At 39.4% G+C, this 122,832-nt stretch overlaps 2 protein-coding genes and 1 pseudogene across 2 annotated transcripts; 2 read left to right on the forward strand and 1 right to left on the reverse strand.

Moving 5' to 3' along the window:
• Positions 1 to 24,858: 24,858 nt before the first annotated feature.
• On the forward strand, positions 24,859 to 31,630 carry LOC139715479 (charged multivesicular body protein 6-like). Its single transcript, XM_071627052.1, has 7 exons — positions 24,859 to 24,913; positions 26,431 to 26,539; positions 27,410 to 27,519; positions 28,143 to 28,317; positions 29,615 to 29,680; positions 30,165 to 30,297; positions 31,560 to 31,630. Exons 2-7 carry the CDS (start codon positions 26,477 to 26,479, stop codon positions 31,628 to 31,630), a joined length of 618 nt encoding a protein of 205 aa, XP_071483153.1. The 5' UTR covers positions 24,859 to 24,913; positions 26,431 to 26,476.
• Positions 31,631 to 43,335: 11,705 nt separating this feature from the next.
• Positions 43,336 to 46,261, forward strand: LOC139715509 (mediator of RNA polymerase II transcription subunit 7-A-like). The gene is made up of 2 exons (XM_071627079.1): positions 43,336 to 43,438; positions 45,424 to 46,261. The coding sequence occupies exon 2, from the start codon at positions 45,429 to 45,431 to the stop codon at positions 46,161 to 46,163; it is 735 nt and encodes a 244-aa protein (XP_071483180.1). The 5' UTR covers positions 43,336 to 43,438; positions 45,424 to 45,428; the 3' UTR covers positions 46,164 to 46,261.
• A 15,522-nt stretch (positions 46,262 to 61,783) lies between these two features.
• LOC139715480 (uncharacterized) lies at positions 61,784 to 112,697 on the reverse strand (annotated as a pseudogene).
• Between the last annotated feature and the right edge of the window lie 10,135 nt (positions 112,698 to 122,832).

Genomic DNA, 122,832 nt, shown 5'->3' on the forward strand with positions numbered 1-122,832 from the left:
TCAAGGTCATATCGATGATGTTACATTCAATTGCATTAAATTCATTTGTTTTTCATTCTCATTTTCTTCCAACAAAACACAACACAGAATAAATCAAGAATTATATCATAAGCATTTATACTGTACATTAGAATGTGCCAAAGATAACGATAATCAACAACACCGTGTATAGAGATACACATGCATACCGGCAAAATACTATAGTAGAAGAGGAAAAGGAACTGAGAGGTCCACTAAAAGCAAAGCTTGTATATTGTGAACCACTTAACAGTTCTTTTAAAATATCAATTTACTTTAATCACAACTACTAAACACAAAAATAATCAAGACAGAATGGGACAAAACAGCAGAAACACAACAACATGACATGACTAAACTGAGGGGAATACGATTGAAATGAATAGGACAAAAACGAAACTAAAGGAAGAATAAGAAAGAAAGAGAAAGAATGCCTACATGCTGAACGAGAGAAAAGGAAGAGGGGATTGAGGAGGTGCTTCGGACAGCTGGTGACTGCACGCAGCCGTGCATCATGCACCATAATCAATCTATCACATCTTTCTGTGATACATTAAATCTCGATCATACAATGTCACTATACACACATCATTGGGCTTACATAAGAACTAATCACTGACATATCTGGCAATCCAAACCGGTACAGGTCCAGTTCGTGGAAATAAGGAGCACACATTTTTATAAGAGAAATTAGTGCCAAAATGATTACATATATACATGCCCTCTGACGTCAACTTCCGTCGAAAATCATTCTGTGCGACAACCATTATACTCGTTGGCAGCTCTATAGATCATCAGAGATTACACTATGAACGAGCCAAAACATTCACCAATTTTTGGAGATCGTGCGGTCAATACGTTTGATATTTGATCAGTAAGTTGCATCGCAGCATCATTGTTTATATAATATTGGATGGCCTTGAGATTAATACAAGGAAATATTGGACGAGCTATGCACAAATATTGGACGAGTCGAAGACGAGTCCAATATTTTGCTTAGCGAGTCGAATATTTCCTTGTATTATTATTAACCGAAAATAGGACATCCAATATCATTATTATTATCCTACAGAGGATTTTAGCGAAGAATGTTTTCACTTAGGCCTAGGGCCTACCCTTTCTGTCTCCGAGTGCTGTATGGTCTCCGACTGTACTTGATCCTGACATGGGGTATTTATACATGTACACTCTTCAGTGCAAGTTATTCCACTTCAGTCTCTGATAAAACAGTGATCTATGTATCCAAGGTAGCCGTCATGCTACTGTTAGGCCGAGATCTATATAGCTAATTTAGACCAGAATTAGATGTACATATTTGTATCCGAGCCCACGTCACATCTACCATAGATCGTGAAAGACCGAATACATAGTACTGTTAGTCCTCTGTACTTTCTTAGTAACATACACGTACTGTAATATGCATATCGCGCATGCAAAATGCAAGCGGCGGCCGGCTACATACATTTGTATATCGCGCGCAGGCTATACTAGCGGTGCAGTATAGCGCTGAGCTGATCAATCGTCGCCTGCATGCACCAAAAAAAAAAAAAAAATAAAAAAAAATAAAAATGCAACTTATTTTCATCAAACCTAAATTTAATTTTCTGTTATGACAGTGATATTTTGAAAAATTGTATGAAAAACAATTTCAACTAATTGATATATGAAATTTGTTTGTATAATCACAGAATTTTAGAAGAAACGATATTTTAGTTAATTCGTGATTGACCAATCACAGACGTTTTTACGTCATAATTCAGGTCATCTCGTATCTATCTCAACCAATCATGGTGCAGTTTATAAAAACTTTGGGGAATCCCCCTCTTGTCGTCCAATATTTTAAATATTGTTCGCCTCGGCAAAAATTATTGGTCGAGTTCAACAAACTTTCTAAGTGGGTCGGAGGTTATGAGGTGCGTCGACAAAATAACACTTGTATTTCGGCTCTAAAAATCCTCTGTATGGATAATAATTCAAGATGTTGGTCATGCCTTCGTATATAAGGAATACGTAACGTAACTGCATGAACTGGAGTTTGAGTCTGCCAGTTTTTACAGGGATATTCCTATTACTGAAGGTATTTGTAAATCTTGTCCCTGCAAAGCAGGCATGCAAACTTCACAACACATGACGGTAATCAACTTTTCACCTTTTTCCTTGGTTGTGCTTATTGGCACTCAATACAATGCATAGTGTAGACAAGAACTTTCGCGTTTATTTTGATTTCGCGAAAACCGTCGCGCACGAGAGAATTTTTGGTTTTGGAGTCCGTCGATAGAATATAAAATTCAAAGCACAGCTAATACTGCATAACAGGCAACAGTGTGAGAGGAGAGATTGAATGTGAGGTACATAGGGAGAGTATGTGTGTGTGTGTGTGTGTGTGTGTGTGTGTGTGTGCGTGCGTGCGTGCGTGTGTGTGTGTGTGCGTATGAGAGAGGGGGAGGGAGGGAGGGGTGGGGGAGCATGAGAGGTGGAGGGGGAGATCCGGATGCAACAGGTGGTTGTTACAATACACTGTTCTCACTGTTACGACAAAACTCATCGATGTTCCATAGAAATCTACTTCAGCATTTTTCTCACATCGGAGAATTCGATAATTTTCATTCGATACGAAAATTATTTCTCATAACATTATATTTCAGCAACAAGCCTAGCTCCTTAAGGTACACACACCCACATTACTTTCAGGTTGGAACCTATACACAGTGAACTCCGCAACGCTCTGTCGAGTGGACCTCGTCGATCAGCCAGTTCAGTGAGTATTGAATAAACGTATTAAATATTATTTGAAGTTTTAGTTTCGGTTTGTTTCATTCCTCTCCTTGTTCAAATGGAATCATAATGACATTATGAACGATGTTCACATCAAAACATAAATACGAGTTTTAAAAGATAGTTATACCTGAACAGCATTTAAAAGGAATAGATGTAATCACGTGCGTTTATATTTTTATAGTGTCTCTATAAAGACAAGGGTAAAGGAGACCATTATCAATTATTTGCTTGGCTGCGATGACAGAGTCTGGGCAATATGGAATCTCATAATTCTTTCTTATTCTTTTGTTGTAGGAGTCACAAGTCCATTAATGTGAATTAAACCATTTATGAATTAAAAAGCAAAAAACAGAGACCTTGGCCAAGCAAAATCAACGTTGTCATGGTTGTAGGGAATAGTAGTTGTGCTGCTGCTGAACCTGGCTCGTCAGTTAATGGGCCCTCCCAATGCTGCGCCCAATCCTTTAGGGCAGGCACGCTCGTGGACTTGTTGACACCTATAAATACAAAATACAAATAAATTATAAAAACATTAGTTTAACCAAAGTCCAAGAATGACAAGAATACGCATATCAAAATGACAGAAAAGCGTTTCTCCATCACAAACTTGATTTGATTCAATTTTATTATACATGACTTTCTACAATATTGCGCCCGAAGCGAGGTAGCGTCAAAGCTTCCCCAACTTTTCTACGATTGTTAGGATCGCACATCTGATTGAAACCTAAGTTCTCTGAGCAATGATTTTGTACCAAGGCGGTACATTTTTTATTAAGAATAATATGTTGTGACATTACTTGTTCAATTTCGATTGTGGTGAATTATAGCAATATTAAAAGAATTCATTAATTCATTCACCAAGCTCGTGACAATTTCACCAACAGTGAATATGAGAGGAAAGTGAAGAAATACTTCTCCCATGCAGCTAAAGTGATTTGAAACTCTCTCCTTACTTCTTTTTTCATGTCCTTATCCTCTGAGAGGATGGTATGATATAACAAAACGCTGCTCAGTTAGGCTCTCTTCAATCCAACCATTAATTTTTATCTCAAGTCTTAACTCACATAACAGGGTCTATAGGATTTGTATTTTTTGTGACGGTGTATTCTAAAATCTCAAAGTACAATAAACACCACACAAAACGACGATATCTCAAGGCTTTAATGAATTACTTACCACTAATTGGGATGCACTCTCCAAATGTATTCCTCTGTCCGCCGGAAGGGCACCGAGAAAACTCCTGACCCTGAAATGTTAAGTAGCACATTGAGTAGTCATAAGAAAGATACACATGCAGAGACATATACAAAGCATTGTGTCTTAATAATGTTTCAAGCAGGTTTTTAATTTTTTTTTTCTCAGTGAGTGGTGACTCGAGTATCCCCTTAATACGTCGTAACTGACAATATATAATTCCTGAGACCATTATCTTCATTAAGTGGTTGCTTATGATGATGGTATGACGGTCTCTTACAATTGTGTTATATTCAGAATTGCTGAATTTGCCTTTTCTTTCTTTAACGAGAGATAAATGTGATTCTTAACATATGCACAAAATAACACCTGCTCGTCTTCGTTTGGTTTAGTAATGTCGTCCACTTTGATTAATCGTCAACGCAGAGGTCTGAGAAAGTTTGAACATTTAACATTTTTCAAAATTCCACTCCGTTCCTCCTCATGACACTGGTATCTACACAATGAAGTCAGCTTACAAATTTAAAAAATAGTATATATATATATATATATATATATATATATATACGAATATACACACACACACATATTATATATATATATATATATATATATATATATATATATATATATGTATGTATTACAGAAATCTATGGTACTAGATAGAATATTTGCGTTGAGATTGCTTCGTTAATGGACTGATTAAGCGCCAGTCATGAGACAAGAATTACCTCTTTGCGATTTCTAACAGCGGAAAAAAACCCATGCACGCGGCCCCTTCCTCCACCAACTCTTTAATTGACGTTTTATGTCCTTCCCTATCAAAATCATAAAGCGACTACCAAATTATGTTGCGTATCATTTTTGGCGTTCTACCCTTCCCCTCCCTAGTTTGGAAACGGCCCACCGCCCCTGACTCAAAAAATGCTGACGTTTCGCATTGTCAAAAACACACAAGAAAAAAAGATATATCTCTTGGTCATGAACAAAAAATTAATGAAGCTGTGACATTATGCTTTAGATATGACGTTATCATTCTTCTAAACGCTGCACGACATTTAAATTCATAATGCGTTGGATGCATGGTTAATGTCACATCCTGCAACAAGATGTGTTGCGTATGAATTTGAAATTGTCGGCAGTATAACAGACAGCTCCAAAAGTATTTTATTTCAATGTCCGTTTGTTTCTCAGTTTGTTTGTATGTACAGGGTGTATGTTTGGGATTGGGTAGGCCCTTTTCATGCTGGGCCACTCACTTACTCCAGAAAGAATACGTGGTGCACCGTGAAGCCTTCTACCACCCAACAGTGTATGTTTGTTTGCTTGTTTGCTTGCTTGTTTACAATGCATGCGCTTCACATGTCGTGCTTCTTCCCTACCTGCCAATAATACAGGCAGATTGGATCGTCACTATGACAAAATGTTCAGTATATAAGAATCATTACACCCGCTCCATGCTTGTTTTGTATTTCTGCAGTTTGAGGCAGACTCACACTTCGCTCTCTGAAATGAACTCACAAGCGAAAATCGATATACAGATTGCCCTCCCCCCCCCCCCCCCCCCATAACTGACGCAGTCGGTATGTATACGTGCAATAATCGCTGACCTGTTTAGTCCTGCATGCAGGATTTTCTGTCTATGACATTTTTCAATAGTTAAAAACATATACATAAGTATCATAGCATGTGCATGGTTTGCATTGCGTGTATAGTTCTTTCTACAAGTAACAATTGAGTATCCCTTTGACCATTTCATATGGAATACACCTTGCATATTTTTCCTTTTGTGTGTTTTTTACATGCATTGATACTGAACGTATGGCAAAGCTGATGTTCCTTTATCATTTTATGTTTTTAAACAGAAGTTGAGCAATTATCATGGAAGTGATATGATATAAATCAAAATTATGCGTATACATACTTATTACGTATATATATATTATCATAATATTATGTGATGTCTTCTCATTTGAAAAACAGCAGATACAAACTGTATTGCATTGCTGCAATTTCTTATCTCCGTATGTCACAATATTATCAACATTGATTATGTCATAGGAGAAAGCTCACCCCCATTTTACAATTCCGACACTCCACAGACTCTCTCCTGGAAGTAATATCACTGGTGAACACATTTTGTGTAACAACATTAAGTATACAGTTTAACACATTTTGCTCCATTTTGAAAATTAGAGGAAAAAAATATAGTAATCTCAAAATAAGGGAGTGTAATGTTCATACTATAATGTAACACAAATTCACATCTATTGTCTATATCCCAAATGTAAAATCTCTGTATCGTCATGTAAGAATTAATCAAAGATAAAAGGTGTCGTGGCATTTTCCTTTTCAAAATGTACAGTATACAACATTTCAACTGCATGAATCAATGTTTGACTTTCTTTCCGGAAGTGATATCATTAGAAGACTAGATCGAACAGTGATTAACAGTGATTGACAGTGTTATCAAGTAGTTGATCATACTGAAAACGAAAGTATAATATCCCGTTGTCAAAAGATCACAAATCGAGGGGCTGCAGAGTCAATCCGCCTTGCAAACCATGCAGAAACATGAGAAAGTTTGGGCCTAAACGCATATCTCGAGAGCTGGAAATTAGTGATCATAGTGGTAAATCTACATTTATACTGCCAATACCTCCCCCCCCCCCCCTTCCCAGGAACTGCTATAATTCTATCAAGTTATAAGGTGGGTTAAAACAAACCAACAATTATTATACAGTCTTCTTGTTTTATCCATAAAGACCGGCATCTTTTTCGGAGTGTATACATCCGGATATACATAGGCTTTAAAATCACTGGTGTTGTCACACATAAGACATCAAGATAGATATAGAAGCGTCTTCATTGAATACTGATATTATAAGCACTTTAACCCTTTATGTGCTTTGAGTGTTGATTGGCATAAAAAGAAAAAAAAATCATAGCGCTTTACACATACAATGTCCAAGAGCCCCTTGCCTTGGCTTAGTATAGCAGAGAATAGACAGAACGGACATTATTTGGCATAATAAAACTTAGATTTCCGACCATGCGATCTTAAAGGGATGGTACAGTATTGGTGGAGATGAAAATTGGGCTTTTAAATTTTTGCGAAGTATACCAAGAAAACACTTATGATATACTACAGAGCATACCATTTTAAGAGGAATTGAAAGTTTATTTCATGAAAATTGGGTTTGGAACGACTGAAACATCCGAAAACAAAGAAAAGCAAAGCAATCGTTATCAAGTGTGGGTCCCACACTTTATTGAAATCGCTCTTTCTTGGATATCTCAGCCATTTCAAAACCAATTTTCATCAAATAAACGTTGAATTCCTCATAGAATTACATGCTCTTTCATATTTTCATAAGAGGTTTCTCATTATGTCGCCAAAAAAATGTTACTTGAGAAACCTGAATTTAGGTCTCAACAATAACTGTACGATCCCTTTAATCTAACACAAACATGAAATAAAGCTAGAAGTAGAACTCGACATATTTTGACTGGAAATCGATATTTCAACTTCTGGATCCAGAACTATAAAATAGCTTATGTGATGTCATGCTTGAGAAATATACTGTGGCATTTAATTATTATGCGTCACTATGCTATGGGAGATGTTACATTAGCCTATAGGACCTATAGCGTGAGAAAAGTTGCGACATTATTATACGCGTTGACTGTGAAATTCGGCGTTGTGTGGTCAACACATTTCATTTTTGCTTTCCATTTCCAAAATACATTGTACATGTAATACAAATCATTACAAAGCAACAACAATCATTTCTACAAGCAGATGACACGTCATGATGTTACACTGACTCTGTCACACTCCGTGACAATATCAAACGGTTGTAACACACCCTCATATCCCAATCTGAACACGCAATCACATAACTGTAGCCATAAATACTCTCCTGGCCAAAATCGACTAGCATTATCGCTGATGTTTGTATAGGCCTAGTGATAGAGACAGTTGAAACAAAAAACAAGCAGAATTTTTGCATGTTCTCCACACTCCGGTTTGACTGCAGGCTTCGAAAAAACGAGGGAGAAGCACCTGACAACGCAGCGCATGAGAAACAGTATAAGATTTGACTGTTTTACGACACTAAACTACTAAGTACATTAGATTCATACCTGAATAGACACGAATAGGATGGCAATGGCCGCAGCTTGGACTTGGACTTTTCCAAACATCTTCCCCAGTGCTTTGATTCTAGATTTCCCTCTTCTTCCAAGATGCAGATGCAACTTCTCAAGTGAGAGAGGAAAGGCGAATTGAGTTTTTATAGTTTATCACGTGCGACGGAACCACGAAGCGGTGCGAGCAGGGAGGTGAAAGAACGAGAGAGTGTAAAGAGAGAGAGCAAGAGAGAAAAAGAGGGAGTGCATTATGACGTTGGCAGGCGCCGTCTCGATAGGCGCATCTGTGTGTTGTAAAGCTTTTTACTTCCCAGTGTTTGAGCATGGAGCTACTAACAGAGACCCTAGTAGCTCCATGGTTTGAGTGTTGTGTCTGTGAGGTGTGTCTGCGCAGGGAGGTGAGTTTGTCTCACCTCCCTGGTCTGTGGTATGTGTGTTTGATATTTTGATCATGCGCACTGATGTGTGTGTGTGTGTGTGTGTGTGTGAGTGTGTGTGTGTGTGTGCGTGATAAGCGTGTTGTCTGTGGGACGGTTTGTGGGTCAGCTAGAGATACACTGACATTGTTCTTGCTTCCTTCTCTCCCCCCCCCTCCCTCGCTCTTTCTACCTTCTCTACCTCCCCCTTTTCTCTTTGAAGAGAGAGGGATAGAATAAAAAATCTGTTGCGGAATTACTAGTACTCACGCGTTGAGTTTCGACATATAAATGCCGGAAATATTTCATTTGGTATTTAGCAGTAGAACAAAACCAGCCATCTAGTAAGTTGATGACATTTTTAGACTCAAAGGAGGTATTATAGGCTTGACAGACAGTGTATATGGGCCGTAGTTTTATTTTGATTTTATCATAAAGAGTGGTATATAGTGGTATATGTATTTCTTTTTAATGCAATGACATGACCATTGGAGGGGAGTGGGATTGACAACAGTAATCAATTCGATATACTTGTGTATACCTCAAGATACGATGAAATGTTGAATATGCGCATAATATATCATACACGTGAGTATATCTTTTTTCTTTTGTGAGTATTGTTGCTTATATTATGCTGATAATGAATATTGTTGGTTTTGTCATTATGATTTCGTTTGTAGAATTCGCTAGAAGTATGATAGAGAAATAAAACAGAATGAAACTGAATATTTTTTCATTACTATGATACAAATCATTAGCATATTAAATGTTTGTTTCTGCTTTCTTTCTTTTTTCCTCCTCTTTCTTTATAGATGCCTGTACCAATCAGTGCCAAGGGAAGAAGATGTTGAATTTTTCGGCTCTCATAATAGAGTTATAGGTAGGCCACATTTCTGTTTCACACTGTTTCTGTTACACTTTCATGATTTAAGGACAAGTTCACCTTCATAAACATAAGGATTGAGCGAATGTAGCAATATTAGTAGAACACATCATTGAAAGTTTGAGGAAAATCAGACAATCCGTTCAAAAGTTATGAATTTTTGAAGTTTTTGTGCAGTACCCGCTGGATGAGAAGACTACTGCAGTGTATGAATAACTTAGATGTCACATGCGTACAACAATATAACGAAAATATAAAGAGAATTTCACAAAATTCCATCTTTTGAAAAAAGTACACATTCCCCTGACTCGTTACCGACAAATGTTATGGGTAATATTATTCCCCCTGCCTTTAGAAAGAGGCAAGTGGGACCCTCCACTTCCATCCTCATCCTTAGTTGACTTGTATTATACGCTTTATGTATTTAACAAAGATGTAATCACATCTACTTTTCACTTTCATAATTTTCTTATGTACCTTTTCAAGTTTTGTTCTGTATCACAAATATCCCGTGTATACGCAATGTACATAAAGTTCTTTGTTCATTTTGATGGAGGTGAAAATAAAGTTGAAAGTTGAAAGTTGAAAAGTCAAGTGCACTTTTATTATGCCAAAAAAGTGAAAATATGTTGAATTTTCTTTTACATTTTCTTTATACTGTTGTACGCATATGACTCACAAGCTGTAGTAGTCTCCTCATCCAGCGGTTCCAACACAAAAATTTAAAAAATTCATAACTTTTGCATCGATTGTGCAATTTTCCTCAAACTTTCACTGATGTGTTCTACTAATATTGTTGCATTTTCTCAATCCTTATGTTTATGAAGGTGAACTTGTCCTTTAGTTGCAAAATAAAAATCGCCGATTAAGCGAAGTGTGCACAGGTTGCAACGTGCATACCTGCTTGCTCTGCGCACGAATAATCTAATGCAATGGCACATAATAAAGACGGGCTGCAAAAGCGGGACTGCGAAACTACATCAGCGCGGCATCAGACGGGGCGTGTTCGGGACTCTCCCTAGTGGCAGTTTGGGCATACCGAGCAAGACGTATTATCTTGGGAGCTGAAATCAGCTTGAAAAAAAAAGTGTGTCGTGAAAGTGGCACATCCCCATATAATGCAACACTCTGTGGCATCATCATGCGTTACTGTTTCGTAATGCGTGTTATGTTGATGTGACATTATCGGTCTTATATCCCTATTTGAACACGCAATCAAATCACTTCAGTCATAAATTTTCTACCGGTCAACAATCACAGTGCTCATCATAGATAGACACTATATCACTGTTGCTTGTAGGTCTGTTGATGGAGAAAAGGAATGAAATGGCAGACAAAATTTTTGCATGAAGGTAGCCAATGTTCTCCTGGTTTTAGACTCCTCCACATGACTGCATTTGACTGCATTGTCAGGCTTTTGAAAAACGAGGAAACAGCTAAATACGTTTCCTATTAAGAAGCGGGAGAGGGAAAGGTAATCAATATGACATTGTCACAAAATTGTCTGGATAGGTGTAAATAGGATGGCAATGGCTACATCTTGGAGTAGGACCTTTTCAACCATCTTCTCCAGTGCTTTAATTCCAGATTTTTCCGTCTTCCCAGATGCAAATGCAACTTTCAATTGAGGAGCAAAGGCAAATTGAGTTTAGTAGAGTTAAATTGCTACTTGCGATGGAACCGCTAACCGGTGTGAAGTCATGGCGTCGGTATTAATTAGCCGCCTCGACTATCGGGAAATGTGGACGACAAGGGCTTGTGGCGCGTTTACACCGAGTAACGGGCAACGGGCCGGATGTTTTGCTAATATATTGTCAAACTGATTGTGCGCCCAAAGAAAGTATACGTCTGGTTCTGTTTTGTATCACTTCCTCGCTAATAATTTTGTTACAAGATCAATCATCTACTGTTGATTTTGTTGCTCTTGTCTCTGAGTGTGACGGTTTGTGGGTGAAGGTTAAGATATATCATAGTTCTTGTTTCCTTCTCTCTCTCCCTCTCTCTCACAAGAGAGCTTACTTGTGTTTGTCTGTCCGTCTGCTTTTTTGTTTGCTTTTTTAAAATCAATTCAGTCATAGTTTATTTCCAGTCAACGAAAGTAAAAAACATAGTACAAAGTATACATGTCATGAAATAATATTGGTCAAACGTCTACAAAAGATTCATGTCGTATACGAGATAAATTATAGAACAACATATATTATATACAATAATTAGGAGGAACAATGTATAGATACTTCATGGGCGAGCGGAAAATAAATTCGATTATGGAAAATAGTGATCCACTAAAAAGCAAAGCTTGTTGGACGTGGATCGCTAGATAAATAATGAGTAAATGATATACTATTCAAGTATTAAATATAAGTTATTGAAGTCATTTATAACAATATACATGTATATAGTTATTTTGAGATACACAGGTCGGGAAAAATAAAAATAAATAGAATACCAATGCTAATGCCCGGACACTGAACCACGAGTACCGGGAAAATATGACAATGACAACACATTCGTACACACATTCAATTACCCACACGCATAATACACTGTAAGACGCGAGACAGTACCGAGAGGAGAGAAGACGGCAACAATATACAAGTCTACGAAGAACAAAAGACAGGAAAGGAAGAGGAGAGAAGAAAGAAGAGAGGTCTGCATACAGAACACGCCAAGTGCTGCGACATCAGAACAGGTGAAAGCTCCAGCGTGAATTAAGGCAATTAAAATTATCTAACATTATAAGTAGAGAGTAAATATTTTCTGAGTTTGTATTTAAATGTGACAAATTTGGGGAAATCTTTTAAAGTGTTATCTAAATTATTCCAAAGTCTGGGTCCGGTATAAAGAAATGTGTTTTGGGCATGTGCGGTTCTCATTAATGGAAGATGGATTCGTCAGATCGTCGCGTGGGATAGTTATGTACATGACTGTTTGGATGAAATGAATCGTGGAATATTTTAGGTAAAAAGTTACTGTTGTAAACATGAACTGGCCAAGTTGAAACATATACAAATCTTTTATTTTTAGTATTTTATGATCAAAAAACAGCATCTGTATGTTCTCGAGTATGCAAATTAAAAACAATTCTAAGCGCTTTCTTTTGCAATAAAAAACTTTATCAAGTAATATCTGATATTTATTACCCCAAGCAAGGATCCCGTACGTAGTTTAAGTAAGGTATCAAACTAGAATAAAGAGTCAATAATGCAGATGAAGGAAGATAATATCTTAATCTGTTCATTACGCCAATGTTACGTGAAATGATTCCTCCACGAAAGCTTGTTATCAACACAAACACCAAGAAATTTAAAAGAAGAAACTTCTTCTAGGGGAGTAATGGTTATATTGCCTGGGAGGCTATCTAAAGAGTTACTAAAAAGCATAACTTTTGGGTTTTTTTAATATTTAATGACAATTTATTTGCGTATATCCATTGTATGACCTTTTTCAATTCTTCATTGACTGTTCTTGTTAAGATATTTGGGTCAGGGTGGGAAAAGAAAAGGTTAGAGTCATCCGCGAATAATATGAAAGATAGTTTCTCCGAGGATCAAAGAAAATCATTAATATAAATAATGAATAACAATGGGCCTAATAAACTCCCTTGTGGAACGCCACATGCAATTGTTTTACTTTGAGAGTCAAAGCCGTTGACATGTACAAATTGGGATCTTTTTGATAGTGTAGGGGGTGGGCCGAAATGTGGGGCGGATGGAGAGAGAGATGGAGAAGGCAGGATTGATGTGAAGACGGTGTGTGTGGGTATGTGTGTCTATGAAGGAGACATGGTTATACGGCACGTGGGTTCGGGTGGGAGGTCGTGCAGTCAATAAAGACAAGCACTCGACAGGAGTCCTGTGAACAGCAAGCAGAGAGGTCTCTTTTATTGACTCATGATATAGTCATAACACAATTACAGCTCCTAAAATGCACTTTAGAAGAACCCATGAAACACTATGTGCACATGATCAAATCCGCACATGTTTAACACCAAAACAACTCATTCATAATAACACACAAATACCAAGTGAGTTATTGTCTCTAAAGCTATATAAATCCACAATGGGGTATCAATAATAATCTTATAACTAATGGAAGCATCTGCCATCAACAGCTGAATGTAACCTAAAAACTCATTGTGTTATTTCACTAGACACAACTGTTCAAAAACATATGCATACAGTACCATAAAGGAGGCACAGTATTAAAATACGTCCCAACATTACTACCGAGTCTTTCATAACCTTCCACGTTAAGGATCGAACTGCAAGCAATGTATTGTGAGAACTATCACATGACATAAGAAGTACAAGTTTTGTATATGATATGATACGTCAGACATATAATTATGGTACTACTGTATATCCAAATGTACCCTGGCTTAATCCAATAATTATTATATTCATGCACGTCTACAACAATTGGAATCCTAAAAGAAAGAATGTCTCATCTGGGACACCTCTATCAAACTCCTTCTTTACCATAGCCTCTACATAACTCAAATGTTACCATCGACACTAAGTACACACACCTCTAACCCACTCATTATAGCCTATAATTAACCGAAATAATTAACTCACACCACTTCTTACACCGAGACCCTCCTACTACAAAAGTTATGCTGTAGCACTATAACTGCAACCTACACAACCATCACGAGTCATCAAGGAATGCAATACAAAGGTTCCCTCTATTAATTAAAACCTCGGCTGAATTACTGTACAACCCTTTAATTGGACAACATTGTGCCTTTACTACGCTGCACATCTCTTCTGATCAACTTTGATTCTTATCATCTCTTTCACCTTAAATACATTACAAATGTTGCAACATTGTACCTATAGTGTGCCTACGCTACACATCTCCCTGGTTAAACTTCAATCCTCCTCAACTCTATCACCATAAATGCATTACCAAAATAGGTAAATAGCTTCCATCAAAAACCATCAACTAGGTATCTTCTCACACTATTATAGGCGCCCCGTACTACACAGCACCATGTAATACGAGAGTGCACAGATCACGCTAAACGCCCTATACTGTTACACAGCGCTACATAATACACTGTTCGATACCGTAATTGGTCACGTACACAAACCTACACAGGCCTGCAGCCCTTGCATTGTACTACTACACTACGAATACATTGTGCGTACAAGACTACGGCAGCCGCAATTAACTACATACGCCCGTACACACAACACACGTCCGTAGACCGACTTAACACAGGTACGTACATACATATGTTACCGTGCATTCAGTGCCACTGAACAAAACCACCATCAACCAGAGACAAATGGAATGGCTTCATGTAAATTATGACAAACACTCTCACTCCACATAATATGCCTATTTGGCCCCTGAAACTCTTCATAACAATTACCAATACTGATAATACAGCACCATAACATCTAAACACTGAAATTCTTGTGTAATTTGCGACATTCTCATTTCCATCAACTCACCTGTGAACAGCAAGCAGAGAGGTGCCTGCCACATGGGGGCGCCCCTCCGTTGCTGATGTCTCTGCATAATTAGCATATCCCCACAACTCTTCCCCGCTTAAAGGTCATCGTCCCTGATGACCATATTATGTAAGTATATATGTACGTACACATACATGTACTTTATGGGATAACTATGGACGCAAAGTTACTCCACTTGTAAGTAGCTCATATATTCAACACTTCAAGAAAACAATGCTGGTTCGATCCTACAATAAAGGAACATTGTTAAACCAACTGAACATAAGCTAAATGCTTTAACCTTGAGCTTTCACAATAACTACATCCATCTGGTTTCATGGAGTCCCACTTTATGTATACCACTGTGATCCTGTCATTTGAATGCACACAAATTTGCATTCATAAGTCCTAACCACACTCTGGACTTCAGCAGCCACAACAAAATTCATAACAAATGCAATAACTACGCGTTAACTGTTATCCAAACTGGATAAACTTCAAAAACGAATAAAACTTCTTAGGGAGATCAACTCCTCCCCAAAGTCTGCCATCTTTGAGCGACCCTTGAAGCTGTTCGCATCCGGGACTGATGCTGTCAAATATACGACTGCGCACCACGGTGAGCTCCCTGCTTCACTTCCCCGCTTAAGCTCAGATCACGTGGGAAGCGTCCATTCCTTCCGAACAGGAGGTTTGCTAACAGTACAGCGCTTACACTTGGCGCACCATTGTTTCACCGACTTCTCCATCCCATGCCAGAAGAACCTGTTTCCTACCAGCCGGTAGGTACGTCTGAACCCGAAATGCCCTGCCTCGTCATGAAACCGGGTGATAGCCTCCTCTTGAATGCTCTGCGGGGCAATGACCTGCAGGTGCTCCGTACCATCGTTCGGGCGGCGCCTTCTCCGCAAAAGAACACCATCTCGGATGACGAGCCTCTTCCAGTCTCGCAGGAGAGCCAGACTTCCCGGTAAACAGCTGCCCTTCTCCTGACGCGAGGGTAGTGTACCCCTTGACACAAAGGAGCGCACTTGACTGACAAGATCATCCCTCTCTTGTACCCCCTGAAGATACTCAGCTGAGAACTCAGGCATGCACGCTTCTCCACCTAGACGTCTCTCCTCAACGCAGGTACTCAAAACAACTGGTATATCTGTTCCTTGAGAAACTAAGTCAAACTGGGCACGGATTGTGTCACTACTCACAATCATCTGTCCTTTTCCCTCAAGAGGATCCGGACGGGAGAGGGCATCGGGAGCTTGGTTCTGCTTACCGGGCCTGTGTCTCTGCCTGATCGGTGGTGCACCACCAGTCTCTATGCGATGAGTGATACGGTCAGTGTAACCAAAGTCCATGTCACCATGAGAAAAGGCATCATGATGCTTTTCAAGAAGACCTTGTAGCTTGCCACACTGCTCCTCCCTCTGCCGGGTATGAATAGCTTGTAGTGCCTCTTGCCATGCTGGCTCTGGGGTGGGCCAGAGTATCTTGTTCATGTGTTCCTGCCCGATACCTACTATCTGACTCCAAACCTCCTGCAGTACATTCATTCCTAGTATCCCTTGCACGGAACTCTGACCACGCCTCATGGCCATGTCGTCTTTCAAGACCAAGACAATCCTGGCTGCGATCAGATGTCCCAAGACACTAACATCGACCTCAAAACACCCCACATATGGGATATCATCCCCACTTGCGGAGACCAAGGAGAAGGACACTGGAACGTCCTTCATCTGGATACCCGCCGGTTCTAACTTCTCTCTAAAGTACGTCTCTCCTATGGTAGTTACTTGGGAGCCGGGATCCAGGAGACAGGGCACGGTGATACCCCCAAACTCAACGTCAACAGAATAACACTCTCCAATGGCCCTGGACACGAACTCGTCATCTCCTCTAGTACCGTTGGGGACCACCTCCACCTCTGACATACGTCCAACTGGGGCACCTGATCCATGTGGTCCTGTTGTGGGACTCCCTTGTCTGGTGGTTCCACCACCTGCATGATCTGGCGGACTCTCCCTCTTCTGGGTATTTGGGGTATGGGATGCCTGGGGGGCTTCCTGTCTACTGGAATCGGGTTGATGTCTAGGCATGTCTTGCCTTTGTGAACTTTCCCTCTGCTCTGCAAAATCAGGATGACCCCGATACCCAGCTGGTCCTCCCTGAAGGTAGGTCATTCCTGCTCTCGGTGGAAAATCCTGGCCTCTACCATCTCTGCCATTGGTTCGATGTGGACTGGGAGAGTAATTCCCGTTCCTGTACAACTCGTTGAAATGAGGCACACCAGGCTGTGGAAATCCATGCTGCCAACTTTGATCAGCAGCCTGAAACTGTGTTTTACCGTAATCTCTAGTGGGACAGTCTCTGGCAAAGTGTCCTAAACTCCCACATGAAAAGCAGGCACCTCTCTGCTGTCTCACACGAGGGTTCCACGTTCGCGCAGCCGGTGGTGCAGAGGGGGCAGTAGGCATCGCATCTCTGACGGCTTGTACTATCTTGTCACCCATCTCCTGAATTGTCAAGAGGACGTCTGACGGTTGAACTGGGTGTTCCCCCTGTCGAGCCCGCACAGCAGCCTGACGTGCACCCTCATGGCCTTGCGTGCGACACTCCTCTTGCCCTGACCTACGGATGGCAAACTCACGTAAGACCCTGAAGTTTGTGTTACCATCCCGCTCATACCGATCCCTGCAAGCACTTCGCAGGACAGGGTCCTCTAGTCCTTCGATGAACTGTTCGACTAAAATCCCGTTGGGGTCAGCATATAGTTTGGCCTCACGACCGCTCAGATTGTTGAACCTTCGTTCTAGATCTACCGCAAAATCACGAAGTGGTTCCCCTCTCCTCTGCTTTCGCTCAAGAAAAAGCCGCTGCAGTTCGCCAAGATTTTGCACACCTGCGTACGAATCTCTCAGAAATTGCAATATCTCCTCCGCTTGCTTCCCCTCTTTGATCAGGGCTCTCACCTCCATCTTTGGCACTCCTCGAATGTAGTCTAGCAAGTAAGAAGTCCTTTCCTCTTCCGGTACCCCATAGCGGGTGAAGGCTGACTTCATGCCAGAAATAAACTCCTCTGCATCTCCTGCCTTCCCGTCGAACACCGGTATTTTCCTCTCGGGCGCCATCACCAGTTTGGGGGGCCTCATCGTCAGTTCCCTGATCTGCGTCTTCAGGTCCGACAGCTCCTGGTCTACGCCATTTTGATCTGCCGCTGGAGTGGAGGGCGAGTACACCACACTGTCGTCCCAGCCATCAGGTGGCGGCCGGATATGTCCCTGTATGGCAACTGTCCTTCTCTTCCTTCCATCCTCTGCCATGTAGACCAGGCCATTTGCACGAGGATGTACCGCTTGTAACACTTCCAGCAAGAGATGGCCTTCCTTCTCCAAAGGATATTCTGTGACATCCCCTGGGCTGTCTTCAATCTGCAAAAATAACATCTTTGCCATATCCTGAATAAATATCAATGTATCACAAATATCCCAAGCCAGACAGCTTTCGCTTAAACCATGTGCTCACAAGCTAAAACAATGCAAGCAATGTCTCAATATCCACTCACATTGCAGGGAAAAAACTACTAAGGCATCAGTGTGTATGTAGGAACACACCTCAAAAACACTATTGAAGTCAGCATTTACAAGTAAATGCCAAATATCTCTGAAATACAATTAAAGTTCCCAAAAGATTATACAGTCCTTTCTGAGAAGGATCAGTAATAAGGGAAACCAGCTCTATAACCAAATCCTAATGAGTGGTGTCCAACAGTAACACTCCACTGAATGGAAAGGACAATAATAATACACCTTGAAAAAGCTGTTCCAATACACTTGTATAATCCTAATGAGTGGTGTCCAACAGTAACACTCCACTGAATGGAAAGGACAATAATAATACACCTTGAAAAAGCTGTTCCAATGCACTTGTATAATCCTAATGAGTGGTGTCCAACAGTAACACTCCACTGAATGGAAAGGACAATAATAATACACCTTGAAAAAGCTGTTCCAATATACTTGTATCACTGATTGCATTTAAATACAGACACAAATACCCACATCAAAGCAGTACAACACTACCTCATGACCTACTGCAGTAATACACAATGTATCAAAAAATAGCAAACCTGCCCAAAACATGACAGGCCTAACTTCAATAGCCCTTCACAGTATAATCACTACAGTCAGTCCCACATTCATAAAAAATCCCCTGTGTATACTTGCAGTGTCTGCAAAACTCTGTATACTCCGTATCAATACCGTCCCAAATAGTTTAAATCTCAGGACTGACACTTCAAAACTGAGTCCATCGACCAATTACCTATTTCCCCTTGCCCTTAAATCCAGTAATAACTCTATCCACACATGATAGGACAAAACTGTATGTAAATCACACAACCTCAAATCGCATCATGTCCTTTCTGTGACATCCGACTATGCTGTATCCTCCCATCCCATCCTCGTCGCCAGTTGTAGGGGGTGGGCCGAAATGTGGGGCGGATGGAGAGAGAGATGGAGAAGGCAGGATTGATGTGAAGACGGTGTGTGTGGGTATGTGTGTCTATGAAGGAGACATGGTTATACGGCACGTGGGTTCGGGTGGGAGGTCGTGCAGTCAATAAAGACAAGCACTCGACAGGAGTCCTGTGAACAGCAAGCAGAGAGGTCTCTTTTATTGACTCATGATATAGTCATAACACAATTACAGCTCCTAAAATGCACTTTAGGAGAACCCATGAAACACTATGTGCACATGATCAAATCCGCACATGTTTAACACCAAAACAACTCATTCATAATAACACACAAATACCAAGTGAGTTATTGTCTCTAAAGCTATATAAATCCACAATGGGGTATCAATAATAATCTTATAACTAATGGAAGCATCTGCCATCAACAGCTGAATGTAACCTAAAAACTCATTGTGTTATTTCACTAGACACAACTGTTCAAAAACATATGCATACAGTACCATAAAGGAGGCACAGTATTAAAATACGTCCCAACATTACTACCGAGTCTTTCATAACCTTCCACGTTAAGGATCGAACTGCAAGCAATGTATTGTGAGAACTATCACATGACATAAGAAGTACAAGTTTTGTATATGATATGATACGTCAGACATATAATTATGGTACTACTGTATATCCAAATGTACCCTGGCTTAATCCAATAATTATTATATTCATGCACGTCTACAACAATTGGAATCCTAAAAGAAAGAATGTCTCATCTGGGACACCTCTATCAAACTCCTTCTTTACCATAGCCTCTACATAACTCAAATGTTACCATCGACACTAAGTACACACACCTCTAACCCACTCATTATAGCCTATAATTAACCGAAATAATTAACTCACACCACTTCTTACACCGAGACCCTCCTACTACAAAAGTTATGCTGTCACGAGTCATCAAGGAATGCAATACAAAGGTTCCCTCTATTAATTAAAACCTCGGCTGAATTACTGTACAACCCTTTAATTGGACAACATTGTGCCTTTACTACGCTGCACATCTCTTCTGATCAACTTTGATTCTTATCATCTCTTTCACCTTAAATACATTACAAATGTTGCAACATTGTACCTATAGTGTGCCTACGCTACACATCTCCCTGGTTAAACTTCAATCCTCCTCAACTCTATCACCATAAATGCATTACCAAAATAGGTAAATAGCTTCCATCAAAAACCATCAACTAGGTATCTTCTCACACTATTATAGGCGCCCCGTACTACACAGCACCATGTAATACGAGAGTGCACAGATCACGCTAAACGCCCTATACTGTTACACAGCGCTACATAATACACTGTTCGATACCGTAATTGGTCACGTACACAAACCTACACAGGCCTGCAGCCCTTGCATTGTACTACTACACTACGAATACATTGTGCGTACAAGACTACGGCAGCCGCAATTAACTACATACGCCCGTACACACAACACACGTCCGTAGACCGACTTAACACAGGTACGTACATACATATGTTACCGTGCATTCAGTGCCACTGAACAAAACCACCATCAACCAGAGACAAATGGAATGGCTTCATGTAAATTATGACAAACACTCTCACTCCACATAATATGCCTATTTGGCCCCTGAAACTCTTCATAACAATTACCAATACTGATAATACAGCACCATAACATCTAAACACTGAAATTCTTGTGTAATTTGCGACATTCTCATTTCCATCAACTCACCTGTGAACAGCAAGCAGAGAGGTGCCTGCCACATGGGGGCGCCCCTCCGTTGCTGATGTCTCTGCATAATTAGCATATCCCCACAATAGGTAACTCGCGTGAACCACTCCAAGGCCTTTCCACGTATTCCATAATGTTTGAAGAAGTATGCATGCGTATGCGTGCGTATTTGTTTTATATCATGTCTAAGCAGCTTGCTACCTTGATGTTATTTAGTTATTTTGTCCACGAGAACATGGCAAAATACACGTTTAGCTTTTCAGCACGTCTCCTCCATTTCCTGCAACTTTAATTTAAACTCGATTTCATCTGCAATGTGATGCGCATATAGTATTGTTAATTTCATGTATTTTTCTTTGTTACTTTTACATTGTATTGATATTGTGTTATTTTGTGTATGTAAATGTTTCGCATTGATGGAAATGAAATAAAACGAGAGAGTCAAAGCACCTTGTTCACTCATCGCATGCAAAGAGCACGGTGCATAATCCGGGTGGTAAGTGGTTATACCCCAAGTAGACACGTACATGCAATTGGTAGAATTGTGATATGGGACACTGACTAAAACTGAAGTAAAAAGTATACATGTAAGGTAGGTCTACATATTTTTTTTTTTAGGCTGAAAACATAACAGGTCTCGCATCGTTGATTCTTTTTTTTGGGGGTCAACTTTCAGTGCTTCACCATGTTCACTGTGTTCATCGTTCATTGATTCATTCAATCATTCATTAACTCATCATTAATTTATACGTACGCTCTTTTCTTTCTTTTTGCTCATTCTTTTTCGCTTTCTCCCGTTAATTCCTCAATTTTAAATGTCATTTTTATGTTCAATTGATTTCATTTCATTGTGAAAAAGTAAGTGATCGTTAACCAATGAAGATAATACATGCATACCAGCTAAGTGGCGTTTACTTAAATGCTTTACTCGAAGAATTCCCTGAGAGTAGCCCTACTCAAAAAATTGCAAATGCTAACACCACATACTTTAAAAACAGGACGGAACAAAACAGGAGAAAACAAAAATATGACACGACTGTTGGGTATGAAATTCAAAGAAACGAGGGCAGTATACAGAATAAAAGGAAATAAAGGAGAGAAAAGAATAAAATGCCTAAAAGCTGATAAAGGGGAATCGGAAGGGGAAATTGAAGAGGTGCTGCGGACAGCTGCCGACTGCTCGCAGCTGAGCAAGGATTGTGCAAGTAAGATGGCGTATATTTAATGACTTAATAATGATGATGAACCTTGACGTTGTTGTGGTCCAGCTAATGAAAATGAATATCTCGATCAGAATCTAACAGAAAAACTTGCATTTGAAAGAATATAACGATGGAGAGTTTTTTCGCAGCTCAGTGAATTTCAAAATCTAGGGCCAGTGTAATAAACGTATTCTGAGCCAATGAAGTTCTCAGGAGGGCTAGAAATTCATTAGACCGCCTCGTAAGATAATTATGGAAGGATGGGATTAGTTTCTTCGAAACATTGAATTAAAGATGCAGGGAAGTGAATTTGTATTGTCATTATACATGAACTGACCCAGTTGAAAAAAAAAAACCAACAACAACAAAGAAAGAAACAAATAAATCTTTAGTTTTTAAAGATCTTGTGTTTAGTAAATTCAACATAAAAATTGAGCATTGTGTTTTTGTGTGTGTGGTGTTTTTTTTTTGTTTTTTTTTTACTTCTTTTGTGAAGCAAGACGAGTTCTTTCCATTGGTTTCTGCACTTAAGATAGTAACATCAAACAATAACAGAAAGTAAATTAACACTTGATAAACATAATTATCATCATGTTACTTGTCGAAATTCTAAGAGAGGAGAAGGGAGACGGGGCAATGAGAAAGACAGGGAGAGAAAAGGCAAACCGGATTATTCCAATATTTTCCACTAAAGGACAAGTTCATCTTCATAGACATGTGGGTTGAGTGAATGCAGCAATATTAGTAGAACAGATCAGTGAGAGTTTGAGCAAAATCGGACAATCCGTTAAAAAGTTATGAATTTTTGAAGTTTCTGCTCAGTCACGGCTGGATGAAAAGACTACTATAGCTTGTGATGTCACATGAGTACAACGATATAAAGAAAGAATAAAGAAAATTCAACATATTTCCTTTTTTCTCGCATAGCAAAAGAACCCTCGACTTCTCTCTTTCAGAAGGCAGGGGGAATATTATTACCCTAAACATACGTCAGTAGCAAGTCGAAGAAATGTGCACTTTATTCAAAAAGTAACGTTTTGTGAAATTCTCTTTTTATTTTCCTTATATAGTTGTACGCATGTGACATCATACACTGTAGTAGTCTTCTCTTCCAGCAGTGACTGCATAGATACTTGAAATATTCATATGACTTTTGAACGGATTGTCCAATTTTCCTCAAACTTTCACTGATGTGTTCTACTAATATTGCTGCATTCTCTCAATCCTTATGTATTATGAAGGTGGATTTGTCCTTTAAGTTTGATGCTCATCTCTTTCTTCTCTCTCTGACAACAATCTGTTATGTTTCGTTCTCTCCTCTCCGTCCCGGGTTCCCTCCTCCCCCCCCCCCCCTCTCTCTCTCTCTCTCCATAGTTCTCCCTATATTTTATCTCTCCCGAGTCCCTCCCCCTCTCCCTCTCCCCTCCATTGCTGTTCTTAACTAATGGTCTCCATTGAACTTGATTACATAAATATATAAACCTTAACCGACGATGCGGAAAGAAAATTTCTGGTCTTTCATAACAACTGCCTTTCATGGTGGAGAAAGAATGTAGACAGAAAAAAAAAATCTTACATTTATTATTTCCTAGTGGAAAATTGAGCAAAGAAAATGGGATTCCATCGGGATTCGAACCCGAGACCTCCGGACCGCTAGCCCGGCGCTCCACCGACAGTGTTCGTCCCAGAAACCCCAAATTCTCAATGCTCGAATGGTCAGAAGCTATAGCAGTGTGTATTGTGTGTGACACACACGTACACACTTGAACCTGGCATAAACCCGAAGGGTAATTCAACTTGGGGACAAATGCGAGGGATCACCGAAGTGATGCAGCTTTTTGAGTATGTAACAATTGCAAACAGAAAAAAACTGACCAGAAATGAATAATATTTTTCCGTCAGAATTGCACTACCCCTGCTAGTAGCAGCCAAATACATGTTCTATTTCACCCATGTAAGATACGCGGAACGGGGGGGGGGGGGGGGGGGGGGGGGCAGGGGGGCTCGGGCCCCCCTTTTTTTTCTTCTTTTTTTTTTTTTTTTTTTTTTGGTCACCCGTACATAGGAATACATCGGGTGTCACCACTTTGCCCCCCCCCCCCAACTATTATTTTTTTTTTACCCCAGAAGTGGCACTAGAAAAAAAATAGAATAAAATGGAATGAAACCTTTGAGCGCCGTAAGGCCTTTGTTTTGTCTTGATTTTTGTTTTGTTTTGTTTTGTTTTGTTTTGTTTTGCTTGTCAGCTGAAGAAACCCGGAAGTGGAGTGAGAAAGATGCGCTGAAGACTTTTTTTTTTTTTTTTTTTGTTGCTTTGTTTGCTTGTTAGCTCATGAAACCCGGAGTGGCGCCGGCCTTGCATTGTTCTTAGCTCGTGATCACTTGTCATGGACCTAATCATATCACGCTTACATTCTCGTGAATCGGTCAGAACCTAATCACATTGCTCCACCAATTGGCCCGCCAGGGGAATCCCCATCCATCTACCATTACAGAATCAATGACTTGAAACAAGACTAGTCCATTGGCTGGAGATTCGGCGAATGCGAAGGGAGGGGCCGACGTGCCTTGAAGCGCAAATCAGGTGAATTACGTTACTCCCTTTGTCTTTTTTATACCACTTTTGTTGTGGTTTTATACTTATACACATTCGTGTTTTTCTGTTAAAGAAAATATCCGTCACAATGTAACAATGTTGCGAAAACGACCTCTATGGTTTTGTTGTTTCAGTGCTCAGCTCACAGAATAGTCCCGTGTACTGATTATGGTGTTGGAGACTACTTAGAGATAAGATTCTATTTCACTTCAAATTTGTGATAATGACCTGATCCCTAAATCAAATAACACCCCTTCCCTTGGGCTGGCTTGACTCTTATATAGACTAAAAATATTGTAATAAACATGTCACTTTTCATCGTTTAAAGACATGGACTTGAGCGAATTGCTGGCTTGAAATGTCTATTTCATCTTGTGTTGTGAAACTGTTAAGCGAGATGTTTTGGGGTGTCTCTCTTCTGTCTTGGATCTGCTGGTTGTTGTTTTGCTTTTTTTTTATATTGGGACAAGATCTTGATCTACTACTAGTATACTAATACTAGACACTACACTAATCTAGTTAGTGGTAAACCATCATCATCAGGGATGATCTCACATAAAATGACGATAAGTTCTATAAGTAAATTTATAATGATTACATTGACAAAGATGAAAATGATGACATAGAGTGTGGCCATGTGGTCCACAACTACAACGTGAAATATGAGCATGTTGCAGGCTCTGCAGATGAACTTGATTGTTAGAATATTGCAGAAATTGTATGGTTGCAGAACGCATATCACAAGCATGTAGCACGCAATATTTCTTGACTTGAGTTATATTTGATCACATTTCATATTGAGCATGTTGCTGGCTTTTGAGGATGTTGCACAAGAATTTGACGTATCCGGGCAATTACCCCGAGAGGGCAATTACCCCCCGGCTAAATACTGGTTAGTGGTAAGCTTAGAGTAACGATTAGGGTTAGGGTTAGGGTTAGGGTTAGGAGTTTGAGTTAGGGATAGGATTAGGTTCAGGATTAGGATTAGGATTAGGGCCAGGGGAAGGGTGCGGGGTAATTGCCCAGGGGGTAATTGCCCTAGACCCGAATTTGAGCATCTTGCAGGGACATGCTCAAACCCCGTGTGGACCACCCTGGACATTGATGATGATAATTGTAATGATAGCAGGGTGGTAATAGCAATGATGGCGATGCTGACAGTGGTAATAAAAGTGGTGGTGGTTGCAATTGTGATGATTTTGATTACATCATATGATAGTGTGAGTATTAAAATATACCATAGCATATTGACGGTGACCATAGCCGCCCAGTCAACATAAAGATCATGTCCTCTCTAAGTAACATTTTGAGTGGTTCTTGACAGTGTGAATGTTCAATAGCATTAAACAAGAATGCATTTTCGAGTTTTGTTTCCAAGTTGCAACAAAAGACATGCCAAGATAAGCACAAAATTATAAACACCCATGAAAAGAGCTTTCCATGTTGCTGCAAATATGCTTGATTTGTAATTTACAGTGGATATCTAATCTCTTCTATTCTTGCAGGAATTAATGCCAACACATTGAATATCCTTGCTTTACACAAAGTACAATGGGTAACCTCTTTGGCAGATCAAGAAAATCTAGGGTCACTGAGCAAGATAAGGCAATTCTGGTAAGTAATTTAGCATGGTGGGATTTACCCATTTATTTTCAGATTTGAAATCCATATCATAAATGTGGAATCTCCTGTGAACTGTGTGAATGGTAATTTTGCTAGATATACTTTCTTGGTGCTCAGTAAAGGCATATCTTTCTTATCATTTTTTTTTTTTATTGTCAAAACAACAACAACAGAAGAATTGACAGTGTCGGCAGTTCTGCCTCGATAAAAGTTTATCCCATCATTTCGTATATGAAATGAGTTCTTGAAATTTCTATGTTAATATTGTGAATATATTTCCTACCTGTGCCTATGTCTTTGAGTGAGATATTTTTCTATTCCTGTGTATTCGACATATGCATTGACTATTTGTGGCTGGTACCTGAAGGTATTATAGAATTGCTACAGTGATCATGAGGAATGAAAATTGATTTATATTTGAACTTGCCTTACAATTAATTCAAAGAAAGCAAGTCAAGAAGGATAATATCAGAGGATTTCAGGAATGGCATTAATATATTTGAAATGATTAAAAAAAAAACACTGTTGCAGTGTAAAACAACTGATGTAGAGTCTGTTGTGTGGCTACAGCAGACTGAGATTTACAGAAATAATAATGAGAATCTTTGTAGACTGAAGCATGTGATTCATTCAGTAAAAACAGAAATCCAATATTTTTGATTTATGTAATGTGAACACATATGTTTTTCCATATTATTTGAGAGTCAAAGATTGAGTTGCATCCAGACAAGTACTTTACCTACAAAAAAGGAAACTGAGATTGCCAGATTGCATGAATTGGAATCATTTATTAAATGTTGACAGATTGGTCAACTTGATGCATTCATTAATCATGTGTATTATGTTCTTCTTTTGATGCAGCAACTGAAACAACAGCGTGACAAACTGAAGCAATATCAGAAAAAGATTGAAAATGCATTGGAGAGGGAGAGACAACTTGCAAAGCAGCTGTTGAAGGATGGAAAAAAAGAGTAAGAACTTTGCAGAATTTCTGTAAATTCCAGTATAATTATTATTTCTTTCTTTTTGTATTAAGCCAATCATACAGCTTTTGACAGATGAAATACTATGTAAACCATAATTACATGCATTCCACAGGGTTTTATTATCACAAATTTTGCTCATGGACTGATATTTACAAAATTGACATGGTAGAAACATTGCCTCCTGTTACACAAATGCAATGTGTATCATCTCCAAAGTGAGTAATTACTCATTTGACTTCTCAAAAAGGATTAATGATTGTTTTCCTTTTTAGTATCAACCAGGTCAGGTGATCAGCAACCAATAAAAGTAAAACCATTCCCAGACACTGATTGCACCTGCTGTTTTAATAGAATTAACATAGCAAGGGTCTGCTGACCTAGTTCTACAAGCTACTTTTGATTTTTCAATACCAAAAGGTTTTACTGTAACTGATCATTTATTCAAATGTTGTTTTTTTGTTCCCTCCCTTGAATTTCTGTTTCAGTCCTATCAGTACTCATGATTTTCTTCTTCTTTTTTTTTTTTTTTTTGCTAACCAGTGATCAGCAGTACAAGTATTCTCTCTATCTTTTATTCTCATTCTCTTTGTCCATCTCTGTCTGACCAGGAGAGCAAAAACTTTGCTGAAGAAGAAGCGGTACCAGGAGTCCCTGCTTCAAAAGACCGACGCCCAGCTGGAAAACCTGGAGCAAATGACCTCCCAGCTGGAGTTCACCCAGATCGAGCACCAAGTCCTCGACGGGCTCAAAGTGGGCAACGATTGCCTGCAGAAGATGCACCAGGTGATGAGTCCTCAACTTTGATGACCCCCCCCCCCCTTCTCCTCAATTGAGAAGCAGAAGGGTGGTAATTGCAGGAGAACATAATATGTGGAATTAGTGCCCTTTCTCTCCTAAACTGATGACACTCCCATCTCTTGGGGAAATATTCTACACAGTATAGCAAAGATGCTCTTTGGTATCTTATCATGTCCTTTGGTTTGATTTTTTGTTTTTATTGAAATGAACGCTCATGTAGTGACTCTGTTTTCCCAAAAAGTGGCATATCAAATGCCTTCAACAACAACAAAAAAGAAGTGGAAAACAAAAAATAGTTCTTTTTTTTTTTCTCTGTATCTTTCTATTGCATGTTTTAAGATGTTTTGTACATGTATTTCATATTTTGTTTACAAATTTTTAATATCAGTGTCCCATAATTTCTTGTTTGGTATGAAATATAATTTTTGTGCAATATAGAATGTCAGGTGCAGTTTTGGTGTAATGATCTGTATTAAGGTTAACAAATCCAGAAAAATTGATGATTGCGAGCGCTGTGAAAACTCAATACAGTTTCATATCTAAAGATGATATTAACCCACTGAGGACGGACTGATTTCGCTTTAACACACATTTCCCATAGACACCTGCTGGAGTATTCTCAGGACTCATCTTCAACAGGTTAAAGGGATTGTACAGTTTTAGTTGAGACCTAATTTCGGGTTTCTAACATTTTTTGGTGAAATAATGAGAAACCTCTTATAAAATATGAAAGAGCATGTAATTCTATGAGGAATTCAACGTTTATTTGATGAAAATTGGTTTTGAAATGGCTGAGATATCCAGAAAAGAGCAATTTTAAAAAGTATGGGACCCACACTTTATTATGATCGCTTTGTTTTACTTTGTTTTTGGATGTTTCAGTAATTCAAAACCCGATTTTTATCAAATAAACTTTGAATTCCTCTTAAAATGGTATGCTCTGTACTATATCATAAGTGTTTTCTTGGTATCTCGCAAAAAGTTAAAAGCCCAATTCTCATCTCCACCAATACTGTACCATCCCTTTAACAATATGAAAGAGGAAGAGAGAAATAAACTGAAAATGGAAATGGCCCAGCGAAAGAAAAACTGAACTACGAATACTTGCTGAGATGCATGTATTGATAGCACATTTCTTTATAAAGATCTCACTTTGCATTCATGGTGGTGACTATAAAAAGACACAACCTATATGAAATATGTATTACTTATTATACATGGTTGCTTATTTCTTCATGTTAAGATTTTGGCAATCATTGTCATGTGTTGCTTGTCATTTCAGATGTTTTCTTTGGAAGACGTGGAGAAGATTATGGATGAAACAAGAGAAGGAATTGAATATCAAAATGTAAGTCTGTCGGTGAAGGGACATCATCTCTGAGAATTTTCCTGTGTAACTTATCATCTCTCACATGGATGTTTGGCATGCAGCTTGTACATTTTCATATCTTGTTCCTCTCTGTCTTTGTGAGGTTTTGATGTTTTGACCGTCACATAGATTGTGATAGAGACGGTCCATGGTATCATCCTTTATCAATGTCATGGTAACAGATAACAGATAACAATCAGTCGTATTCACCCATGGATATTTTAATTAAAAAAAAAAAAATCTGTTCTGCTAGAAAGAAATTGATGCTCTCTCTCTTATTTTTTTTTTCCGTTCTCAAATTTGTTTCCATAAAATTTAAGCCTTCAGAGAAACTTTGATAAAGAGAGCTCACTGAATCATGATTCATTCTTGTAAGATGTAACAAATTATTGACTACCGGCTAGGCTTTGATGTTTACCCATGTATGTTTGGACTAAGAGAGTCTCACTTGTTCTGCTCCCAGGAAATCGATGAGATGATAGCGGGCAATCTGACGGCTGAGGACGAGGATGCTGTTCTCGCCGAGCTGTCTCAGATCACTGGAGAAGTGGACATCAACCTTCCCGAAGTGCCTGAAGATGAGCTGCCTCAAGTTGGTAAGGGCATCATCCCAAATTATAAACATAACCCCCAACAACATTTCATTAGTATTTCAGTTTAATTAGTTACAACATATAGTATGTATCAAATTGTTAATTAATTATTAGTGATTTTGTTTATATATGTGATCTGTTTGTTATTCTTGTCGTGTAATGCTCTGTTATCTTGCCAGTGGAGGAAGATTTTTTGTATTTTTTAAAAAAGATCAGACAATAAATGATTGAATTGAATTGAATTGAATTGAATTGAATTGAATTGAATTGAATTGAAGTGGATTGAATTGAATTGAATTGAATTGAATTGAATTGAATTGAATTGAATTGAACAAGCAAGCAAAAAACGGTCTGCTGCCCCCATTGGTCAGATGATGACCACTTTCCCCATCAAGTTGCTTCTCTATCTAGTTAAGAATTGGCGACATTGTAACTAAAGACACCTATTAAAGCCGGTCTGCACTAGCCATTATTTTGATGCCAGAACTTATTTTGTTAAGAGCGCCATCTATCAAAACTTCCGGGTTACATCGTTATTTCATACTGTGGCTGATCGCCGCCAGCCTGCTGGTCAGCGCACGACCTCACAGCAGCTGTACTGTGCGCAGAGCCGAGAGGACACACACAAGCAGTGCATAATTATGGTGGGGTACTGCTCGGCATTATGGGAGTAATGCTGGGCACCACAGAGAAATATGAGCCTTATGATGGCGCTAGACATGTTTCTTTCCAGTGCGGACCCACTTTAAAGGCGGCCAGCTCTTTTGTCCACATGAGCGCATTCAATCCAGCAGCAGAGTCTTGGAGATTACTGGTGGTGATTGTTCGTGTTATGGTCAAAACAGTATAATGATAGCCTGTAATTGTGCCTATAACTATGATATTGTGGTAGGATAACAAATCTGTTTACTTGTATCTCATACGATGGGAAAAATGCATCAGGTTGGCTGTTGCTGCCAATTTTTTATTGGATTTTCTTTCTTTCTTTCTTTTTCTACTGATTTTCAAATCTATTGAAAAGCTTTTTTCATTTGCAGTTAAATTAAAGATTTGTTCTTTTTAACCCTCACTGACTGCACAAAAAAAAAAAAACAGCAACATAGAAATCTGCCACCATTCTAGAATATTTGCAGAAATTCCAAGGATATTTACATTAAGCTAACTTTAGACCTGTACATCACTGAGACATGGACAATGATGGATTTTTGTAGAGCGAAGATGAGGGGGTTCTAACCAACACCTCTGTCATCTTGTTCTTATTCCAGATGAGGGTGAGAGGCGGAGAGAAAAGGAAAGGAGACGAGAGCCCAAGGAGCCAGAACTGGTCCCGGCGTGATGATGGTGGTGGTCTCTGTATATAGAACTCCTCCATAGCTTTATAAATATGATGACAAAAAAAAACAACAACAGCAACCACAAACAAAGAATTGATGTCCATAGCATGTTGTGTATGATATGTCAGGCTTTTCCCTTTCTACGGCATTGTGATCGATGGTTGTGAGGTTAATGGAGTCGTAAGAGTATTGATTCCTCTGGGATATTTGGTATGAGTTGTTCTGCGATGCTACCTATAGCTAGTCCAATTGAACCAGTAATGTTGCAACTTGCAGAAAATACTCCACATGTGGCATTCTGTGTGATATTGTGGCTTTGCTTCTTGTAAAAGCTGTTTTTACTGAAAAAGAGCATTCATTTCTGTCTCAGATTACATTCAACATCTCAAAACTTGCAGGAAGATGATCAGAATGAAGTGTAGGTAGTTTGAACAACGGTATGCATGCTACTGTGTGAAGTACACATGCATTCACAGCATTCACACGCATTGGACGTTGCCACTCTGTCACATTTGCCTTTTTCACACACCATACCATTGCTGTTATTATGCAGCATCTTATGAAGATTTCTCACTACTTGATTGGTCATATGACATTACTCCCTCAAAGTTCTTCATCAGATTCGCAAGCTCTCGCCTTGCTCTGAGGAAATATTATTGATATAGTCAGGCTTTGACTTGGACCACGCCAGTTAATGTCTGCACGCAATGAAAGAGAAATTGGATTTACAAGTCAACCATTCATTATTTTAACAATTATTTTTACAATTTTCTTGAACATTTGCAAGCAAATGGCATTGGGTATCAGTTTCATTGTAGAAATGAATACCTGTATGCTCAGTGATATCCATTTGTGTATTTCTACAAGTATGCTTTGGGTAGATGTGTTTATTCTATAAAATGTATGTAAAGAGATGTGTAAGTTATGATTTTTCATTCAAGTAGATATTCTAATGTATGTACCTTTCATTAGACTGTATGTCTATTGAAAAAGAAAAAGAAAAATGGCAATCATTACATGGAAATTATGACATGATGCATACAGAACTGTTCTGCTCCTGAGGTGTAAACACTGTCTACCTCCCTAAGTTAAACACCCAGAAGCGTGGGAAAGCGTAGATGGTCCATTTAGATCTATCTCCATTCGCTGCCCACCAAGGTATGTACATTCAAAAGCGAAGAATAGCATACATCAGCAAATTCAGTGTACTCCCGTTATAACGAAGTCCTCTGGACTGGTAGTTTTCTGTTCAATATACATACATGTATATGAAAATTTCGTTATAACCGAACAGATAAACAATAAAAATGCATACAGTGGATAACATTGCGGCCCTAAGTTTTACTTCATTGTAACCGGAATTTCGTTAAAGCCATATTCGTTATAACGGGAGTGCACTGTATGTGCATCAGAGCATACATTCACTGGTAACTGTAGACTCCAGTCGAGATTCCTCAGCCGTGTGTGTACTTACCTAGAGATCAGCGATAAAGCTGCACAAAATTCGTTTCTGGGATTCTCAAATATATCCCAGCCAGGCCAGCTTTCCCACTCTGTGGCATCCAGGGAAATCCCTAGTTACAGGGAAATCCTCCCCTTGTTAGGTTGATTTGATAAACAAGAGTAAATAAGTCAAATGATTCAAAGGAAAAGGTTTTATAAAATTAGTCAATAGAAGTGTACTGTAGTTATTGGATTTAGAATCTTTCCATGTCTAGTTGACACACTGATAGTTCACATAATCATGTATGCAAGTTAGATGAGGTGACAGTGTTGTCTCCTCAAAATTCTTCCATTGGTTTCGATGTCATACTTTCATGTACATAATTCAGTGACTGTACCCCCCCCCCCCCCCCCTCAAAAAAAAAAAAATGACATCATTTTAAAAGCATTGCAGCTCTACAAATGATATGTGATATGCAGGGTAAAATTTCTCCTTTCAACAATCGGGGAATAAGAAGAATGGAATTTCGTGAAGATTTGAGAGCGAGCCACTGGGGAGACCACCAGGGCAACATTTCATGAAACTTGTCAGTCACTAACAACTGTTTTAAGCTACTGAAATCCTTGCATTTGATTGGCTGAGAGCAAATTTGTCAGTGGAAATCACTGACAAGACACATGATCAAATGCTCTCTCAGAGAAGCAACGGGTGACGTACAGTGTATTCAAATTACTTTGTATATCGTGGTTATCTTGTACACATATCCGTGAAGCGTTTTGATGAGAGACATGAAGAAAGGAGTTTGCCCTTTGACACGTGTGAAATAATTTGTAGATGCAAAAACATGTGACACAAGCACACACATGCACACAATTTTTAAGAGCATTGCTGATGCTTTTTTTGAGCATGTACTGTAACGCAAGAAAATTTTGCAGTGTAAAATTTTCACAAATTGGAGCCAGCAGCCTTTTTCCCTGCATAAAATTTTTGTGAATTGCCACTGGCATTCAATGCATTTATATGTAGACAAGAACTTTCGTGTGCATTTTAATTTCAAGAATCTTGTCTCGCGCGAAATTTGTGAAATAAAAATTTGTGCGAAAATTTCTGTTTTTACAGTGTATCGTATATTGTATGCTCTGTCGTAACTTGTATTGTCATTACCATTTTCTGTATAAACATCTTCATAGATTCCAAACTGTAATTAAAAAGCCCTTATTCAACAAGTTACAATGTATGTTGATGTCTTGGTATGTGTGATATTGCTTGAACAAAAATGTGTCTGTTTATTCCAATTCTGATGCGCACTATTATTCTTTTAACAAAAGGGAGAGGAAATATGCATGAAAACTCACAGAACCTTACTTATCGATGCAACAAACAGTGTGTATATTTTACAATCATGCTTTTGAAGAGTACATTTCATAATAGAGATCCCTTACTTTGCCTTTAATTGCTGTTTCTTGTGCTAACAGGCAAGTGTCATATCAAGCAGTATATTATTACACACTTCAAAACAGTCTCAGCAACACCTGCACACGATAAAATCAAACCATTTAAAAATTGAATAATTAATTACCTGATTGTAATATAAAGTGAACACAATTTGGTAAGGTCAATGACCTCATTATGATGTGGTTTGCCTGGATATCATGGTAACATGACATCTGACACCGGCAGTGCATATTAAATTCAACCTCAATGAAGGGGTCTTACCTGTGATATCAAGACACTTGAGAGAATTTACAGTGTAGTACAATGTAATTAACTTTTATTTCATATACACTGTATGACACAATACGGTGTATGTCCTTCAGAGCAATACAATGTACATGACAGGATAATATTATACATGTATGGCAATTTTTTTTTTCTTTTATTCACCGCAAAAACTGGTGCATGTCTAGATGTATGGAAATAAAATTAACCATATCCACAAAGGGATTGTATAATCATGCAGTGGAACCACATTATGAAGAGGGAAGGCTTAATGAAACAACCTCACAACAAAGTGATTTTGCAGGTATAATTTCTTTATATTACTTTGTTTTTGTACCTGATACAGTGAAAAACAGGATATTACAAGGTAATTGTAAAGGTCCTTATGAAAATGAGGGTCCCTGGTGTGTACTTGCCATACTTTTTTAATATGGTGACAACGGATCTTAAAGCAGTTGGGAAAGCAAAGCTGGCATACTGGCGCGATTAATTTTTGTGGTCTTATCTTTTTGTTTTTAAACAGAGTGATAATTTACTTAAAGTGTACCATCAAGCAAAAACTTTGTTTTTCGTTATATGACAGATACATCAATCACAGACACACAAACTTCAGAGAAGGACAACATTGGGGCAATCTTTGTCAAGTTGTCGCTCCATATCGCTTCATCACTTTCAAGATGCAATTGATGTGGTGCAGAGCGATATAAAGCAGGGCTACAAACATCACCACACATCTGGTAAATCAGGGAGGTTCCAGAAAGCACCCAGGGATATACTTGTGTCTTACATGCACCTCAACAGGCAATAGTATTTCCCAAATTAAGGAGGCTCTAATATTCTCCTAGTAGGACAAAAATTAGAAGAAGAAGAAGAAGAAGGAAATATAGCAACTTTTCCTAGAAGTCCCCTGAAGAATCATGGAGACTTGGCAGTGCTCTATAGAGTGGAGGGAGACCTGCATCTGACTTCTCATGGTTTGATCTTGCTTCAAACTTCATTTTCATCCAATATTCATAATAGCGCATACAATAAAACAGCCCCTCCCCCCCCCCCCCCCCCACCAAAGCAAAATGATTTCTTTAGTGTATTCTGATAAAGTAACCCTCTTCCCAGGTCATTATGAAGTTTGGAAGTTCAATTAAGTCACAAAGCATTTTCATTAGTTGGCAAACACAGTGTTTTTTTTTCCCTGTTTTAAGTGGGTACAGGTTATATCTCATTGGTGTGGAGACTAGGTGGTGACCATGGCCCCCTTTCATAAGACTTGTTATCAATAACAAGTTATGATAGTTGTTATAAGCTACTGAAATCCTTGCATCTGATTGGCTGAGAGCAATTTTGTCATAGAAATGTGGCAGTTGTTACTAATAACAAGTTTTTATGACATGGGACCCTGGTGGCGACTCGAGTTTCACTGGTCGCACCTTTTTGGAGACATCTCTGTGATGTCTCGTAGAGACTAGCTCATGGGTCTCCAAAGAGTCGCAAGAGAATCGAGCATGTCTAATTTTTTGGAGACTTTTTTCCAGTCTTGGGAAGACAGTGTACGACTCTATAGCATTTTACAGACTGCTACATATTCCTCCCTAGATTGTTCATACTTTGACAAGTCCCAACACACATCTGATACTTAGTTGTGTTTCGTTCCCATGTCCATGAACCCTATGTGGGAGACAATTACATAGATAGCTTTCATAATTATATGAAATAAAATGAATCTATTGCTGTGCTAGTATATGAGCCTTGTAGATCATAGTATACATTTACCTACAAATTTCACTGGGAATATTTGCATCAAGTCCGTAGCCAGCATAAAAGAATGCTGTGATGAATCTTAGAATGCTTGGAAGACTTTGTTACAATATGGTCTTGCTTTTTACTTTAATCAGTCACACATGTTTCCCTCAGTGGGGAGGAATTATTTGACTGGAAGATTGTAAAGGACTATGTTCTTTCTTTGAGCGTTTGGTAAACATCCATCAACATGTGCAACTCCACTGCTGCCGACTCGATGTCTTGTACGCATCCATCAACCTCAACGCGCTCTTCCTTGCTTCCATTTTCTCCCTCCTCCACCTCCTCCTCCTCCTCCCCTTCTCCTCCATCTTCCTGTTCCTCCCCAGACGCTGACTCTTCGGAACAGAGCATGTTTAGGAGTATCTCATCCTCATCATCATCCTCATCATCCTCTTTGTCATGGTCATTGTCACTTTCTTCATCCTCATTTTCTGCTTCATCGTCATCATCATCACTGCTTTCCTCCACCAGCATGTTCTCGTCCTCGCTCTCTCCCTCGTTTTCACTATCGAGAGAGTCGTCAGGGAGGCTTTCGTCATCAGGTGGCATCTGGGCTTTGGCCACTTGACCCTTCTTGGCGGTTCTTGGAGTGCGGCTTGGCTCCCTCATTTCTGCCTGTAGATAGCACACACACACACACAGATTTACTGGATTAGGTATGTTTATTTACACACTACCAAAATGTAAACATATCATATTTGATTGAAAACAATTACAGAACAGACTAAGGAGCAGGTTATACAGAAGGAATTACCAGTAAATATTAAAATCCTGGAAATGTGCATTCTTTTCCCACCAACATCAAACAGGGAGGCATTTGAATTTACATTTTGACAGACATCTACATTGCATATAAACCTTTATTTCACAATTAAAATTTTGCTGTTGTTGTTTGTTTGTTTGTTAGTTTTTCTACAAATATGAAATATCTTATGACAAGTGGAACTTGAAGGTCATGTAAATACCAAAAGAAGAAAACAGTTTTACCAGGTTGTGCAGGGACCACGCCAAGAGCTCTTCACATTCTGTTTTCTCCATTTCAGCCGCCTTGTGGGTGAGAGTAGCAGTGCTTCGCTTGCAAACTCCAAGACGATGCAGAATCCCAACCATCTTGGGACATTGCAATCAGAAGGAGAACAATAGAAATGAATTTCATGTGTCATACCCATTTTGTTTGTTTGTTTGTTTGTTTGTTTGTTGGTATTATTTTAAGCACGTACTAAAGGTTTCCATGGCAGTAGTCACGAAACAAACCACCATTATGTGAGTTTCAAAGATCGTACCACAGTCACAGCAATTACTACAATTCAAAATAATTGCACTCTTGTATTCTTTACAAGTGTATGGAAACTGGCATCACATGTCCTAGTGTGTTAGTCATTAGGATATTCACATGAAATTTATGAGCAACTATAAGTAGGAAAGCTATCAAAAGAGGACTAGAGGACTAATGCCCTTCTGCCATTCCACATATTGCTCTAATCAGAGACACCAACCCTGCAAAGAGCATTGCATTATTCTGATGACTGAAAAGGCATATACATGTATATATTATTTGGTGAAAAAACACAGTATTTTACCATTCCTGCAGCAGACATGTGGGAAAAACAGAATTTTCCATGAAACTTGCACTATTTTTGGCAAAACAGCATTAAATACTGCCAAAAAAAGTATTACATACATGTAACTAAATGCCTAGATAGAACAAACAGAACCCCCCCCCAAAAAAAAAAAAAAAAATATATATACATATATATCTCAACAAAGCAATATATATAAACAAATGCAAAGATATACATACCAACAGGTCTATGTCCTCCCTCTCACCCTCTCTCTCTCTCTGTATGTCATACAGATGTATCTCTAAATATCTATCTCTTTCTACATACATACGTGTATATCTACTTCTATCTATCTACTCATCTATCTCTCCGTATTTAGCTATCTATCTTTCAATCTGTCTGAGAGACTCACCTTCTCATGATTTCCGTAGCGCTGCAAGAGAAGGGATAGGATGTGCATGACACCCCCAAATTTTCTCTCTCGCCTCGTGAACAACGGCAGGAGCATCATGAGCCCTAGGCGTGGCCGGATCATCTGTTTCCTATTTGCAGCACTGGGGAAGAAAAATGATGATATAAGATCAGATTCAAATATCAACAGCCTTGCTTTTACGAGGGACATTAAAAGAAAGAGAGCATTCAGATGATGTTGTGCCTAGCACATCGTCTGGTCGAGCTACTGTATTACTGCATAAGGCATGCATTTGAGAGTTTACAGAGTGACAATCACAGTATGGTGAAAAAACTGAGTAACGTCGCTACAAAAGCAAATACAAATGATGCTCACTGTTACCTTATTTAGGACGGGCTGATTTTGCTACAACATGCATTTCCCATACACCCCTGCCCGAGTATACTCAGGACTCGTCCTCAATGGGTTAAGAATCTTTCACTAGATATCATCCCTAGATAATAAAAGCAAAATTTACCTATCTGTAGCTGTAGCTTGCCAATCTTGCATTATCATTGCCACAACTTGTTTGTTTGGCTAATAATAGATATATTTTTTTAAAAGGGGTAAAAAAGAAAGGTAAAGTCCAGTCTTGCCATGTTTTTCATGTACAATCACATCTTAGTGACAAGTTCTGAACTCGTTGAGGACGAGTCCCGAGTATATTCATGCAGGTGTCGATGGGAAATGCGTGTTGGAGCAAAATCAGTCCAACCTCAATGGGTTAAGTGCAAGATCTTACATATCGTCGCTGGGGTGACAAAACCTCGTATCTCAAAAATGTCAAATGTTCAGGAGAGCGAAAAAAAACATGGCGGCCAAAGCACTATAGTGAATGGGAAAGCCTTTCCTTTGACATGTCATGGTGGCTTCATTTTTGGAGTAAGACAGTTGGGATTTGGCCAAGACATCACTTGACCCATTATTTGACCATTAAGCTAAAAAAAAAAAAAATTGACATCTTTGAGATACGAGGTCTTGTCACCCCAGCGAGAATATTCTAGCTACAATGTACTGTCTGACCTTGGCATCTTTACTAGAGGTGATGACATAAACCACAATTGAAATCTAAATTTTCTTCAGCTGTATTATCTACAAAGTTTCTGCATATGCTGAAAGGTAAATGGTGGGTCATTCCATGTTTCAAAGTGCTTCTAAAAAGAATGAAATAACTTACTTAATAGGTGCTAATGCATTTTCATTATCCAAACGGATATCTCAAAGTTCAGTTGGATCAAACTACATTGTACATCAAAATTGCACACCCTATATTCAAACATGCATCACATCAATCACATAGATCTAAATCTGAACCACATCGAATCAAGAAAAGCGTTCATTTCAACTTAACTCTAAATTCTACATCAGTCGGGATGATAACATACATTGTACAGTGGCAGTCAGTAAACCATAAAAACAGAGCATTCCGATGAGTTACATTTGCATTGCATTGAGCGGTGATCTTGAATATTGAAGCTGAAATTGACTATCCGATTTGAAGCACATTCATGTGAGTGATCTGATTGATAAATGTTGGAATATTCTGTGCAATTTTGATGCAATATGATTTGACATAATGTGCGATGTTGCTTGGATACAAAACTGCATCAGTGCCAATTCGATATCGATCTAGACTATAACTGTAGAACTCTGGCTGCCAACCTTGATTGCACTAAATCAACACCCTTCCTGATGTCCAAGGCAGCGTAACACGCAGAATAGAACATGGGCATCTTGCTTTCCATGCCCTTCAGTATCCTTTGCCACGAAAATAGCTTGTCCCTTTGAGGTTCCTGCGAGATGCCTTCAGCAGTCTTGCAGTAGTAGAACACTTCCTTCCGCACCTCCTTCTCCAGCACCCCTCGGAGTGCCCGCTTTGCTCGCTCGGACCCTGCTATGATCGTGCTTATAGCTTTGTGGTACCTATACTGCAAGAGATAAGCTATGGCCCGCTTCATGAAATTGTTGTGCCCGCCGTTTTTGCACAGCACGGCGACAGTGGGTGCAAGCTTCAAACGTTTGCGAGCGACTTGTTCCCCATCGCCACCACTGGCACTGTCACTCATCAAATTCTGAACCTCTCCCAGTTTCCTCTTGCTCTTGAAATTAATCGCAACTTCTGATTGTTTGGACTTCTTTGTCTTCCTCCGAGACTTAGATTTCAACAGCTGCTTACCGTGAGGGCCCTGACTGATCCTGTTCGTCCACTCAATCTCCGTCTTCAACAGTTGCTCGCGTCTCCGAAGCGTTGTCCTCAGCAGCCGAAAACAGGAATCGCATACATGGCCGCCCTCCCGAAACTTCGGCCGAAAGTCTGGCAGCGCCTTGGCGAGAGCCGCTGCGACGTCTGTGTCAAAACTGGGCCCGAGCTGAGACTTTAGCGAATAACGCTTGTATCCTTTCTTCTTCGCCTGGAACTTTTGGCCACAGACGAGGCATTTCCCGTGCTTACCCATGCTGTCAATGCTCAATTTTGAGCTTTTTAATTGCTTCACCTACAAGAAGAAGAAGAAGAAGAAGTTTTCAGGCTGCATTCGCCAGTGTCTTTCGGGTTCCCTTCGTTCAAGATGCGAGCTACAGTACGGAGGAGCTGGCCGGCACGCACTGCTTGTCACATGTGAACTGTGTGTATTTCCTGCAGCATGCAGTCGTCTACATGTAAACAATTTTCGCTGCTGGTACCTTGCTATCTCCTCCTGTATACTTTGTACATACCTAAAGCGCCGACTTACTACTCCTTATCACAGCGAAAAGTCAGAAATATGACCTCGAACAGTTCGCTCTCTCTGTGAAGCTGCCTATATTATCGGCGGCTATGTTAGTGTCCTCCCCCCCCCCCCCCCCAAAAAAAAAAGAGAGAAAAAGAGAGAAAAAAGACGCAATACAGAGAGAAAGAAAAAAGGAGAAGAAAGAAATTGGCTACTCTAAGCTCGCTTCTTTACTGGCAGTCATATTCATTGAGACTATTTTGAACGACTGGCGAGAAGAATCACATCATACTACGTGCATTTTTACTGGCCCTTTACTTTATGCTGGCTGGGAGAGAAAAGAAAATGCAAATCAAATATTTGAAGTATCTAACTTCCATGGTAACTGAACAAAAAAAAATCTCTAAATCGTATTGATTTGTATTGCCTTTAAGTGAAAGTGAACTGCTAAATAGTTAGGAAGACGATTATTGTCACATAAAGGTCCAAACATTTTGAATCAAACCTATCTGCAATGACTTTGGCCACCTCAACATGCAACTCAAGGGATATTAGAAAAGTACCCGATTTCATACACATGCATTACATTAACTCATATGACCTATGTGATTTGATTAAACATGTTGTCAGAATGTTTATTGTGAGTGATGCATCGTTGTTGGTTTTAAGAAATGAAATTGAAATGTTTAACAGATGTGCACTGGAACTTTCATTTTATGTGAGGATAACATAATAACAATTAAATAAGATGGTATATAGGTTTGTACATAACAAGTCTCGTGTAAGGTGGTAGGCCTATAGTATTGGTGGAGATGAGGCCGGACTAAAGTATAGGCTTTTAGACCACTTATGAAATAATACAGAGTACCCCATACCATAAGAAAAATTCCAAAGTTTATAGATGAAAATCGGTTTTTGAATGGCTGAGACTTCCAAAAACAAAGCAATCTTAATAAAAGGTGGGTCCTGCATTAGGATTGCTCTATTTTGAATTAAAAAAAAAAAAAAAAACAATTTCCATCAAATAAAATAAATTTAATCCCTCTTGGAATTACATGCTCTTTTATGTTTCATAAGAGGTTCAATGTTCTTATTATACATGTATCCCCCAAAATGTTAGAAACCTGAAGTTAGGTCTCACCAAAACTATACGATCCCTTTAAATCTAGTTCATATTTGTAATTTTTCACGATTTGGGGGTAATTTCATGAATCCATAGATTAAGTTCATTAATCACATTTCCATTTCCATTTTAGCCATGAAATGACCTACGCCATGGCTCGACACTAACTTTTAATGGGCCACCAAAATCCTAAATTTCAAATTTTTGGTGGCCCGAGAGAAAAATTTGGTGTCCCCCCAAAAAACAATAAAGAACATTAAAAGTCCTTTTTTATGAGTCAAATATGTAAGTTTATGATAGTAAGAATTAGAAGTTGGACATATCTACTCATAAATAAACTTCAACAAACTTGCAACACTCACTCTCAGGCACTCATTCAGTCCTTTTCATCCATCCTTTAAACAAATTTAACTGCTAATTTCCGGCGCAAAAAGTTACGAATTTATTGACATACTTTTCAAAAATTTCACCAAATTTGCCCTTTTTTGAAATTTGGTGGCCCAACTTTCATTTTTGGTGGCCCCGGGCCACCGGGCCACCGTTAGTGTCGAGCCCTGCCTACGCTATCAACAATTGAAGCTGTTTCTTTTTTGTGAAAAACAGCTTCAAACAAGAAAAGCATGGACTGCACCCCCAGCTAGCACGCAGAAGTGGAACATACTTATCAAAAAAAAAATAGTCTGAAGGAAACAGGGGTCCCTTGGGTACAATGCTGATGATCCTGGGTAATATTGTAGATCCAAGCTGGTACACGTATACTAGTAGTGTCGATCCTTCTCTGAAGGGCTGCCTCGACTAGGGGCGAGTTTGCATTTACCAGTTTATGCATGACTCTGTATGATGTGCGGCGCGTTACAGCGGCTAGCTTGCCGGTCGCGTCCCGATCATTGTTGAATGTAGGTGCACAGAGCTGAACCTACTGCCACTTTGAATGTTATTTTGTACGTCTGGATTCGAGCAGCTGGAAGATGATCATCTGAAAAATTCTAGGAGCACATAATTTAAGGTATGTGACGTCTAGGTTTAAACCGTGATCCCATGCAGGCTCAAACAGCAGAGTGCAGTGGTAGATCATCCCCATCATCAAGGCATCATGTCAATGTCGAATGATGATTCAGTGTGACTGTGAGTGTGAGTGTGTACTGTGTGAATACTGTGATGTCATGTGCATGCAGCATCAGCAGTTGACCGAAAGATCGGTCTGTATCTGTCCGTCGGGGAATGTTCCGCGGAGACTGCGTCTGGCTTCACGGATCCCCTCCGTATACAGACCGAAGTCAATGATTGCGGCTCCTGTGTGGAGCAGTCGCGCACAGATCAAACGTTACGATAAACCAAATTTCAGACAGCTTTTTTACATTCAAACAAGTATGACATGACATGACACATTATGCAGCAATATTTGGGATAAATTCCTCACATTGTGCAATCGAAATACTCACATAACCTCGGTTATAATGCAGCAATTTTATCGATATCGCAACATCGCCGTTCGCGAGCAGTAAGTCGCCATTTTGAATCTGTAACAATTGCTAAGCCAATCACATGCGAGGTACGTGTTTTAGTAAAACAAACACGTAGAAACTACCTCGCATGTGATTGGCTGATAGATTCATAGCGTATGTTTCTGCAGTTTGAATGTGACGACGCGACAGGCTGTGTTTTACGTTGAAAATTCTCCTAAAATGTTGGATTATTCATTAATCTGGTGAGTGTAACGTATTCTTAAAAAAATAAATTCACCATACAAGCTTACATTTGCCGACCTAGGGCCGTGAATTAGACGCAATCGAGAAGGGTGAGGTACCTCACCCAATTTTCCATAGAGACAGTGGTTAAGAACATCCACACAGCAATGGGTACTGCAAACTTCCGTCTGTCTACGGAGGACAGCGTTAATGGCAAAATATAAAAGAGTCCTCCGGACAGACGGATCTTTCTGTCTACATCAGCAGCCACTCACTGTGACATGTGATTAACAATGTAATTGCATGAAAATAAATTATCTTTAATGCCTCGATCTTGCCCTCAAGACAAAAACTTATTTACTCAACGCAGTAAATTTAGATTCTAATTGAACTAGAAAAACACTCGTTCGTATCTGTCTCTGACTGAGAGCGCAGACCTCCGCCAAGCCAGCCAACTTTTGTTTACGTCATCAGCAACACTCCGAAGTCCAACAGCAGGCAGAGCACACATTTGACCGACAGTCTGTCTAATTCCGCAAAAAACTTCTCATTTATAAGAATGACATTTGCTGGGTCAGTTTTTCGCTTCATATAGTAGACAGACACCATTGATATACATACAACTGTACAACTGTACGCTATTGCGACGGTTTAAATCGTTTCAATTCAATGCAACTTCGACCCAGTTCCCCCCGCATAAAAATGGTTATTATTATTTTTTCCAGCTTGGTTTTCGAACCAATCTGGAAAAAATATAGACAGGATTAATCAGTAAACATTTTGACTCACCTCTTCCACTGTTTCCTCCTGTTTTCTGGTCGTTTCCTCCACTTCTTTGCAGTGCTCCCCAATTCATCGCCGCCTTCGTTTGAAAAATTACCGCACAAACGACTACAGCAAGCCAAATTTTCCATACAATCACTATATCGTACGCTTACGTTTTTGACTAAAGTGCTTGTAAGTTGTTCGAGCGCTGAATTTAACTTTGTAATATTGTGAATGACAATAATTCACAATATTACGAAGCTAAGTACACTTCTAGTCGATTTCCAGTCAGTTTTGATATTACAATCACTGGTTGAACGTTAGGGTGGCTACATGTGGTGTACCCAACCATACAATTACACACAGCTGATAGTGATACACTGTCTGCGTTGCCATAAAGTTATAGATGTTAACAATTTGTAAACTTGCCAATTGTGAATTTGTGATTTTGTGTGCTAAAAAAAAAGAAACTTAAGGCTTAAAAATAGTGCAGTTCCTTACAGTTGTATCCATTCTCACATTGTATTTCTCCACTCAGACAACATGGGTGAGCCACAGGGAGTAAGTTCCTTGCCTCTCCCTCCCATGAAGTACATCAACAACTACACCGATGAACGGGTGAGGACAAACACAGCCCCAAAGCCGCCAGTCCCCGTGGAGGACGCCTACGGCATGTTCGGGGCCACATTCCTGCCCAACGACGACATCATCCGGCCCCTGGAGTCCCAGGGCCTGAAGCGGCTGCACCCGCAGCACTTCGACCACAAGAAGGAGCTGAAGAAGATCAACCACTCAGTCCTGGTGAACTTCCTGGACCTCCTCGACACACTCATCACGTGCCCAAACAGCCCACGGCGGGAGGAGAAACTGGACGACATGAACCTCCTCTTCATCCACATGCACCACCTGATCAATGAGTTTCGGCCACACCAGGCCCGCGAGACCCTGCGTGTCATGATGGAGGTGCAAAAGCGCCAGCGGCTGGAGACGGCCGAGCGCTTCCAGCGCCACCTAGAGAAGGTGACGGAGATCCTGCAGGGGTGCTTCACCTCCCTGCCCGAGAACGTGGAGAGCATAGACAGCAAGGTCGCGGCCAAAATCGAGCCGATGGCCACCGAACTTATAGTGGTGAAGGAGGAGGAGGCGGCAGGGAGTGAGCTCCCCTCTGTGGCAGTGAAACAGGAGGCTGAGGGCAAGGCTGAGAAAGACAAGACAGAGACTGAAGGCTCTCGCTACGACAAGGACAAGCTGATGTGCGACCTCATAGATGCATTATAGGACCTCCACTTGTCCAATTTGTATTACGTAAACTTTAAATTATGTCATATTATCTCCATGCCTCCTTGTAAAGGATGCCAGAGACAACATATTTTATAGGGGAGTATGAGTTTGTATTTAAAGGACAAGTTCACCTTCATAAACATTTAAGGATTGAGCGAATGCAACAATATTAGCAGAACACATCAGTGAAAGTTTGAGGAAAATTGGACAATCGATGCAAAAGTTATGAATTTTTAAAATTTTTGTGTTGGAACCGCTGGATGAGGAGACTACTACAGCTTGTGAGTCATATGCGTACAACAGTATAAAGAAAATGTAAAGAAAATTCAACGTATTTTCACTTTTTCGCATAATAAAAGAGCACTTGACTTGCCTCTTTCTAAAGGCAGGGGGAATAATATTACCCATAAAATTTGTCGGTAACGAGTCGGGGGAATGTGTACTTTTTTTCAAAACATGACATTTTGTGAAATTCTCTTTATATTTTCCTTATATTGTTGTACGCATGTGACATCTAAGTTATTCACAGACTGCAGTAGTCTTCTCATCCAGCGGTTACTGCACAAAAACTTCAAAAATTCATAACTTTTGAACGGATTGTCCGATTTTTCCTTTCAATGATGTGGTCTACTAATATTGCTACATTCTCTCAATCCTTATGTTTATGAAGGTGAACTTGTCCTTTAAGTGTATCAAAAGTGACAATTATGTTGTCCTCTGGTACAGAAGGCAAGCTTGTCCTATGGTTCCATGAGATGCTTGAATTCCAGTAGTGTCCTACATCTGATGTTCTTAACTATTAAGTTGCATGAGCCAAGTTTTACCCGAGTAACAGTTTTATCTCCAGTCTCATCTGGCCATGAGATTTAACCTTTGCGAAGTTCATAGTTATCATAGACTGATGGTAGCTGGATATTTTCCTTCTTCTTCTTCTTGCTCTTCTTCTTCTCCTTCTTCTTCTTCTTCTTCTGCTTCTTCTTTTTCTTCTTCCTCTTCTTCTTCTTCTTCTTCTTCTTCTTCTTCTTGCTCTTCTTCTTGCTCTTCTCCTCCTCCACCTCCTCCTCCTCCTCCTCCTCCTCCTTTCTGTTTCAGTTAGTCATTTAATACAGCTCTGATATGGCAGGTTCAGCTTGACAGTGATTCAGGCAAAGGTGGCATTGGTTGTGAAGTCATAGTCTCCCCTTTTGAAAAGATATTATGGATCATAGCATGTAGGTAGGGTGTATATCATAACATGAAAAACATTAAAAACATATCATATCATAACATTAAAAACATCATAACATTAAAAAAAAAAAAATATGCTTGAAAATCAGCCTCTAGTGAGCTATGAGCTGGTCTCATGGCCATACTCCTTTTAAGTAGCAAAGGCAGAGACTACAAAAGATGAATACTCTCAACCCTGGCTCAGTTACCCTCACTCAAGATTTAGGCTCATACAGGTTGATGATTTACAAGAGGCATTGTAAAACTTCATCCACCATCTGAGAAATGGAAGTGTGTTCATTTGTACACATGGTCATGTGGTCACTATATTGATGGTATTTCCTAAAATATATGAGATAGATCAAAGTCAACTCAGAGAATGTAAAAAGGACAGGATCTGCTATGTTCGATTCCAACATAGCAACTGTACCCAATGCAGGCAGAGGATTGCTTTTGTGACCAGTATTCTGTGGGCTGGGATTCCCCAAGATATTGGGGAATACAATTTTGTGATTGTGTAGAAGTGGCTTTCTCAACTTTAGTACAAACTAAAGTACTTTTGGATTTAAAAAAAAAAGGGGGGGGGGGGGGGAGAAGTCTTGTGATGGTGGATGATGTAAGTACACATATTCCAGGGCTGCACACTAACCCATCTTTTCTACTGGTCCGACTTGCCTCTCGGTGCAGTAGGTACCCAGTTTAACAATCTTTTACTGGTCTGTTCCTGAAATAAGTTACTGGTCCAGTCCAACAGTGATTTTCACTGGTCCTGGACCATCGGACCAGTGTGAGTGTACAGCGTTGCATTTCTAAGTCTTACAATTGTACTTGAACATAGATCTGTCAAGTCAAACTGATCTGCTAGAGTTACCAAATGTTGCTATTTCATCTTTCTTTTGATCAAATTCAAACACAGTTGAACCTCGTTATGATGAGCCACTGAACCACTGATATGTCGTTGTTATATCTGACCTCGTTATAAGGAGGTTCTGCTGTAACAGTAATAGATCATTGTGGTTCCTTGAAGGCACCTTCCCCTCCCCCACAAACCCACAAAGTCAACCATTCAGAAGCCCAAAAATCATGGCTGTTAGTGGTGCAACGCACTTTGATTTCATTTTCCAACACTTGCGTGAAGAAGCCCCAATGCAATGCAACAAAAACACTTCATTGAACCAAGTTTGTTACTCCATTGTGTTTAAGTGTGTGAATTAACATGTGCTGTTTATTCAAATGATTGTGTTCTTAAGCCCTTGACTTACTGTACGAGCTGAAATTTTTGCGGTGGTTTTATTTTCGCGAATTTCGTGAATCACCTTTGAACCGTGAAAATACATGTAACAACACGCGAAAATAACAATGCGTGAATAACTAAGTTCAGTTAGACCCTCCCAACCGCGAAATTAACAACACGCGAAAATGCCCTCCAAGTAGCAATTTGCGAAAATATCTGAACGCGAAAATCTCAGCTTGTACAGTACAAGGGATTTTATACTGTAAAAGTGGAAATTTTTGCGCAACCAGAAGCTTGCGTGAAAATAAAAGCACACTAATATCTTTGCATGCCATATGTTTCGATAGTTAATGTCCTGATTCCGCGGAATTAAAAACACGCGAAATTCATCTTACTCGGCCAAGAGTGAAAAATTACTCGCGCAAAAATATATATCCACTTTTACCGTATATAATTTTCTTATATTTTTGGACTTTCTTTTTTGGGCAAGTAAAATTCATGTTCAGGCAAGTGTTCTGCAAATTTGAAAATCTGCTTGCCCAACCAGGCAAGCGATAAAAAAAAAAAAGAAAAAAAAAAAGAAACTTATGTAGCACCCTGTATTACATTGCCAATCTTCAAACAAAACAATGCCCCCCCCCCCCCCCCAACCAAAAAAAAAAAAAAAAAAAGTCACTTCAGATGCATTTGTACATGAATCACTTGGAAAGGATACTGGTACCATGTACAAGTTTGATTTTCCTTAGAATGCCTGTATGTCTTCCAGGTGTGAGAGATAAGGTCATTGTTCCTCACCACCATTGAAATCAAATACAGTTGTATGCACAAGTTTACCTCAAGCAGTCAGTAAAAAGTGTGAGCCCCAACTCCCTCCTTTCCATCTCTATGTCTCTCTTTGTCTTCTTTGTTTTTGTTTGTTTTTTGCATCACTTTGTAAAATGTTTGGCAAGCCAGGGCTGCCATGATCTATAAAAACTGTTTCATATGAATATTTGCTTTTTGTATTGCTGTATAAGTGTTGTTGTACTCATCTGCAGAACTGCCATCTTTCCAATTCTGTAGGAGGCCCTCTTAAAACTTAAATATCTTAGGCACATCCTGCAAAGAGAAAATAAAGCCCCACTGATTTGATAATTGCTCTCTCTTATTCAGATTCATATATAACAATTAGTATCTCCCCGATCGCCCTTAGAAATCCCCAGCTTTGGATGTGTGAATGTTGGTACATTAAGTCGTGTACTTATACAAAATAGTCACCAGCTCCCCAAAGGTGGCTGGTTCCACAAATAGACCATCAATTTTGTAAGCATTTGAACTAAAGGAATACAATACGAGGGAAGACTGAAAAGTTTTGAGCCTTCAAGAGATGGTAAGAGGTAGAAGTACTTTATTGCTCTATTTTCTACATAGTCCCCTTGTGAGTCCACACACTTCCTCCAGCGGTGACGTAGTGCCTCTATGCCGCTGCAGTAGAAGTTCTTTGGTTGGTCCTCCAGGTAGGAGTCAACAGCATCACTGACCTCCTCATCAGTGGTGAAGCATTGTCCAGCCAAATCTTTTTTGAGGTTCGGAAAGAGGTGAAAGTCTAATGGGGCTAGATCTGGTGAATACAGTGGGTGCGAAACTAGTTGGAACCCACAGTCATGAATGGTTGCCATTGCAATTGCAACCACTGATGAATGCGCTGGAGCATTGTCCTGGTGAAACAAGACAACTTTTGTGTTCATTTTGTCCATTTTTTATGAATCACCTGATACAGAAAGTTCAAGAACCTGTAAAATAAGGATAAAAATTGTTATGACCAAGAAATTTTGGTGGTAGGATTAAGATATGATGAAGACTTCATGGACCAAATTTGGCCTTCATATCTTAATCCTTTCTATGTTAGGCTCAAAACTTTTCAGTCGCCCCTCATACATCGTAAAAAGAGAAATCAGGAAATACTGTCATCGCCACATTGAGAGTCAAAGGCTAGTGGAGTTGATTTTATAATACCTTGGACTTCCGTCATAACGAAGTCCTTGGGACCAGCAATTTTCATTCGTTATATCGAAATTTTGTTTTAACCGAACAAATGAACAGTAAAAAACAGAGAGGATGATTTTGCGGTCTGAATTTGTACTTTGTTGTAACCTGAATTTCGCTATAACCGTGTTCGTTATGACGGGAGTGCACTATAGAAAGCTTATGTGGACTTCTGTAGTCTTTATTTTCAAGACTTCGGCAAGATTTTTGTTTTGCTAGTGACTTCATCAAAGAGCTGTGAGTTTCAATTACTGTATATGCCGAATATTTTGTGAGGTTTTTATATTCGCGAATTTCGCGAGTCAGCTGCTATTCGCGAAATTAAAAACATGCGAAAATATTGACTCTAATGTCGATATGAATGTGATGTACGCGTATACATTTCCCCGTTCAGTACAGGACTCCTTAACCACTCGCGAAATGGTCAGGAAGTCCCGATTCGCGAAAATTTACACTCGTGAAATATATGGCGTATACAGTACCTCTACGAATGCAAGTTAAACAGGACTTTGAAATATTTCCTGCAGAGAAACCATGTTGGAACAATAGAAGCATTAAGAGTTCTTGGAACTTGTTTTCTTTGTATATATCTGTACACAAGATTAATTATTGCCATGTTGATCTACGTAGTACATTATGCTGATAGAAACAACCCCACTGCAGCACACATTCATTAGTACCAGAGGATTTTACACTACAATAACTCATCATTTCCCTTATTTTCTAAAAAAAAATTGTTATACACTGTAATGAGAAATTCTGTTCAAAGTTGTAATGGGTTTGCCTGTATACTCATTTTGCCAATTTTGTACAATAAATATTTTGAAAGAAACACACCAACCCTGATATTTTGTGTCATTTTCAAGTCCTTTTATTGAGTTTCTCATGAACATATCGCTTTTCATCACTTTAATATAAAAATATAAGCATTTACAATGGAAAACATGGTCAATGTATTATATACACACCATACTGTATAAAACATAATATATCATTTTGCACTGTTAATAGAAGACATAATATGATGTGATCTATAATACAGACTGACATTGTATGCTACAAGGTACATGTATAGAGACTCTTATGCTATCAGATATGTCAGAGTGAACATCAGTTCTCTCTCATTTCAAACTACTTTGACATAGAATCAGCAATTAGAATGTGGAAGTATGATAACTACAAGCGCCTGTGAAGACCTAATAAAATTCTTCATGCCATATGGCCTTAAATCAACCCTTGGCCCTTTTTCTCCTGTTTTTTTGTTTGTTTGTTTGGTTGGCTTTTTTTAAGCCACAGTAACTCTGACATCTGGTAAACTGGAAACTAGTTTTTGAGAGTAAATAAAAATGAAACAAATTTCATGAAATAAAAATTTGATTTAATCAAAATGGGTAGATTTAAAAGCATTGTTCCAAATAACGGGGGGAAAAAACACCTTTGTGTGTTTATTTTTTTAAACATTTTGCTGGAAATTAAAATAATTTATAATTGACACCATAATATATAGGCCGGTGATCAAGCTCTACAAATTGACACCAATAATTCAACCCCCCCCCCTCCAACTTGTGCTAACTGCCTTTTGTTTCTCAGCCGACAATTTAGTTTAGCGTTGGAGAGGGAGATACCAGCTGAGACACATCACAGCCTTCTTCCATGCTGTAACAGTCAAGTTTAATTGCAAACTATACATCTACCGGGACTGTGGCTAGGAACAACATAAGACTTGTACAGTGCACTCCCGTTACAACACCGTCCTTTGGACAGGTGGTTTTCTTTCAATGTCTATATTTTTTATCACCAAACACTTAAGAATATAAAGATATATAGGTAATAATTCTGAGACGTGGATTTTTACTTCATTGTAACAACAATTTTGTTATAACCCTGTTCATTGTAACGGGAGTGCACTTCATACATCACATATTTTGCAAGTGTAACAGTTCACAAAATGACAATTTTGCAAGCATTGGACTATGCCATTGACACCTGAAGTTACGGAACGAAAAATAAGTATCATCCCCCTTCCAGATAAAAGTTTGGATTTCTCCCCCCTGAGGCCCAATACACATTATATACAGAGACTCCAACCCCAAGCACCTTCTGATCTGGAGTTTCTCCCGTCTGAAACAATCAGGGTATTAAAGTACCATTCAGTGACCGGTCGACAACTGGTGACGGAAAATCGAATATTGCGTGGAAATCCCGTCGCCTGACGGCTATTTCAACGGGAAAATGAATAAAATCTCAATATCCTATTTTCAACTGAAAATGGGACACGGGATGATGGATTTGCTCTGAAATTCTGTTTTCCGTGTTTCATTATGATGAAATGTCGAAAAATGACTCAAAATCCTATTTTCTTAACATTTCAAAAAAATAGGAAACGGAAAATAGGATATCGGTTCGATATTCGTTTTTCCATTTTCCATTTGCAACGAGCGACGGGATATTGAAGACCGCCCCCAACGGCCGCTTTTTTCGACACATAAAAGTGGAAGCTTTTCGGTATAATATTCAGCGTCTAGAAGAAGAAGACTATACCTTGGCTACGCTCATGCTATGCACTGCCAGCAGGCACTGGTTGAGCTCTCTGTAGCGACGTGCTCTGCTGCGAAACGACAAGTTTCTATACGGAGACTTCCGACCGTATTGTGTGATATTTCCATAAACTGAAGACATGTTTCTTCTTCGACTGAAACTGAGATGAACTAAGAAAATAATTTCAGATGAAATCCTCGAGTTTCAACAACTTCATCAATCATAATGTCGGTGAAAACCGTAAGAAAGGAGTTGCGTTTCCCTTGCCACTGTAATATACCTCCTATAGTACCAATCATCACGTGGGAGTGGGATGGGGGGGGGGTGTTAGAACTGGTAAATTGTTCAATGTAGGCCCTTCTCACTTGAAAACCTATTCAGCAATCATGGCAGACTCTGTTTTGAGTTTGTGTATCATTATCTACGACCATACCATTGCGCTATACATACTTCGTTCTAAGTTTTTTTTTTCTTATGCAAACATATTTAAGATTATATTAACAAATATCATAATCATATTCTGCACAAAGTATACCGTACACCAAGTGAAATCCTCTGTTGGTTATGATTCACCTTTTTTTCTCACCGCATGATTCTTTAGCTGTCCCTTCTTTTCATGCTTCTAGTAATGTTAAGTGTATGATTGGGATTTTCTTTTCTTTTCTTTGTACTTGATAGGCCTAGGCCCCGTTCTCCCAATATGGTATAGTTTTTTTTTTTCAGCATTTATCAATGTTACAAATGTATTGTTTTCGTATGTATGTATAAGCAAGTTATTCTGTTTTCAGTGAAACAAAGTTGAATGTACATGTTTGTTTGTTTCTTTGGTTTTTTAAGGCTATAGGATCTCTTTGAAAATCAGCCATCACTTTGACTGAAAGGGCAATTTCTTCCCCTGAGTGGAAAACAAATAGATAAATAAATAATAAAGAAGAAAACATTTCTTTGTTTGATTATGTATGAGCGCTTGTGAGTTATTTTGAATTCAGTGTTGGACATGTATCTTACAATTCTAGATTGAATCAGTAAATTCACGAAAGTAAGATTAATGTTTGTATATTGTGGAAAAAAGAATAAATTTGAACTTGAACTTGAACTTGAATTGTTCTATAAAAAGTGCCTATATATTTATAATATGTTACACTGATTTTTCTGTCATCCCAGTCAGGTGGTAGGCCCATTATAGTGGACAGTCCATAAAACAAAATAGAATGTAGTCTTATGGCCCACTTGGTGGTCACTTCTGGACATGCACCATCACATGAAAAAGAAAGAAAAGAGGGGGCACCTAAAGAAACTTAATGGTGAGAAAAGAGGTGAATAACCAAACATGTTTTCATTTGGTGTGTATTTTGTGTATTGATTTGTGAATCTAATCTTATATGTTTGAAAATGATAAGAAAAAAAAACAGATGAATATGAAACGAAGTTATTATTATTTTCATTTATTCAACATTTACAAGGCAATACAAGTGATAACAGTTAAACAAACAAAGCAAACAAGGCAAATAAAATACTTTAAAGATACCAGGTGTCAGGTTTTCCCTAATGTTGAGCTTTCCTAAGTTGGAAAAAAGCGATCAAAATCACTATGACCCTTGGGCCTCTCCAACCAGGAAGGAAGCATGTCAGAAAGTACTTGAAGACTCCCACATAAAAAATATAATAGTAAACAGTAGTATAAATGATTTCAAATTTAGCATTGTACACCAGGTGAAATATTCTAGAAATATCATTGTGGGGAATGCTATTCGTCCCTCACCCCATAGAAAAGTCAGTTCAGTATACAAAAAAAAAAAGTGTTATCAGAGTACATCTCTGCAAAAAACAAAAATAAATATAACTGCACTGCTATTTAATAAAATATTCTTAGCGCGGAATCCTATCCAATCATCCGAAACCTCTGTCCCCTCCCCAATAAAAAAATATATATCACTGTAAGACAGCAAATGCACGATGCCAGGTATCATAAATATACCCGAAACCATCTTACATGCACAATAGAAATAAAATTGATTTCAAAACTCTAGCTTAATCGTTAACCCGAGACTCCATGACCAAACGCTTTCTCTATGAAGATCCTTATTTGGTTATACATTGTACCATTGTGCAATTTACAATTTGTATGCACCGAAATTTATGAATACTATTTGGTTTGTGTGAGACTGACTGAAAAAACAAAAACAGTGATATAATGGATCAGTAAAATATTATAATATATATATGTCCTACACATAAAATCTGAAACCCAGAGACAAAAAGATTGGATCAGAAACCAAACTGAATATCAATCCTAAATCAAAATGTATTAGGAGAATTTGACTTGATTTGATTTATTTCTACTTAATTCCGTTACATCAGATATGATTGTGTACATGTCATTTATGACAAACAGTTTATGACAAATAGTTTTTAGTACAACAGAAGGGTTTTCAAAATAACCCGAGGCTTGACGGTATAGACACCCTCGAAGCTACTATGGAAAGAATAAGGGATAGAGAGAGAAAGAGAGCGAAGGGAAGGGCGGGGGGGGGGGGGGGGGGGGAGGGGATGGGAACATTACAGAGTGTATGTGGACTACTCCAACTACTTTACAATAATGGTAATGATAATCACTCTCTGTGACAGGGCATTTTTGTACGCTGCGCCAAAATTATGGAATAATATCCCTTTGTTTGTAAGACAAGCAGTTACAATTAATGAGTTTAAGGCCAGGTTAAAAAGTCATCTCTTGAAGTAATGTATTTTCTGTTTGAATTTCTTGTATGCATGTCATTTTGTAATGCGCAGTAGAGTATCTTATTATAGTAGCTGCGCAATATAAATGTCCTTTATTATTATTGTTATTATTATTATAAATGAGTCTGCTATTAAAGTCAACACGAGTCAGTTGCCTTTGCCGTAGTATTGACCGAATATTAAATGCAGTATGAAATAGTATTAAATGAATAAAAAGAATTCTACATGTGGTTATCTGACATGAAATAACAATTAAACAATCATAAATTCCATTTACAAACTGAAAATTTGACAGTGGTGAATGGTGTCCCCCCCCCCCCAATATTTTGTGTGTCACTAGCAACCAAGAGCTGTCATGTGAAGAGTAAGAGCAAAAACAAAAGCACAATCCTTGTCCAAGCACATTGAAAAGGGAAACGCAACTCCTTTCTTACGGTTTTCACCGTCACTATGATTGGTGAAGTTGTTGAAACTCGAGGATTTCATCTGAAATTATTTTCTTAGTTCATCTCAGTTTCAGTCGAAGAAGAAACATGTCTTCAGTTTATGGAAATATCACACAATACGGTCGGAAGTCTCCGTATAGAAACTTGTCGTTTCGCAGCAGAGCACGTCGCTACAGAGAGCTCAACCAGTGCCTGCTGGCAGTGCATAGCATGAGCGTAGCCAAGGTATAGTCTTCTTCTTCTAGACGCTGAATATTATACCGAAAAGCTTCCACTTTTATGTGTCGAAAAAAGCGGCCGTTGGGGGCGGTCTTCAATATCCCGTCGCTCGTTGCAAATGGAAAATGGAAAAACGAATATCGAACCGATATCCTGTTTTCCGTTTCCTATTTTTTTGAAATGTTAAGAAAATAGGATTTTGAGTCATTTTTCGACATTTCACCATAATGAAACACGGAAAATAGAATTTCAGAGCAAATCCATTATCCCGTGTTCCATTTTCAGTTGAAAATAGGATATTGAGAATTTATTCGTTTTCCCGTTGAAATAGCCGACGGGCTACGGGATTCCACGCAAAATTCGATTTTCCATCACCAGTTGTCGACCGGTCACTGAATGGTACTTTGATACCCTGATTCTGAAACCCCTAGCAAACGGGAGACTCCAACTTGATATGCACGAAGCGCACATTACGAGTGCGAAGTTCCTCGCCGCTGGGGTCCAGGGTCCGCCTAAGGGCCCTGGAAGCTCTAGGGGGATGCTCTTGTGCTATCTAAGGCTTATTTTTCAACATACGATGATACTAAGTAAGAAATCATTTCAAGCGGGAGACACAAAGCCAGGGCGGGAGAAATTGAATCTCAAGCAGGAGAACAGGAGATTTTGCAAAAATAGGCTTTCGGCGGGAGATCTCCCGTCGAAAACAGGAGAGTTGGAGTCTCTGTATATAGCACATTTGAGTTGCAAGAGGCAATATTTTCACGTTACCATCAGAGTTAAGTTTATCTATGCGTACAGATATATTCGAAACTGAGGAGATCACAGACATTTTCCCCCGAGATGTTGTTTTTGCGATTTGACACTGAATGCAAATGCACTAATGCCTGCGATCAAAATCAGGTGGCTATATTTTCGAATGTTGTTGAAATTCACAGCCCAACAGTGATTCACAAAAATTAAACCTTCATGAAAATAACAGCTTTTACAATATTAATTTCATGAATTTCAGTCCACTCACAAAATTCTTGAGGGGAAAAAAAATATATACCACTAGTACAGCATTAAACCTTACTACATGTATTTGCAAAATTTCGTAACATCGAACACAGTAGCTGCAGCCAACATCTGGGCCCCATTTCAATAAAAAATAAAAAAAGATTTAAAAAAAAAACCTTGCTATGATAGCAATTCTTGCTGCAGCATTAAGTGTCATGGTAATGACAAGAATCCTGCTTCATGACTGGCTGCTGCTACAAGCAGCAACTCTAGCAAGAGTTGCTATCCTAACATCTTTTATAAAATGGGGACCCAGGTAAGTTTGATTTCAGTTCAGATCACAGCAGGTACACCTGAGGAGATAACATTAAATGGGCTTTCTGTATCCTTCTGGGTATGGACAGTGACCAGTGGTTTGTAATCACAAATGAAGGACACTTTTGCAGAGAATGTGTAGTTACGGAGTTTTTCTTGTTCGCTGTTACTCTTGGAGAAGAAGATTGTATGCTCGATAAAAATACCAATCAGGTATATGGTCTTATTCACAGCAACAGCAAACAAGAACATCTCTGTGACCAGTAACACTGTCAAAGAACTGATGAATACAATATCATGTCACTGTTGGTACACATGTTGAAACAAATAAAAGAAATTAAAAACTGTCATGCGATATGGATATGACCATGCTGTGACAAACGGTCACCTTTCCCATACAATTAAATTGCCACTACATAGTTCCTTTTCAATCTGTCCTCTTACTATTCCGCCATAAAAAAAAATAGATAAACATATAAATAAATAAAAACATTCAATTTATGTTACACTTGTGCAAGCCAAAAACAAACCAAATCTGACCATTTGCAAAATTCTCATGTGTACAGTAGTTTGACTTGATAATGATGATTCACAGCATTTGCATAGCACCATATATCTGTGTTATGTTGCTTTTTTGTTTATCAAAGGCAAAGAAATACTCTGCACTTAAGACAAATACTTATTTTAATAAATATCTTCCTCAATCTCACTGAATCTTACTCATGCTAGGTTGACATGTGCACATTTTTTTTCTGCATTTCTCTGAAGCACATGGAAACACTTCATACATACAATATTTCGCCACAGACTACATATCTGAAACACAAAACTTTCGTACATCAACTATATCAACTAGAACTCCCATTTTGTGACTTCTCAATGCTGGCAGATCTGATCTGACCTAAACCCCACCTCACTACATGTTTCTTTTCCCTCGCTGCTTCTTGCAAGAGCTATATCTGCTTGCTATAGGGTCTTTTAATAAAAAAAAAAGGGGCTCAACATCTATTCATACTCTGCTCTTCTCATACACTTGCTGAAGATGCATCAGTCTTGCAGTATACTTGATTTGATATTGCAATTTAATGTGCTGTTTCTTCCATTTTTTGCCTTTTCTCTTCCTTTTTTTAAAAAATCTTCCCCCACATGTCGACATCCAACCATATGACACTCGCCTATCGCTATTGATGTAACACTACTCCGCTGTTCCACTTTCTAATGTTTCAACATCATTGTTCAGAGGTGACAATAAATGAGCGAATACAATGACTGGATGGTTTGTGCATTCACTTGCAAAGAGTTTTGGTCATTAACCCACTAGTGATTCTCCAAACATGTGAAACTCATCACTCTTATGGGAGTAACATTGCTTTGTTCGTTTACTTTCCACTGCTTCAATATCTATGTTCGGAGGAGACAATGAACATGCGGATACATACAAAGTATCATTGGATGGTTTCGTGCATTCACATGTGAAATACTGATGACTATCATAAATAATGATCACAGTCGTGATCAAACGAGGACACCAATGAAACTAAAATGGTAACACACTGTCAGTGGTTACAGTGTTCATACTTTAACAATAACAATAATTAATCTATTTTTCAACTGGGATAAATGTCTAGTGTGCTACAACTTTGCATATATGTGACCCATCACCACAAAAGCTTCAGAAAGTAGCTGAACATTTTTTTTTTTTTAATGGTAATATAAACTTCTCTGGGCTCAAAGCTTCAAATTGGCACACAACTTGTCTCTCTGTGTTCCTTAAAACAAACCATGCAAGCAGCAAATTATGCAAACTGCCAAAATTTAGACAGCTTTGAGAAAAATTGGATTTAAGGTTAAAAAAAAGTCAAACATATAGGAGTTAGGTGTTGATACACTATTTGCCAACATTTAAAAGCACCATGGAAACATACTGCATGAGAACCGAACAAATGTGTCATGTAGAATTTCCAAATGTTCTCCGACTCTGAAATTCGGACATGAAATACTCCACTTTCAAGTTTTGAACAAAAGGTATATTTCTTAACCCTCACCATACTTCATTTGCCAACTGGCACTTCCACTGAAGTGCTTTTCTTACTGATTGTCACAGATGTCTGGAAAATAATTTGCAAATGAATAGTTACAATGCGTGGTTACTCATACGGTTTAAGTGAAAAGCAAGCACTGAAGTTGGCTTTAACAACCAAAACCAACAATAGAATGGCAAAAATCTGGGAATTTTAACTTGTCGCAAAATTTCCAGAACAGTGATTTTGGTCACAGTCCCACACATGCAAATTACGTAGATGCGGTGAGGACACGACAGTCTGATGTGTCTAAAACATTCTTGCAGAAATATCTTTGCTTAATTCCCTCCTTTGACATGTATGCAGGGAAAAATATTATCCTTTACATCGAATCCATCGAAAGTGGTGATATTACGCAATGATGACTTTGAAAAGAGGAGGCGGGTGCAGTTGCTGAATATAAACAATAGTTTTACAACATTTCATGTACAAATCTTGGGATAGTTTAAAAGCAGAAGACAGTATTGTCTTGTCTATTATAAACTTGCATATAGTTTGTGACAAAATGTCACTGTTTCAAAAGAAAAGAAAATGGTTAAACTTCAGACTTTGTGGCGATGACAACATATTCTGAGAGAAGCAGAATGAAATTTGTTCTGGAATGGTAAAAAAAAGTGTAACAGTTTTCTCCATGTCCAGGTCAAAGTAGACCATCAAAACTTAAACAAATGAAAAAAAAAAATGACACTTAAATCTTTCTTTTCTGAATTGAACAAACATAATCATAATACCATTATGTGCTTGACAGTCATGTTAAAAGACAGGCTGATTCAAGCAAGGCACATTAAACCTTCACCAAGGAGGGACAGAAGGACTGAAGGAACGAAGGAAGGGATGAAGTGATGGTCGGAGTCTTGTTGGACAATGCGATCCTACGCTACATTGCAACGAGTGCAAGTAGGAGCAAGTAACCACAGTGCGATGAGTGCGCTACACAGGCTCTCTCGTCTTGTGCTGTTTCCACAAAAGAGCCAAATCCCTGTCATACCCAACTCTAGACATTCATGCGACATTTCTGCCTCCGCTGCTTCTCATCCATCGTGAGGACTTGCTACACAGGCTTTGTGAAATGATGTCCCACTTCCAATTGAACGAAAGTGAAAAAAGACTGCTTCAAGTGCAGATCGTTGCTATGATATGGAATCCTCTCTTAAGTATGCTCATTGAACCACAAAGAGAAGACATGATAAGACGAAACTGAAATCTAAGTTTTGACTGACACTGCAACACATAGCAACAAATGTTTGTTATCACTGACTGAATACTCTACAGACATACTCGTGCTGCCATTTCCCCATAAAGAGGACTACATAAAGCCAGTTTGGAGCTAGCTCGTGTGTATGTACATGGGTACAAATGAACATTCTGTTTTGTCTCTGTTGGTTAGGCACTTTACTCATTTCCAGTGCGACATGATGCATAAGCTTACCTGACAGAACAATTCTATGAAATTCCTCAGTCATGTTCAAACAAAGGATGAACTTGCATAGACCAGGTGACCAAAATGGTCCATCAATTACACTTGGGAAAGCATCATTTCATTATCTGGCATTGAATGTAACAATATTTGTCTATTGATGTTGCCTACTGTACCACTCTTGCCATTAGGTGGATGTGCTGGCAAGAACCATTTTTAAGGATTACTTGCATAATCATTGCAGCACAGATGCTTATCTCAGTGAATTTAAAAACGGACATGCCCTGTCGGTACAAATGAGCTGTTTTTGCTCAAGCACGATGAGGAACCGGGAACTGGCTCGTTGCCATGGCGATATGAGTCCCCTGCAGCACGGCATTTCTGCAACCCGCCAACGACTATCATAGTAACTTGTCGCCCTGGACGACGATCTCAACTAGATCCTGCCGGTCCATCCTATCCAGTTCCCTCACCAGCTGATCCAAGGTGTAGGGCATGTTGTCGGGGGTGTGGCACTCCAGTATGCTAGCACGATCTCTGTTGCTGACGACGAGCGTTGGCAAACGTCATCAATGACCTGGATGTCCTGGACAGTTAGTCCTGGAATGAAAAGGGAAGACGAGAGCAAAGCACATGAGCACAAATTAGACACTGGAACACACACACGCGAAGCCTCTAATTTTTCACTGGCAGAATTTTGCCTCACCCAAGTCAAAATCCCAGGGTTAAGTTCAGCTTTGTTTCCAGCCACACTGGTTTTCTATACAGTCGGCTTGCCAAAACAATCATCAACGACTATCTGACTTTAGTATTTTGATTTTCACACACCATCCACAACTCTGTTTGACTTTGCACTACATATCTACTGTGGTCCTCTTTAACATGAATTGACATTTCACTTTAAAGGAGACTTCCTGATGATATTTCAAACATAAGGGGATGGTATAGTTTTGGTTGAGATGGGGGATTAAGATTTTAACTTATTGGAAGATGATTAGAATCCATTTATGAAATATCAAAGAGCGTACAATTCTAAGAGGTGTTCGAAGTTGTTGTTGTTGTTTTTTTATGAAAATCAGTTTGAAATGACTGAGGTATCCCTAAAACAAAGTAAAACAAAATGATCTTTTCAATAAAAGGTGTGCCCCACCTTTTATTAAGACCTCTTTGTTTCTGGATATTTCAGCCATATAAAAACCAATTTTCATCAAATAAACTTTGAATTCCTCTTAGAATTGTATGCTATTTCATACTTAATAAGAAGTTTTTCATGATCTCACAAAAAAAGTTGGAAACCTGAAGCCCCATCTCAAACAAAACTACACCATCCCTTTAAAAAGCATTTGAACAGAGATTGGTCATACTGGGTACAGAGTTTCAATTTGATTGGGATGAGGAATAAGAATGTTTTCAAATCTCATTACAAATCACAATGAACTAGGATGATAACATAGCAGCTTCACATAATGCATGATATGGGTGCTCGAAGAAGCAGAACAAAAGAAGAAAGCATGCATAAATTCTACACAGGTGAAGCTGTTCAGTATGTGGCGTTGTAATAGAATACATTGCTACATTACTGGTATATGTGCATTTCCCATTGTCATCTGTGTTCAATGTATGTTTTGGTTTTTTTTTTCAGAGTATTGTTTTACGTGCTCTAAGACCACAATAAATTCCACAAATCTATATTCATAGCACCAACGATTTGTGTACTATATGATGTGAAATTATAAGAAACATTTGAAATGTACCTTTAAAGCATTCTGCATGGCAAGCTTTACACACACACATATGCACACAGTGACACTAGATAAATGCTTTTCAATCCCATGGGCAAGTAACACATATCCCTTCGTGTCGTAAAAGATTTAATTACACCAGCAGGAAGGGACGGACGCCTGGTGAACTGATGTCAGACCACTCGTGATATTGATACCATTCGATCTAAAAATGGTTTTGTTACTCACTTAGCACTGTTGACAAATGATCCAATTTCAAAACAGTTATTCATGAGGATCAGTACATCAAAGTCCAGATTCATCATGATATCAAAACTGGAAGCCACAATCAGGGAAATGCATATCAGTGACTCGAATGTGATATCACTGGCAAAACATACAATATATATATATATTTTTTTTTTTTTTGAATTTTCAATGCACTACTAAAATGTACTTTTACTACCATCTCTTTCTGTGTTCCAAACTCAATGTTCCAAAGTTTTGGTATGACCCTCTGACCTTTATACACACAGCTATGCCAAGATAAAGTACGAAAACTGGCTCACAGCAGTGCCGCATATAAAGAGAGTCTGGCCTACTGCTGACAATGGGCACCATGTCTTTACGCAGCGTATTGCGCGTTAGAGGGTTAGCGTGGATGCTCAGACTTCATAATCAAAGCAAGCAGAGTAGAGCATGAATGATAATAGCACTTGTGCTATGTTTGGTAACGACATGGCGCCTGTAGATCACAGGACCAGCTATTAACCAATCGCAGGCTTCATAGCTCATAAAGTGAACATTGAGTTGGCCAGACTCTCTTTATATACGGCACTGGCTCATCCCAATCTGTTCTCCTACCAAAGTTAAAAGAAATTTCACGAAATGCTGCTTTTAACATCAAATTACGGAACACATGACCTTTGACCCTGACCACATGACTAATGACCTTTGACCGAACAACCCAGCATCACATCAGCACACCTTTGGATAGTAACAAATGCATTGCAGACAAGAGTTTCACAATGACTCTGTAAGTCTGCCTAGAAATTTTGCGGTTGCCCAAAACTGATTTCTGCACAGCTGGTCAGACAATCAACCCGGAGCAGCACAATATCATGAAAGAATTTGAACAGTTCCAAGTAAAACATGAGGTCACCACCGCCCTTCAACTGCCAATTTTTGCCTCCCCTACGCTCTCCCTATGACGCTTCCCTCCTCCACACTCTCCTCTCTCTGGGTTCTTCTCTCACCAAACAACAGTCCTTTATACAGACTACAATACACACGGTGTTAGCGCAAACCTCTCTTCCTCATTCATATCACCATGCAAACTTTCAAACAGCACATAAACATGGTCTAAATATCTAAACTAGGTTCCTTCCCAATGGCAGTATTTATGTGGCATTACAAATCGCTTTATGTTAACCTTTCTACCCACACATCAATGAAAACTTGCAAAGGTACATCATGTATAGACATAGAACCAGAGTATTTTACCACACAATAGTGGGCATGTACATAATCGTCTGTCACAGTCTGCTGCGCACAACTGTTGATTATGATGTATTGCCCAGCTGGTAAACAGCACATTTTCTATGGGACAGTATGGTGTAAGAGGGGAAGTTGGACAACAAATGTTACAGTTTTTACAGCCATGAGTATTACTGCAAGGATGATGTAGCAGTGAGGGTCATGCAAATTTTGGAAAATTTACCCTCTGATCTGCAATATTTACAAAAGTGTACCTCCGCTGGCAGGTGAAACCTACAGCAGGCGAAGGTTAAATGTTTTCGGTTCTGTTTGTTTGTTTGTCTGTTTGCTTGTCTGTCTGTCTGTCTGTCTGTTTGTCTGTGTACAAGATAACTCAAGGAGAGATGTATACATTTTCACAAAATTTGCAGAGTGTGTTTATAATGAGGTATAAAAGAGACAATTTAGGTCTTGGGGACATGATGTCAAAGGTCAAAGGTCAAGGGGGGCGTAAAGGACATAAAATAAGCTTAATCTCCCAGTAACTCAAGAACAGCCGTGATCAGATTTTCACCAACTTTATATCTTTTACTTTTGTTTTTCACTGTCAGTATGAATGATACTACTGACCCCTTTCTTTACCAAAACCTTCCTCTGACATATACAGCCCGACCTCGATTATCCAGCCTTATCTTCTCTACACTACTCTATTATCTGGACACCTCCAAGCACTGATGAAAAAAAAAAAATTGCTTTTAAACACAACTATTAAAAACTTCTACAAAACTCACACAATTTACCTATGATATTCCCTATAGCAACATGTTGTGAATTTTATGGTAGAATGTTTTAATCCAATGACTATGATTCAAAGTAGCTATAAACCACAAATTACACTACTGTTGTGGTGTACACCACATGCATAGTTACCACTTGCTAGCAGCCTATTTGTACGGTACTCATATGTACATAAGCATCGTTTCTCACATATCAGGCCATATCGCTTACCGGTATTCGGACGGGCGCCAGTCTTAACACAGCCAAACTAGAGAAGCACTCTGAGAGCGCAGACCTCCGCCAAGCATGCAACTCATTTCCACCACTGATCTTGTTCTTCCATTAGAGATATCAGTGATTTCCACCCATACGTACTTATAGCATGTGCTGAAAGTCGCCCGATTTCCCAATATAGAAGCCTTTGTTACGTCATAAACCCTCAGCTGCACGGCGCGCCTCGCCCTAGCAGAAACTAGAGCACGCACTTTAGTGCGCGCATGCAAACCTCAAATACGCGCAGCCTGAACTCCCAAGTTCACTGACCCTACCTGCCAAAATATCACAAATCCTTCATAAATTCCCCAAAAATTGTCGGATCACCACCAAAATTTAATCATCTGTTACTTGTATCATTCTAAACCTTTCCTGCAAGTTTCATCCAAATCCGTTAACTACTTTTTGAGTTATTTTGCACACGGACAAACTAACTAACTAACTAACAAACGAACGAACAAACCAACGGTAACGAAAACATAACCTCCTCCCTTGGTGGAGGTAATAACAGAGGGTGGTCCGTATTCATATGTAACCCTTTCTGTGCCGATGAATCAAATGTGCACAAATTTCACACAAGTCCGTATGGACAGAAAATCAATGTCACACACAGAGGGTTATAAGCTAGGTACATCGTCCTTACCAACTCTTTCGGCCAAGGCTCGCCAGTCTTTGGGCGGGAAGGAGTCCTTCTTCACGTCAAAGAAGAGGCAGAACCGCTTGAAGGCGTCAAAGGACTGGATGAGGTTCCCAACCACCAGCTTACCGCTTTTGGCCAGGTCCACCAACTCATAAAGCTGTAAAATCATGAATACGTATATATGCAAATTATTTACATGTATGATTTATTTCAAGAAACCCACGTGAATGGAAAGTTCCTGGAAAGAAGAGAGATCCCACAAATGGTGCTCGAGGAATAAAGTCAGTTGTTTTTTGTATTTTTGCCTCCTCCTAGACAGTTGGTGGTGATGTGGCTTTATTATTGTTAAAGGCATGGTATAGTTTTGGTTGAGATGAGGATTCAGGTTTTGACTTTTTGCCAGAAAACTAGAAAGCCCTCATATATAAAGTATTCAAGAGTACATACCATTCTAAGAGGTATTAAAAGTTTATTCGATGAAAATCAGTTTTGAACTGGCTGAGATATCAGCAACAACAAAAAGGTCCTAATAAAGGGTGGGACCCACCTTTTATTTGGATCACTTTGTTTTACTTTGTTTTTGGATATCTCTGCCATTTGCTGCTGGGGTGACCAGACCTCGTATCTCAAAAATAATATATGTTCAGGAGAGCTTAAGAACATGGCTGCCAAAGCACTGTAATAAACCGGATTGCCTTTCCTTAAGCATGCCCTGGTGACTTAATTTTTGGTGAGATTACTAGGATTTGGACAGGACATCACCTGACTGGCAATCAATCTAAAAAACTGTATTTCACCAAAATTTGAAATACAAGGTATTGTCACCCCAGCGACGATATGCTCCGTAAGATTTCACATAAGCAGTTTCCAATTATCTCCCAAAAAGCTAACACCTGAATCCTCATCTCTACCAAACCTATACCATCCCTTCTAAGTGTCACAAAAATGATGCGTGTGAGGCTGATCATGCCCATCTCCTCCTATAAGTTGAAACAACGGAATGGAGACCAAGGAGATCGATGCATGGGAACCTGATTACGAGGACCTATACGACATTGACAAATACCTTGTTGTATCAGGTTCCTCACTATAGCACGGTACAAAAAAAAAAACAACAACAAAAAAAAGAAGAAAAATAACGAGTTGGGACCGGCAAAACTACCTTGTTATATTAAAGAGGGATTTGTCGCATCCAACCTCTTTATAACAAGCTTCCACTGCACATGTATTTTTAGGCAAATTAGAGCAAGTCAACCACAGGTGGAAGTCCACTGGGATGCCTCAGCCCTCACATGCACTCACCGTATTCTATCAGGAGTAAGGAGCTTCAGCTATTTCCACATAAAGCTTTCACAATGCTTTGTTTCTGAGACTACGTAAAATTTGATACTATGTAACCGACACCACATCACATTATCATAGGCAATTCTAAACTCCTGTAAAACAAGGAATGTTTGCATGCATTTTAATTTCGCGAGAGCCAAGATTCGCAAAGTTAAAATGCATGCAAAAGTTTTTGTCTACACTATATGCATTGAATGTTAGAGGCAACTCACGAAAATTTCATGCCACCAAAAAAAGCCGTCGGCTCCAATTCACAAAAATTTTATGCCGCGAAAATATTGTGTTTTACAGTAAATCTTGTAAAGACGAGAAAAAATAGACATGTTGACAATTAATATTAACTCTGATGTGTTTTGTGTGTAATGGAATAGTTGATGCCAATTTGTCTTGAAAAACACATCCAGATAATTTTTAAGTTCTATTTTTCTTATTTCAATTGATTGACAAATTGCCCTTCATAGACATAAACAAACACTGATTATTTAGCGTCTGCGTAAATGGGCATACATTAAAAAAATTAGACATTCTTATGGCTATTACTCAGACACTGGATAATCAGCCTTTATTTACATTGATGAATGGCAATTTTGTCAATCAGTCCACACAAAAACAACTTGAAGTATAACGAATCATCAATTTGATTTTTTTTTCTGAGGAAATAGAGGGAGTACCTTATATTTCTTGTTTCTGGGAGGAAGCTGAGGTGGTTGGGATCTTGGAGGAAGTTTTGGTCCCACTTTGTCCACTATGCAGAGGCTGCTCTTCGTCGGGTCCAGGGGAGGGTTCTGATAGTGACTGTGTTCCTCCGGAAGGTTCATGTAGGTGGTCTGACCGCAAGGCTCCGTGGACAGATCGACGCGGTCAGTCCCTTCCTGAGTGTTCATGTAGGTCCGATCGGGACCGGGGACGCTGGTCTGCCGCCCGAGCTGACCGGGCCAGGTGTCGCGCGCAGACGGACGGGAAGCACTATCCAGACCAGAGTGGTCATCCTCCACTTGACCCAGATTGCTGGGGCTGCTCAGATGCCTCAGCAGGCTGATTTCCCTCCTGTCCAGGGACATTGAGGAGTGTACATCACTTGATATCGTGGGGATGCCGATGGTCGGACTCTTGGCACGGACAGGTAAGGGCAGAGATATGGAGGGGTGCTTTGACTCCGGAGGGGGAGGCGGCTGTGGGTGAGGAGACCTTGGCCGCAGGGACGGTTCAGCGTATTTTGGGCTCCCTGGATCGTCCAAGGGGCCGCCGAGTTCCGAGGACTTGATCAGCACCGTCTTTGTTTTGGGATTGACGTAGGCAACGTGGTAGGGTAGAGGGTCCTGAAAGGTGTGAACGGTGCGGATCCCGGGACGGCTCAATCTTGGGCTGGGAATGGGTTTGGTGCCAGATTTCTGCTGCGTTTCCGGGCTGCCGTGACTAGCTCTGCGCGGGGAGTCTACAACGCCCGACCCGAGAGGGATATCGACTTCAACGCAGACACTGCTCTCATCCTCAAAGTCAAACGGATTAATGCTATCTTTCATATGCACTGTGGGGGACGGCGTGGATATCATCGAGTCCATGCTCGCAATGCTGGCTGTGTCCTTATCCCACTGATTCGACTGCAAGCTGCTGGTGCTGGTGCTACTGTTGCGGTGCTCCGAGGCACGCCTGTGCCCGGCGTTCAGATCCTCAAGACTGCTCGTGACATCATCTGGACTGATCACCTCAACACTCGGGACACGAGTTGGTACTGGGGGAAGTCTTCTCCGCTCATCTGGATGGATTGTGTAGAAACAAAGGCACATTGTAATGTTTGCTTTAAAAAACAAAACAAAAAAAAATACACATTTTGCATTCACCGAAGAACATAAATTTGGGCGTCACGCCAACAAAAACAGACTCTGGGTGTCATTACTGCTTTTAAGAAATTTCTTTACAGATGCATTGCCGTACAATCTACTGTACATTCAAATTTAACTATCATTTCTCTTTTAAAACTGTTGGTACTAAGTACACACACACACACACAAAGCAAACACCAAAAATGAATTCAAAAAGTATGGTCCTTCATCCAAACCCGAGTAAAACTTGCCAGTTGGATGCAACAGCACCTGGATTGGTGCTAAACATAAACAAACTCAAAGATTGGGTCATACAGAAGAAAGTAAATGTAAAACAAAACGAACAAACAAACAAACAAAAAACAGATTTCCTAGTTTTCTCCTTGTTTTCAACTCGACTTTCAAGCAAGAAAATGTTTCAACACATTTGAGAAACACTGATGTTTTACTCATCAGGCAGTCACCTGCACAGCATTGTCAAGGTAACAGACGTGCATCGTGCAAAGGTCACTGTCCAAAATCATGAGAATCTCTTCCGAACTTTTCCATCCAAACAAATACAATGTATGACCCAGCCAACATCCTGACAAACACATCGTGGAATTTTTGTTCTCTGTTTTTTCTTTTCAGAAAATGAATACAATTTCTTTGTGACTGGCTATGCTTACACTTTTCAAACCCTTTTCCATTGATAACTTGTTTACAAACACAGACAATGAGAAAATGTGTGGGACTTGGTATCACGAGCACAATCATTTGTTTGTTTGGAACCATCAAATTCTTGAAAACTATACTCATGACATTATCTCATGAAACAGACACACAAAACTGGCAGTTACTGTTTACATGGAACATATCGGCTACATTATATCATCTTTATATCAGTTTAATACACTTGGACCACGTCTGTCAAATTACTGTATCGATGCAAGCTAAACAAACAGAGCATTTCCAGGTGCTCTTTCCTCTTTTCATGAAAGAAAAACATCCATCCTCTCCAGCAAGGTAATAGATCAAAGAGATGATTAGCATCATAATTCCGGTCATCAAGTTTTGAGAGTGCTACATAGCAAGTTCTGAAAATCCTGATGTTGAACTTTGCAACGTTCACGTTTAATGGTCACTTACATAACAAACCACACAATTTGAAAGCGATCCAAAAAATGAGTATTTTTTCTCTTGTGCCACAGAAGATAGTGGTTTAAAGCCCCAAGAAAGTTCTGATATGTTTTCGCTTGAAACTCTCTATAGAACTTGACCTGCATCTGTGCATCAAACGATGATTGCTATTTCTCATGACAGAGGATTTTTAATAAAATCATTGTTATGTACAGCTAAAGAAAAAAAATGCTAAGTAAAAATTGTATTCCATACATTACACAGATTCTGGCGATACTGGACACAGAATAAACATTGTATACAATCAGTCATTCATGAGACATGTCTGTATCACTCTCAAGATCTCAAAATCGAATTTGAGCAAAAGATGGTTATTCCTCTACTTTTTTCCAGTCCGTAGATTACTTTCCAAGGTAATCAACTTAGTGATATTTTCTTCCTTATCACTGTGAAATCAAACAGAAATTACTTGAGATGATTTTTTTGCTATATTTGATATAAGTTTTCGCTATGTTTGATACAATTTGCCAGAGTATTCCAGATTTATGTGGTCTTTAAGATTTGACAGCGTCTGGTATTTAGGGGGCTTCTGTCTTCAAAAGGAAGGAAGCGTAGTTGAGTCACGTTGGCTCGGGATCCCATCAGCGGGCTCCGGACTTTTGGTACACCTTAGCGTTCTTCGAGAGGAAATCTTGCATTACAACAAATTATCTAATGACCCAATTACGGTCGGGCTTAAAAGGAGTCTCGTCTTACAGAAAGGCGGGAAAGATCAACCTCGTCAAAATGTCACACGGGGACAGAGAAGTTTGAATACTTTGCATGATTATCGCATCGATTTCTATATTTTAGTACACAGTGAATGTGTGGGTTTTAATACTGTCTAGTTAGTTTTTGTCTGACAAGGGCTGGGGCAGATTAATCCATGGTGGATTGGTAGTCAATCTTTTCAGTGAGTTTTCTCCGTTTAATCAATTGAGGTCAAAAGGAATCACAACAGCATTGAAATATGTGAATACTGTAAAAGTGGATATTTTCGCGCGAATAATTTTTCGCGCTTGTCAGAAGACTTTTGTGTGTTTTTCATTCCCCGGAATGAAGACATCAAGTACTGGAACATATGGCATGCAAAAATATTCGCGTGCTTTTATTTTCGCGCTAGCTTATTGTTGTGCGAAATGCGTAAAAATGTCAAAACCGCAAAAATTTCCACTTTTACAGTACCGGTATATGCCCAATTTTTCTTTATCAAAACATTGTAGGGTTCAAGGAAGATATGAAGAAATATTTTGCATTTCCATTGCTGTCATTATAAATGCCTCATGGTTTGAGGTTTCAGGTTTTTATGTGCTTATACAACACATGTTTGTATCTTATAGATCCTTTCCATCTGATTGGATGAATGCAGGTCACATGACATTCAGAAGAATCAGCTATCCCATGCTCACTCTTAATGACAGTGCAAAAGACGTCTGCTGAACGGCAAATCAAGCCAGCCAGCTGTGCAATAGATCCTGGGACACACTGAACTTCTGTTTCGTAAAGCATTAAGACCTACTAGAGACAGATCCAGATCTAGGTCCAACTGTTAGTCCTCCTCCTTGATAGGCTTAACATTAGATCTATTTGGGTCTAGACCACAGGCCAATATTGTGTGTTGTATGAAACAAATATTTAATGTTTTATCATTCATGCGATGGTTCAAATATTACATTCGGTCCAAGTTTAACCGTTTAGAACTATTAAACGACACAAAGTGGAGTTGAATAGAACGGTTAAACTTGCAAGCTCATGTTTTATTCGGAACCATCGCAGTCATAAAAATTGAATATTTGTACAACATCATAGGACACCTCTGAATCAGATTCTCAAAAGATAGTATCTTAATCACTGAAACCTTGAATGCACAGGAAATGCAACCTAGTGCAGATTTTGTGTTGGTATACATCCAGTCATACAGAATGAAGAGGCCAACGACACATTTGGGTGTGTGTGTGCACGCATGGGAATGGAATATCTATTTTCTTAATTTTTTTCCAATAAATGATGATCATATTACAATTATTATTTGCCTGCTTTATATACATTCAAGTTAATGTTTATGATTTGGGCAATTATTCAATCATGTATTTAACAAAATCAAACAAGGATGACTGGGGGGAAAATGTGCATCTGTGAGTGTCAATGTAAAAGCAATAGCAGATAAAGTCAACCATGCAAGTCGAAAGGGTCAAAGAGTGCTAATTTTTGGTCCTAATTGCACGCAATCAATTACTAATAAATGTTCACACCCATCGGAGAACATTGGCCTGATCAAAGTAAAAACCATGTAAGTGACTAAGCATTTCTGTCTTTCATGTGGCTGTAAAAATATCTCTACGTCACATGTTGAGGAAATGGGAAGTGTTGCAAGTTTGCATTCATGTTGAAATCCTCTGTTTCTATTAAAATCAAGATGATGCCACTGACACGTAAACAATTCACAGTATGATAACGCCCCTGACATTCAAAGTACCGCTGTATCAGTGGACAGACTGCAAATGATTAACATATGTGAGCAAGGGGGTGTTTCACAAAGATATCATAAGTCGATCTCAAAATTCAAGATCAACTTAAAATCATGGTGGGCTGAGTATGTCTTCAATAATGTTATAACTTTCATAAAAGAATGAAAATTTTAGAGACCTTTTCATCCCAAGCATTAATTAACAAAATTAAGTAAAAGGGACAAAGGATTTTTTTCTGTAAATTTTTGATAATGCTTTGAAGTGGATTTTGATAACATAAACTGAAAAGAGAAACCAATGGCATACCATAATTTTAAAGTCAATCTTTATAACTTGTAAGATCAACTTAAATTCTTTGTGAAACACCCCCAAATGACTATCGAGTTTCAGTTTGTTGTTACGCAAATACATTGTACATTTCATACTCATATCCTGTTTTCTGCTAATGGTAGGAACAGAAGGCAAGCTAGTACGGCAAATTTTTGCCCTTTTCCCCTTTTTTAATGTTGACACGTTACCAACGTAGACATGTGGCATGAGCAATGTTCCTTGAGAATGGAAGTAAACAAAATTTTGCATGAGAAATTTTTAGATTCACTGTAGCGCAATCTCCTGATACAGTGCCTATAAGTAATTAGTTTTCTTTTACTCAGAAGCTCACTGTGCCTTCCCCACAACATGGTCGGTATATCAAACACACATTTCCTGCCATGATGATGTAACATCCTGCCTAGAGGAAAGGTGGATGATTTACACTAGTTTATTAAAAAATAAGAAATAAATAAAAATACACATATTTTCTCACACAAGAAGTATGATGATATGTACCTTAATCGAAATAGTGAATTCTAAAAAGAGACAAATTTTGAAAACTAGAAATGTCGCTATGGCGACTGGTATGCCTCCGCCATAATGCATGATTCTCCTAATAGGTCTAGATAGTACATGTGGACAATGTGTGATTACATTTTCACAAAACTGGCAAAATAATGAAATGACAAGTTTGTCACAAATGTGTTGAATGTTCACCTTCCTTGACCTTGGTTTAATTGGATGAATAGGAGAGCATGTATTTGGGGATTTAAGGACTTTAACTTGACTTTGACCCATTCATACATTTATGCATTCAGTAATTTTCATGGTACCGGTATGGAGAAAAAGTGCAAATTCCGTACTGAATAGTAAATTGTTACCATGTTCATCTGGCCTTTGACCCTAAAATTCATAAGATAATCACATTCAGGTAGAACATGCATAAATATGCAGTAAGTTCCACGATAAATTGAGCCACTTCCGAGATATGGAGGAAAAAGTTCGTTCAGCACTTTCACTTGATCTTTGACCTTTTGACCTTTGAGGCAAAAAAAAAAGGAAAAGAAAAAAAAAACTCTCCAGAGAATTTCTATTAGGTTACACATGCATACATCAAGTGTAAAAAAATAATAATAATCCTGCTGGCATTGCATGAACATGAGGGAAATAGTAAAATTTTGAAGTGTTGCACTTGACCTTTGACCCCCTGACCTTTGACCCCATGAACCCTACATTCTCTAGATAATCACTGCCAGTCAGTACAGTACTATGTTCCATGAAGATACCTTGAACAATTTTCAAATTTACAGAGAAAAAAAAGAAGTTTTAATACTTTTACTCGACCTTTTGACCTTTAACCTTTGACCTCATGACCCAAACTTTCACCAGAGAATCTAAATTGGGTAATACATGTATACACTAAGTTTCAAGAAAATATCTTCAGGCATTGCATAGATATGGTGGAAATAGTGAAATTTTATGTATTTGACCTTGACCTTTTGACCTTTGACCTTGAGCACGTGCACCCAAAAGTTGATAGGCACAACTTCACCCCCTAATACACATACATGCCAAGTTTCATTAGGATACCTCAACAGGTTTTGATAGTTACCTTGTCCACAAAATTCATTACGGACGGACGGAAAGACGGACGGACGGAAGGACGGAAGGACGGACGGACGGACGGAAGGACGGACGGACGGACAACCCGAAAACATAATGCCTCCGGCACCACTTCGTGGCGGAGGCATAAAGATAGGGCAAGAAAAAAAAATCAAGTTCAGGAATGGAAAGTATAACGCCTATTATAAAATGGGTTCAAGAATGTAGCCAATTAGAAGTGCTGAAATGAGTCACGTGTGCGCTCTTGACTTCCTTTAATACTAACATACGCGGCTGTGCAAAAAGTGTGCAATGAAAAAAGCATAACAGCACGGCGTGTTATGCTATCCATGAGACATTACAGAGTGAGTGTAAATACCCTCGAGTGTGCTGCATCTCCACTATTAAAGCACTCTCACCAGTGTATCATTTGTATCATATATTACAATCATGTGCCTTTCATTCATTCTGCCAATTTGTCCCTTTCCGCCATGTCTGCGTCGCAAGTCACCATATCCACTTATTACTTGGTGTTCAAGTTTATTAACTCCCCACCCCCCTGCAGCTTTTCTACACATCAAGGATTCCACCTTTAAACCAAAACTTCATACTGGTATTCATGAGAAAGAGGCATACATCACGACATCATGAATCAAATCAAATACGATGTAAAACGCTTTCTACAAGCTTGCACAAGTCTATCACGGAAGGGCATCCTCCTTTCTGAGTAAATATCCAAAGTCATTTTGCTTCACTATGAGGTGTAAATGGGTAACCGTGGTGATGTCACCACTGTACGCAACACTCATTTTGGCATTGCACTTAATACAACTTTGTAGCTGGCAGGACACCTTGCATGACGACACCTCTGTTCACGATTGCACTCAAATTCACCGGCTGGAGGAAACCACACCTACAAAAAAGTGTATGGAATGCTACTCGTGCACCAATTTATTACTTGAACCTTGACCTTAAAACAAAGCAAGATCTCATATACTGTAAATGCCATATATTTAGCGAGTCTAATTTTTCTCGAATCGGGACTTAACCTGACAATTCCACTAGTCGTTAGATTCACAATTGTGGAGTACAATAGTGAACAGAGAATTGTGCGCATGCACTGTGCATGCATGTCAGGATCAGAGTGAATATTTTTGTGTGTTGTTATCAAAATTCGCAAAATAGCACCTTACTCACAAAATGTGTACAAATAAAAACCCTGCAAAATGTATGGCATACACATAGTAGATTAAATCGATAAGATCAGTGCAAAGAACAGGAACATTTAATAGCATGAGTGAGAACCATGAAATCTTGAGGCCAATTCAAGGGGCACATGTGCATGGTGGGACAAGAGGTATAACAGAATTCTACACCAAACAAAGAGACATTCTCACTGCACCCTGCACACTCGGGCCCAACTGTGACTTTGACGTGACCCCCACCAGCCTCCTCAGACCGCAAAAAAGGAGACAATCCAAACTAAAGACGCTATCGCTATTCCCCAAGACCCCCGGCTCAGGTGCTGAGCAGGTTGGATATTAGGAATGACAGGAAATTCGGGAGATTACCTTGTACACCGCGCTGTAATTCCTCGCAAACCGTCTTTATCTTTGACGCATGCTTTGACCGGGTCACCTTGACTTTATAGGAACCTGGAAAAAAAAATCAAAACATAAATACAAACAAATATAGAAGGGTGTTTTCGTCAGTACAATCTGAAGGGAATACATATATCTTTGAGTCACATATTTTTCACATTAAACTTTTCTGTCAAATCTCTTCTGGTGTAAACATATTATTCTTTAAGTCATTCTAAAAAAATTCTAGGTATTGTTTTTAGGGTGACAAGATCTCACACCTCAATATATTGCACATTATCTGGAAAGCAGAAAAACTGTTTCGCTTTCCAATATTTTCACAAAAGAACATCAATGCTGACATTTTCCAAGTTGAATTTGATTAGCAATTCCAGCAAATGAATAATATTTCATATGGTATCCTGTGCACTTCTAAGGAAGAAAACTGCAACACAAAAGATAGTTTGTGTTGGGGTGGTATAAAGAATAACGCACAGCAAATTGTGATGCAATACCAGGAAACTTATTCCATGTATCACACACATCTGAATCTTGTTAATACATATGCACAGAGCATACACCTTCAATGGGGGTGAGCTGTATGTTCACTGACCCCCAGGCCTTAGAACTTAACCATTTGTAAATGTGATCTACAATGCCATGTGAACATGTTACCACACGTTACATGATAGATTTGCCCCATTATCTGTGTGGACTCAGTAAGGACTATACACAGTTTATGCGGATACCAGAATTAGGTAAGGAGAGGGTTCAATGAAATATTTCACGGATATAGAGGCAGTGTCTGATATAGGGACAGTATTTGTAAATTAATGCCCATCAGCTGCTCTTTTATGACAAATAACTACAGTTTTCAGAAAATTTAGATAATTTTTGCAACTTATAGATATTTAGGCTTTCACCTATAAACAATACCAGCAGTTACAGCAACATACGTATGTTAAGTATACTGTCTGCAATTTTGTACAATCTTCGAATTGCTTACATACAGTCCGTAATCGATGTGGCTTGCCATCATTAGAGTAACACAACATTCTTGCTTGAGTGAATATTTGTCATACTGTAATTTCCTACTCTGAATACCACCGATGGGTAAACTGAGTGGTTGTGCTAACATTTCTTATTGGCCAGGGAATTTCCAAGACACGCTTCTCAGCCCTTCATAAGTCTTATTCTCGCCCCTCATTACAATGCAGCCTGCAATCCTGGTTTATGGTACACCTCTGCTCAGCTCATTGCAATTAGGCTATTACTGAAAAAGTGGAAATTTTTGCGTGACTAATATTTCGCGCTTGGCCGGGTAAAAGGAGTTTCGTGTGTTTTTAATTCCGTGGAATCAAGACATCCCACACAGGAAGATATGGCAAACAAAAATATTCATGTGCTTTTGTTTTCACCCTAGTTTCTGGTTGCATGAAATGCGCGAAAATTTCAACACCGCAAAAATTTCCACTTTTACAGTACCTTTGTCATCCGTTTGCTCACTGTGAGGTCTGGGGCCCGTTTCATCAAACCTGTCATCAGTGACAAGTTGTCACAGATGTGACAAGCTACTGAAATCCTTGCATCTGATTGGCTGAGAGAAAATTTGTCATAGAAATGTGGCAGTTGTCACTGATAACAGGTTTTATGAAACGGGGCCCCTGGAGGAGAGACTAGCCCTGTACTCTCCTGATCATGGTGATGGGTACCCTTTTGTCAAGGCCCTCTCACTGTATGACGGCTCTATTTAAACCGGTGATTGAAGCGAGCCCAGCAAAGCGTGACAGTGCGAGGGCCTTTGGAGATCTGCTTCACACATTATTATTCATGACAGATGAATCTTACTGAATAGTCACATTAAAGGAAACCAAGACTGAAAGAGAAATGTGGATTGAGTGAAAGCAGCAACATTTAGTGAAAGTTTGAGGAAAATCGGACAATTGACGCAAAAATTAAGAATTTTTAAAGATTTGGTGTTGAAACCGCTGGATATAGAGACTATTTGAGTTCATAACTTTCACTTTTCTAGCAAATAATGAAAGAGCACTGCTTTCAGAAAGCAGAGGTAATAAGTACTACCCTTAACACAGGTCAGCATCAAGTTGATGGAATATGTAGCTTTCATGAAACATGAATTTTTGTGGAATTCCCTTTCTTATATTTTATATATGCTACACCTTCCCACAAGACAGAGTCCATTGGTATCTGCCCCTCCCCCTCCACGGTCACTGCTTTTAATCTCGGAAGGGCTGAAAAAATTCACCTTCCACCATTTGGAATTTGCTTGCAATACATCAAAAGGGTCTACCAAGAAAGCTTACCTGCCTGACACCATTTGTCAGGATGATGAGTTGTTTTAAAGCATTTTGAGATAAAAAGTGCAGAATGATTTCAATCGCAGTACATGACTTTTATTCTACAGTAGCCCTTCCCGTTTAGCACTGTGGGACTGTAGAACAGTACGAGATGATTGATCATGCCCTTGCAATCATATTTTCCAACATGGTGCATGAGATTCATTCTAATGCAGAAGATTGGGTGGCGCAATTTGTCAATTGTTGATAATGGATTATGAAAAATTACGTACCAACCACAATCAGGCAAGTTCTGAGAGTGTGGACTTCCACATTTTGGTCGTTAACAAACTGAAATTGTGTTATTAGAGTCTTATTCCACACATTTCTTACGAATATGTGTACAACTGGAATGAAATCAACAGTTCGGCAGGCATGCAAGAACTATTTGGGGCTTTCAATACTTATTTCTCTGAAATTGTGCCTCTCCTATCACAGAGCATGTGATACAAAAAAAAAGATAGATAGAACTAAAAGTTATGTGGGGGGGGGGGGGGGGGAAGAATAACCAAAGGTAACAATGGGACTGATCAATGACTGTTGGGGCTAACTCACTGAATACTGGGCGGGACACCTTTACTGCCTGCTATGCAAACAGTGGTGGGGACTGCGGGGGAAATACCCCAAGTGCGTTAGACAAACATCATTCCCATTGCCTCCCCCTCAAGTGGCCAATTGTAACTACCCAGGTCAAAACCCACAAAAAGTTGCATATGAAGATTCTTTGTAATTGCAAATGGACCAAAATATGCCATTTGGGTTTCATAATCAACTCTATTTGTCTTTGGTACCCAGGAGTGTTATCTTTTCTCTACCTGCTGTTGTAATTTGGTGGATTAGAATAAAGCCCAAATCATGATATTCGCAATTTTTTCTGGATCATATTTTTTTCCCATCAATACTTCTGCACAGCATGCCTGAGTGATCCTAATCTTTAAATCTTGAATTATTACAATTCCATCGCCTCCCTCTTCCCTTCCCCACCCCCACACCATTCTAAGAATTTACACAATACAAATCCAACTGTGGGAGAGAAACAAAACATCTCTCTGCACACATATACTCTGAAACTGCGGCAACAACTCAAATACTCTTGGTAACCTATGACACCACATCTATCCTTTCCTAACATCATTACCTCCGTATTACACATCTCGCAACAGTGCGTTAGGCATTATTTTACTTATCAGAATCTCTGCTCATTCTTATCTTCTTCATGTAACACTCCTCCCACCCATGCTATCAGTATTTACTGCCAGCGCCTGAGATAGACAAAAGTTATCGTCAGTATATCTGGCACAAAGAATGTCTTAACTGGATAAAGCAACAGATGGTTCTACAATGTACCTGCTTTCTACAACTGTGCACATACACGTAGTCAAATAGTTATCATAGTGAAGTTTACACTTTTATACGAGGTGGCTTGACTTAACGATACAATGTCAGGTAGTCGAGTGGGTGATAATCATGATGATGTGATAATCAAACCAGAAGTTAGGGTCCATGTGAATGCTCTTATACACGGTAGTTCACTAACTTCAAGACATCTTGACGTTCACTCGGCAGTGGTCGTGGGTACTTTTTGGCGTCAATGAAAAGGGACATCCCCTACCTCCAGCATAGTAGCCATAGTGGTCATGTGAACCAGTTCATTAATAAGTTTGTGGTTTTGCACACGTACTGATCAACTCCCTTCAAAGAAAAACCTCAATATTTGCATTCTAGCATGCAACATGAATGTACGCACGCAAAGTGTAGTCATGCATGTTAATATTGAAGAAGCACGTACATAATTATGTACATGGTACCAACACCATTTGCTTTGGACAAACTATCGGATTTTCAAAGGACCATCATGGGCCATGGGCCAAAACCTGCAACCTTCCACGTCAGGAGGTGCTTGTTGATAAAAATATTTTAGTCTGAATACTGACAATAGGTCAAGTGTGACCAAACCATGTGTAAGAGAAGTAAATTCCCCTATCATCAGCGGCAGTTATCAATCCTTGATAACGTATCATGTGAACGTACCGGCTTTGTACCATCTGACTCAACCAGAAATATTCACGGCATGAAACTTTCGCAAAATGGAGTTGACGGCCCTTTTTTGTGGCATGAAACTTTCATGAATTCACCGGCATTCAATGCATTGTGAGGACACGAACTTCTATTCAAAGCTCATTTTTCTTTTGTGAATCTTGGAAATCTTGACATCATACCCATGCATCATTCATTCTTTGCAAAGTTGAATTTTTTGACTTGTACATTGAAACTCTTCACCTCACCCTCATGCAAAGGCGACCGCTTATCACCAGACTTCAAATGGCACTTTAATTGTCACTTTTATTGCACATGTACACGCTACAAGGCTGACAGATAAAAACCAGCAGTCAAAAAAACAGAATACAATTATCTTTCAGGGTCTACTGGATGTCATCATCTTCATGCACTGTAGATACGGGTATGTTATCTCTATTTCATGGCTGCAATTAAGTCATTGACATAAAATACTCAGGGTGGAATAACAGTTACTGCACATCTCCTCCACATGCAAAGAAAACTTACACCATGCAAAGAGTTTATTTTTGACAGGAGATTTCTGAAGCTCATTACACAGTGTAGTACAACTCTTGGGGGATAGAATCTAGTATGAAAATGCTGAACTCGCCACACAGACGCTGGTTTTGAGCCTATTAGGTCAATACGCTTGCACGTTGCAGAAAAATTTCACCATCCAAAACATGACGGTGGCATCCTGCCAGAAGCACTGATGCTTTTCAAATGACGTAAGCTGATACAAAACAATTTCCTCCAGACACCCTTGTGAAACTACAAAAAAAAAAAAAAAAAAAATGTTGACAGGGAATTACGACAAGTTTGTCACATGAACGCCACGAGGGGGTGATCAAATAAAGTGGGACATGCTTAGAAAAATTGGAAGCATAATGAAAATTTTCATATCACTTGACGGCCGGGATAAAATAAGAATGTTCCCATTTACTTTCGTTCACATGCCACAGGTTTTCATCTGGTCGTATGCAAAGGAACTGCATCATGGGTTGTGCATAGACACACACACACACACACACACACACACACACACACACACACACACACACACACACAGACAGACACACACACACAGTTTCTGGTTTTATAGTATGCAAATTTGCGAGAGGCACATAAACTTTGACATTTTTCAATAGTGTCATGAATAAAAGGATCAGTTACAAATTTAAGAATAAAAATACTGTAACATTTGGCAATTAAAGCAAATGATACCATAACTTATATGAACCCCAAATGGCTCGACTGGAATAGATTTTTTTTGTCATTCACACTTATGAATCACTGGCCAAGTGAATATATTATATATATATATATATATATATAAAATAATAATAATAATAAAATGATATAAATATATATAAAATAATATATATATATATATATATATAATAAAATAAAATATATATATATAAAATGAAATAATATATATATATATATATATATATATATATATATATATATATGGGCCGTGATGCGAGAAAAGGGCCCTTTGGGCATTATATACCGAAAATGAGTTTTCACCTCCATATTGTAGAAGAAACTCTGACGTATATGGATATGCAAACCTTTGTCTGAAATTCCACGCGTAAATGCTCCAATTACGACATTCAAAACAGCATGTTTTGCCCAAATCCTGTCACTTTTTGATGCGTCTATAGATGCATTTCCGCGTAGTTAGCTAGTTGATCTTTTTTGCGCGTATTGCTTTGTTAAACTTCCGCGCCGTTTTCTAGCGTTTGCGCACAGCGCCGTTAAGGGCCCTTTTCTCGCGTCACGGCCCATATATATATATATACAATGTATATTAAAGAGATACAGCACCAAAACACAGAAATGTGGCTTCTGGGGCATGATGGATTGAAACTGATAGCAATAGAAAAACCAGCAGAGAGACCCTAGAGTAGTTTTGACAGCTGCATGATTGAGTGCTCATGAGCTTACAGTGGCAGGCACTATCTTGTTTCACGAAATAAGACCAGTTTGATTGTACTACTTTTACTGTATATCGATGTTGGGGTGACAAAACCTAGTATATCAAATATATGTCAAATGTTCAGGAGAGCAAAACAATACAGCAGCCAAAAGCATCAGAACAAATGGGATCGCCTTTCCTTTTACATGCCAGGGTGGCTTCGTTTTGGGGGTTAAGTCTGCTAGGATTTGGACAGGGCACCACTTGACTGATTATGTGATGATAACTCCAAAAAAGAAGTGATTTTCACCAAAATATGTGACACAAGCATTTGTCACCCCAATGGCAATAATATGGATTATTTACTGTTGGGTTGAGGTCCAGACAGGTAGTCCAAAGGGCATGTCTGATCAAGAAATTAGCCCAAATGTGGAAGGGCATTTTGTCTTCAATCAGCCGATTATTGAAATTTCTCATTTCCACAGTCGGTCACGAGTGGCAATTGGATTTTATTTTTCCCACGGATGGAGAGAGTGTCACAGCCAAAGGGGCAAATGCTCTAATTCTGATCACAGAGCCGTGGGTGGAAGGCTACCCCATCCCTTTCGGTGACATCCATATGTTTTGGCGTGACATTTAGACACAAGAGCCACTCTGCGGCATCATGCGCAATTCAGGACTGTGGGGTATTTCGTTTGCCAAGAGTGTCTTAGCAGCTTGAATGGCACTCTCATTGGCAGGTGGAAAAAATAAAAAGGTTGGTTAAACACCAAATACATGGATCTCTGTTTTGTATACTCTCAATCTATCAGATTTCATACGTTAACTGCACATTGTATTCATTTACCATTGAGAGCATTGGGAGGGGTTATGACATTTGATGCATATTTATTCAGTCACAGCCGACGACTATAATTAACTCCCCCGAAACCTACGAAATGTTTTGAATTTTCAACCGTCATCGAGGCACTCCGAATCGGGCGTTCTCATTTTCACCAAAATTTCACCTTCTCATATCTCCGCTATACACTGACCAAAATCGCTCCAACTTTCAGTATTGATGTAAAATGATGATTTCTATCCACACGAAAAATCACGAGAAACGATTTAGCATTTTTTAGAGTTATTCAACATTTCATGTTTCGCTGTCTCGGAAAACTACCCTCCGACTATTTCCAGACACATCTGGTCGCACCACTAAATATTCATCAAACTTAACACACATATTCGTAAGACATGTGCGGACATTAGCGGAGTGCTGCTCGCTTTGCCGAAGACCTATTTTTGAAGTTACAAGTGAAAATAAATGAAGTGTTTTGTCAGAAATCTCAAATTGTGCTGGAGCAGCAAACGAGAATAAAGACATCATATTCTAAGAAAAACTGATTTGCGCTTGTGCAATGAACGGACATTCCCATGCTGCACCGATCCAGCGAGCTGACTGGTCGATGCGTACTGTTACTGTGCGATGCAAGTGGCTGCTGCGGATGCCTAGTACATGAGAGTAGGTCGCAGGGTGTCGATAAGTAGCAGAGTACCGCTGAGGACTTCGCCACCTCATAAACAAGCACTTACTTTATCAGAACTTGCCTAAAGAAGCAAAAATGTGAATGTCTACCATGTATGATACCACTTGTAAATTCATGACGTTTGGATCATTCGGACTCTACGCAGAGTTTACTGCACTAACAATACAACTACGAGTTCCCGGTAGGAGTTACGATCATAGTACAGGTGATGTGAGCACCACAAAGATGTGGTTACGTGGGACTGTACCCTGTCTTCCCGTGTGGGAAAGAATATGAAATTTCCTGCTCGGAACGAAGGTAGAAAGTGCACCTCTTTCGATTATTTCCAGACATATCTGGATGCATGACTTCTCATATGTGATATCTTAGTGTTCCGTAAAGAAATACATACTGAGTAAAACATAGTTGCAAGTTTTTTGTTGTTCACGAAGTCAAAATGTGAAATTTTAGCAACAATTTCTGACAATCATTTTCCGTTTTGAAAGTGAAGTTCTGCTCCATTTTGGAATATTTTATCGTCGTTATTTAAACAAGGTAACATAATGGCAGGTTAAAATGAGGTTTTTACTTTTCATAACCGTTTGGATTATCAAAAAATATGAATTAATAGTAAAGTGACAGCAGTTTTGCTGCGACACTTTGCTAGCAGTTTTGCTGCGACACTTTGCTAGCAGTTTTGCTGCGACACTTTGCTAGCAGTTTTTGTGCAAAATGTGTTCATTCAAGAGGAAAGTGAGGTCATGTCAAAATGAAAACAGAGAGTTAATTGCACCTGTCCGCTGCGACTGTATTGGTGAGTTGTATCACAATACATCCTACCATATAAAAATTTTGCAATCAAGCCTAAAATGTGAGGAAATACACTATTTTTCTCAATAAACTACAACTGAAGATTGTTTATTCTAGAAACAATTATATCATAACTATATTGTTCACATTTTGTATTGTCAACAATAGTTAACATTGATTATACTGATCAACATTTTTACATACTTGGTTGTTTCTATCCCTAACTTCCATTTCAGAACCATTTTGAACCACTGAAGCTGGGGTTTTTTTTTTGTTTCATCTGCAAATGGTAAAAAATGCCTATGAGGACACAATAACCCCAAGCTTTTCTCTTTTTTTACTTCCAGAGATGTGCCCCAACTTGTTCAAAATTATCGCATTGTTACTGTATTTGAATTTGTGTATACTGTTCGCTGGAAATACAAAATGTCATTGAACTGAACTGAACTGAACTGAATGGATGCTAGGGAGCAGATACAATAAACCAGGGAGGGGGGAAATCCTCCGTGAATAAACACAGAACAGCAGTGACATCCAGCAATCTTTGCATTGGGGATTTTGGGTCGCATCTGGTGATTTTTCACGTGCCATGCAGTGACATCGGCAATTTGTCCTGATTTCAGGAACTGATTTCAAGAGAAAGCAATCATTCTGCCAAACAAGATTCATCATAATTTACAATAGTTTTGATGATAGCAGCTCTTGACCTAAAGCCACAAAATATAAGAGCAAAGCTTGAGCAAAAATTAGAAATTTTCTTTGCATGGAGTCAATTCTGGATGGTGCTTCAGGTACTCAATGTTTCTTGGAACCTGAAGACCCCAGCTTGAATTGTTGACAATTTCACCACCTCTTCAGGTAATATTTCCATCGACATGCAGGGTAAGAGCTTGCATTGAGGTATCGTATGATGGCCACAGCATATACTATCTATACTGAATCTTAATCAAGGTCTTCCGTCTGCTGTTCACAGAAACGGAATAGCATACCCATCTGCTCCACATCTCCTTATGCAATCCCAAGAATCAAAGTTACTTGTACAAGAGCATGCAAAATGCCAATTTCCATCCATGGCCTTTTTCAATAGTGTTTGTGTGTGTTGCCTTCATGAACAGCCTTTATACGATTCGACATTGTGGGAGGGGGGGGGGGGGGTAGATCAAGAGTTTAGCAACTGCAATCAAACTAGTAGAGAAAATGGTGTGTCTAAAAGGGGCCTTGGCTGCTACTACATGCCTTATTTACCATGTTAATCTTAGGTGTAATCTCTGGCTAAATCACTTTTATCAATCACTTTTTCAATCAATTACGATTAACCTTGATGAGGAAATAAAAAGGAGCTGGAAAGATAATGATTTAGATGACTGCTAATGTCATATTAACTGATTGCATGTTGCCTCAATATTTCCAACCACTATTGCCATTTGCATGGGCAGTCTCATCATGAGACCAATCCAAAAGGGGTTAAGTATATCATGACGGGGTTTCAACTGAACATGCCTGGTTTTACTTGGAAACCAGGAGTTCGTCAAACAATGATATGAAACTTGCTACTACAAACTTCAAAGCCGTGTTATGTGTACATACAAAACACAGGAGTGTGGCACACGGCCAAACCCTACAGCTTTGAATGTTACACTACAACTAAACAGTGTACACAGTATGGGATACCATTGACAAGCACAAGGACAGAGTGTTGACCACTCATGGAAGTGGCAGCTCTGTTGGATACTGTAAAACGAGGAATTTTCGTGTGCATTTCAATTTCGTGAAATTCGCGAGCGCCAAGATTCGCGAAATTAAAATGCGCACGAAATTTTTGTCTACACTATATGCATTGAATGCCAGTGGCAGTTCGCGAAAATTACATGCCGCAAAAAAGGCCGTCGGCTGCAATTCGCGAAAAATTCATGCCGCGAATATATCATGTTTTACAGTACACAGAGCATTATAGTTTGCAACCCTAACGGCAAAGGCCAAAGCGGTTACATGTAAAACCTGGGTTATGCAAAATGGATCCGTTTACTGACATATAAAACCAGATGCACACATACATATACATATGTGTACATGTTACGGCTATCTAACCAGGGTCATGCCAGGCAATCAGAAAGCATGTCGGAGCCTAGTGCCAGATGGAACAACAGGTAATGCATGCAATCTGGCTTCCAAGTACTGAACTGCAATATTTAATGCAAGTTCGTAGTTAGCTCATGTACACAGTGATACAAATGGCCTTTCTTTTTTTCTTAGTTGGTTACTCATGTATACATTGGTACAAATGACCTTACTTATCTCTCAGTTGGTTAGGCACTTCACTCATTTTCAAAGCGGCATAATGCATTTAAGCTTGCTTGAAAACACATGCTTCAGAAAACATTTTTTAAAAGTATTGTGGATCCAGATGGTCATCTGGATCACTACCAAAATTCAGTCAACCATGCCTTGTGCCATTATCAAACTTTTCCTGCAAGTTTCATCCAAATTAACGTTCACAACTTTTTGAGTTAGTTTACAAACAGACAGACAGACAAACCAAGAAACAAACAAACAAACGGCAAAAACATAACCTCCTTGCCGGAGGTAATAATAACATTGATTTAACAAATACAACATTTGTCTTATGCTGTTTGAAAACAAAATGAATTTTTTAGTGTGTGTGCCCAACCTGTACTGGTACTCATGCAACCTGTATTCTGCCATGTCTAGCCTCTTGGCAAACATCCTGGTTGTTAGAAACAAACACCTGTGCTGTAAAGGGCACACACTGAATCTTTTCTAGTGCATATTTAACTCTCAGTGTGCCACAGTATAACCCTCCATACAAAGGATGTATGCCACATTATTCACAGATCAGGACACATGAGCGCTCATGGAAAACATTCCTCATTTAATGGCACTTACATGTAACTTTCTATGGAAGCGTTTACGCCTGAATTGCAGTACAGCAAAGTTGTGAGAAGGTAGCAAACTTTGCTGTGACGTAAATTTCATGACAATGCTATGGCTAGAGCTATGACGCTTTTAATGTACTGTGGCATACTGCGATTTACCAATTGTTTTGTGCGCAGTTGCGTGTTTGCTGTTTGAGCAAAATTTGAAAAGTTGGCAAACTGTCTACTGAGTCAGGTGTGAAAACAAGGCATCCAAAGAGTTAACTAGTACCCCTTTCAGTAACTCTCTTGGCTTGGGCCAGGCCTGAGCTAAGTCGTAAAATTTTTAGTTTATGAATAGGTCGGGCCAAAATGGCTCGCGCCAGGCTTGGGCAATTTTGGCCCTGCCGTAAGCTAGCACCAGGAGTGGGCCAAGCTTGGGCCTGGTGCTGATTGAAAAGTTTATGAGCGATAGCAGTGCCAGGCTCGGGCTAAAATTCTTAGCACGGTCGAAGGTCACAATTACATGGCCATGCCTCCGTCAGAGCACGCATTTAGTTACCATGGTAGTTATCCCTTACACGGCCGAGTTCGTGAATGGGTCATCGTAAAAGTGGCGCGGCTCTGCTACAGTTACTGAACGCAATTTTTACTGCTTAGCACTGGCTAATTTAGCTCAGGCTAGGAGCTGGCCAAAATTGCATGAGTCAGTGAAAGGGATATAGTCCTATCAGGAGCAAATACAGTGTACGTATGCACCATGTATTGTAACAAAAGAAAAAAGTAGTCAGAGACATCTATAGACGGAGAGACAGAAAGTCAATTACCTGGTCTATCCTTGCCGCCGATGTCGAAGGCAAAGAGATGATCGGAGCAGCGGCAGTCCAGCAGGTTAGCCAGGGGCCAGCGGAGGAAGTGTCTGGGGGGACTGAGGAGGGCCAGTGAGAGGCTGGCAGAGTTCAGGTGGAGGATCAGCTTCGGGTGCTTGTGGATGGCATCGCCTTCCACTGGGGACACCTCCCAGCTCTCTGCGCAGGTGGAATTTGTGAAAAATTGATAAATGATGATGACTAATACTGATGATGACAACAATTATGACAATTATAATAAATGACAACAATTACATAGTCTCGTTTTCCAGGGTAGCCTCTTCAGTGTTTACATCATCCTGCCCTTGCTATCAATCTCAGCTGGCCAGATAGCCACTTATACCCCCGTGTAAAAACAGCCAGAGGATGAGACAATTTGGCACAGTACATGGGCACCAAATAGGGATTTGAACCCATGAGCACCTGCTTTAATAGTCCAGAGCTTTATCCCACCATACCAGAGAGCTCTAAATGAGTTGAACTCAAGGCATATGAGCTTCATTTCACCTCCTTTATACAGTTCGTATCCACTCATATGGGCAGTAGTACTTTATAAGGTTTGGGGAAAAAAAATTGACCATATGGAATATGTTTTAGTTAACATGGTGTATAATGTTAAGTCCATGCTTAATAATGATGATGATAATGATGATGATGATGATGATAATAATGATAATAATAATAACTAGAACTATCACTCATTGTGATTAATATACCCCCACCCACAACTGAGGGAATTAGCTCAACCAGGACTAATTTCTTTTTAATTTTTTAATAGCAAAAAATGTTACCATGGCAATGCACTGTTCAAAAGTGAATAAATGTATTGCTCACTGTTAGTCATATGTCCCACATCTCAAGTCAAGTGCTCAAAAACTGAGTGAGCAAGATAAATAAACTGACAATTTGTATGGTTTTCATTAAAAATTGTGTTATCATGGCAACACAATGTTGGACATTAAGAAAAAATGAAGTTTGCACAATAGCCGTTACATGTGCAATTTCAAGCCAAATGATAAAAGGCTGAGGGGCTTAGTTGAATTCACAATACCAGTGTATCATTTTCATTCAAAATATATTGTTACCATGGCAACACATTTTCAACACTGACAAAAGATTTTTTGCACATCTACGTAATGTAGAGGTAACATATGCCAAATTTGAAGCCAAAATGATATAACACAGAGAGTTAGGAGAATCAAAATGTTTGCATGATTTTCATTCAAAATGCACTGTTACCATGGCAACACATTGTTCCACAATGATGAAATACGAAGTTTGCATATCTCTGTACTATAGTGGTTGCATGTGCCAAATTTCAAGCCAAATGCTCAAAGACTGAGGGAGTTACCTGAATCCACAATATTTTTGTATGATTTTCATTCAAAATGCACTGTTACCATGGCAACACATTGTTCACCACTGACGAAAGATTAAGTTTGCACATCTATATGCTATAGTGGTCACATGTGCCAAATTTCAAGCCAAATGCTCAAAGACTGAGGGAGTTACCTGAATCCACAATATTTTTGTATGATTTTCATTCAAAATATGCTGTTACCATGGAAACGCATTGATCAACATTAACAAATGGTTAAGTTTGAACATCTACGTACTATAGTGGTCACATGTGCCAAATTTCAAGCTAAATGCTCAAAGACTGAGGTAGTTACCTGAATCCACAATATTTTTGTATGCATTTTTAGTGAAAAGATGCTGTTACCATGGCAACACATTGTTCACCATTGACGAAAGATCAAGTTTACACATCTATACACTACAGTGGTCACATGTGCCAAATTTCAAGTCAAATGATTAAAGACTGAGGGAGTTAACTGAATCCACAATATTTTTGTATGATTTTCATTCAAAATATGCCGTTACCATGGCAACACACTGATCACCACTGACGAAAGATTAAGTTTACACATCTACTTACCACAGTGGTAATGTGTGCCAAATTTCAAGCTAAATGCTCACAGACTACGGGAGTTAGCCGAATCCACAATATTTCTGTAAGCTTTTCGGTAAAAAAAACTCGTTACCATGGCAACGCATTGTTCATCACTGACGAATGATTAAGTTTACACATCCATATACTATAGTGGTCACATGTGCCAAATTTCAAGCCAAATGCTCAAAGATTGAGGGAGTTATCTGAATCCACAATATTTTCATTTGATTTTCATTCAAACTATGCCGTTACCATGGCAACACATTGATCACCAATGACGAAAGAGTAAGTACGCACATCTACGTACCACAGTGGTCACATGTGCCAATTTTCGAGCCATATACTTAAAAACTGAAGGAGTGAGATTTATCTACACATTTTTGTATGATTGGTTAAAAAAAAAACTGCCGTTGCCATGGTAACAGATTTTTTAACGCACACACCAAAGATGTTTTGGCACAACTATATAGTACATTGATCACATATCCCAAATTCAAACTGAATTGTCACAAAACTGAGAGAGTAGTTCGATCCACAACATTTTGTAAGATTTTTATGAAAATCTGCCGTTGCCATGGCAACACAGTATGAAATACTAATGAAAAAGGTGTCTTGCACATTGGCCTGTGGTAGCAGTCACACATGCCAAATTTGAAATTAATTGCTCAAAAAATGAGAAAGTTGTTCGATCCACAAGATTTTAGGAAAATTTGCCGTTGCCATGGCAACGCATTATGCGATATTAACGAAAAAGGTGTCTTGCACATCTACCTTTGATAGCGGTCACACATGCCAAATTTGAGGTCAATTGCTCAAAAAATGAGAGAGGAGTTCGATCCACAAAATTTTGCAAGATTTCTTTAAAATTTGCCGTTGCCATGGCAACCCATTGTGCAATACTAACGAAAAAGGTGTCTTGCACATCTTCCTTAGATAGTGGTCACACATGCTAAATTTGGGGTAAATTGGTTAAAAAATGAGAGAGTAGTTCGATCCACAAGTTTTTATGAAAATATGCCGTTGCCATGGCAACGCATTACACGATACTAACGAAAAAGGTGTCTTGCACATCTACCTTTGATAGTGGTCACACATGCCAAATTTGGGGTCAATTGCTCAAAAAATGAGAGAGGAGTTCGATCCACAAGATTTTGCAACGGACCGACCGCCCGACCGCCCGACCGCCCGCCCGACCGACCGACCGACCGACCGACCGACCGACCGACCGACCGGCCACCCGACCTCAGAGTGATTCCTATATACCCCCCCTACACACTATGTGTGGGTGGGGGTATAATAATAATCACCTGATCAATACATCCATATGATCAACATGATTCTGCAAATTGATTATCATTTTAAACAGCCTTTGATATTGGTCATTACTATTAAACTTACTAAGGTCTTACTGAACTTAATCAAAGCTTGGACATTGTAGCTCATATATACACGTAATAATAGTAATAATAATCATAATCATAATACATTATTTATATTTGTAACATGGATCAAACATTCTAATGGTGAAGCTAACCATTTAAAGCCAGAGCTAATTATTATTTTCCCTTCTCATTTCATCTTTTATGCAAACAGCATTAGTATGCGACAAGTTACTGTTGCGCAATATCATATCGTCGCTGGGGCGACAAAACCTCGTATCTACAAAATGTCAAATGTTCAGGAGAGGCAAAAAACATGGCAGCCAAAGCACTGTGGCGAATGGGATAGCCTTTCCTTTGACATGCCGTGGTGGCTTCATTTTTGGAGTAAGACAGTTGGGATTTGGACAGGACATCACTTAATCCATTATTTGACCATTAATCCAAAAAAGTCATTTTCACCAAAATTGCAGATACAAGGTCTTGTCACCCCAGCGACGATATGTCAACTTTAACTTTGCATTAGCTTTAGATGATGACCATCAAGAGATAAAATTTGTTCTACTCCAAAGAGATGGATACAGGAATCGAATCACATGAAATCAAACACAGAATTAAAGTAGTAACATAATGCTGATGTCCCAATGGAAAGTGAAGGTCATATGGGTGATTCTGCTTATTAAAAAGAAAAGAAAAAAAAAATTGGGGACAAACCATACGCAACTCCAGAAGAGAAGTCAAAATATTTGTGAGGAAACTGGGTCATAGAATTATGGCCTCCATGAAGGACGCTGAAGAATTCGCGGATTTTAATCTTTTTTCTTCTTTTTTTTTTTTGGTCACAATCTGTCGAGTCAGAGAGCAAAATGCAAGTATTTATGACACAATCAATGCATATTGTGGCTGTTTATTGATACCAAGAATACCCCCTGGCAGGTGGCAGTGGCAAAATAGACTCTGATTCAATAAGCATTCTTTGATGACTGCTCTTCTCACCAAATATGACGTAGTTTGTACCCCACTTCTTTTCACACTCACAGTATACCCTGAAGGACAATTCTTTCTTCTCTCTCTCTCTCTCTCTCTCTCTCTCTCTCTCTCTCTCTCTCCACATCTGCAGCATCGAAAGAATAGGATTAGTAGTTTCAAATACTTTTGTAAGAATGAGATGGGGTTTTCCAGAAAGGTTGAAAACTCTTGAGCTTATTGAGCTCAACATAACATGACAGCAAAACAGCCACACACACATACACATACACACACATACACCATCTAGACCATGGTTTCTGGCTGTAAACAGATCTATAGACTTTTGCTGCAGTGCTGGCTCACATTTCATGCATGCGAATGTTTCTGGCTTTACAATACCTATCTATCCTTAAATTGTGAGAGAAAAAGAAAAAGGAAAGAGAAGATCTTGACTGAAAATGACTACCAGGTAGATATCAATCTACCTGTACCTGTGCTGCAACAGATTGAAAGAAAGAAAAGACAAAAAAAAAAAAAAAAAAGAGACTGAAATAACTAGCACAGATATCTACCTGTCTTTCTATAGATTGACGGAAGAAAGAGAAAAGGAGAGAAAGAATGAGAGAAGCGACAGAAAACTGACTAGATGTCATCTGCACTGTGCAAACTCACGGTGTTTCCACAGTTGCTTAATCGTGTCATTCCATTTCTCAAATAAGGACGTGGACTTGTCTGTGGCCTCCTTGTCCTTGAACAAGAGGGTCTCTCCCTTCAGGATGATGGCCCAGTAGAGGACGTTGTTGCGCCCGCCTTCCTTGATGGTGCCCCGCTCCGTGCCGATGAAGTTTGCCGCCGTCAGCTCGTAGCGCTTCTTGAGCTCCGACTCCGTCTGCTCGCCGTGCGTCTTCCGGTATATGCTCAGGTACATGTGACCTACGCATTGGAAGCCACAGAATGCATAGATTGATTCATTTTCAGTGTTAATCACAGGGATTCTTACAGTTAGGAAAATGGTTTATCTACCATGATGCTTGACCATGGAAATGCGGGAAATGAAATGCCGAAAATTAAAACGAAATACAGCAATTTATTTTGAATTTTAGCTGCCCGATCGGGCCACCAAAAGATAGCCTTTTTGGAAATTTGGTTGCCTGAATCAATTCTTAGTGGCCTGGGGCCACAGCTAATGTCGAGCCCTGTATTGCATTGGCAACTTTGAGTTTTACTGCATAACTTATAGTGTAGAAAGACTAAATGGAACCAGTTAAATTCATTTAATACATCTATACAAAATTAGACCAAAGAAAAATGCAGAACTTTGCTAATTTGAGAGAGAAATATTAGTAACTATAAATCTCCTAAATACATGTATGTTGTCAATTCTAGGATTGCCTGTAAATTTAGTGATTCAAAGACTTTTTTCATTAATCCTGCAGTTATAATAAACAATGGTATATGGCTTAAATGTCGTCCAAAAGACTGAGTATCTATTCTACCTTAGAAATACCAATAACTATCATAGTAAGAATTATAATAAAAAGATACAGGACCACACTAACAAATGTTGTTGTTTTTTTTTTTTTTTTGGGGGGGGGGTTGTTTTGTTTTGTTTTTGACTTGTTGGGATACTTTGCAGTGTGCCTTACTTTTGTTCATAAAACAACAAGTTAGAAGAGCTGAAATTCTGTGAAGCATTTCACATTTGACATACAAAACTGTGTGCATGGGCTGGGTTCTTATTAAGAACCCAATCCATGTATACAGTGTTAAAAATGGTACTTGGTCTCTCTCCTTCTTTCATACTAGCCCTGCAGTCACTACAGTAAAATTTTGCCAAGCACAAAGTGCGTTCACCTTATTCTATTACACCAACAGGAAGGTGGAACACACATGGCACTATTTTGCGGTGGATGTCCAGTTTACTTCATCGTACCAAATGCTATATGAAATCTGATTCTAGGAAGTGCACAGTTATTGTAACTCCATGTCACAAGATCCTTTCCAACCAAACAAACAAAAGTAGTTGTTCGATACCAGAAACCATGTCCTCTAGTGAGGGTTACAAGTTTTGATTTGGTTCACTGTGTAAAATACTTAACACACGCAATATCAAACACCTATAGGTCCGAATTCACGAAGGTGGTACAAATGAAACCATGGTTTAAACCATGGACAAAAACCATGGAGCACCAAGTGTCGCAGGGAACATTTCGTTACAAAATTGGTCATTTCGTCGACAAAATGACCGTTTCGTTAACAAAATTATCATTTCGTGGACGAAATGTTTATTTAGTTACAAAATATTGTCATTTCGTTACAAAATAATCATTTCATCGACGAAATGACTGATTTCGTAACGAAATATTCCATGCGACACTTGGCGCTCTATGGTTTTTGTCCATGGTTTAAACCATGGTTTCATTTGTACCACCTTTGTGAATTCGGGCCATAATGTTCCCATCAAATAGTCTTTTTCTACCTGTATACAGGACAATCTCCTCTGCAGCAGTAACAGTTTTCTTTTTGAAAGAGAATATATTCTATATCCACACAGTGCACAATTTCCGAATCAAATTTTTGATCACAATGGCTTGGCAGATCTTATCATCAGTCCTCAGAAATTTCTTTTTCGTTTTCTAAATCCAACTAACGAAAACAAGGGGGGAAATTTGCAAATTCCATTGATTTATCAAAGCATAAAAGCATCTAAATTCAAGTAAATGTTTGAAGCCAACCACGATTTAAGTATTTAATAAATTCTTGTTTGACCACTGGCCATGGAAATGACACTTGTCGACTAAAACTGAGCACCAGTTAAGTTTTTTAGAACACACACAGTCCAAACATTAAGCAATTACAGTATCTATGAAATATCTTTTAGGTCAATATGAATGCATGCATTATCCCATTTCCTTATGATAGTGTTATTAAAAAAGCTCTATCACTGGTGTTTCATCTGGCCTTACTCTCCAGATGCCCAATACACAACTCAAGGGATATGGACACCAACCATTTTCCTCCATCGCTCCTTGCCTATATATACATGGAACTCTCTCCCATCATTTCTCTGTGAAATAGATTTAAACTGGAGCACTTCAAAGCCTCACTCAAGACTCACATTTTTTTTACCATGCATTTAATTGCTAACTCTTGGAGGAGTCTGCTTTTTGAATGTTTCCAATAACAGATAAATGGTGCTATACAAATGCTGTGGATCATCATCATCGTCAAACTCATTCATACAAAAAATGTACCATTGTGATAACATAATTAAAAGGAAATATCGCTGGCACATATCGTAAGTAAAAAATAACGATTACAATACCTGTTTCATGATTCATCTCAAGTACCACCCATCTCTGTGGACACAAAAGAACAGAAATAAGGTATATTTTTTTAAAGCTATAAAGGTATTCAAGAAAGAAAAAAGCAATGTGTTGAATACTGTAAAAAAGCATTAACATTTCAACAATTTGCACAGCACAGCACATGATATGACATATGCAAATTTGATGACGAGATGATGTCATAGCATCACAAGTTTCCCTTTCACTTGAACCATGCAACCCAAGAGTACACAATCTTAACTACAAAGTTAAGTTTCATTCACTAAATTTCCACAACTACAGTAGACACCAATATTTTTGCGCAATAATTTTTTCGTGCTGAGCAGCTCAAAAACATATACTGTAAGAGTGGATATTTTCGCGCGACTAATTTTTCGCGCTTGGCCGGGTAAGAAGTGTTTCGGGTGTTCCACGGATTCCGCGGAATCAAGACAAAACGTACAGGAACATATGGCAAGCAAAAATATTCGCGCGCCTTTATTTTCGCGTTAGTTTCTGGTTGCGCGAAATGCGCGAAAAATTTCAACACCGCGAAAATTTCCACTTTTACAGTACAGGCTTTTTCACAGGTTCTTGAATTCATGCAGAGCAATTGCTTTATACTTGTCCAAGTTCATCCATTCACAGAAAAACAAAATTGTACTGCCCATTCCATTTAAATGTATGGCCTGCACAGAAACTATGAGTACTGCACACACACATATACTCAAATGAATATTACTGTATTTAAGCCGATATTTTCTTGCGAATCTAATTTTCGCAAATTTAACAACCCGTTAAAAATGACACCATCCCCTAGGGTAAAAGCACATTTACACAATACCCTCGGTGTCAATTTGCAAAAACAACATCTTGCGGAAATGTTTGTGATTTCCTCATTCGTGAAAATATCTGTATGCGAAAAAAACAGCTTCTACAGTACTAGGACACATGCACACACACTCGTACCATACCGGGGAGGCACCACTGACAAAGCCCACGATTCAACCCGTTCAAATTGTGCAGAGAAAATTGTGATGATATTTTCGCAGGTTCTAGAATCCGAGCTAGTTAAAAGTAGTGCAAAATACACTAAAATTTCAGCGTTTACAGTATTCTTTTCGAGTACCGGTAATCAGCGTTTACAGTATTCTTTTCGAGTACCGGTAAGGAAAAAAAGGCATAATCTACATAACTTGTAAGAGGGCTGAAAGACTACAATGGGCTGTATATGGGAGAGCAGCTACAGCTGCTGCATTTATTGCCAATAAGAATGATTTTTATAGCAAGGGTTGCAATAAAAACTTTTTTTCTTATGTGGGAGGGCAGCTACATTGCTGCAAGACAATTTGATTTTATGGCATGCAATGCCTATGTTCAAATAGTACATTTGAGGAGATTTTCCAGGCAATGACAGCATGACCTAATCCAACTGAGAAATGTAGGCCGACATTGTACAAATAAACTTTGATTTTGGGTGCATTTATCAACTCTTTTTCTCGGCAGAAATAGGTTTTCCAAACGGCTTTCAGGGAATTTTTACGTGATGATAAACGCAAAGCTGTTTTGATTATGGGGTTCGGAAAGCCCTTTTGAAAACCGCAAATTTGTGCTTTCCGAAACAGGTTCCTTTGAAGTGAGATAAACTGCAGTTACGAACCATGCCTTCTCCTCGGGTCAAAATGCGCAGTGCAACTGCCCAGTGACAAAGCCAGTTTTCGTGTTCGCGATGAGTTGATAAACGCAACTATTTTGAAAGGGCTTTGAAAACGGCTTTTGAAAGCCTTTCAAACAGGGTAAAGATGATAAACGCAGCCTTTGATTACAATAAAAACACAATTCTACAGATCTATCTATAAAGCTTTGTTTCTTATCCTACAATTTACTGAAACCTGCACTAATGTATTGTTTCATTACGTACCATATCGTATTATCATATACAGAGCTCAACTACTGTCGGCCCGATATACATAGAGAGAGAGATAGAGAGAGAGAGAGAGAGAGAGAGAGAAAGATCCATAGTCAACTTGAACATGGAGTGAACTTTCCCTTTAAATGACCATGGGAGGAAGTTAAAACACACAATGCATTATAGGCCTATACATTATATTATAGGTCCATTTAATCCATTAGTCATGTTACGACCAAAATCACTCCGAGAATGATCGCACAAAAGAAACAATCAACTAATGTTCAGGCGGTTTATTAACGGTGATATTGTGGGTACAGACTGGTAATCGGCGTCACATCAATACAATAATGATCACAAGAAACAAATATAAGTCAGTAATGGAATCACTTACGTACACATTACACGCAATATCCCTGGAAATGTCCAAATATGATGATTGATGCACAAATGAATGATCTGTGATGCACCGATGAATGATTCCTTCGACGTAACTCCAGAGGCGCAGGTTACGATAGTCCACGGTATAGATCCGGGGTAAAATCCACAATATATGTCCACGGCGAAACGTGCAGAGTCCAAACGTTGTGACGACCACGTCCAGTTGATGCGTTGAATGATGATTCACTTTATATTGTCCAGCTATGAATCCAGCCCGTCACAGCTTTGCCGTAGCAATGTCCATTGACATTAAAATATGGAGTCCAATGAAGGCACATTAATTCTCTGCAGGCAAAATGTCTCCCAGGCCTTATCTCCACAAACATAACAGGTCAGCAGGTAACACAGGACTAACTATAACAAGTCGCTTCAGAGCCAGAAGTGACGTAACTCTCAGAGCAGAGGTGTTGGGTACTCTGCCTACTGCAGAATTTCTCTGGCTTATATACTATCCATTCACCCCCTTCTAGCACATTCTATAACTCTCTCCAACCTACTAGCCAGTCCAAGTTCCAGGAAACCTGGATGACTCACTGCCTAACTATGTACAAAACATCATTACCAAGAATAACTACCAATCACATTGGGCTACAGGGACAGTGCCTCACTCAGCCAAATATGTAAGCACTTCCCAGAAAATTCTGGAAAGGGTGAAATCATTCTAGATTGAGTGAGTTATAATGTATTTCCTCTTACATGCATGTACTGTGTAGTTACATTGTATACCACCTAGAAAATTCTCCACTGATCTGGTCAGCCTGTATGTACTATATCTATACCACATAGAATGTTCTCCATTAATCTGGTCCACCTGTGTACATACACATTAAAACAGCCAGGCATACAGTACATCATACATGTACGTGTACATAACTACTAGTGTGTACATTTGTGACACCATCCCCCATGGGAAAAAGAAAGCCTTGCTGTAGCAAGGGTTTCTTTTACCTTCACAATTTCTCATTGTTATTTGCAACGAATGTGAGGTAAAGTCCAAGTCAAGCAACAATAATCACATACTATCACATGCCTTTTGGATAGCTGTATTAATTCCATGTTCTCTTTTCATGGATACTATTCACAATGATATTGCTTGGATTCTCGGAGCTTATATAATCATATCAAACTGTTTTGCACACATTACTGAATATGCTAAACACATACACTGGAAATAATATGCGGTGAAAACTTTTCACCTTTGATACTCTCTTCATGTTACACTCTTGACAGAGCGTCGGCAATTACATTGTTTTTGCCTGCCACATGTTTGATTTTGAGTGCATATGGCTGCGTCATCATGCTCCATCTGAACAACCTGTTGTTCTTCATTTTGAACCGGTCTAAAAAGACCAAGGGGTTGTGGTCAGTATAGACCGTGATCTCCCCTTTGCTATTTGTCAAGTACACTTAGTATTGCTGGAGGGCAAGGATGAGACTGAGAGCCTCCTTCTCAATTGTGGAATACTTCTTCTGGTATATGTTCAATTTTTTGGAGAAGTAGCTAACTGGTCGTTCAGTGCCTTCTTCATCTTCTTGGAGCAAAACCGCTCCCACTCCTACATCGCTAGCATCTATTGCCACCTTGAATGGCTTTGCGAAGTCAGGAGCTGCCAAAACAGGCTCATTAGCAAGGACTGCCTTTAGTTTCTCGAAGGCTCTTTGACACTCATCAGTCCAGGTGTACTTTGCCTTGCCCTTCAGCAGGTTTGTTAGGGGGGTGACTACAGTGCTGAAATTCGGTACAAATTTCCTGTAGAAACCAGCCATGCCCAGAAATCTGAGCAACTCCTTCTTGGATTGGGGGATGGGAAAGCCTAGTATAGCCTCTACCTTGGCTTCTCTTGGCAATACTTGTCCCTGACCGACTACATGCCCAAGATACACCACTTTGGCCTTTGCAAATTCACTCTTTGCCAGATTAATCACCAATCCGGCCTCCTTGAGTCGATCAAAAAGTTGCCGCAAGTGTGTAATGTGCTCCTCCCACGTGTCACTGTACACTAGGATGTCATCAATGTATACTACACAGTTGTCAAGTCCGGCAATGATTTGGTTTGTCAGCCGTTGGAAGGTGGCCGGAGCATTTTTCATGCCGAATGGCATTACTTTGCATTGGAACAAGCCATCTGGTGTAGCAAAGGCAGAAATCTCTCTGGCTTTGTCGGTCAAGGGCACTTGCCAGTATCCCTTTAGAAGGTCTATTTTACTGACATATGCAGAATTGCCGACCCTGTCAATGCAGTCTTCAAGTCTGGGAATGGGGAAAGAATCTGTTTTCGTCACGGCATTCACCTTTCGATAATCTATACAGAATCTTTGAGACCCATCCGGTTTGGGCACCATGACGATTGGGGAGCTCCAACTGCTTTTACTAGGTTCTGTTATGTCATTGTCTAGCATGTATTGAACCTCTTCCCTTACTTTTTGCAGTTTGCTCGGGTTTAGTCTGTAAGGGTTTTGCTTGATAGGGTCAGCATCTCCTACATCAACATCATGTACAGCCAGAGGGGTGCAGCCTGGTTTGTCTTTACACAGTTCTTTGTACTCATGTAACAGACTAGTCACATCTTTCCTCTGATTTTCAGGTAGGTAGTTCAGTGCCTCATCTACTTTCCCTAACATCTCTGAGTTAGACAACCTGGCACTAGAGGGCTCACTTCCATGCTCATCTTGAGCTTCTCCCTCTTCATCTACTTCTTCTTCTACCACCTGAGCTACGCCTACCGGCTGACTAGCCTTTCTCTCGTAGTACTCTTTCAGCATGTTTATGTGACACACCCTCTGATCTTTTCGTCTATCTGGCGTACTGATCACATAGTTCACATCATTGAGTTTCTTTTTGACACTGTATGGGCCACTGAACTTGGCTTTCAGTGGTTCACCTTGTATGGGCAGCAGTACAAGAACTTTGTCACCTGGGTTGAAAGTTCGGGCTTTGGCATTTTTGTCTGCCTTTCTCTTCATAGAGTCTTGTGACACTTTCAAGTGTTCCCTAGCTACCTCACAAGCCTTTGAAAGCCTTTCACGAAACTTTGACACGTAGTCAAGTAGGTGGACCTCATCATCCTCAGTCATGAATTTCTCTTTGATGAGCTTCAGTGGGCCCCTAACTTCATGACCGTACACCAACTCAAATGGGCTGAAACCCGTCGACTCATTTGGGGAGTCCCTCGTTGCGAACAGTAGGAAAGGGATGCCCTTATCCCAATCCTCGGGATACTCCTCACAGAACGCCCTAATCATTGTCTTTAGGGTCTGGTGGTAGCGCTCCAACGCACCTTGGGACTGGGGATGATAAGCTGACGACTTCAGCTGCTTCACACCCAAACGATACATCACCTCTTGAAATATGCCTGACATGAAATTTGACCCTTGGTCAGACTGCACTTCCTTGGGCAACCCATACCTAGTGAAAAACTGCACTAGAGCATCTACCACAGTCTTAGCAGTGATATTTCTCAATGGGATAGCCTCTGGAAACCGTGTAGACATATCCATGATTGTCAAGAGGTACTTGTGACCCGACCTAGTCCTAGGCAAAGGTCCAACACAGTCGACTAAAACCCGACTGAACGGTTCTTCAAACGCAGGTATCGGAATCAATGGCGCCGGCTTCACTGAATGCTGTGGTTTACCAGCCACCTGACATGTGTGACAAGTCTTGCAAAACTCAGCCACATCCACATTCAACCCTGGCCAATAGAAATGCCTCATGATCCGATCCTTTGTCTTTCTGACGCCTAAATGGCCGCCAACAGGTAACTCGTGAGCAATCCTCAAGATCTCACCGCGGTAACTAGGAGGGACAACAACTTGACGGACCACCGTCCAATCCTCATCAGCTGGCCTATGGGGAGGTCTCCACTTCCTCATCAAAATGCCATCTTTGACATAATAGCACTCAGGGACCTTTTCAGCCTCAGCCTCAGAACACGCCGTCTGAGACAAGCCTTTCAACTCAGAGTCTGCCTGCTGTGCTTCAACCAAGGAAGACTTGCTAAACAGCCCATCACTGTTAGCCTCGGAGCCTAATACAGCAACCCCATCATTCAAATCCTTGAAAAAGGTTTCTGCCAACCAAACACCGGAATTCTCCTCCACATCAACAGAATCCGCATCATCTTGAACAGCTCTACGAGCCTGAGACCTAGTCACAACACAATCTGGGAAAATCCCAGGAAATTCCTCCTGCAACTGCTCAGTTTCAGCAACCACCACTGGTTTCTCCGAAACAACTGGAGACGCAACCACCTTGTCCCCAGCCAAGTCATTCCCCAACAAGAAGTCAATCCCTGCCATGGGCAACTCAGGAACAACTCCAACAGTGACAGGACCAGAAACTAGGTCACACTTCAAATCCACTCTATACAGTGGCACTGACATATAACTGCCATCAACAGTCTGAATCAAGACTTTTGCATTCACTGCACTATCTGGTGGAAAAGTCATACCACCATCCACCATCAACGACTGAGAGGCCCCCGTATCCCGCAGGATGACTACTGGCTTACCTGCCTCACCAGAAGTACATGGGGTCACCTCACCATCGAACAAAAAGCTACGATAGCTCTCATCCACCTGCTTCAGCCTATCTTTGAATTTGGGAGACTGACTTTCAATGGCCTGTGTTTCACTGAACGGGACACTATTCTCGGGTAGGACATTTTTTGACATGACAAATCCCACCTCCTTCGTTGCACCGTTTTGCAACTTCCAACACTGTGACTTTACGTGCCCTTTCTTGTTACAGTGAAAACATTTGATGACATTTGCACTTGTACCGGACCCTTTGTCAGATTGAGGCTTTGGTACCGACAACATTCCTGAACCAGCATTCCGTTGGTTGCTCGACTGATTTTTGTCTCTCTTATTTCCAGAGAAATTCCTGAAAGGTGGTCTGTTCTCATTTCTATGGATGAGCTCATACTCATCAGCCATAAAGGCTGCTTTATGCAAACTTGTCACTTTGTGATCTTCCAGATGCAACCTCACACTGAAAGCAATACTCTTTTTGAATTCTTCCAAGAGAACAACCTCACGTAGGTTATCAAAGTCCTGATCCACTTTCAGGGACCTGTACCACCTATCAAACATCATTTCTTTTTCACGAGCAAACTCAACATGTGTCTGGCCTGGTCTGCGGTACGAATTTCTGAACTTGTGTCTGTACGCCTCTGGCACCAACTCATAAGCATTCAACACTGCTTTCTTGACTGTAGCATAGTCACGTGATTGCTCTTCAGAGAGAGATGAGTACACATCAGCTGCTTTGCCGACAAACACACTTTGAAGGAGCAAGGGCCAAAATTCCTGTGGCCAGTTCAAACTGTTAGCCACCTTCTCAAATGACACAAAATATGCATCAACTCTGTTTTCTTCAAACTTTGGCACCAATCGAATGTTCTTGGCCAAATCAAATTCAAGGGGAGCCCTTTCACGATTTTCAACAATCTGTGCATGAGCCAATTCTATCTCACGCAATTTCATTTGATGCTCCATTTCAAGTTTCTGCATTTCCATTTCTATTTCTCTAGCCCTTTCCCTTTCCTTCATTTCTAATCTCATCTTCTCTTTCTCCAGTTCTAATTTAGCAAGCTCAAGCCTTGTTTGATCAGACATTTGAGCTTGATCTGAAGTGTGAATTTCTTCTTTGAGCTCCATGTGACCAGCTACTAAGTCAAGAATCTCTGCCTTTCTTGCACCTTGTGGAACATCTACATTTAAATGCTGTGCAATAGCAGTCAAATCACATTTGCGTAACCTTTGCAAATCTTTGAGGGACAAATCTGTCCTCTGAACAAATGCCTGAACATCCATTGTACTGATTGACATTGTCACAATGTATTACACACAATATACAATTGAACAATCAACTCAACTGGTATTTTGTCTGTACCAATATTCTGGCTTCCGGAACGTTCCAAATTCTAAGTTTTGGCTTTAAATTCACTTCCCGGACAAGCCCCCAATTTTGTTACGACCAAAATCACTCCGAGAATGATCGCACAAAAGAAACAATCAACTAATGTTCAGGCGGTTTATTAACGGTGATATTGTGGGTACAGACTGGTAATCGGCGTCACATCAATACAATAATGATCACAAGAAACAAATATAAGTCAGTAATGGAATCACTTACGTACACATTACACGCAATATCCCTGGAAATGTCCAAATATGATGATTGATGCACAAATGAATGATCTGTGATGCACCGATGAATGATTCCTTCGACGTAACTCCAGAGGCGCAGGTTACGATAGTCCACGGTATAGATCCGGGGTAAAATCCACAATATATGTCCACGGCGAAACGTGCAGAGTCCAAACGTTGTGACGACCACGTCCAGTTGATGCGTTGAATGATGATTCACTTTATATTGTCCAGCTATGAATCCAGCCCGTCACAGCTTTGCCGTAGCAATGTCCATTGACATTAAAATATGGAGTCCAATGAAGGCACATTAATTCTCTGCAGGCAAAATGTCTCCCAGGCCTTATCTCCACAAACATAACAGGTCAGCAGGTAACACAGGACTAACTATAACAAGTCGCTTCAGAGCCAGAAGTGACGTAACTCTCAGAGCAGAGGTGTTGGGTACTCTGCCTACTGCAGAATTTCTCTGGCTTATATACTATCCATTCACCCCCTTCTAGCACATTCTATAACTCTCTCCAACCTACTAGCCAGTCCAAGTTCCAGGAAACCTGGATGACTCACTGCCTAACTATGTACAAAACATCATTACCAAGAATAACTACCAATCACATTGGGCTACAGGGACAGTGCCTCACTCAGCCAAATATGTAAGCACTTCCCAGAAAATTCTGGAAAGGGTGAAATCATTCTAGATTGAGTGAGTTATAATGTATTTCCTCTTACATGCATGTACTGTGTAGTTACATTGTATACCACCTAGAAAATTCTCCACTGATCTGGTCAGCCTGTATGTACTATATCTATACCACATAGAATGTTCTCCATTAATCTGGTCCACCTGTGTACATACACATTAAAACAGCCAGGCATACAGTACATCATACATGTACGTGTACATAACTACTAGTGTGTACATTTGTGACAGTCATGCACCAGTATTTCATTACATGTGCGGTGTCATAAATGTATTTGGCCTCTCAGATGTCAGTTTTCTGCGCATCTGTACATAATACTAAGTAGCACTTCCGACAGTTTCCACGAGTGGGCCAAAAGTGATTTCAGAGCTGTTCGATACATTTATGAAGTCCTCGTCATCACAAGATAAAATGCGCAGTATGTGAGTGCGTCAATCTCTCCCTAACTACATGTACATTTTTGATCACAGGCAACAATATACAAATGATGCACAGGATAGAGTGCGTTAGTGTAGGCGTAGTGCACTCGAGGGTATTTACAATTGTGAAACATGCACGAGGCGAAGCCGAGTGCATGTTGCACTACATTGTAAATACCCGAGAGTGAGCTACGCCTACACTAACGCCACGAAATAATCCTGTGCATCATTTGTTTTATAAAATGGGTCGAAAATTCGAAAACTAACATCATTTTTCAGCGTTTTTCACGTACCTTTGTGGGTCAAGACGTCCGAAGATGTTCGTCCCTAACTTTTACGCACGTCGCACTCGCGGAAGTCCCGCACATACAGTATAAGTATAATGGGGGGTTGGGTTTCCGGACACCCGCATGAAAACTTACTTATTTTGCATAGAATATGATATAGACTCCTCATATAGGCCTACTAGACAACATACTCTGAAAACGGCGTGAGAATTAACCTGCTAAATCGTTGGATTTGCTCTTCAAAGTGACTCCATGTACGCGTCCGGTCCCATAACACTTGGTCTACTGTACTGTACAAAGTGTACGTATAGTACAGTATACGTACGTACGTACGCCACATATGTTATGCACAAGGGAAGACAGGCCGGCCGGCCGGCAGCCCGAACTAGAAGTTGTTTACAGGATTGACAGCGCGTACGCGTATGCATGCAATTCATCAAAGGAGCCGCCGCGCGCACAGACGATCGGCAATCTACCATAGGATTACAGGCAGTGCAGTTGTACTGAAGTAAAGGAAGGAGGTGTGTCTCATTTCAGCGCTTCCTATTGGCTACATTCTTGAACCCATTTTATAATGACATATATCTCTTCAAATGTATTTCTTTGATTCTGCCCACGGTCTACCACACATCCCAATGTGCTCTGTGCGTGCTTGTGGGGTGCACCTACATGTGTACCAATACATTCATTCAGTATACTGTGTGCTACCCATTAAAAGAAATCCTGCCTGCCCTGTAGAAAATGTCCACTGATTGATATATGTTACACAGTTTCTTACCCCTGTCAATGTCGTGAGGAAGACATATATCATACACAGCTTTGGAATATGTGCATAAGGGTTCCTGATACCACATCACGTCACGCTGAATCTATTTCAGAAGATATCTAAAACTCCAGATGTTGCGCTTCCGTGTGTGGTTGATCTTTTTTATTTTTATTTTTATTTTTTTGGGGGGGTTGGGTGGTGTGAGGGAGGGGAAACATATCAGGCAATCAAGTTCAAAGTACTTTGATTAGTCTTGTTCACCCTGAGAATTCACAACGATTGAGTTTGTTTTTTTCTTTCAGCTGTCCAATAAAAGTTTTGGATAGGAATCTGATTCGTTTATGCAACCATAGAAACTCTGTTAAAAGCTTGCATAATATACTTGATTTCTGTACAGGCTTGTTGCTTAGTGTGATACTTTGCCACATTTGTTGTTTTTGTTTCAAACGACCATTTTTACATTTCTTTGACCAAATGATGAAAACATTTTAGAGAATTTTAGAGACAATTTTCATTGTATGGCATTCATGGTCAGAACTTCAAATAAATAAATACACACACACACACACACACACACACACACAATCTGATACTACTAACTTGCCATATAATCTGACTGAAATTTGGAATAAATGTTGGGCCAGCTTCTGGAGGAAGACTATTATGCTTTTGACAAACAAAAGACTTGTGAAAGTCTCTCATTTCTTGCAAGTCATTCATGGCAATTCAGCCGCTGCAGACAGTGACTTGTCTGTGAACAGGTTTTTCCCCCGACCTTCTTGGAAGATGGGTCTCCCTCTTAACGAGCCATAATGCAACAGGAAGCAGAAGGGCAGCGTGGGTCAGAGAAGGGTTGACATTTACCTCTTTTGGGAAAGGGGGGGGGGGGGGAATTGGGGTGAGTGCTGTTTTTTGCCTTCTTTGCTGAAACATTCATGTCTACAAGAGGTCTTATACTGGGGGAAGGATCAGTCCTTTTGCCCTGTGTGTCTTTGCAGCCAAACTATATCAAGGGGTAAAAGCACATACCGGTAAAACATTTTCTCACAAGGGCTCAAAATTCATCTTCCACTATTTGGAATTTGCTTGCATTACATTGAAAGGATCCACCATGAAACTTGTCTGGCTAACGTGATTTGCCAGGATACTGAGTTGTTTTGGATTATCATGAGACTAAAAGTGTAAAAGAATTTTGATTGTAGTAAAGCTGCTTCTATTCCAACAGTGCCCTCCCAACTCACTAGTACATATAGGTAGGTAGGTAGAACGTTATGTGATGTTTGATCCTACCCGACAGGTCGCCATCATATTTTCCTACAAGCTGCATGCAGTTCACTGTCACATAAAAGATCAGTGGATACTGCTGTGGCCCAATTAATGATAAATTATTCAATCAGTCTGTGTTAGTCACAATTTCAGACGTACTGGGTAGACAGGAAATGAAGTTAAAGGACAAGTTCACCTTGATAAACATGTGGATTATTAAGTGATAATGCAGCAATATCAGTAGAACACATTAGTGAAAGTTTGAGCAAAATCAGACAATCCATTCCAAAGTTAATTGTATGAATTTTTAAAGTTTCTGCACAGTCACTGCTGGATGAGCAGACTACTATACAGTTTATGATGCCACTTTTGTAAAACAATATTGAGGGAATAAAAAGATAATTCCCCAAAACTTCATTTAAAAAAAAAGCACACATTCCATTGACATGCTCCTGACATACAGTTTTATGTTGAGGGTAATATTTTCTCACAGCTTTATGAAAGAGGCAAGTCAAGTGCTCTTTTATTATGCCAGAAAATATTTTCTTTATATCATTCTACGCTTGTGACATCACAAGTACTTACTGTAGCCTTCTCATCCAGCGAAGGAGGCACTGAAACTTCAACATTTCATAAATAACTTTTGAACAGCTTGTCCAATTTTCCTCAAACTTTCACTGATGTGTCCTACATTAATCGTAGTAATTTTGCTACATTCTCTCTATCCCCACGTATGTTATGTTATGGTGAACTTGTCAGGGACTGTAATTTAATCTGGTCACGAACTCCTCTCCCCAAACTACTGTATATGTACAGTGTACCAGAGTCCCGTTTCTTAAAACTTGTTATCAGTGACAACTGCCACCTTTCTGTGACAAATTTGCTCTTAGCCAATCAGACGCAAGGATTTCAGTAGCTTATAACAACTATGACAACTTGTCACTGATAACAAGTTTTATGAAACATGGCCCAGGTCTGCAGTTGTAACCATCCCTATTTAATTTGACTCGTTGCTGCTGGACATACATTGTAAATCTGCCTGCCATTGTTTGATATGAGAATGCAACATGAAGTCTGAATTAAAAAACATCGTACAGTTTATTCAAAGCCACAGTTACGTCAACCAGATACAGGGTGCAGGAGAGATGGACACACCAAGATCAAAGCAATGAGCTGGTAGCAAGTCCAGTACAACTCACTGATGCCGAGCAGTTTATATTTTGCAGGAAGTGTAAACTCAGGGGACAAAAAGTGTGACTTGGCTTCACAGCCACACACAGTGTATCCATGTAAACACAGTGAAGTAAACTGTTGCCAACCACACAGCATCTCGGCTTCCTGTCTGCTTCCCGCTACAAGCTGTTTTGGGGTTTAGGGTTAGAGTACATCATGGGCAGGGAACCCAGGGCAGCAGCAGCAGAGCTGCGCTGTCACAACAGGTCAAGAAAAAAAAGAAGACTCGAGAAGCAAGATCCGAAAGTGTTTGCAAACTGTATTTTGATAGTGGGTATTGAAACTCGTTTTTAATGGGAAAGCTGATAAACGCAGCCCATGGTAATTAAGTAGAGATGTCATTTCCAGGAAATAGAGAGAAAGGACTAGAGCAATTACGGGTTATTACCCAAGCTAAATGTACTCTACAGCAGTTGGACTTTGACATTATCTCATAAATTGATTGATAACAAGTCTACACATTGTACTCTTCATTTTCTCAAAACTCTTAATTGTGGCAGCACCAGAAATTTAGACATGGATGGGGTTAAAAAGTATCCTATAGCCTCAAAAAAAAAGAAAAAGAAAAGAAGCATGCAATTATCATGTCGGTATTAGTAACATGCAGTCTCATGTATACACATACTGTACAATATAATGTTTTGTATCTGAAGATGCTCTTACGAGGTAATATGCAAAGCCAGGAAATCTACTCAACACCTACTAACTTATTCATTATAACTTGTTTCACATAGCACAAACCAATGTTGTCAGGTACTTTTTGCCTACTTTGTAGAGACTTGCAAAGATGCTTGAGCGTGGTAACACTCACAGGCTCGGGTTGTTTTTTTAATATTATTTTCATATTTCATTATTGCCTAGTAGCACTAGGCAACAAAATAAGTTCTAAATTCATAGAATTTCAATTGGATACAACTGTAGTTTATCAATAATATTTGGATAGCAGGCCAAGAGTACTTCCAACTTTCATAATTACCTGAGTTTCTCCTTATTAGCTCAAGAGCTAAAGTGCCAGCATGAGCCTAAAACAGCCATGCTTCTGCATAGTGAAACCAGCATTTCAAGCACAGCTTTCATTCTACTTGAAATCGACAACCACATGCGTGTTACATCAAGAGGATAAAGCCCAAATATAGTATGGACCACATTCATTTGACAAGATCTGTTTAAGGCTTGTTTCGATCGTATTTCAAAAGGCAAACCATGATAATTTGATCAACCATCAATCAATCAGTGTATAAAAAAAAAAAAAACGTACAACGTAGCAAAGAACATGTTCTCTGGGGTTTCTAACCATTTTAAATGCTTAATGCAGGGCAATGTACTACAAGTGTGTGTACATCGGTTATACAGTCAACCTTGCTTAAGTCGACCTCACATATTAAAGTCGAATCATCGCCGAAGTGGAAGGTCTTTTCAAGTCCCCCTCTCTTTACATTCTATTGATTTGGATCCCTCATTAAAGTCAAAATTTATGATTTTTCTTCTGGCCAGAAACAGTGTTTTGAAACACTGTTTCTGGCCAAACAGTGATTCTAGCTCGAAAAAAATTCTTATAATCGCTCGCCGTGATTTGAAACAGTGTTTTGAAACACTGTTTGTAAACGCACAAAATAGTGCATTTAAAAACGGTGTTTCTGTAGAATCAGTGTTTCAAAAATCTTATAAACGCAACCGCGATCGCAAACACTGTTTATGTGACGTCACAATGCCTTGCGCGCACCCTGTTTGACCTTTTGCCGAGGAAAAACTGGGCAGAGTGAGTTGCGCAATGGCACAGTCTGAGCGAGTGCCCCAACACGCTCGGAGAAAAAAATCTTATAAACGCTCTCCTGACAAAAGTGTGATTTGAAACAGTGTTTCAAAACAGTGTTTCAAAACAGTGATTCTAGGCCCGCAAAATCTTATAAACACACCCTAAGCCGAAGCTATCTCTTCAGTCCAAATAGATTCGACTTAGGCAAGGTTGACTGCAATCTGTTTGAAGTCTGATCAATCTTGAATATCATGACCCAGCATCACAGTACCTCCCCCCCCAAAAAAAAAAAAAAAAAGAAAGAAAGAAAGAACATGCGTGTATAATGAGTAATGAATAAAGTCGCCAGGTAAGGGTTGTGAAATAAAGGTTCCATTCTGAAACAGAGGATTTTCTGGTTTGTATGTTACTCATCAAGACTGGATGTTCCTAACTAATCAAAATAAATGATTGAAAAAGAAGCAATTATAAAATGTAGGAAACTTTTTTAAGAACAGGGGCAATGAAGAGTCTCTTCATGGGCATAAAGTCATCCTTTATTGTGTTTCAAATACAAAGGATGTTGAAGACTTCACGCCAATTGCTTGGGAGGAAATTTACAAGATAAACCTCAGACTTTGTACACTCATTCATTAAATTCTATCCATGATTATGTTTTTATTGCAGCCACTGGTATTATTTATCGGTTTCTAAAGACATTTACACACATTTTCATACATTGTGGGTGAAAAAAACAACCCAGATAACCACCTTGAGAGATCTAAAAAAAAAGGGAATCAACAAAATGTGAAAAAAAAGACTATGTACACTGTATGCTTTATGTCATTCTACCAAACTTTTAATTTAGACAGAATGAAAAATTATAACTCTTTGGAAAACATTTCAACCCAAAATCAGCCGAGTTGAATCTAAAGTATAATTTTCTCTGCCCTACTGGAAAGTGAAGTCTTGAGATGTTTTGTGTGTTCTGTGCTGCTGAGTCACAGTTTGAACAGCACAATTCACATAAAGTATTGCAAAGTCATAGTTTTATACACACGAAGTAATAGTTTTATACACATACACAGTAAATCAAAGAAAGTTCGTATCATACCAAAGCCGATCTTGATTCGTTCACATGGTGTAGAAAGCCATCCAGGATCCGCTGATTCTGGCTGGGTGGGGTCGTCATGACAACAGGCATTGGTGATGGCAGGTGGTTATCCACTCCTTAGGCTGCAATAATGTCTGTGCCACCATTAAAGGCAGATTTGTCTTCGTGCGTTTCCCCGTACTATTCTCCTCTATTTAGTCACTCACCGAACATTCATCCACGCAATATCTCAGGGTTTAGTTACATGTTTGCAGTCGGCCAACCACGCTTGCTGCGATGACTCATCTTATAGATCACACCTGCAAATCACAAGATACGAAATACTGTAAAAGTGGAAATTTTTCGCGGTGTTGAAATTTTCGCGCATTTCGCGCAACCAGAAACTAGCGTGAAAATAAAAGCACGCGAATACTTTTGCTTGCCATACGTTCCTGTGCATGATGTCTTGATTCTGCGGAATTAAAAACACGCGAAACTCTTCTTGCGCGGCCAAGCGCGAAAAATTAGTCGCGCGAAAATATCCACTTTTACAGTACAAAAACAAATGCCAATATGACATCATAATATGGACTACACTTATATAGCGTCCACTCACTACCATTCATTGACTAATACCAGTTTCCCTCTGACATTGACTTTGCATTGAATGCAGATTTGACACCGATGCTCACTTTACAAACGCACCTTCGGTGTCTCAAAGAGGAATGTGGTATCCCATATACTTCACGGGCATTCAATTGTAAATTGGGACTTGCAAACAATTTTGTGAGCTCTTTGATGAAATTGTTGTGTGGCACTAGCAAATACATCACTTTTTAGCTATAGATCTTTAGCTATAGATCAATATCTTGACAAAGTGAATCACAAACGCAATGAGGCTAAGCTGCAGCAAGCGAGCGCCTGTGCTGCAACAGCAGTCGTTAATAGTCAAACTTTGTACATCGTATGCATCATGCATTCGGTGTGTGCGGCAGCTGTGCAGCAGACAGCCAGTTTGGCCACTAATTGTACCATTGCATAAGTTTTTTATTAGAAAGCCTACACATTATTACGCCTCTGCCAAGGAAGGAGGAGGTTAAGTGATCATTGGTGTTTGGTTTGTCAGCTTGCAAAAATAACTCAAAAAGTTGTGTACGGATTAAAATGAAACTTGCATTAAGAAGTCGATATTGACACAAGGAATCCTTCATTCAATTTTGGTAGTGATCTGAGAATTTTTATGGATTTTTGAAGAATTTTTCATCTTTTGGCATGTAAGGTCAACGAACTTGGGGTTCAAGCTGCGCGTACTGGAGGTTTACATACGCGCAATAAAGCGCGTGCTCTGCTCGGGTAAGGCGCCGTACAATGACTTAAACAAAAGGCTTCTATTTTGGGAATTGAGTTGCTGGCTTGGCGGAGGTCTCACTGCTCTCCGAGTGCTTTTCTAGTTATAAATTCTTATTTTTATCTACTTCGAGAATTTCATGATGTAGGACATAAATCAACTATGTCATGAACGCTTTTCGAGGTACCATTATGGATTCTTCGGTGACAGGTATTGCACTAAATTCTTTGGGGCTGCATCCCTCAGAAAAAGGTGCATTGCCAGTCACCTATTTAAGAATCCATAATTTCAACTGGAACCTCTCAGTGCACGGTATATTTTGATAAAGTTGAACCTCTCGTATCCGGACAAGTCGGGACCCGGAGCTCATCCGGATAAGGGATTTGGCCGGATACGGGGAGACTCAATGCTTTATACATGTACATAATTATACATACACATGTACTGATGTAGCCCATTGTAGTACCCACATGTAGTACTGGCAACCTTTTCATTGTTACACTCAGTAACAGACCCCAAAATAGAGGTTCGTGTTTGCAAGAATGAAATCATTTTCTTTTATAAATTCTTGGGATGATTTACCTAAATAATTATTAAGAAATGTATCAAGTATATGTAATTCATGTGTGTTTGTGTAGGAGTTCTCAAGGAGTTGGGAATCCCCCTTTCCTCCCGTAATTATTTTTTTTTTTTTAAATCACGGCGAGATTGCGTCCGTATAATAGAGAGATCCGGATAAAGGGAGGCCGGAAAAGAGAGGTTCAACTGTAATCATATTTTGGATCAAAAATTTATCCTCTAGTGATTGGCTGAAAGAGCTTCAGGTGATTGCAACTGATTGACAATGGACAATTGACAAATGATTTGACTTCACATGATGATAGGTATTTTCAACTTGACCTGTGTCACAATGTTGACATGGTTGATACTCCATGGCGTACATTTGCAAAATGACATCACTTTTTATGACATTTTCCAAACAGACTAGATGTGAAATGATGCTACAAAAGCAATAATGTGTCGCAAGCTCATCATTTGAATCAACTGCCTGTTTTTCCCATCGAACGGCACATACAGTAAATCCAGTGAATGGGCAAATATGTTTTAACAATGAGGATTTTCTTCAAATTTTTTTCCTCCTGTTTCCTGAAGTTATTCACCTGCAATCTAATTTCTTTTGATTTGTATTCATGTTCGAATGTTCCAGCGTAGGTCTATTGCGCCCCGTCCCATGTGTACTTTTCATTTTATATGTGACAAAGCCATTGCGTGAGGGTAGTCAGATTTAAAAATAGATGGTCGATGAATAGCAGACTTTCTAGAATCTAACGTTATACCATTAAAGGGACTGTAGAGTACTGGTTGAGGTGGGGATTCATGTTTTGAACATTCCTAAGTGAAACCTCTCATGAAATATGAAAGAGCATGTAATCTTAAAAAGGATTCAATGTTTATTTGATGAAAATTGGTTTTCAAATGGCTGAGATATCCAAAAAAGTAATAATAGTAAAAGGCGACAGGTCACGCCTTTTATTAGGATCTCTTTGTTTCACATTGTTTTTGGATATCTCAGTCATTTCAAAACCGATTTTCATCAAATAAACTTTTGATACCCCTTAGAATTGCACACTCCTTGACATCTGGTAGAGTGATTATTGAATATCTGGCAAAACGTTAAAAGCTAAATCCTCACCTCAACCAGAACTGTACACACCCTATAATATTGGAGTCACCTCTGCCCATTATAATATTAATAATAATATCAACTAGGGTCTAACGTTAGGGATCTAACGTTAGAAACTCTCAAGGCAAGGTATGTAGGCCTATACCGATAACGGTAGGTTCCTACATCATGATGGCCGGTGGACCGGGGGCTGTGGGGGCCTCAGGTGTTGTGCACCATACAAAGGAATACATAAGGTGTCGTCACTTTGCCCCCCCCCCCCCCCCCCAGTTTTTCTAACCCAGAAGTATGTAAGTGGCACTAAAAAGAAATAGATAGAGATCTAAGTGTGATCGCGGTAACGTTACGTTTTTCCACTGAAAACCCTTTTTTTTTTCCTTGTTAACTCATCAAACCTGAAAGTGCCCCCCCCCCCCCCAACTTTTGAAAACGCTCCGCCGGCCCTGCACTCTATTTAAAGCTAACGTTACAAACTTCAGTGCACTTGTAGAAATCCTACACTGACCACCGTTTACTTTAGATCGTTCTATGCAAGACAAAGTTGGTTAAGTTGTACGTAAAGTTACGCATGATTTCGGGGATTTAATAGGTCTATATACCGATACACATGATTTGGAGACTCACGCATCACTTTATCTTTCCAATTTAGAACTAAATTATAAGGTTAGATCCTAGTCAAACTTGATTCTTCACTGTTCACCACCCCCCCCCCCCCCCGAACTTGAAGAGAAGATTAAAGATGGTTAAGGGGGTCTATTGTCAATTGATTGGTATCTAGCCAAGTTTCACAAAGATCTTTGAAATGGTTAAAACTATGAAAACATTTGTGCACGTCAAACCTAACTGCGACCAGCCTGAACAAACCCAGTTCAAACCCATCTCTACAGGAGTAACGTTAGGCCTACCGGCAAAGAGGCCTCAGCAAGAGGCGAAGAATGAACTTACGTGGATTCTCGTTGTTGTGACAAAACAAGCGAAACGGCCCTTCGATCGTCTGTACCGGTACTGTAAAACTTTCTGTATCAAAGTAGCCTAACTTTATTGTAAGAATCAGAAAGAGCAGAACACTAACGCACTGTGTTTAGATAATAGGGCAAATAGATCCAAAATTTGTTGTCCGATCGCGTTTATAATACGAGAGTCTCTGTAGCTGTCATACAGTCGATGCAATGAATATCCACGATAAAGAAATCAGGCAAGGAGGCCATGCCAAACACCTCTCGACCAAAGCCAAGAACCAAAGGCTTACCAGTGACCCATAATGCAGCACAAAGTTTGCTTACACAGCTAGCTATGTATAGCTCGCTCGCAAGAGGCTAGGCGAGGGCACGTTCGGCACAACAACACACACGTACAGTACAATAATCATGGGATCAAAATAAAATGTGAATGTGGTCGCATGGTGGCGCTTGTGGCCATCTGGCTGGGCCATCACCCTTTGAACGAACACATCGAAATGGTAACCCCAGTCATTGTATCAGTTTTCTTACGATCGTAACAAAAAAAATGATAATAATTCAAAGTTATAAGACTTTCAACCTTTCGCTAATTAACGTGAAAAGTACTGGGCGTGCATCCATATACACACATTTTAAAATACAAGCTTCTCCTTTTTAGGTGAACTCATACTAAAAGAAAAGAAATTACATCTCAAGCGGGATCTCAAGTGCATCAAATCATTCTAGAGTTGTAATGAGTTGATTAGCAATGTGTATTTTTTTTTTTTTTTTACAGTATAGTGGCTACTATAGGATGGATAATAAAAACTGATATTATATTCTTTAAAAAGTGTGTTGTTAATGTGAATCACTGGGATAATGGCAGGAGGCTAGTATCGTCTCCACATCTTGCAACTTAACTTGTGAGTGCGATGTAAAGAGCATGAAACACTTTTTATTTTTATGTTTGCCCTGTTTAGACTGCTCTCTTTCACATTAATTTTTTAATGAAAGAGACACATAATTCTTTATTATTTATATCAAGTTGGATATAAAGTGCAGGATGAAATAACCCTAGAAAGGGGACCTTAATAAGATTGGGTAAGGCTTGTCACAGCCAAAATAAGAATAAAAAAGTCAATAAAGATTTGAATTCTTTATAATATTACAAATAACGATTATCAGTTCTTTATAGTAGTAGACCTTAATGCAAATCAAACGAGGCGATCGGATGATGCCACTGCTTCACATCTAAATGGTTTGTGCAAAAGAAAAAACCTTTCACCCGATAAAATCGTCTTTTTCTCGATGAACCCTATTTGTGAACTATAGTGCTTCCTGGGGTACATAACCATCATGCGCTAATTGTCACGCAAAAACATGCATGTATAGGGCCCATTTGATTATAGTGTACAAGTTGTTTTCAACACTGTTCATAATTGTTATTTTGTAGTAATTAATGTGATTGCTTTAAATAAAGTGATTTGATTTGCATGTAATTGAATCAATAGTTGAACTGAATTGAATTGAATTGAATTGAATTGAATCGAATTGAAATGAATTATAATGAATTGTTCAGGCAAATTAATGGAAGCATGCGTTGTTCTTCTGACTTTCCGTCATAAATCATTTGAACGAAGCTTTTTCTACTGACGAATTGACTTTCTTTGATTTTTTTTTTTTTTTTTTTTGGTTGGAATGCAAAATTCATGAATCGGAGTGAATTTACAATTCAAAGTCGAATTGCACACAGGGTGGAGGTTGTGAGATAACTATTCAAATTTTCAAACCAATCATGCGCCATCACAGTGAGGAAGTGCGCACTCAGCACTTCCGGGTTCGAACAGCGGTTCTAATAATGATGGATATAACATCAGTATTATGCTTCTTAGATCATGCAGTACTTATCTTCGCACTTAACAGAATATGATAAACATGAAAAAAAAATGACTTGAAAAAAACTGCCACACAGGCCCTAGAAGATTATCGAACGTGACAGACACAAGTAGGCCTATGGTTCATTGAAAACTCTCAGTGTGATTATACAATAACTTGGCATAGGAATCTATACATGCATCATTAACCATACAGATCACTAACATGGATACTATAGATAGACTAATCGATATGTCAATTCTAAGAAGTGATACATTTAAGGCCCTTAGGGGGTCTGCTGACGTCAATGTTGTGCCGTGGTTCCATCATAAATGCGTTCAACTGCTCCTGCTAGACGGTGTCATATCATAAAGATAAAACAAAACTATCAGTCAGTTGTGCATGGGTTTTATTGTATATTCCCAACATAAAGGAAGGGAAGCGCAGCTTATCATTAAACCACACACACACACTCGGTAGACAAAGAGCTCAAGAGGGGATTATTTTCCGTCAGGTTGCTGTTATCTATATTGATATGAGGGGAGTGGTGGTGTTCCACCGCAAACAATTTTGAGGAGTCGGGCGCGAGCCACGCGTCAGAGTTTAGTGCGCGGCTCGCGACGGGGAATTTCCCTATTATATATAGTGACATCAGCACCCCCCCCCCCCCCCCCTCTTGTTGCGGGTTCAAAGCACTGAAAGGTCAGTGGTTCAAAGCGGTCAACATCACCAGAGCCCAGGGCTCTAAACATTACATCACGCAGTTCCGTCCACTGAGAGATCAGTGGTTCCGTAAAGGCATTGGTAGAAGCAGGGAGCCGGGAGCAGGGAGGTTTCCACCTCCCTAATTGAAGCAGGTCCATGATGGTAGGAGTTCCTTTATAGTTCTCCGAGAAACTGCACGAATACTGACCTCCGCGATGACTTTGCAGAAATGAGCGGCGTGTCCAACCATTATGTACCCATTCATTCATTCATTCATTCATTCATTCATTCATTCATTCATTCATCATTCATTCATTCATTCATTCATTCATTCATTTATTCTTTCATTTATCTATTTATTTATTCATTTTATTTATTCATTTATATATTTATTTATTTATTCATGCATTCATTCATTCATTCATTCATTCATTCATTTTGTCCTTTTCCAGCAGAACTTTTGAATGCATAAATTACATCACAATGTTTAACAAAAGAAATGAATAAGTTTGCAGAATACTGAAGTATACAGAAATGCTGGAAATGGGGAGGAATGCTAAAAAGCAAGCACCCCCACACGTAAGACAACAAATAATTATGATCGATATACTCTTTAATATAAAAAGAAGCGGAATTACGAAACAAACTATCAGATATATGGAAACCTATAACCCGAAACAAACAACCTGGACTAACCCCTACACCTAGTCGCTGCCATGCCGTAATATTGAGAGAAGGAAGAAAGAAAGAAAGAAAGAAAGAAAGAGAGAGAGAGAGAGAGAGGGGGGGGGGGAGGGAGAGAGGGAGAGAAACTCGTGCATTGACAGCGGTGTTAACTTTTTTTATGCTTGGCATAAACTTTGCAAATATCACCACAACTACACAACTAATACAAAAAAGGACGTGGAATATATGTTATGGATCATTAATCGTAAAAAGATGGTAAACCTATATATACTTGTGGGATTCAAGATTTGTTTTCTTAGTCCAGAATAGTTTTCGGAAACCCATCTAATTTAAAAAAAAAAAAAAGTCCCGAAAATTTGAAGGAATGAAAATTGAGAATGCAATCAATTTCATTTGACTGAGATCAAGGATATTTCAAAATGCTAAATTAAAACGAGCACGATAGAAAGGAATATCGTAGATTACTATTAGATGTAAAGTATACCTTCTGATAATGTGGAAGTTTTGTCCTTTTGTTTAGCTAATAAATATTCTTTATATAATTGTTATATATTATGATATCGCATCACTATCTTGATGAAATTCGAGACATGCACTGGGCAGACTTTTTTTATTTGTTTGTTTGTTTGTTTGTTTTGTAGGATTGTCCGGTATTTCAGTGAGAATGAAGTTTGTTCACTCCTGAATCATTGATAAGTTTGCTGAAATATATCATTTCCGTTATGAAGTACAGGTATACTCCGGTGGCGGATCCAGAGCGGGGCGCACCGGGGGGGCGCCCCCTCATTATTATTTTTTTTTTTCGAACAAAAGACATAAAAAGAAAAAAGGGGGCGTGCGCCCCCCCTTTAATTTTGTAAGGGCACCTACCTTTCACAGAATTCCTGGATCCACCCCTGTACTCTATTATACCATCTTTTCAACACAATTCAGCAAAGAATATATAAAGGAGAAAGTGTTGAAGGGGAAAACAAGCTGGCAATCACGAGAGGGAAATTAGGTTTGCCTTAACCCTAACCCTTTGTGTGCTATACCGTTATTTCCTGTTCATTGAACCCGTGGGTGTCTGAATGGAGATATGATTATAGGCTTCCACGATTCTAATAGAATGTATAAAAAAATGTGTATATTATTCATTACACGAATGTGGCATTCTGCATATTAACCACTCACGCATAGAGATTTAATCAGAATTGGTCAATATTTCGTGACGAAAATCCATGGAGATGTTTAATCATGGAGCTATAAGTAGCTCCATCTAATTCAATTGGCAATTCATCACGGATGTATGAAGAATGTAGGCCTATGAATCAATGTGACTGATTAGAAGTGACAAAGTCTCATGAATATCAGACTGGTGTAGTCATATCATAACATTTTGAGTCATTAAGGTTATGCCATCTTGGTGAGAAACGCATGGTTCGATTTGAGAATTCCATCATGGTTTCCGTGCCTGAAGGGGCGGAGAAGAGTCCCGAGATAACCTCAATGCAGGGGCAGCGGAACCGAGGGGAGGGGAGTAGGTGACTGCAGGGGGTTGCAGCCCCCCCCCCCCCCCTCCCCCCCCCCCACACACACACACACGTGCGCACAGTCTTTCTTCCATTGTTCTTTCTTTCTTTCTTTCTTTCTTTCTTCCTTCCTTTCTTCCTTTCTTTCTTTATTTCTTTCTTTTTTTTTTAGAAAGAAATACAGAATAATCATGCTTGCCTCAAGTTGTTTCTATCTTGCACTGAGTAGCCTATTCATTAATCTAAATTCACTATTTTAAATGAATACGCATTACCCGCTGGTATTGAAAGGATATAAACCAGCGCTGACAGTCCCGCGAAACGAAGCTCGGTATAGTAAACATAAAGTGGACACGGCGCCGATCTATCCACTAGGGGCCTGTAGCAGCGCTGTACTGCGTTACCATGGTGACCACAGTGCACTGCTGTCCTGAAAGTGAAAAATGTGCAAAACCCTCTTGCAGCTTGTATTTACATTGATGTAGGAAAAAAGAAGGAAAGTCTGTTCAAAACTAGGACGGGTGCCTGATATTGTATTTGTACAGTTTCTTAAATTATGATATAGGCAGTAGAAGTGGGCACTGCAAAATGTCACACTGCAGCACAGCTCCACAGCTGACAGTTGACCGCTCTGCCTGACCTTTTGATAAAGTACCCCTTGGCCCAAAGCCTCATTATCACTGACCATAACAAATCACCACCTCTTAGGGAGGAACACCGCCACTGACCCCTCGCTCTTTAGTGTTTCCGGGGTCGTTTTTCTTCCAAGTTCAGGGCAAATAGATCTCATTGTGTGTGTATGAATGAAAACAGACAAGATGACAGGGAAATATACCAGTTGCTGTCTGATTGACACATCTTAAAGCCAGGCAGCTAAAAACAAAATCTGACTCCAGACTGGACGGAGACTTCATGTGCATCTTTGACCCCTGAAGAGGAAGTGAGTTTGACCACGACCTCCACTTCGCTGTCATGATCGAGCCGTATAAAAACCCGGAAAACTCAGAATTAGCAGGGACTTTGAAATTGCCATTGACACTGATTATGCTGCCCGAGATCAGCTCGTCTAGCTGATATTTTCTCCTCAACTTCATGACTTTTGGCTGAAAACTGTGAGAGGACTTCGTTTCGTCAGGCAGTCCTTATTTCTCCACAATACTGGGCTGAAAATCTTGAGAGGACTTTGTTTCGCCTGGCAGTCCTTACGTTTCTGCCCCATGCCTCGACAGCCTGGAAATAAGCATCATTCCTGGGAGGAGAACAGCACCGCAGCCCAAAAATCAGTCTATAATTCGTACAGCCGGCAATTAGAAACTGTTGACTCTACATATACACGTGTATAAGAGGATAATGTCCGCTCAATCTTTTCCGATGACTGTCACAATGCGGCATCTACATCATTTCAGGCAAATCTGACTCTTTGCTCCTTGCCTCCTTCATGCTGAGCATCCAGTCGACTGTCATTCCGTTCCCGATTCATCTCGCTCTGGACCTGTCG

The sequence above is a fragment of the Diadema antillarum genome, unplaced genomic scaffold, assembly GCF_040938485.1.
Source record: "Diadema antillarum isolate AM-2024a unplaced genomic scaffold, OU_Dant_1.0 scf00000049, whole genome shotgun sequence".
NCBI classification, from domain to species: Eukaryota; Metazoa; Echinodermata; class Echinoidea; order Diadematoida; family Diadematidae; genus Diadema; species Diadema antillarum.

Coding starts and splice junctions, on each gene's coding strand:
- LOC139715479 (XM_071627052.1), top strand. CDS start 26,477: ATGGGTAACCTCTTTGGCAGATCAAGAAAATCTAGGGTCACTGAGCAA. Junction 28,318..29,614: donor GCCTGCAGAAGATGCACCAG/GTGATGAGTCCT, acceptor TTGTCATTTCAG/ATGTTTTCTTTGGAAGACGT. Junction 30,298..31,559: donor AGATGAGCTGCCTCAAGTTG/GTAAGGGCATCA, acceptor TTCTTATTCCAG/ATGAGGGTGAGAGGCGGAGA.
- LOC139715509 (XM_071627079.1), top strand. CDS start 45,429: ATGGGTGAGCCACAGGGAGTAAGTTCCTTGCCTCTCCCTCCCATGAAG.